At 36.6% G+C, this 144179-nt stretch overlaps 4 protein-coding genes across 7 annotated transcripts; 2 read left to right on the top strand and 2 right to left on the bottom strand.

The window, feature by feature from the left end:
• Positions 1 to 25662: 25662 nt before the first annotated feature.
• LOC125809260 (protein PHOTOSYSTEM I ASSEMBLY 2, chloroplastic) lies at positions 25663 to 27843 on the bottom strand. Its single transcript, XM_049488924.1, has 4 exons — positions 27618 to 27843; positions 26622 to 26681; positions 26016 to 26062; positions 25663 to 25932 (listed from the first exon to the last, which is right to left on the bottom strand). Exons 1-4 carry the CDS (start codon positions 27789 to 27791, stop codon positions 25845 to 25847), a joined length of 369 nt encoding a protein of 122 aa, XP_049344881.1. The 5' UTR covers positions 27792 to 27843; the 3' UTR covers positions 25663 to 25844.
• A 34770-nt stretch (positions 27844 to 62613) lies between these two features.
• Positions 62614 to 88520, top strand: LOC125809226 (phosphatidylinositol-3-phosphatase SAC1). Of its 2 annotated transcripts, none has more exons than XM_049488884.1 (16): positions 62614 to 62897; positions 63061 to 63265; positions 63354 to 63519; positions 64784 to 65006; positions 72199 to 72275; positions 75369 to 75556; positions 75670 to 75767; positions 75967 to 76100; positions 76189 to 76323; positions 80116 to 80500; positions 80622 to 80743; positions 80934 to 81040; positions 81827 to 82022; positions 85721 to 85912; positions 87570 to 87681; positions 88068 to 88520. In XM_049488884.1, exons 1-16 carry the CDS (start codon positions 62766 to 62768, stop codon positions 88314 to 88316), a joined length of 2721 nt encoding a protein of 906 aa, XP_049344841.1. In that variant the 5' UTR covers positions 62614 to 62765; the 3' UTR covers positions 88317 to 88520. The 2 variants fall into 2 exon arrangements, with proteins under 2 accessions (XP_049344841.1, XP_049344840.1); XM_049488883.1 differs by having other exon boundaries at positions 80934 to 81044; positions 81825 to 82022.
• A 2367-nt stretch (positions 88521 to 90887) lies between these two features.
• Positions 90888 to 99533, top strand: LOC125809229 (uncharacterized). 2 transcript variants are annotated; one of them, XM_049488887.1, is made up of 11 exons: positions 90888 to 91161; positions 91279 to 91317; positions 93565 to 93656; positions 94844 to 95093; positions 95267 to 95386; positions 95462 to 95537; positions 96670 to 96878; positions 97034 to 97142; positions 97777 to 97869; positions 98228 to 98388; positions 98829 to 99533. In XM_049488887.1, the coding sequence occupies exons 1-11, from the start codon at positions 90991 to 90993 to the stop codon at positions 99375 to 99377; spliced, it is 1869 nt and encodes a 622-aa protein (XP_049344844.1). In that variant the 5' UTR covers positions 90888 to 90990; the 3' UTR covers positions 99378 to 99533. The 2 variants fall into 2 exon arrangements, with proteins under 2 accessions (XP_049344844.1, XP_049344846.1); XM_049488889.1 differs by having other exon boundaries at positions 90914 to 91161; positions 93565 to 93679.
• Positions 99534 to 99583: 50 nt separating this feature from the next.
• On the bottom strand, positions 99584 to 103159 carry LOC125809225 (FT-interacting protein 7). Of its 2 annotated transcripts, none has more exons than XM_049488881.1 (2): positions 99798 to 103159; positions 99584 to 99670 (listed from the first exon to the last, which is right to left on the bottom strand). In XM_049488881.1, exon 1 carries the CDS (start codon positions 103109 to 103111, stop codon positions 100037 to 100039), a length of 3075 nt encoding a protein of 1024 aa, XP_049344838.1. In that variant the 5' UTR covers positions 103112 to 103159; the 3' UTR covers positions 99584 to 99670; positions 99798 to 100036. The 2 variants fall into 2 exon arrangements, with proteins under 2 accessions (XP_049344838.1, XP_049344839.1); XM_049488882.1 differs by lacking the exon at positions 99584 to 99670 and having other exon boundaries at positions 99903 to 102531; positions 102603 to 102775.
• Positions 103160 to 144179: the final 41020 nt, after the last annotated feature.

Genomic DNA, 144179 nt, shown 5'->3' with positions numbered 1-144179 from the left:
AGCAGCTCCAACACAGCAATAATCGATGGGCCCGGGACCAGCCCAGCCACCGCCCGAGCCTATGGCAGATCCAAGTATACAGGTGATGCTCGTACAGATACTAGCTGCCATTGGGGGTATGTAGCAGGCCCCAGCTCCAGCCGCTCCAGTACCGCAGGGCCAGCCTGCACCAGCGACACCGATTGTTCAGCCTGACGATTTGGAGGGCGTCATGCGACTTCGGGAGCAGAAGATGCTCGGGATGTTCCTTAGACTATCACCGCCGAGGTTTTCTGGGGCTGTGGGTGAGAATGCCCACGAGTTTCTACTTACTTGCCGTGAGCGGCTACAGACTTTGGGTTTAGTGGAGTCGAGAGGACCAGACTTCACCGCTTACCAGTTAGACGGTCTCGCCAGGCAGTGGTGGCATACATACTTAGAGACCAGGCCAGCTGGGTTTCCACCGGTCATATGGCCTGAGTTTTTAGAGGCCTTCTTGGCCCGATTTATTCCCAGGAGCATCAGAGATCAGTTCAGGGATCAGTTTGCTCGGTTAGAGCAGGGCTCCATGACAGTATCAGAGTATGAGACCCGATTCTACGAGCTCTCCAGGCATGCCGCCATGATATTACCTACTGAGGAGGAGAGGGTTCGTTGTTTTGTTCGGGGTTTGAGACTAAAGTTGCGGATTGAGACTCAATCTTTAGTCTCAGCGGGCTGCTCATTTCTGAATGTAGTGGACCATATCCGCACTATTGAGCAGCTTCGTCGCGAGGCCCAAGGGGGCAGCGATAAGAGAGCTAGATAGGAGGATAGCCATGATAAGCGTCGTTTCAGACCCCGAGAGTCTTATGATAGATCTCAGCAGAGGTTTCAGTCGGGTCAGTCTAGTCGCCCCTTCCAGGCCTCTCTCCAGACATCGGAGGGTGATAAGCACCGCCATATTGGTTTTAGTGCCGGTCCTAGTCGGGGCCGAGGTAGTTCACAGATGGGTTCTTCTGGCCGGGGTAGCCGACCTCTAGCTCTCAGTCGATAGTCCCATGGGTGCTATGAGTGTGGGGAGTTAGATCATTGGGCCTGCGAGTGTCCCCATCGCAGGTTAGCCTTACCCGCTCCACAGACAGCTAGGCATGCGTCAGCGCCAGCACCTCCAGCTAGAGGCGGAGGCCAGGGACAGGACCGTAGGGGTGGTCACCAAGGTATACAGAGTGGTCCCCGAGGAGGCAGGTTAGGGAGCAGAGCCGATGCACAGGGTAGGGGTGCCCAGGCCCACTTTTATGCAACTCCAGCTAGAGCAGATTCTGAGACCTCGGACGATGTGATCACAGGTATAGTGTTATTATGCCATCAGCCCGCATCCGCCTTATTTGATCCAGGCTCTACTTATTCTTATATATCTATTTATTGTGCTCCTCGATTGAGTATGAGCCCAGAGCTATTGGTTGAACCGTTGCGTGTTTCGACTCCAGTAGGTGATTCTTTAGTAGTGGATCAGGTATTTAGATCCTATGTGGTGACTATTCAGAGGCGAGACACTAGGGTTGATCTCATTTTTCTTGACATGGTGGATTTTGATTTGATTTTGGGTATGGATTAGTTATCCCCCCACCGTGCGGTCTTGGATTGCTATGCCAAGACCGTTACTTTTGCCATGCCTGGTATTCCACCAGTGATGTAGCAGGGCTCTTGTAGTTGCACGCCAGTTGGGGTGATATCTTTTGTTCGGGCCCAGAGGTTGATGGCTAGCGGGTGTTTGGCTTATTTATCTTATGTTAGAGATGTTAGTAGGGAAGGTCCTACCTTTGATTCAGTACCTATTGTTCGAGAGTTTACAAATGTGTTTCCTGCCGATCTGCCTGGTCTCCCTCCTGATCGTGACATTGACTTTCCTTTTGAAGTAGAGCCGGGCACTAAGCCTATTTCTATACCACCGTATCGTATGGCCCCCGTAGAGCTCAAGGAGCTCAGTGTTCAGATTCAGGATCTCTTAAATAAGGGATTCATTTGGCCTAATGTATCGCCTTGGGGTGCCCCAGTCCTCTTCGTGAAGAAGAAGTCGGTACTATGTGATTATGCATTGACTACAGGCAGATGAACAAGGTGACGGTGAAGAACCGTTACCCCATGCCTAGTATTGATGATCTATTTGACCAACTTCAGGGTGCTGTGGTATTTTCTAAGATTGATTTAAGATCCGGCTACCACCAGTTGAGGATTAGGGCAGCGGACGTCCCTAAAACTGCATTTAGGACTCGTTACGGCCACTATGAGTTCCTAGTGATGTCTTTTGGGTTGAGTAACGCCCCTGTCACATTCATGGACTTGATGATTAGGGTGTTTAGGCCGTACTTGGATTCGTTTTTCATAGTCTTCATAGATGACATTCTAGTATACTCGCGGAGCCGGGAGGAGCATGAGCAGCATTTGAGGATAGTGCTCCAGACTTTGAGAGGCCAACGACTTTATTCCAAGTTCTCAAAGTGTGAGTTTTGGCTTGAGTCCGTAGCATTCTTAGGGCACGTGGTGTCTAAGGATGGCATTATGGTAGATCCCGCTAAGATTGAGGCCATTTATGATTGGGCCAGGCCTACCTCTGTGACTGAGATTCGTAGCTTCTTCGGATTGGCAGGCTGCTACAGGCGTTTTGTTGAGGGATTTTCTACTATAGTAGCACCTTTGACCCGGTTGATTCACCAGGATGTTCCGTTTGTGTGAGAGGATGAGTGTGAGAGGAGCTTTCTAAGGCTTAAAGAGTTGCTTACCATCGCTCATATATTGACTCTTCCAGTTGAGGGCGAGGGGTTTACTGTTTATTGTGACGCATCCGGCATTGGTTTGGGTTGTGTACTGATGCAGCAGGGCTGCGTTATTGCTTATGCGTCGAGGTATCTTAAGCCGCACGAGCGCAACTACCCCACTCATGACTTAGAGTTGGCGGCGGTAGTTTTTGCGCTTAAGATTTGGAGGCATTACTTGTATGGAGTTCGATGTGAGATCTATACTGATCACAGGAGCCTTCAGTACATTATGAGCCAAAGGAATCTTAATTTGAGACAGCGCCGTTGGATTGAGCTCCTGAAGGACTATGACCTCTCTATTCTCTACCATCCGGGCAAGGCGAATGTAGTAGTAGAAACAATTGCTATTAGGGAAACAATTTATCACAACGTATCAATGAGAATTTCTAGGTTGCCCTTGAAACTAACTCACTAGCACTAGTCAAAATCTTATCTAGACAGTGGAGCACTCCATGAAAAATAGTGGTTTTAGTGGATGATATCAAAAAGATGGAAAAATTATGTGAAGTTTTGCCAAGTACAAATACTAACATACTAAACTTCAAAACTTTCACAGAGCTTCCAACACAAGCAAAACAAATACTAATTCTAGACAAACAACATATGAAAAATTTGAGAATCAAAACAAAGGAGATTAAACAAGCAAATACTGATGCTGTAAGGGAGAATTTATCATTCAATCATTTCGAATATACACAAATTCGACGATTATAAAACTCAAGCGAAAGAATCACAGATTCTTCAACATACAGTATTACCAGACTCAAGTTACAAAGGAAATGAAAAACGAGTCACAACTAAAAGGCATTCAACAGCAAGTTGATGTTGACTAATAAGAAAAGGAAATCTGAAAAAAAGAGGTCATGGATGGAGAAGATCAAGACGCTTAATAAAAAAACAAATTAGAGCAAATTTGAAAAATCTGAGAGTATTGACATTATTAACCATTCACAATGGAACAATGATAATGAACTAATGAAGGACATAAGCAACTCATCCATATTAGAACTAGCCAGGGATCTTAAAAGTAAGGTCTTGAAGGATAACAAAGCAAAGATATTGGGCTCCAAAAGCACGGAAAAGGCAACATTTTGGAAAGGGAGAAGAGGAAACTCTTATTTTCTTTTGGCGGAATGACCTAGGAAACCCGGTACTTGGTTCTGTTTGTCAGTTGAACCCTCATACTCATCACTTTGCCAACTGAATCCTTAACTTGTTATAATACAACATTTTAAATCATTTTCTCATGCGGTCACTACGCATGTAATAGACTCAATTACACGTGGAATTCGCGTCATTTTTGAATGACATGTAAGACATTAAGTGTTAAAAATAATAAAATCAAATAGACTAATTTTGAAATTTCTAGAAATTTTCAAATAGTCATGTTCTTCATATTGGTTACAAATTGAGCACCAAATTCATACCAAATCTATGAAATTCTTCCTCATTTAACTTGTAAATTCAAGTCATAGTACATAAATATGCAACTCACATTTATGTCCTTCAACTTTGAGTCTGCACAAGTAGACACTTAAACTTGCATAAAGTTAAACAAATAAACACGCGCGTCCTACGTGGAATTCTACATGGCAATTTGTGTCCTATGTGGTGTTCTACGTGTATTATGTCATGTAGGACCCATGTGACTACCTATTCAATTTTATACAAGTTCAAGTGCTTACTTGTGTACACCCAAAGTTGAAGGGCATAAATGTGAAATGAGGTCAAGTTAAGGGACACATTTATGTATTATGACTAAATTCAATTACAAGTTCTCCAACACAAACCTGATGAACACCAATCACAATTTTTATTTAATTTTACAAATTCACGAGACCCATTTGCTATTCTCAAACTTTTTGAAGCTTGTCAATAATGTTTTAAAATTATAAATACTCACCATCATCCTTCACATTAACTGTCACGATCCAAAATGGACGTGATGTCACTTTTCTATTTTCACCAATACAAGTCATCCTCAACCCAATAATAATGAAAAAAATGCAGAAATATAAAGCAAGAACAAGATAAAGCGGAAAAACTTGCTCATTCTATTAAAACCCCCCGAAATATGGTTGTCACGTGTACAAGCCACTAAATACATAAAGTGTGAAATTAAAATATTTACAAGTCTCGACCTTTGTGTCTAATATAGAACAAAGTATAAAGAAATGGAAAAAGAGGGTATGTCAAAGTGACAAGCATCTACCTCTCAAAATCCTTGACAAGCCTCAAAATAAGAAGAAGGAGGAGGAGGAGGAGGCGAAACAATACATCTAGCTAGAAATTGAATACCCCTTACATCCCAATCGTACCTCCTTAACCTACAGCCTGCACATAAATCAGTCCAACCTAAAAGTTCTTTAATGCACAGCTCAAAAGGCTCAATAATCACAGTTCAATAGTCACAATTCAACAACCAAAAGAATCAAGTAAGTCAATTTCAATGTCAAGTATATAAATCACACACAATAAGTGTATCAATCACAATTAACAAGCAAGTCACATATAAGCATCAAATTGATCAAGTCACAATAATCAAATCCCTTGCTGGAACCATTTCCCATCAGCATAATATCACTAGCTGGAACTATTTCCCATCAGCTTTATATCAATTCCCTAGCCAAATGTATTTCCCATCGGCTTTATATAAAATCACTAGATGGAACCATGTATAGCACTCGTCGACAATGACCTCAACATAATAAACACTTGCTGGAAAATACCTCGGCACCGTAACTACTTACTAAAAAAGACCTTGGCATCGTAACTACTTACCGAAAAAGACCTTGGCATCGTAGCCACTTGACAAAACAGACCTCGACATCATAACCATCACAAGTCTCATCACGGTGTTCTACATTAATTAGTGCACACAAGTAATATCACACCTCATGGTAGAGACAATAACTCATGCAATTTAAGTCCACATTCATGTTATCACTCATTTCATCAATCAATCAATCAATAACGTTAACAACAAGGAAATTCAATCATCATGTTCATCACATAGTCTTTTCAATTTTTACCCTGCATTAATATTTATTAAGTGGACAATTAACCCTTCACCTCATCCCCATTACTCCCAACACACAAATAGCGAAGGGAATACATGAATTCTATTAGAATACAAGATTTAGGAGATCACTTGCCTTGAATCAAATAACTAATCACTCCAAGAGTTGAGTCTTCCCTTTACGAATCACTTCTGAAGCTACACAATCTATTATAATCAAGTATTCACAATAAATATCTAGAAATGACAATACTTATCAATTACTTTGAAAAAAATAGGTCAATCAACTCAAAACCCAATTCTAAAAATAAGGTTTGAATTCAAAATTTAATACTTCAAAACATTAATCAGGGCATTAAGAACTCATTGGGGAAAATCATTTCGAAAAAAGGACTTAAATCATTTCAAAATCTCCATTTTTAGTTAAGAACTTGAGTTCTTGAAAAATCTTGTCATTTACCAATCAAAATCCCAAACTTTGATGTTAGAATTCATAAATAACCAAAAGGAAAAATGAAGCTTTAGGATCATGAAAGTACCGAAATAATTTAGCACAAGAAATCCTTTCAAAAATGGCCACCAAGGGTTTTCCAAGCTCAAAAATGGAAAATGGGGCTCAGACCCCAAAATTTACTGGCCAAAACCCTCCCTGGTGTCGTAAAAGCCACTTGGTGTTCACAAAAGCAAACCATGCAAAAGGGGCACCTCTTGCAAAAGCGAAGTTCCCTTAACTTTCACAAAGCTCGCTTCAGTGAAGAGGTTCTCGCTTCTGCAAAGGTCGCTTAACCGACTTGCCTTCGCAAAACTCAAGCCTAGAGACACTAGCAAACTCAGCCAACTCCCAAAACATCAAAAAAAAACCTCGGGATTCATTTGAAACCCCATGCGCACAAACCACATTTGCAAATCAATTATACATGACATTTCAGATTCAATGGATCAGTCAAAACACCAATCTGAGGTCTCCTTGACTCAACATCCATGAAAACCATAAGAAACTAACACAATGCCTAAAAATGCTAAAACAAGTTCAGGACCTCTCAAAATCAACCAAGACCTCACCTAGGCCTAAAATCATCCCTTACACTCTCAAAATTCCGATCCGAGCATCTGAACCCCAAAGGTTGACCGAAGTCAACCGAAAGGCTAAATTTGAATAATTTCACAACTTAGGACGTCAAATCACCAAAAATGAAACTGATACTCTCACAGATAAGATTCCACATTCTGAGACAGATGGAATCGATGGAATTCCATTCTTAAACTCAAAACTCCCAAAGACCACAAAAACCACTTTCTTAACAATATTAACCTTCAAACTCAAAACTTACCAAATTCTTAACTTTTAACTCAAAATTCAAAACAAACTTTTCAAACTCAAACCTAAAAGACTTGAGACTGATCACGGAGGGGCAAAATAGTAAATTCATGAAACTTTCCAAAAATGACCAATCAAGTCATTACATTATCCACCACTAAAATTCATGTTTGTCCTCAAACATAAAGAAAAATAAAGTACTTGAAGCTTTGAAAAGTTAAGGATATATGGCACTTATATCTGACTCTGTCTCCCACATTGTGTCACTAACTAATTGGTGCTTCCAGTGCACCTTTACTAAATCAATATCTTTGGTCCTAAGCTTTCGGACTTGCCTTAGATGGCTATAGGCTCCTCCTCAATAGATAAGTCTGGACCCAACTCATCTTAATCAAGATAAAGTACATGGGACTCGTCCGACGTGTACTTTCGAAGCATGAAAATATGAAATACGGGATGCACAACTGACAAACTAGGGGGCAAGACAAACTTATAGGCCACCTCTCCCACATGACTTGATATCTCAAAGGGTCCAATGAATCTAGGGCTAAGCTTGACCTTCCTTCCGAACATCATCACACCTTTCATGGGTGACACTCAAAGGCAAACATTATAACCCTCCATGAATACTAGGGCTCGAACTCTTTGATCCGCACAACTGTTCTGTCTACTCTTGTCTGTCAATAGTCTACCCTGAATCATACGTACCTACTTCATAGCATCTCTAAGTAAGTATGTATCTAATGAGCCTATCTCAGACGAATAAAACCATCCGATCGGGGATCTACCCCATCTGCCATACAACACCTTGAAAGGGGACATCTGAATACAAGAATGATAACTATTGTTGTACACAAATTCTGTTAAAGGTAAATGTTGATCCTATCTATTATCAAAATTGATCACAGAAGCTCAGAGCATGTTTTCCAACACCTAGATAGTCCACTCGGACTGACCATCTGCCTGAGGATGAAAGGTTTCACGAATATCTAACCGAGTACCCAAACCATGCTACAATGCCTTATAGAAATAAGAAGTAAACAAGGAACTTCGATCAGAGACAATAGAAATCGGGAGCCCATGCAGTCGCAAAATCTGACTAATTAAAGCTTGACAAATTTCTCCACTATATACTTCACCCAAACTAGATGAAATGGGCGTACTAGGTCAACCTATCGACAACCACCCAAGTAGAGTCATAACTACCCACAGTGGTAGGTAGTCCCACAAAAAGTCCATAGTGATTCGTTCCCACTTCCAAGTAGGACTAGGCATCCTCTGAGATATACCTCCAGGTCGCTGGTGCTCACACTTGACCTGTTGGCAAGTCAAACATCTCGAAACAAAATCTTCTATATTCCTCTTCATCCCACACCACCAGTAGTGCTGGATCAGGTCATGATACATCTTTGCCGCTCTCGAATGGAAGGAATATCCGGAACAATGGTCCTCATCAAGAATCACTCAAATCAACTCACCCATCTTAGGCACACAAATCCTTCCCCCAATCCTCAAGATACCATCAGAATCAAGTACATCCTCATTGGCCTCCCTTCTCATCACCTTGTCTCGAATGAAACATAAATTCTCTTCATCAAACTGGTGTTCACGAATCTGCTCAACTAAGGAAGAATGACCCTCAATAAAAGTAATTAAACCACGCATCTCCTCAGAAATTTGTAGCCAACGACACTATTGGCTAACCTCTGAAGATCTCTAGCCAATGGCCTCTCCTCCACACTAAAAGCAATAAGACTTCCCATGCTAGAAGTTTTCCTACTTAAAGCATCAGACACAACATTGGCCTTTCGTAAATTATACAAGATGGTGATGTCATAGTCCTTCAGTAACTCAAGCCATCTGCACTGCCTTAAGTTCAGATCCCTTTGACTGAAGATATACTGAAGACTTTGATGATTTATGAAGACCTCACAATGTACCCCATACAGATAATGTTGTCATAGCTTAAGCATGAACATTACGGCATCAAACTTTAAATCATGGGAAAGGTTAGGTCCTCTCATGGGTCTTCAACTGTCTAGAGGCATAGGCAATCACCTTGCATTTCTGCATTAGAACACCATCTAATCCGACTCCAAAAGCATCACAATACATAGTGAAGTTTACACCCTCCTCGGGTAAAGACAAAACATAAGCCGAAGTCAAAAAGGTCTTGAGATTTTGAAATCTCTATTCACACTCATCAAACCACTGGGAGCTCACACTCTCTGTTGAGTCACTCTGGTAAAAAAAGATACAATGGTGAAGAAGCTCTAAACGAATCGTCGGTAATAACCTACAAGTCCTATTAAACTCCAGATTTCAGTAACTGACGGAGATCTGGTGCAATCCTTCACTGCCTCAATCTTGGCTGGATCTACCCGAATACCCTTCTTGGACACCACGTGTCCCAAAAATGCTACAGAATCAAGCCAAAACTCGCACTTTGAGAAATTGGCATAAAACTTCTCTTCCCTTAATCTCTAGAGTGCAATCCTTAAATACCGATCGTGATCCTCTTCATTCTTGGAATACACCAAGATATCGCCAATGAACACTATCTTAAATAAATCCAAATAAGGCCTCAACACCCCGTTCATCAACTCCATGGACATTGTAGGGGTGTTAGTCAAATCGAAAGACATCACAAGGAACTCATAGTGCCCATAACGAATCTTGAATGTTGTCTTAGGGATATTCATCTAGTGGTAACAGACCTCAAATCAATCTTAGAAAATAGGGATACACCATGTCATCAATACGAGAAAAGGGATACTTGTTTTTCACAGTAACTTTGTTCAACTGTTAATAATCAATACAAATCTTCATGGATCCATCATTCTTTCTCACAAACAATGCAGGAGCACCCCATGAAGAAACATTAGGGTGAATAAACCCCTTACTCAATAAATCTTGTAACTGGTCCTTCAATTCTTTCAACTCAACTGGAACCATATGATAAGGAGTAATAGAGATAGTCTTGGTTCCCGGGTCCAAGTCAATAGCAAAATCAATATCCTTATCTGAAGGAACACCTGTAAGATCAGTAGAAAATACATCTGAAAACTCTCAAACCACGGGCACAAAATCCATTGGAGGTAGTTCAACACTAGTATCCCGTATGAAGGCCAAATAGGACAAATACTCCTTTCAACAAATATCTGAGACTGAATGAAGGAGATAACTTTGCTAGGGTAAGAACCACTAGCACCCATCAACTTAACTCTCAGGACATCCGACATCGCTAAGGTCACAATCATAGCATAACAATCAAGAATAGCATGATGTAGGGAAAATCAATCCATCCCAAGATAATATCAAAGTATACCATCCGTAAAATGATCAAGTCTACCCAAGTATCATATCCGGCCAATGAAACAAGGCAAGATCGATACACTCAATCCACCACTAAGGATTCACCCACTATTATAGAAACATGAATAGGCACATGCATGCAATCAGACATTATATCAAATCTAGTAGCAAAATAGGTAGACACATACGAGAAAGTAGACTCTGGATCAAATAATACAAACATAGGTCGATGGTGAACCGGGATGATACATGTGATCACAATATCAAAAGTCCTGAAAAAGCATAACATTGGTTCTCATGGCCGCCTACATTCTGAGTAGAACCTCTCCCTCCACCCTGTGGAGTTGGAGTAGCCCTATCGGTAGTCCTGCCACCTCTACCGGTCTGACCTCTACCTCGACCCTTGGTCGGAGGCACTAAATCTCTAGCTCAAGCAGCTGAATAAGAACATTAGGGTCTTGAATGAGTCTGTAGAGGGAACTGTCGCATCAAATGACCTGGATCCCTACAAGTGTAGCAAGATCTCGGCACAAATAACTGGTATTGTGAACTAGACGAACTACCATGGCTAACTCAGTAAGAACCATAAGAACCTCGGGCTAACTACCCACTCTCAACTACTGGCATAGAAGCATGTACCCACCCACGACGCTAAAAGGAAATACTACCTCTATGCGAACCTCTGCCACCAGATGAGGCACCAGAAAACTAACCAGATGATCGGGCCTTTTTGGGCTCTCCAAACTCCTCTAAAAGCATAAACTCTACCTCTTTGGCGGTGCTTACAATGGACTGGAAAGAATCCCCCTCTCTGGTTGCCCTGAACACATATGATCTGACGGAGAAAGTCAACCCTCTCACAAACGTATGGACTCTCTTTGCCTCATCCAGAACAATAGTCATAGCATGCCTAGAAAGTTCACAAAAATGGACCTCATACTTGATCACAGATAAACTACCCTGAGTCAAGTTCTCAAACCTCAATTGACTCTCATCCCTCATGCTCCAAGGAATGATGCGGTCCTGGAAAGCACTAGAGAACACATTCCACTCTACCGGGGGAGATCCAATCGGTCTAGACCTCACAAAAGTACTCTACCACTCTTTGGCGCGACTACGAAGTTGAAGTGGAACAAACTAGACACCACGATCATCCACCATCCCCATTGCCTCAAGCATCTTATGGCATAAAGTCAAGAACTCATGAGCATCCTCACTCTTACCACCCTTAAAGTGGGGTTGTTTCATCTTGTGAAAACCTCTCCTAACACTGTTGATCAGTCGTTGTCAAGATAACCTCGGGAGAAATTTGTGCACCAATAGACAATGTAGGAACCATTGATGGATAACCCACCAAATAATGAAAACCTTGAGTCTGCAGCTAACCTGGGGCCTGCGCCACTACCCTCATTTGAGCACTATGTGGCGTACTTATCACACTTCCCTAAGAGAGGTTCTCTAACAGACCTAGCATCCTCAACAAAGTCTCCTAAAATAAAAGAGCTCTAAACTTGGGAGGAACCTGGTCCTCAGCAATCTCAACATGTTGCTCAGGAAAAGCCTTTCCAGCTCGACCTTTGGCTAGTGCGCTCCACGGGCATGGACTCTAGCTTGTGCTATTCCACGAGCATGAACTCTAGTTTGTACCCCTAGTAAAGGTCTCAACAATAATCTCGAGGGTTGCCTCCCCTTTACCATGGGAAACAAAAGCTCTAGTCCTAGGAATCTATCGAAAAAACTAGGGAACTGAGCATTAGCGAAGGTAACCATACATAATAAAAAAGGATGAACAAAACGAATTATACTAACAATCTTCATAGCCTCCCAACCAAAAGTATAGACGTCTCCGTACTGATCCTCAAGACTCTACTTAGACTTGGCTTGTACACACGTGAGATCTATGAACCTTGGCTCTAATACCACTTGTCACGACCCAAAAATGGACGTGATGGCACTTGTCTGTTCCCATCATGACAAGTCTGCCTCAACCAACGAAAACGAAAGAAATGTGGAAATATAAGAACAAGATAAAGTGGAAAAACTTGCTCAATCCATTAAAACCCCTCAAAATCTAGTTGTCACGTGTACAAGCCACTAAATACATAAAGTGCATAATTGAAACAATTACAAGTCTAAGATTTTTTTTTCTCATATAGAACGAAGTATAAAGGAAAGGAAAAAGAGGGATTGCCGAAGTGACAAGCAGCTACCATTTGAAATCTCTGACAAGACTCAAGAAAGACATCACATGGGTCCAGGCTCGAAACCTACACATGTGTAGAAGCAAGGGGTGAGTACCAACAACACGGTACCCAGCAAGCAACCTAATAAACAAGGCATCTAGCTAAAAATCGAATTCCCCTTACATTCCAACTAAACCTCCTCAAACTACAACATGCACAGAAATCAGCCCAACCTAACAATTCTATAATGCACAACTCACAAGGCACAATAATCACAATCCAACTACCAAACGAATCAAGTAAGTCAATACCAATGTAAAGTAGATCAATCACACGCAACAAGTGTATCAATCACAATTAACAAGCAAGTCACACATAAGCATTGTTTTCAAGAGTCGCCACTTAATGGTTTAAGAAAAATCAAGAAAACTTTTAATTTTAAAAAGACTTAAACAGAAAAAAGTCATTGAAAATACCAAAGAGGGTTCGGGGTTCAATTTACACTTCAAGAAGGTGTTATGCCCTTGAAGTGTCTACTAACCTGCGGTTGACCTACGACTTGACTAAAATTTGACCAATTTTGAAAATTGTCTAACTAAAGGGAAACCATTTTTATATTACTTATGGGAAATAAATTAGGAAATGACTTTTCAAGAATAACTTTTTATTAATAAACAAGATAAGTAAGTAAATAATAAATAATACTTCAATTAAACATAAAAATAAATAAAGGGCTATCTTTAGGAATTTAATTAAATTTAAACCAAAAGAAAACAAGGTTAGTCAATACAACAAATAAATAAAAAAGAAGAGGAGAATAATTTGAACTTGGGCTCCTTGCCCAAATTCAACTAAATTGAGTTTTTGGCCCACCTGTCCTAAATCTAAAATCTTCCCAAAACAATGGTCTTTGGCCCAATTCTTGCCCTATTCTAAAACTAACAAAAATTTATGCCCAAAAGATGGGCTTTGGCCCAATTCTTTCAAATACATGCCGCTGAAATTTCCTTGGGCTTTAGGGCCATTTTTGCTTTTGAAAACCTGTGTATACATCAAGTGTATATTACTGTATATGGACCAAATTTTGGCATTGTTCCTGTATATCAGACTATATACCATGTGTATACAGCCTAATTCAACTTCCAAGAACATGTATTACGCCTTGGCCTTGTATATAACCATTTTAACATGTATATTAGTGTATACTAATATATACATCATGTATACAACCTATTTTCAGACATTTCGAAACCTGTGATCAATTGCCACCCCTGTATTTTGCTTCCATTTTGGCCTGGCGATGGACTAACTCGAGAACTATAAATATTGGGCCTCTATGGCCCATCAGGAGATGCAAGAGATCGGGATAGAATCCATTTGGACTCAAAAAGAATTTGACAGAAAACAAAACAAAACGAGATGAGAATTAGTACCAAATTCCAATGGAAACAAGCAACTAACAAAGTAATATGGAACACTGATAAGAAAGTCACTGGAATAAATGACATGAGAAGGTAAGGCACAAATATAGGAAAGGGACAAGAATTTAATGACAACTTATGACCCAGTTCAGGTATTCAAACATCAACAAACTATATTCCAATATCTTCCAAACCAAACATGAACAAACCTACAAACTCATCAACTTAAATGAAAAAAAACATAAATGAATTAAGAAATGGAGTAAGAAAACAGTCATTCAAGCATGATAAGTTAATCTATTCAAACTCTTACAACTCAACAAATATGAAACAAGGATGAGGGGGGGTTGGAGGCTAAATTCAGTCTAAACAAACTTAACAAGTGCTTTCCTTAAAAGTGAAAGAGAAACAAAAGGATTCATCTAAATTAACATACACAAGAGTAGTATAGTTACACTAATTAGAGAATTTAAAGACAAACAAACTCATACGCTAATAGTCATTCTTACCACAAGAGCTATTGCCTCAACAAACTCAAATGGTCGAACACCACAAAGTAATCGACAACTATGTATTTAACCAAATCAAGATTAATTTAAAGATAAAAGCGGGCTAATACAACTTATAAGAAACTTGGACCATATGAGGAACCAAAAGGGGACAAAAAAAAGAAATAAGCAGTAAACTGAAGAGAAAACAATAGCTTGAAGCAAGCCTAAAATCTGAAAACAACAAAACTTCACATTTTTAAAAGTTCAACTACAAATAGCAAGCATTTTCAATTAAAAATTTAGACCAAATGGAAACATGAACTTGATTCAAACACGACATGATAATCAGTAGGATCAAGAGATTTGAAACTGGAGAAAACAAGTTGTTGCATCCAACAAACAATAAATACAACAACATTCAACCTCCATATTAACTAGTTTTAAGGGATTATGATTCCATTTTGGATGGAGAACAATGATAACAGACCAAAATAAAGGGTACAAGAGAGAATCGGCTATATTTTTGAAATAAAGAACGGAGAAGGAAAATGTCAAAGTAATAATAATAAACAAGAACCAAAAGACCCTTTTAATCTACTCAAAATTTCTATGGATTCTCAAAGACAAATAACTCACACAAAGGACACATTTTATACCTCAATCAACCAAGAAACATCAAATCGAACCCATACGATTTGTTATCAGACATCAACAATAAACCTGAAATCAATCAGAGACATTCGAGACAGGGAAGAGAAGAATCAACACACCACTTCAGTTCACAAAACAAAAACATCAACTAAAAAGAGTTATAATTAAAAGAAGTTTACCTTTTTGGGGGCAACGAGCTGAGACAAAATGAGTTGGAGGCGACTTCACCACCGACCTCGAACTCAAATGAACAAGGGAGAGCGATGGACGATACCAAAAAGTAAAACTTAGACCCAAAACAAGATATATTTTCTATTCTCGAGTGTATTTCATATGTATTTTCTGTATATATCTCTTGCTAGACCCTTCTTGTTAATTGTTCTTACGGTAGGTGAGGTTCGACCAACCTCAACAAAGACGGGAAATGCGCTTTTTATATAGGACAAATTAAGGTTTGGATTTTAGGGGGAAAGTTGGAAAATTGGATAAGAATGAGGACGAACTTGAATTGCAATTCCAAATTATATCCAAAACAAAAGAATATTCTTATTAATTCCCCAAATTTGAACGGATTGTGTTATGATCTTGAATAAAGGAGTAATATAAGTTGTTGTCGAGGTTCGAAGTAGAAGAAAACATTTCAGTATAAGCCAACGAAATAAGCCACGTGGCTAGGTGGTTTTGTACCCATCAGAGGAGAGAGAGAAGGCATAACAGAATTTTGGTACACTTCTTCTTCACTGTTTCTTCTCTCTGAAATTCTCTTCTCCTCTTTTCAATCTCCTTCTAAATTCTTTTCTTATCTAAATCTACAAGTCCGTATGGCTATGGCGAGTTCTTCAGTTAGTTTCCGTTAAATGTAGTTTTAATTTATTAGATATCCTTGTCTCTAATTTTCCAGTTATAAATCAGAAAATCCCAAAAACTATTGTGTTCGATTATTTTCTTTTCCATTTGAATTTCTGAATCTCAATCAAGATCATAACAATTGGTATCAGAGCTCAGATTGTGCGACCTATGTTGTAAGGATGGCAGAAGGCACTCATTGGAAGGTCACTGATGACAAGCTAGCTCAACATGATGAAGTGTTGGCAGATCTGTTGGCTTCACAAAAGGAGATCTAAAATACACAATTGGGAATCCAAGGCACGCTAGAGTTGATTCTTAACATGCTGGTAACATTGGAAACGGCTCATGCTGGCGAGAACAATAGAGGAGGACTGCTACCCATTCCAAACCAAGACAACATGAATAGGCCTCAACAGGCTCCAATCTTACCTCCTAGGTAGGAGCTTCCTAATTTTGAGAGGCATGAACCTAAGGTATGGATTCGAAAATGTGAAAGGTACTTTATACAATATAGAGTTGGGGATGAACAAAGAGTAGAAATTGTTGCTCTATATTTGAATGGGACTGCTGAAGTTTGGTACCGATTAGTAATACTAAGTGGAGGAATAAGAAACTGGATAGAATTCAAGGAGGAACTGGTCAGTAGGTTTGGTGAATTATTTGTTGAGAATGTGGTTAAATTATTTTACAAGCTAAATCAAACTGGTATACTTGATGACTTCCTTGGTAAATTTGAGGACCTTAAGGCCCAAATGCTTATCAGAAACCCAATGTTGAATGAAGCACATTTCTTATCGAGTTTCATAGGTGCCTTGAAGGAGGAAATTAAATTTTATGTAAAAATGTTCAAACCCACAACCTTGAAAATTGCTATTGAGAAGGCAAGGATGCAGGAGATGGCTATTGAAACTGCACTAAAGAGGAACATGTACAATGTTAATAGTCGTTAACCATTAGCCAGTGCAGGTGCCAACAAAGGGCCAACTAATCATGTGGTAAGGAATAACACCTTCAAAATCAGCCCTGAAGTGTATGAGTACCAAAAAATCAACCACTTGTGCTTCAAGTGTGGTGAGAAGTATGGCCCTAGCCATGTTTGTAGGAAGAAACAGTTGAAATGCCTCATGGGATAAAGAGAGGTTGAACCTATTGGTAGATACTTCTAAGGTTACTAAAGAACCATCTGACTTGGTGATTGAGGTATGCTGGAGCAGGAAATACAACAAGTAATTTGTCTTAATGATTTAACAAGCCACAATAGGGGTGAGAATACTATTTTAGTAGGTGGGAATGTCAAGAAATGGCAATTATCAATATTAATTGATTCAGAAAGTACCCACAACTTCATTGATGAGCACACTATTATAGCTACTACTTATCAGTCTAGCCATTGCCCACCTATGAGAATGATTGTGGCTGATGGCAATTATGTCATGTGTACTTCTCATTGTAAGGGGTTCATATGGAAGTGCATGGGAGGTCTTTTACAAATGATCTTCTAATCATTCATTTTGGGGGTGTGATCTGGTATTGGGTAATTACTGGATGAAGAAACATAATCCCACTAAGTTTGATCACGAGAAAAGGTGTGGCACTATTGGGAGAAAGAATAGCAAGCTGGTTCTACCTGGTTTAGTTGAGGAAGGCAGTCTGGGAATGTTAACTAGTAGCTCTATGAGAAAAATCATAAAAAGGGCCAAACCCTTATTGCTCACTTATCTATGATGAGCACAGTTCCAAGTGGGAATGAGAATGTCATTGATGTTGCCATCCAAGAAGTAGTGGATCAAAATGTTGAAGTGTTTACTGAACCTCAATCCTTACCTCCTGTTAGGGCTTTGGATCATCCTATACCTCTCAAATCAGGAGCCATGCCAATAAGTTTGACGCCATACAGGTACAACTACCACCAGAATGATGAATTAGAGAAACGGGTGAAATAAATTCTTACTAGTGGGGTAATTCAACAAAGTCAATCACCCTTCTCATCACTTGCATTACTAGTGAAGAAGAAAGATGGAATTCGGAGGTTTTGTGTGGATTATAGGGGTCTTAATGATATCACTATTAAAGACAAGTACCATTTTCCTATAGTTGATGACTTGCTAGATGAGTTGTATGGGGCAATTATTTTTTCCAAGGCTGATTTAAGGGTTGGATATCATCATATTTGAATGAGAATAGAAGATGTTTTTAACACTGCTTTTAGAACTCATGAAGGACATTATGAGTTCAGAGTGATGTCATTTGGTCTTACCAATGCACCGGCCACCTTCCAAGTTGTGATGAATCAAATCTTCCAACCCTTTCTAAGGAAGTTTGTTTTAATATTTTTTGATGATATACTCATTTACAGCCATACCATTGATGACCACATTCGACACATGAAGGTTGTGTTTTCCACTCTAAAGACTCACTCATTATTGGCTAAGAGGTCCAAGTGTTCATTTGGACAGCCACAAGTAGACTACCTATGACATATAATCACTAAGGAGGGAGTAGATACTGACCTACAGAAAATCAAAGCTATGGTTAATTGGCCTAGACCTACCACACTCAAAGCTCTTAGGGGATTCCTTGGTCTCACTGGTTACTACAGAAGATATGTAGAGGGTTATGATACCATTTGCAGACCTCTTACTAATTTGTTGAAGAAATGATCATTTAAGTGGAATCCAAAGGCAGAACTAGCATTAGAGGCACTCAAGATTGCAATGCCTTATACACCAGTGCTAGTACTTCCAGATTATACACAGGAGTTTGTATTAGGAACATATGTTAGTCATGGAGGCATTAATGTTGTACTAATGCAAAGAGGTAGGCCAATAGCTTTCTTCAGCTAGGTGTTGGCATCGAAGCATAGAGGAATATCAATTTATGAGAAGGAATACATGGCCCTCTTAAGTGTTCTGGACAAATGGAGGCACTACCTTCAGTTTAAACATTTTATAGTAAGGACTGACCACTACAGTTTGAAGTACCTGCTAGAACAACAGGTGACTTCAACTATTCAACAGAAGGGCTTAACTAAATTACTAGGACTTGATTATGAGGTGAAGTACAAGAAGGGTGCAAAGAATAGAGTGGCTAATGAATTATCTAGGAAACAAGAAAATTTAGGGCATCTGGAGGATCAGGCCTAAGGGAAACTAATGGCTATTAGTACTTGTACTCCTACATGGATACAAGAGATTATGGGAAGTTATACTGATGACCCACATGTTCAGGAGATTCTGATCATGCTCTTAGTTGACTCACATGGACTAGTTTAGGGCACTATTCGACTGGAGTTCACAAGAAGAAAGGCAAGGTATATGTGGGGTCACATGGGATATTCAGACAACACCTTATCTCCACCTTCCATGACACACCACTTGGGGGCCATTCTGGACAGCTCAGAACCTTGAAAAGACTGGCTCAACACTTCTACTGGCCAAACATGAAACTTATGGTGAATGACTATGTCTCTAGTTGTGATGTGTGCCACCGAAATAGAGTCGATAAATCTGCCTAGCCGGTCTTATTTCAACCATTATCGATTCCCAACCATGCATGGAGTCACATAAGTATGGATTTTATAGAAGGTCTTCCCAAGTCCAGAAGTAGGATGTCATATTGGTAGAGATGGATCGGTTCACCAAGTATGCTCATTTCATTGCCTTATCTCATCCCTACACTGCTGCTACATTGGCTAATATATTCTGGAAAAGAGTCCACATCTTACATGGTACCCCTGAATCCATTGTTACTAATAGAGATAAGGTGTTTGTGAGTAACTTTTGGCAGGCCTTATTCAAGTTGTTGGGTACTCAATTGCACTACAACTCTGTTTACCATCCACCGAGTGATGGATAAACTGAGAGAGTGAAAAGATGCTTAGAGAATTACCTGAGGTGTATGGTCTCTAATCGACCTACTCAATGGAGACAATGGTTATCAGTTGCAGAGTGGTGGTATAATACTAACTTACACATAGGATTGCAATGCACACCATTTGCAGCCTTGTATGGATATTCTCCACCTCAAATCTTCATTGGACCCCTTTTAGAGAACACTGTACAAGCTGCTGAAGATGTTGTCATGCAAAGACAAAAATTCCTACAACTACTTAAAGACAACTTGAATACAACACAAGCCAGAATGAAGTATTTTGTTGATAACAGAAGGACTGAGAGAGAGTTTGCAGTTGGAGATCAAGTGTACTTGAAGCTGCAACCCTATCGACAATCATCTCTAGCATTGCGAAGGAATCTCAAGCTCAACTGTAAGTATTATGGACGATATTTGATCACTGCCAGAATAGGTGTCGTGTTGTGGCCTATCGGTTAGCTTTGCCTCCTGAATCTAGAGTGCACCCTGCGTTTCATGTCGCTTTCTTCAAGACGATGAAGTTTTACAATTAAAGAATTATTGTGAGTTTATGATTTTGTTATTTTAGGAAGATTTGTTAAAGTTGATACACTATGGAATTTGTAAATATGTTAGAGTTCTTAATTAATACTGAATTACTCATTTAATTAAGGAAAACAATTACAAACATCTAATTCAAAATTAATAAACATGTATCTCGATATTTTTTTACCTTCGAATACATGTATCTCAATTTTTTAACTTTCAGATACATGTATCCAAAGGTCAAAATTTGTTAGAGTTCTGAATTAATACTCAACTAATCCTTTAATTAAGGATAATATTTACACACATTTTATTTTAAAATAATAAAATACGTATCTCAACGTTTTTAATGGATACATGTATCTGGCGCGAGTCATGATACATGTATCCAAAAACCAAAATATTGTATAGGAAGTAATATTCTAAACTAACGTGAATCCTAGTAATTAGGACCTACACTAGTGGGATTTATGTCGTTGGCTCTAAACAAATTGTGTTTGACTAATTTTTAAAAAAAAGTGCTTTTAAGAGTCAAATTACAAAAAAAGGACAAGTATCAATGTCCTTTTAATATTAAATTATTTTATCGAGATGAACTATTTTAAATATCTATTATTAAAGTTTTAATCAAAATTTTATTTTTATTAAACTAAACTGTACATATTCATTTTTTCAAGGGAAAAGGATAAATATACCCCCAAACTATCATAAATGGTATGCAAATACCATTCATTATACTTTTAGGACACTAATACCCTTACCGTCTAATTTTTGGAGTGTATATACCCTTTGGACTAATGGAAGAACACATGTCACGATCTTAACAGCCTATCCAAAATTTATTTAATTTTTATCCACAATTAAAAAATTGACCCAAATAATTAAAATTTCTACCAAGAAAATTAGCCATTATGTTTGCACATAAGTAATAAAGTTTAGAGAGAAGGAGAGAAAAGTTAGCTCGTGTTGTTGAGGAAAATTAGTTGAGTTTTTCGTTCGTACCAAACACACCCTAAGTATTACTGAAACAATTGTTAAGGAAATATTATAAACTTATTCTATAAGCAAAATAATTTTTTTTAAAAGAATCAAGACTTTTACTTGATTGAGTATGCAATAAATTTTGAGAATTAATTATCTTCTGCTTGTCCTAGCTAGTAATTGTAATTCCAAAAAAATGTTAAGATGACTAATGCATACTATTGAACCATGATTAAAGTAATAAATGTGTGCATTAATCAACTTCAAAAGGCAAGCAGCCCCTCTACTACGTACAAAGGGTCCTTTAGGTTCCTTTTCATTTTCAAATTAGGTAGTATCCTTATTCCTTTCCATTCTATTTTATATGAAATGATTTTACTCCATTCTGTTTCTGTAAAGCGCTTAATTATAATTTTTCAGAGTATAATTAAGTTTATTTTAGATGAAAGTTTAGTTAATCATCGATCGATCGTATAAAATATTTGAACGTACACTCTTTTTGTTAATTATTTATGAACCTTAATTAGTGCGATGCTAAAAAGGTATCATTGTCAAATCAATATTTTCTTAATAGGATTTCGTTTGTTAAACGAAATATTTTTTCCAAACATTCTTCATCTGATGCCATCTACCTATTTTAGTATTTTAACTATTTTTATTTATTGTTATTTTTGTGTTTACAGATAAGATGAATATATATTACAAGAGATTTCCTTTGACAAACTAACTTTCAGTGAGAACATATGATCGCCAAAACTAAGCTAATCCTTTAATGATCAATTTTGTCAAAGTATATATACATAATATTAAAATATATAGTTCATTCAAACAATAATATTTTGGTCCATTTTTGCAACTATGACCATTATTTGAACATAGAATAATCTAAAGAGAAATGTTTAACAAGTTACTCCCTTCGTCCCATTTTATGTGAGGTAGTTTGATTCGATACGAAGTTTAACAAAGAAATGAAGACTTTTAAAACTTGTGGTCCAAAATAAATTATACTAAATTTGTGGCTATAAATCATTACTTAATATAGAAATGTGTCATTCTTTTTTTAGACTGACTAAAAAAAAAATAAGTCACATAAATTGGAACGAAGAGAGTATCTTTCTTATTGACATTCATTTCTATAAATAGCTAAACAGGATAACACCCTTGTAACGACCTGTTCCCGCCGTTATAGAAAAGCCAACCTAGTCCAGATTTGGACGAAATCGGAGTCAGTAAGGTCTAGGGAAATTTGGTAACAATTGAGAGATCTCATTATGAATTTGATCATATGAGTAGATAGCTAAGACGTTAAGGAACCCGTAAGACTTTACGGAATTGAATTCGGATGGGTAGAATTCCCGAAATTGATCTTAGCGTGAACAGATATTTTTTTAATGTCATGGGATGAAGGTGTGTTGTGAATTGGGGGTTTGAAATTCTTAAATTTGCTCACTATTTCTATGCAAGCCGCTAAGACGGAATTTTTCCACCAAAGCGGGGCTGCTGTATCGGGGTGAGGACCATTGTGGCAAGACAGACGCGACTTAAGTCAGAATAAACCCCAAAAACGTTTTATTCTGCAAGTTTCGACTTTGAGAGCTAAGGAACGACCCCCAGGTGTTTTCTTGACAGTTTTCCACCATTTTTTAGGCTAAAGGTAAGGTTTTTACTCCCCGAATCCACTTTTCGATCCATAGAACTTAATTTCTTGGGTAATTATCGATGGAGAGGGTTTTGATCTGTGATTTATGGTGGAAGAAACCCTAACATGGGTATGGGGATCAAGGGTTTGGCTTAGGGTTGATGTTATTGGTTATAGTCCGGGTAATTAGGTCTTATTTATTGATCCTCACATTATTGTGATTGTTTGTAGACCAAGAACAAGCGGAAAGAATCTAAAAAGGGAAGAATCAAGTTTCTTAGGGGATTCAAGCTTTGTTCGAGGTAGGTGATGGTTGTGATTTCATGTTGGTGTGATATATATTTGTAATTGTTTCATTATAATTCATGTATGTACGTGAATGTTGCATTATTGATCACACTAATCGTAAATGAGGATAATTGAATAATTGAATAATTGTATGCCATGAATCATGACTTGATTGTATGATTATGAGAATGTACATTGTGATTGTGATTGTGATTGTGCATGTGATTGTGGCTTGATGAATGGATTGGGTGTTACATTTCGATACACTAACTTGGATTGGGTGCCACGTTCCGGCGCATATATGGGATCGAGTGTCACGTCTGGCACACTAACTTGGATCGAGTACCACGTACCGATACACTAACAGTTTGGGTATGGGTTCCGTGAGATGACCAATGACTTGGCATAATTGTATATCTTGAGATTGTGAAATTGTATGTTGTTCGTAAGTGATATTGATATTGTATATGTTCGGTGTATGCATGTTTATTATGTTGTAATGACTTATATATGTTTCGCCTATTGGGATAGCCGCCTGATCCTACCAATACACTGTGGTTATGTACTGATCTGCACTTGCTCTTTCTTTATTGAGTACAGGACATCTTCAGGCGGCTACTGACAGACCTCGCTTAGAAGATCAGTGATCAATCGAATTCAAGGGTGAGTCAGTTCTTCCAGGCTGCCATGAGTTCTCTTTCTGTTTATGTCCACATTTTCGAACTTAGATTAGTGCTTTAGATTCCTTGTGTTAGTTTAGGGTTGTACCCCTTCTTGTTTAGACTTATGGTTCTTGTTGGAGTTTTGGTACATTAATTTTCAAGTTCTAGGTATTATTCTGCATTTGTTTTGTTAGACTTTTGTTGAAGTTTATGGGAACTATCTATTTTTCTTTTCTTAGACATTTAAACCTGCTTCCGTATCTTTAAATGATTTAGTTTTTTGTTAAGTTGTTTAGCTTGGGTTGTAGTAATGATTCTCCCACCGAAGGGTTAGTGTGGGTGTCAATCACGACGGTCTGAATCGTGACAACCCTGCATGCATAAAGTAAATTAATTAAGGAGTAAGTGAAGAGAAAAAATGGCTAGTTATAGAATTGTTGTCCTTGCTCTTCTGCTTTTATCTGGTAATGCATCTACTTCATTTTGTTTTTTACTCTATATAGTGCTTTGTCTATATTAGTGGATAAAGTTATCTTATTATTTGCTATTGTTATTTTTTTGTTTTTCTTCATTTGTTTTAATTATTTTATTTGAGTTGAGGGTCTTTCAAAAATATCCAGCTTCCCAAAGTTTTTTAGACCACTTGTGGAATATTTATATATGTCACTCGAATATGAAATTTCTGGTTAAGGATGAATGAGTACTTATCATTTCACCACAATTCTTGTTGCTCAATCTTTTTTTCTTAATCAACCATCAGTGATGATAGTTCTATGTACTAGATTAGTATTTATATCCTTGTTATGTCATAATTACAGTCTAGTAAAAACACAACCTACAAGAAAGTCATTTCTAATAGGAAGTTTCCATGGTAAAAGCAAAAACCCTTGCTTCGCTCTTTCCCTGTCTAACTGAGAAAGTAACTCCCTGCCTCCGCACATGTACTCCAACTTAGTAGCTCATTTCTGATAAGCGAATGAAATTCAATTCGAAAAGGAAAATTAAACATTTTAATATTCATCAATATTGGAGTACGATTTTTTCAGGTACTCTAACAGATAAAAAGAAAATTATGGAGAGTCATATATTCTCCGGTATATTGTGGTTGTTTAATAGTGGATTGTGTAGATTTTTTACTTTTTTAAGGAGGGGTGTGTAGATGCGGAGGCTTGCACACGGGAGTGCGACGCAGAAGTGGCCTATATGACTTGCCCATCCTCTGGTGATGACAAAATTAGTCCAGTGTGCGTTAACTGTTGCTCAGCCAATGTTGACTGCAAACTTTTTCGACAGGATAATTCTGTCAAGTGCATTGGAGTAGCATAAATTCATAATAAAATGTGACACTCAATAAAATCCAATAAATGTCTCAGTTTATATTGACTCACATGATTTTTAATGTCAATGGAATTATCCTTCATATATATATTATAACACAGGCGAATTCAAGATTTGAAATCTCGGGTGCACCAATATTAAGCTAAGAAAGAGTTAGGTTCTACCTGAGATAGAACACTGGTTGCGTGATGTTTCACGGTACAATGCAAAGTGTCATTTCATGATTTTTTCTGAAGTTAACGGGTGCACGCACACCCTACATAAACATGTGGGTCCACCTCGGTTTCTACGGGTTCAATAGTTTATGTTTGATCAATTTTTCACACAACCATGCATAGTGAAATTTGTTTGGTATCTAATTTAAATAATTAATCTTATGACAAGTTGCACTATGTGTGACACTTGAAAGATCGATATATGGGGGATCGAGGAGCGTGATTTTTCCTGCAGTACACTAGAGTATTGTATCGAAAATATAAAAAAGAAAGAGATATTAAGAATTGAATCCACACGTCTACTATCTTTCACCGCGTTGTTCTGGAGTAAGTCCTCCTTTTCCACAAACTGGACAACTCTTCAACCCAAACCCTTGGCAATCAAAACACCTACAAAGTTTATGTATGTTTATTAAGTTTTTAAGTTTAACAAAATTTGGTAGAGATTTTATTTTTTGAAAGGAAAAACTTACTTCCATCTTTCAAATATGTTCCCATTCTTCTTATTCTTTCCTGTTCCCTGGACCAAGATAGAAGCAAACAAAGATAATTAATGAATGATTTAGGCCTTCTTTTAGCTCTTTCAATTAAGACTTGAATAGCTTTTTTTCTTTTTTCATCATTTTACCAGTGTAATGCAGAGGATTTATCACAATTAAACGAAATAGAAATTAACCACCGATAAATTCGTAGTTAAATAACAAAAAAATATTGCTAATTTTATTTAGTGACATATCGTAAAAATATTGTTAGTTACAAGCAATTTAACGATAGATTAATTACAAATCTCGTAATTAATTTCAATTTTTTGAAAAACACTCAAAATTACTTTTTCAGTGTAATTATAAACTTTTAAGGAATAGATTGTAATTTTGCCTTAAAAGTATGTGATTTCTGTAATTTGCCCTTTTAATAATAATAATAACAAATAAAAAAACTCTCATCAAACACCTCAAATTTCTAAAATAAGTATTTTTTAAAAATTAAAACAATATTTTTAACTTGCCAGATTTAGGCTTAATTATCTAAATATGTTAGTGTTAAGGGATCCCTAGTGTTAATTAGATAGAAATACGTACCTTGCATCCGGGACACTCTATTGCACCTTTACCTCCGCATCCTTCGCACCTATTCCCAATCTAAAGTATCCATAATTAATACACATCTAAACATTTAATAACTCCAACAATAATATTTTGCAACTAATTATAGAACTCCTCTACAAACAAAATAAAAACTACTAGTTTACTCATCCATATACACTCAAGGTAGACTTTTATAATATATTATATTATGGTCACCACATATGTCTTAGGCAGAGGTGAATCTAGAATTTCAAGAAGACGGGTGCATCATTGTCAGGGGCGGCTCTGTCCCTTTAAGAAAAAAGGCAACTAATTTAGGCTTTCAAATTTAAGGGGCCTTATTTATTTTAGCAATAATAAATATAGGTTTTTCATAAGAAAAATATTAAATACATTTGCAAAATAAATAAATTTGATTATAAGAAAAAGTTTTTAAAAGGGTGAATGCAGAAATTTTTTTATGAATAAAATAAATGCAAGGTCGTGAAAGTGGAAAACTGACACTCAAACCAGTGAACCATCTAGTTGTTTGTGTTTATGGGTTCCTTCAGTTGCTATTTGATATATTTTTAAAATTATACAAGTAATACATCGAGTTTTGTCGGATGACCACGGGTTCAGGTGACCCATTTCTTAAGCTTAAATTCCCCCCTGGTCTTAGGCACCATACATAAAGACAAACCCTTTAACTTGACCTCAGATGACATTACTTTAGATGTGCACAAGTAGATACACATATTCTGCATGACATAATATACATTGGACGACACATAGGATGCAAATAAGACGCATATATTTATTTGTTTAACTAATTTATACACCCAAAATTTGAAGGCATAAATACAAGCGGAAGCCAAATTAAAGCGGACATTTATCTATTATGCCAACATCTTACCTCTAATCTTCAAAATTGAGTATGCAATTATTATTATTATTATTAAAGTTAACTATGTAAGTGAACAAGTGATTAGAAGAAAATTAGTGACTCACTGATTTAAGTGAAAAGCCTCCAGACTTTGCAGCGGAAGTAACAAATCTCTGGCCTCTCAAATTTAGTGTATTGAATTGTGAAATTGTTGGAGTAATTGAAGAATTGGCAAAGCAGCAACAAATGGGAACATTAGCCATTTTTTCCTGCTTCAAAAAGGACACACATTTTTTCATTTAATTTTTGTGCATCTTAAAGTGTTGTGTGGAAATGGATAACGTGCTTACACCATCCACATATTCTTTGACCCTATTCATTTGTATAAAAAAAAAAAAAAAAAGAGAACCTCGGGTCTAAGGGTAGGGCTGACAATGGACCGGGTATCGGACCACTTGATCATTTTTTTTTGGGAATAGGAATAGAACCAGATTCACGAAAACCGGTTTTGTTGTTGGAATCGAGTCCAACAGAATTTTTTGTTGATTCTGCCCTGGTCCAATATATAACGATGTGGAACTGGGTCGAATCAGTTTTGATTCTAGTTCAAACCGACTTTTTAAAATGTTTATCTATATATTACATTTTTTTAAAATGTTTATTAACTTAATAACTTTATTAAAGATATATATATTTATACTCTTTTGAAATTTTTGTAAGTTTTTTTAAAATGTTTATTAACTTAATAACTTTAATAAAGCTATATAATTTATACTCTTTTGAAATTTTTGTAAGTTTTTCTTCATAGCTTTTAAAATAGTTTTTTTTTCTTTTAAAAAAAAGGTGACCAAGCTTTTAAAATAGTTTGTACTTAATTCTATAAATTTTTTAAATCAAATAGGTCAGTATTAACTTTATTATAGAACTTCAATTTTTTAAAAGTTATAGAATTAATTTTCAATTTTGAACTTAAAAAATTGTAAAAATTCTAAGTCCTTGATCCTTCACACGGTCCGTAAAGTGGACCGTAGAGGGAAGGGACCTCAACCAGTACTCACTGGCCCGCAGTCCACAGCCCACTTGACGGGCAGTGGTCCCTTTGACGGTCCGTCATAGGGTCCGTGGAAGGCCCCCGTCAGATTTTAAGTTGGGGTCGTTTTGGTATTTTCCCCTATGCGTAGGACACCTAAACTACGTCGTTTTAACCAGTTCAAGCCTAGTAACTTAGTCAGAACTTACCCAAAACGATTATTCTCCCAAAAATCATCAAACTTAGAGCAAAAAGGAGAAGAAAGAAGCAATAACCTCTCAAGAACTAGCAGAAGAGTCTCTTCAATTCCAGCCCTGAAATCGAAAGATTTCTCCGTGAAATTCGTCACCAGGTACGTGAGATTTCATTAGTGGATTCCTTTCATCCACTAGGTCCCTAGAATTCAGTCAGTTCCTTGATTCTACATAGCTTGTTTAGACCTAAGGTTTGTAAAACCTTGGAGAATTGTTGTGATTTAGCTGTTATAGTACTCTTAATCGAAATATCATATTTTCTTGGAAAAGTTGCTTAATTCCTTGTATGAAACTCAGAACCCTAGTTTGTATGAATTATCTTAGTTCATGAATTATACTTGCTAGGTAAGTTAAACAGATAATCATGCTCTAGATATCGAATGTCACATTATCAGTTTATAAATGTTGCATTCTCATATAGCATGTCAATATTTTGAGCTATTCAGTATTTCAGTACATTTCAGTCATATACATATTCAGTTGGGAGTAGACTTACCATAGAGCTGGACTAGGGTTCATCGTAACCTCATAGTCCTAGAATTACGTGCCCCCGTAGGTATAAGTCCCCTTTGTTGGGCATCATATTTAGTGATCACGCCAGTCATGCCTTTATATCCCTGGCAAGGTATATTGGGTCCTCTCGATGGGGCGTATATATCGGACTCCACGTTCAGCTCACGTGGTTTTATGTCGGTTAATAGTAGCTCCCATAGTCAGACTCTAGTGCATTTGACCAGGTTTTCAGTTAGACTTCAGTATTCAGTCTCAGCATGTTATGTTAATGATCAATACTTGGTCATTGCATTCATTTCAGTTCATTTCAGTATATTTCAGTAGTATTATTATTCTATTTAGATTATGTCATTACTCAGTTAGGTTTTGTTCAGCTTATATGTTTGTTCAACTATTATCCATATCCTGCATGCTCAGTACATTCCAAGTACTAACGCATACTCTGCGCTACATCATTTCATGATGTAGGTTCAGGTCCTCAGCATCCAGATCACGCGTACATCGGTTCCCGATCCATATTCAGCAGCTTCAGTGGTGAGTCCTCATACTTCGAGGACAATAGACATGTTTTCCATTTCAGTCTTTTATTTCAGTTTTGCTAGAGTTAGTTGGGGGCATGTCCCAACAACTCTAGTCAGTAGAGGCCTTTTCAGACATAACATTAGATTCAGCTTTAGTTTTGAGTGAATGTTCAGTATCATTAAACTTTTAGAAGTTATATATATACTCAGATCAGTATTGGGTATTCCCCATCTTTCAGTTATCTCATCTTTTAGCTTCCGCATAGTATCTCTTTACTCGGTTGTTTTTAGTATGCTTATGATATGCCAGCTTCAGAGTTAGCTTGGGTTCACTCGTGATCCTAGGTCCCGTGTTTACGTCAAGGGGCTAGCCTCAGGGCGTAACATGAATGCATCAAGGAATTCAATGGCATATGTGATGGCCTTGTATCCATTCACAAACTTATGGATGCAGATAGAAAAGTAATCAATTTTGCTAAAAGTTTAGGTCTCAAATACAAGACCTTTAGGACTATCATGTTATATAAGGCACCATATCCCACCCTTAATCAATTTATTAATACTCTCGGGGGTTTTGACAAAAGGGAAGATTAAGAAGAGGTGCCACAACAAAACCATAACATGGTTCTTTGCCCAAAGGGGCAAGAGAAGAGAAAACAACAACTTCAACTCCAGAGACAGAAGTTTCAAGCCTGCTGGACAAGGAACAGGTTTTCAGAACAACCAATATGAACCAGGTTCTCCGAACAATCAAAGTTCCTCAGTGAAAATAAGGAGAAGATCAATACTAAGTCATGTCAAATATGTGGTACGAATAACCATATTGCTCTTAAGTGTTTTTATAGGTGGGACTACTCGTATCAATCTGCACATAAACTATCACAAGCAACGACTTGACATCACATTCATACCGAAGCATTGACAAAAACAAGTTTTTGCTGGATTTTCAAAGCAAGCTAGGAGTAACCGTTCCTTCACTCTCTAGCTTGAGGGGAAGTGTTGAAGATAAAGGAAACTGGAGACATGGAACAGGCTGAACAACCTGGTCCAATCAACATGTACAACAGATTTAGAGTCACTCTAGGTTTATGTCACTTATATCGACTAGGTTGCTACTTCTTGTACTAGCTGAATTCAACTAGGATTAGATTATGACTAGGATTATATTATTTATAATTGCTTTATTATTATAATAGTAATAGGTATTGTAGTAGGACTCTAAGTGTAGTTAACTTAGGACTTTACAATTCTCTCCCTATATAAGAATCATGTACTCAACAATTTTAATTATCAATACAATCCTTGATTTCTCTAGTCCTAGATGTGAGAATTCTACAAATGGTATATATGTGGTCGTTGATGAGTCCACAAATTGGACTCATTTGGGGTTAGGTTTTAATAGATTTAGTGTCCTCAAATGCATGTTTTGTCTAAAACAATTGATAAAATACCTTAAGTTTCAGGTATTTAGACTTGGAGACAAAGGCATGGACACAATTGAGCAAAAAGGAACAAAGGAAGTTGAAAGAACAGAGAAATGAAGATGTGCGGATCGCCAAAGCCATTCGGAGTGTCGCCAAATGATCTCACCTCGCCTTTTGTTCCAGCGTGTTGAGCCCTAAAAGAAAGGATCAAATCGGTGGTGAAAAGGAGCAGTCGGCGTGTCGCCGAGTAGTTCTGTGAAGCAGTACTATGTCTCCCAATGATCCAAAACATGACGATGTTAAAGACTAACTCAAGACGGCATTAAACCAAACCAAAGAGCGAATCGCCGAGTTGATCGGCGATTCCGACTAATGTCGCCGAGTGATCCGCTGCAGCACAAATCTTTAAAAACTATAATACTCATTGAGAGTTGTAGATTAATATCAGATTTTTAATATATAATTTTAAACATAGAATTTTGAGTGCTATGTTTGGAGAGGGTTTTGAAGAACTTGAAGATTCAAAGGGTTTCAACTCCAAGAATTTGGACTTGGGTCTTGTAGATTTTTCACTCTTTGCTTGTTTTGAGACTTAAATCTTCATACCCATTTGAATGCAAACTCATTTTGGTATAAATTTCTATCTCTTTTACATGTGTAGCTAAAACCTCAATTTTTGGGGTGTGATTTTGTGAATATGGGTTAGATTAATTGTTGGGTCTTGCTTGTTGATGGTTTATTTGTTGTTTAGATGTGATTTCGTTTAGTAGTTGTGGTGGAACTTAATGAAATTATAGTTGCAAATACGATTTCACCTTTGTGTTTTTGGCTTGCTCGAGAGAAAGGTCGTAAAACTAAGACTACTAAATTGATGGCCAATGAGAGTGGGTCGACATGAGGTTCAGCTCGAGAGAGTGAACCCTAGTCATTCTCCCACACATATCAGCTCGAGAGTGAGTGGGCTAAGGCGGAGGTTGTTCTTCATGCGGCAAGTGGGTATTCGAGAGGAACCCATTTGATTCGGGATAAGTTGCTCAAGAGAGAATTTACCCTCACTATAGTCTAGCCTAGTCACAAATACTCAACGGATTTACTATCTAAAGCATGTACCCAATAGTCTAGTCTATCCCGTATTCCTATCACATCCCAAGAATCCCTTCTCCATATTCGTATCTCTCCTTATTTTTGTTGTTTTCGCTTACTTGTCACAAAGACCCATTGATAATTGATGCTTGCATCACTCCTTAGATTTAACATGATTATATACGATAATATTTTTAGCTATGACTAATTAGAATTAAATTTTATTTTTCTATTAATACTCAAGCCCACTCCCTTGGGACTCGACCCCAACCCTTGGTCGGGTTACTTTACTATTGTATGATTGTTATGCTGTAATTTTCATATCTATAGAAAAATCACTTTGAAATGTTCTAAGTATAAAACGTTTTAAAAATATACTTAGAAAAGAGTCGCCACTTAATTTTTTAAAGAAATTAAGAAAACATATAACTTTCAAAGATTTAAACAGAAAAAAAATCATTTGAAAATACCAAAGAGGGTTCGGGGTTCAATTTGCACTTCGAGAAGGGTTTAAGCATTCGAAGTGTCCGCTAACATGCGGTTGACCTACGACTTGACTAAAATATATTTGACTATTTTTAGAAATATAATGATTTAACATAAAGATAATAACTTACAATATTTGATTGATTTTGAGAAAATAATTAAATAAATGACACATTTTATTTTTTATTTTTTAGAGAAAATGATTCAAAATGAAACATTTGACTCGAAATATAAGTGATTAGAATATTAATAAAACTAGATTAATTAGAATTCATTTTTAAAATAATAATTTAAACCAATTTAGTCAATTAAAGCATGGGAACTATTTTAAATTGACTGAAGATTAAGTAAAAGTTTTCAATAAAAGTACAAGGGTTGACAAAAAAGGGAAAAACTTAATTAAAATAAACTTAACATAAATAATATGGTTCATCTTTTGGGGAATTTAATTAAGTTATTTAAAAGTTAGAGTTAAATAATAAAAAAATATATATATAATCACACAATTGAATAAGTTAAGAGTAAAGGAGAAATGAATTTGGGCCCTTCTTGGGCCTGCTGCAACTGATTTGGGCCTCAGCTTAATGTCTGCCCTTAGAGACCTTGTGTATACGTCAAGCGTATATTTTTGTATGCAGGTCGTTTCTAAGCCCTTTTCTTGTATATTGAACCGTATATCAACTATATACAGCCTGCTCTGACGCCTCCGACCTGTAACTTTATTTTTGGACACATATTTTCTGTCCTGAACCGATATATCAGTGTATAAACGCTGTATACAGTATGTATACAGCCCATTACGGGTTTTTGAACTTATTTTCAGCAACATGTTGGGTCTTCAGGACCTGTAACAGCTTCCGAATATATAGGGGCTGACTCGATAAAAGAAATTTGGGCCTTTATGGCTCATCCGAAATGCAAATATTGAGTCCGTGAGAACTTGGGCAGATTTTATGCAACAAAAAAAAAAAGATAACCAAGAATTAGAATAGAGATAAAATTCCAACAAACGACAATCAAGTAATCAATTCAAGATAGAAGTAAACACATAAATCACTTTAGGAGATACGAACATAATTGCAAAATAAAAGCACTTCTAAACAAAAGACGAAAGGCTTATATCCAAAGAAATAAGATAGTTGCAGCAGTTAATTAAGATTAAAACAAGCCAATTAATCCAATGAGCTTCTTAACTAAGTAGGAAGATATAACATCGACTAAGTGAGGCAAAGCAAGATTAAAAGTGAACTAAAAAAAATTATGGCCACATACAACTATATTCTGGCAAAAAAGGCTAAGGACGAAAATAGTCATTTATGTTGTCCCACAACCCATATATATATATATATATATATATATATATATATAAACAAAAAAAATAAAAAATAAAAAAATCACAGCTTAAATCTTGTAACCTACCCAGTACTTTCTTAGTGCATTAAAAAAGAAAAGAAAAAAACAACGATACAAGGTAGTATCCAACTATGACAACAGCATGGTAATTAGGCGTATTCGATCCAAGAGAAAATAAATGAACTCAAACAACCACTCAACATAAGTCGGTATAATCTTGTTTACATATCAAAACCATCGACAAACACAAACTTGGTCCCTTAATTTAAAAATGAACAAACTAAGAGACCCAACACGATGAAATATAGCCACGACAACTCAAATTATACTAAAAGAGGTCAGCATAGTATATTTGAAATATTAACACCAACAAACTCATACTGCAGGCGAACCTTAGGACAGAGTCTTAAACAGAACACAAGAAAGCTCCTATTTAACCGATTGACGTATATATATATATATATATATATATATATATATTACATGAGATTGGGCTAACATTGAATACTTCATTTTCAAGAATAGTAGGACAAACATAGGGCAAAAAATGAGAGCTTCTTGAGTTAGTCAATACTTAAGCTAACAAAGATAAATTAAATAGACAAGCATTGACTACATAATTTCAAATCACCTAGCAAATTAACTAAAACAAAAAATTAAAAAAAAAACAAACTGATTCAATTTAAAATGAACTAAAAAAAACTGAACAAACTATAATATTAAACGAGCATAATATCATAAATGAATCAAAGCATCATATACACAAAGAACAAAACAACAGAATATTACCTCTTCCGGAGCAGCGACCGGAGACAACAAGCTTGAGAGGGCAACGATTCTTCCACCACAAAAGCCAAATATGAATAGCAAACCAAGAAAATCTGAGCGGCGACCTTCTCGGAAACATAGAACAAGAGAGCTAAATATAAAATTTTAAGTGTAAAATCACTATTGCCAAAGAACTCAAACTAGAAAAAACTTTTTTTTTCTCCTCTAACCGATTGAATAATAGACTATTTATAGAGAATTGAGATCAATTTTGGGGGGGAAATTGATTGATGATTTAGAATTAATTTGAATTTCCTTTGCTCTTTGGCAATAGTGGAAGGGATGGTGATTTCTTCTGAAAAAAGGGGAAAAATGAGATGGGGCGACTGGATTTCTTCGCGGATTTTTTGGGTTTGCTCGCTGGTGTTGTTGGGTCTAGTCGCTTAGGGAAGAAGATGAGGCAGTTGGGTCGGTTACTGTTTGCTGGGTTTTGCAAGCAAAGAAGGAGAAGAAATGTGCAGGAAGTGGGGTCATTTGGTGTTGATGTTGTATTGCTGCTGTATTTGGGATTGATGTACGTGTTTGGATTGCTGGGAATTGGGAATTAAAGGTGGGCTGGGCATTGGGTCATTAAAGAATAGGCTGGGTCAGGTTAAAGGGAAAAGGGAGTGGGTTGAGAGTTGATTTGGGCTGCTGGAAAATTTCTAGGTAGGCCCAAAATTTATCTTCTAAGAAGGTTTAATAAAAAGCTAGATTTGGCATTGAGATTTTGGACAAATGAATTACAAAATTAGCCAACTTATCGACCAAATTGAATTTAACTTGCAAAATGGCTAAAATCTAAATGAGATGAATTTAAACAAGATTAATTAACAAGCTTCTTAAATTTAACAAAAAATAATAATTAACCTAATCAAACTAATTAATTCAAAAACATACCTATAATTCAAACTAAATTAAATAAGTGAAGTATTTAACGTTAAAAATAAATGAAATATTTTCAAGATAGTTTTCAAGATTTGTGAAATATATTAGTTACATACGTACTAAAACATATTTATTATTTGATATATTTAAAATATTATAATAGTGAGTAAAATTCTTAAATTATCTTGAAACATATTTTGAATTTTTATAAAATCAATTGTTTCAAATTGTTTGAAATTAAAGAAATTTGAAAATTAATTCTTATCGGGGAGGGTCAAAATTGGGTGTCAACAACGATCGTAGACACTTGCATTGGAAGTTGTGTCTTAATTACGCAAATATCAAAATGGTGCTGCTGCCGGGGAGGGGGAGTGGTGTTATTTGAGAATTTTTAGTTTAGTAAAAAATTTGTTCTTCTTAGTTGTAGTTTACTCACTTAATCTTTAGTTTTGTTTTGTTTGCTTGTGTGAATATTTCACAAAGCATGAGTGTTAACGGTAGCAATGGTAGCCAGGTGGGCCACCAAGACGATATCAAAAATTTCAATGATGTCCAAGAGCCCAACATCAATGGTCTCCATCACATGGGAGGCATTGGAGCTATTCGGTTACCTCCAGCTGAGGGAAATGCAGTGTTCCACATAACGATCACGATGTTGCAACTCTTGCAACTAAAGGGACTTTTCAGCAGGTTGGCTCACGAGGATCCTCACGAGCATCTTCGGAACTTCGTGGATGTGTGCGGACCATTCTCATTCAAAAACATATCTCAGGAGTCAGTCTGGTTAAGATTATTCCCTTTCTCTCTGATGGGAGAGGCTTGCAAATGGCTGGCTGAGTTGCCGCGTGAATCCATCACTTCCTGGGAGGAATTGGTAACTGCATTTCAAGTGGGATTTTTCCCTCTCTCAAAGATGATGACCCTTTGGGATGGTATTCAGAGCTTTAAGCGTCTGGAAGGAGAGCCTCTGCATGAAACTTGGTTACGGTTCAAAAGGTTGGTGCTTCAATGCCCAACCCATGGTTTACCCAATAATGTGCTGCTTCAGTACTTTTACCGGAGTTTAGACTCTGTAAACAAAGGGGTCACTGACCAACTTTCACTTGGAGGCTTAATGCAACAGCCATATGTAGTAGCAGCTCAACTTTTAGATGGCATGACAACCATCAACAGAGCGTAGTACACTCGCGAGGACCAAATCTCTCATCTCACCTTCAAACTATCTAAGGAGCAAATTGAAAAAAATCATGAGAGAGACCAAAACATAGCCAAGATCATGACACAACTTGATATTTTATCCAAAAATGTCATGAGGGATGGTGCTCGTTGTGTCAATGTCGTGGGGGTCAGGTGTGAAAATCCCGAGGAGATGAAGTTTGAAGCCTTGTATAACGAAGAGGTACATTTTTTAGCCAACCAAGGCGGTGGTTATCGTTCAAACTACCCAAGGCAGGGTGGTAACCAAGGTTGGGCTAGAGACGAAGGCTGGAAGGATCGAGATCGTGAATGGAGGGACCGTAATCCAAATTGGAAGGATGGGAGAAGGATAGTTATGTGCCTCCCCATGAGCGCCAAAAGCCTAAGGACTCGGAAGGTGGTAGGTCTGAGGATATGCTCTCACGTATCCTCAGCAAAGTTGAACGGTCAGACAAAATGTTAAAAGGTATGAAATAAGATGTGTCCACCCTTAGCTAGACCGTCACCTCCCATTCAGTTTCGATCAAGCAGTTAGAGACCAAAATGGGTCATATCTCGTCTCACCTAAATTCGAGACAGCAAGAGGGTTTGCCTAGTGACATTATGGTCAACCCCAAAAATGAGGTTTGAAGGAGGACTGACGTCGTGCCATGACATTAACTAAGACACTATTTGAGAGGCAACCCAAAGCCCTTTATTGCTTTATATTACTTTGATAAAATAATGGTGTCTTGATTGTGCATATGGAAGTGTGGAAAGTGATCGAAAAGTGCATATTGATGAGCAACAGGTCCAATCAGCGAATCGTTGAATGGTTTGGCAACCCCGAACTAGACCGCCGATTAGACTCAAGACCAACTTAGATTGGAGTCTGTAAAACTCGGTGAGCACAGGAAATGCTTGGCGAATCGCCGACCATGTCGGCGATCCCGATGGAGACCGTTGTTTGGACTCCCCAATTAACTGGGGGATTCTGTAAAAATGGGCGAAGAATGTGATTGTTCGGCGTGACACCGAATGGTTCGGCGCTCACTACTAATGTCGTCGAGTGGTCAAGAACTGGACGGTTTTTCAAGACAAAGGTTTAAAAGTTTCAATTTCCTACGCTCTCTCTCATTTTCAAAATTTACAAACTCACACCTAGTTTTACTTTCCATATTGTTGCATCTCTATTGTATTTTGGTTGATTTGTGCTCGAAATTGGATTACCTTGCCGCCTAGCATTACAATCATTTCGTAGTCAGCACAAAAGGTTAGTTTTCTATGCCTAAAATTTATTTCATTAAAATTTATGCTCATTTGCAATAACTAGATCTTGTTGAAAGTATTCTGACCTTGCCGGATAGGACTAGATTGTTTACACGCATGCTTTAATTTGACAACCTTGTTCGAGTAGTTATGACTATTGAATTCCTGTGATTGTATGCCTTAATTTGGATGAAAAATTGTGGGTTATGCATAAGTGTCGCTGGGTTTGAGCTTAATTTGGCTATTGCATATTTTGATTTTGCTTTTGGGGGTTGCGGGGTTGAATTCGAGAAGATGGGTTGAAAATAGGTATGTTGAGCCGTTTGGCGAGCTGGATTGAGCTCGTTGAACCCCTCGGCGGATCGCCTAAAGTCCCCAGCTCGCCTTTAATTTAGTAATAAATGTGTTGTTAATTCTGTAACTTTCGGTGAGAAGTTGAAGGTCGCCAAAGACTTTCGGCAACTCGTCGATAGTCTCGCTTCACCCTTATCAACTCCCCTGAATCTCTATGTACTGTAGCTTTCAGTGGACTAACTCTAAATCACCGAATGATATCGGTGACTCGCCGAAAGAGTCGGCAAAGCCTAGCAGTGCTTTTATCAAAGTTTCCTCTAACTTCTCTTCGAGATTTTGCAGATATGACCAAACCTAAAGCTGCTGAAAGAATAACGCCAGCTCAAGAGAAGTCCAAAGAAATTACGATAAAGGAAGATGCAGTTACGTCGAAAGGAAAAGCTTCGAAACTACCCATAACTAATGGGAAAGGCAAGGGCAAAAGGCCCACTCCTGCCAGGAAAACCATCACCCTAGACCCTTATACTCCTCCATGGGCCAGGGGATTTTGCAGAGCAGTGCACGTCTTTCTGGCAGACTCACAATCAACAGATCTTGTTGTTCCCCCTGAGGTGACCTCGAGCATTAATGCTCCAACTGATAGAGAGACTGCATAGCCAATATTCCCTCTTTACCTCCCTCTCTGTCTTTATTTATTTTACATTTCGAATTGTGTGTTATTTGCATTTGAGGACAAATTGCTTTCATTTGTGGTGGGGTGAGGCCCACCTTTGTGTGCTATTGATGTTTGTGTTTTGTCGATATATTTTGGGTTGTTATGTTTAAAATTGTGTAGATAATATGTTTTTGTGGATGTTTAAGCTTGTGACTCCTTTTATTTTAAATTGCAAAATGATTTTGACCCGTCCGAAATTTTTGCCACCTCTCGTGTTTTGAATGTGGCTATTATTTTGCAAAATATGAGTCTCGGTTCCGATCAATACCAATGACTTGAATAGTGCTCTCAATCGAACGAACATGAATGCGTGGCTACGATGAGGTCAAATGAAGTCGCATAGACAATATGTGAACTCTTTGCATCTCGTTATGACTAGCCTATTATCGAATTGAGTCTCTTGTGATGATCATTGCACACTAGAGAAAGTGTGGAGTCTTGTTTGACTGATAGTGCCAATGCCTAGTGTGATGAGCTTACCTGTGAACTATGCATGATGGATCCTAGAATTTGCCCCGTTAGTCCGGTCAACTAAGTAAGGCTATTTCTTGATATGATATTAGGCAACGTTAAAGAGTGTGAGCCAATATGACATATACCTCTTTAGTGGCCTACTTTGTGAGTGTGTGTGAACCTCTTTTGAACACTCTTTGAGCTTTCCCTTTATTTGGAAGAAACTTGGTGAAAGCAATGACCTTTCTTTATCCATCACCCATAATCCTCATGAAGTTGAATAGCCAACTTAGGCCAAAAGCCTAAGTTGGGGGTGTAGTGAAAAGATAGGGGAAAGTCAAGAAGTGCAAGGAAAGTCTCCTCTTACCCATGGTTTTGAGAAAATGGAACCCCTCCATATAAAAAAAAATAGAGAAAAGAGAAAGAAAAAGAAAAATAATGAAAAATAAAGTTGTGGAATAAAGTACAAAAGAAATGGGGTTCCCAAATAATCCATGGAAAGGGAATAATAGGATGACTATGAGCACTAATGAGAATGATGACAGATAAGGAAAGGAAGTGTTGTGAGCACCACATTTCATGATAATATATTTTTCTATTAAAAATACATTTTATAAATACAATTTTTATTTATTAATATATTATGAGTTGAATTTTTTTGCCTAATTCTTATGTTTGTTGATATTTTGGTTTCTCTTAAAATATTAACTCCACTACTAAATTACATATTTTCAATTAAGTAGTTTCTTACTCACTTAAAAATTATAAACTATATATCAATTAAAATGTAGATAACTTTAATAATAAAATTTATTTTACTTTGAAAAACTTAAAATAGAAGTTTTATTTTTAAACTTAAAAAGATGGAAGTTTTATTTTTAAGCTAAATAAGATGAAAGTTTTAGTTTTAAGCTAAACAGGATGAAAACTTTATTTTTAAGCTGAATAAGATGAAAATTTAATTTTAAAGTTGAATAGATGAAAGTTTAATTTTTAAAACACACGACACAATCATGGAAATGCACACATAAAAATACTTAAGCTAAATAACATGAAAATTTTATTTTTAAGAAGGAATAACTAAAACTTGCAAAAAATGTAAAATAAATAAATAAGGTGGCTGGTATTTTTGTAAACAAATAATTCTTTGAAATTATGTAATGATTATAAGTTTGAATATAACAAACCAAACACGCAATAAACACTATTCTCAAATTAACATCACAGCATAACTGTAACACCTCGGATTAAAAAATGGTAGAATAGCAGCTTTCTTCAGGATCTGGTGTCAGTTCCGACGGAGCCACCTACGGCACGTAGACTGACACACGGACCATAGGCTAATGTCGTGGTTGGCCAGCACAAGATCCCAAAATGTCAAGTTTCAGTACTTTTTTATGGTTCACTAGGATGGTATGTCGTTCAGTGTACGAGTCGTGAGTAGGGTTCGTAGGTGAGTCTCAGACTTAGAAGAATTTTGAGGTAAAAAGTTGAGACCCACACATGTGGTCCACGGCCCGTCAATGGACCCACGAGACGTAGGTGGGACCCATGGTTGGGGCCTAGAGATCTAGTCTTTGACCCCAAACGACGCCCAACCAAAATGATCTGTGGCCTGACCAACGGACCGTCAGTCTGGCCGTCGAAGGGTGTCGACAGTTATTTTCTAACGGTCTTTTGGATATTTTCTTAATTATTCTAGTAACACCTTGCTAAGTGAAAGATCTAGAATTAGAAAGAGTCATTTTTTGAAAGAATGGAAAATCTGGAATCTTGTTTAAGTTATGTTAAGTTTGAGTTTTGGGTCAACTTTAAACGACCATAACTCCTATATCAGGATGAGTTAGGTGTACTACAAGATACCTTAGGAAATATCTTTGGATTATATTTCCAACACCACTCAATTTTCTCAATTTCGAGTTTGTATGAAGGAGATATGCCCATTTGAAGTCGGAGTGTTTAGATAAGGAAAGTCTAAACCGGATTTTGGAAGAGTATTATGGTATTTTCCTTACCCAATTAATTTATTTTGTTTTTAGTCAATTAATTAGGTTCAAAACTGAATTGATTCAGTTTGCACAATTGGAAATTCACGTTAGGGCTTTAGAGAGAAGAACTCAAGAGATAAGAGAAGAGGACAGTAAAAATTTGTTGTCTTCGTAAGGAATTGATTGCGAATTTCATCAAGGATTTGATCCTACGAGGTATGTGAGAGTTTCAAAACATTGGGTTCGTTCACCCACGTGAAAAACATGTTTATTTCAGCGTGAATTCGTCCTAAAAAGATCAGAAGTTTGAATGTTCTTGATGGGTGTTCTTAAATTGCTTTCGTTCTTGAATTTGGGTTGAGATTGAGGAGTTTTTGAGAGTTTAATATCGATTATTAGAGTTACTTTGAGTTAGATTCTTGTGTATATGTTTTGGGTACCTGAATCTTAAGAGATATTGAAAAAAAGAATTGAAATTAATCGAATTAAGGTCAGAAAACGAGAGGAAAAGTTCGTCAGTTTTTCTTGGGGCAATGCTGGCGCGACGCACCACCGTTGCGCCAGGAAGGCTAGAGCGACGCGCCAGCAGTGCACAGAAATGAGCCCCAGTAACTTAGGGGCTGCGGTGCGCCAGCAATGCGCCAGGGCCGTCCCCCCCAACCCATTATTCATCATTTAGCCCGTTTAAGTCCTTCTAAAGTGCCTATTGATTCTCACTACTCCAAATGACTTCTAAACACCTAGAAATCATCCAAAAATATGAACCATAACCTTGAATCCATAAATTCAAATATAAGGAAAGTTAAGAGCCAAGTCTAGAGAGTTCTTAGAGACTTTTCAAGAAGTCTTTTGCAAATGTTTTAATCTTATTTTAAGACTTGAGTTTTGAGTTAAGTAAGAGTAACAAATGAAGTTCATTTCTCCAAAAAGAGTATATGGGAACTAAGTATTTCCAAAGAGTAAATGTTTACACATTTAAACAAGAGAGGAAACATTGATTTCCAAGAGAGCCTTTGAGCTAGTTTTTGAGTAATTATCTCAAACCACATAAAGAGTTTCTATTTTTAATCATATGAGATGAGTATTTTGGGAGTAGTATTGAGCACGGATGTAGGGACGAGTTCATAACAACTCAATGTCTCCATAAACCATGTAGCCATCGTGGGTAGAAAGGTGCATACTTTTTAGATGATTCTTTTGTACTTTTTAGCATAGATTAGTGGATCCACTTAGTTGAGGCGTGCTATATCTCAGCAAGTTATAGGATAGTTCTGGCAGAGTGGGCGAGACGATGTATCATCACATAGCTCATAGTGATGATTGTCGGTTAGAGAAACTCCCACAAAGTCATATTACTTTATTATATAAATGTATATTGAGTTGTTTCTTACTATTTTAAATGCTTCATATAAACTACATCTTTAATGTTGTTTAATTCTGCATTGAGTTGAGTATCCATGAGTTGAGTAAAGCTAAGATAAGTGTTTCTTTCATAATTCAGTTCAAGCTTATGTCATGTTTCGTTTTCCCTCACATGCTCATAAATTCAATGTACTGATGACATTTGGCCTGCATCATTTTATGATACAGATACAGGTAACTAGGATCAGCATCCAGCGCCTCGTTGATCTAGTCAAGCACTCAGAGTCAGTTGGTGAGCCTCTTTTTTTCCAGAGGATCCCTTTGGTTATGTTTTGTTTTATTGCTTTGAGATTTTTCAGTTGTTAGGATGGTCGGGGGTCTTGTCCTGACATCCCTCTTAGTATCTAGAGGCTTCATACACAGTTAGATATGAGTTCTTTAGACTTGTTATTTTAGTTGTTTGATTTAAATACTTGAGTTGCCATTTTGGATAAGTTGAATATTATTTTCTAAACATTTTTAATTAATCTATTCAGACAGTTTATTTAAGATTGTGTTTAAGTACGTTTTATGTTTAGTTAGTCTTCCACTGCAAGTCTAGCCAGGCCAAGTGTTTGCTTGGGGTCAGCAATGGTTCTCGAGTGCTAGTCCCGCCCAGGGTGTAGGGTTGGGGTGTGATAAACTTGGTATCAGAGACCAGAGTTCAAGAGTCATAGGGAGTCTATGAATTTGTGTCTGTAGAGTCTTAGTTATCAGTGTGAAGCACACCACATCTATAATTAGGAGGCTGCAACATTTAGGAACTATCTCATTTTTTTTCATATCATGTCGTGTGATAGAGTTAATCTGTATAAAGTTTCCTTCTAACTCGTGCTTGTGCTTGTCTTTTAGTTGATCATGCCTCCATGAAAAGCTGTCAGAGGTCGTCCTGCTAGGCATAATATCGAGGAACAAGGGGTACCTAATGCACCTGAAGTGCACCCCTAATGGGAATCACAAGGGAAGCGATCAGAATGTTAAGTCAAGTTGTGACCAACCAAGTTGGGCAGTGGGAGAACCGATAGGAAGGGAATGATACTTCGAGGATCCGTGAGTTCTTGAGGATGAATCCCCCAAGCTTCAGTGGTTCAAACACTACTGAGGATCCAGAAAGTTTTGTTAAGGAACTACAAAATGTGTTTGAGGTTATGCATGTTGCTGATGCTGAGCGAGTGGAACTAGCTGCATATCAACTGAAGAGTATTTCTAGGACTTAGTTTGACCAGTGGAAGAAGGGTAGGGTTGAGGGTGCACCAATTTTGAGTTGGGCTATGTTTGAGGAGGCTTTCTTGGGAAGGTTCTTTCCCCATGATCTGAGAGAAGCCAAGGTACAAGAATTCCTTACTATTTAGCAGGATTCACTAAGTGTTTATGAGTATAGTTTGAATTTCACCCAACTTTCCCGATATGCTCCGGAGATGGTTGCTGATATGAGGAGCATGATGAGTCTGTTTGTTGTTGGGTTGTCTCACCTATCAAGCAAAGAGGGCAAGGTAGCTATGCTAATAGGGGACATGGATATAGCTAGGTTGATGGTATATGTGCAGCAGGTTGAGGAAGAGAAGCTGAGGGATAGGGAAGAATTCAGAAACAAAAAGGCAAAGACATCGGGGAATGAGTCTGGGCAGCAAAAGAATAATGTGAACCGGTCTTCTTTCCAACAAAAACATAAGGGACCTGCTCCATCACTTTCTAATGCACCTGCACCAAGGAACAAATGTGAGTATAATAGTCAGAATTCACAGAATTTCAGAGCTAGACCTATTCAGTCTCAAGGTAGTGTGGCATAATGAGGTAATTGGGATCTTACATGTGCTAAGTGTGGTAAAAACCACCCAAGTGCTTGTCACGGTGGCTCTACAGGATGTTTCAAGTGCGGTCAAGAGGGTCACTTCATGAAAGAGTGTCCGAAGAATAGGCAGTGAAATGGAAATAGGGGCAATATCCCCAATCTTCTTCAACTGCTCCACCAGACAGGGCGGCATCTAGAGGAGCTACTTCAGGTACTGGCGGAGGGGCAAACTGCCTATATGATATCACTAGTCGCCAAGAGCAAGAGAATTCTCCAGATGTTGTCACTGGTATGATCAAAGTCTTTACTTTTGATGTTTATGCTTTGCTAGATCCAGGAGCGAGTTTATCCTTTGTAACTCCTTACGTTGCAATAAATTTTGATGTTCTTCCTGAGAAACTTTGTGAGCCCTTAGTGTTTCTACACCTGTTGGTGAGTTTATTCTAGCTGAGAGAGTCTATCGTGATTGTGTTATTTCAATCAATCACAAGAGCACCATGGCTGATTAAGTTGAGTTAGACATTGTAGATTTTGATGTCATTCTAGTTATGGACTGGCTTCATGCTTATTATGCCTCCATTGATTATAGAACTCAAGTCGTTAGGTTCCAAATTCCTAATGAGCCAGTTATAGAGTGGCGTAGCAATTCAGTAGTTCCTAAGGGTCAGTTCATTTCGTACCTTAAGGCGAGAAAATTAGTTTCCAAGGGGTGTGTCTATTAGTTAGTCTGAGTTAATGATTCTAGTGTTGAGACACCTCTTATTCAGTCAATTTTAGTTGTGAATGAGTTTCCAGAAGTCTTTCCATACGATCTTCCTGCAGTCCCTCCTGAGAGAGAAATAGACTTCAGTATAGATCTTTTTCCCGATACTCATCCTATATCTATTCTGCCATATTGAATGGCACCAGCAAAGTTGAAAGAGTTAAAGGAGAAGTTGAAAGATCTTCTTGAAAAGGGTTTTATTCGACCAAGTGTCTCACCTTGGGGCGCTCCGGTCTTATTAGTGAGGAATAAAGATGGTTCTCTTAGAGTGTGTATAGATTATCGCCAATTGAACAAGGTTACTATCAAGAATAAGTATCCTCTTCCGAGAATTGATGATCTCTTCGATCAGCTTCAGGGTGTCACTTGTTTTTCTAAGATAGACCTCAAATTTGGCTACCATCAGTTAAGAGTAAGGGAATGTGATATTCCAAAGACATCTTTCAGGAACCGTTATGGTCATTTTAAGTTCCTAGTTATATCATTTGGTTTGACCAATGCTCCTGCAGCATTCATGGACCTTATGAATATAGTATTTAAGCCTTATTTAGATATGTTTGTTATTGTATTCATTGATGATATACTAATCTATTCGAGGAATGAGAAAGATCATGCTAGCCATCTCAAATTAGTTCTCCAAACTCTAAAGGATAGAGAGTTGTATGCTAAGTTCTCTAAATGTGAGTTTTGGCTTGACTGAGTGGCATTTTTAGGCCACATTGTTTTCAGTGATGAAATAAGAGTTGATACCCAAGAAATAGAGGTAGTGCGATATTAGGAGTTTCTTGGGGTTGGCTGGATATTCTAAAGGGTTTGTCGAGGGGTCTCATCTATTTCATCTCCTTTGACCAAGTTGACTTAGAAAACAGTGAAGTTTCAATGGTCTGAAGCTTGTGAGAAAAGCTTTCAGAAATTGAAAAAAAGGTTGACTATTGCCCCAATATTGACCTTACCAGAAGGTACTCAAGGTTTTGTGGTGTATTGTGATGCGTCTAGAGTTGGTATGGGTTGTGTGTTAATGCAAAATGGTGAAGTTATAGCTTATGCCTCCAGACAACTGAAAGTTCACTAGAAGAATTACCCAACCCATGATACAGAGTTGGCTGCCGTATATTTGCTTTGCAAATATGACGTCATTACCTTTATGGTGTTCATGTGTATGTGCTAACCGATCACAAGAGTCTACAATATGTATTTTGTCAGAAAGAGCTTAATCTCAGACATATGAGGTGGTTAGAGTTACTCAAGAATTATGACATGAGTATCCTTTATCACCCAGGTAAGGCTAATGTTGTTGTTGATGCCTTGAGCAGGTTGTCTATGGGTAGTACCGCCCATGTTAAGGAAGAAAAGAGAGAGTTAGCAAAAGAAGTACACATACTTGCACAATTAGGAGTTCGACTAATGGATTCCATAGAAGGAGGAGCGGTGGTAATGAATGGGTTTGAATCATAATTAGTTTCCGAAGTTAAAGAGAAACAAGACCAAGATCCTATTTTTCTTGAATTGAAGACAAATGTTCATAAGCAAAAAGTAATGTATTTTGAATAAGGGGGAGATGGAGTATTGAGGTATCAAGGTAGGTTGTGTGTACCAAGATTGGATGACCTCCAAGAGAGGATCATGGAGAAAGCTCATAACTCCAGATATTCCATTCATCCGGGTTCCACAAAGATGAATCGTCACCTGAGAGAAGTGTATTGGTGGAATAGTATGAAGAAATGTATTGTTGAGTCCGTTGCTAAATGCCCGAATTGTCAACAAGTTAAAGTAGAGCATCAAAGGCCCGGTGGTATGACTCAGAATATAGAGATTCCAAAGTGGAAGTAGGAGATTATCAATATGGATTTTATCACAGGTTTACCAAGGTCTCGCAAGATTCTATTTGGGTGATTATTGATAGAATGACAAAATCATCCCACTTTTTATCGGTAAAGACTACCCATTCAGCAGAGGATTATGCTAAGTTATACATTCAAGAGGTAGTAAGACTGCATGGAGTCCTTGCTTCGATTATATCAGATAGAGGGGCACAGTTTACTGCACAGTTCTAGAAATCTTTTCAGAAAGGCTTGGGTTCAAAGGTGAACTTAAGTACTGCTTTTCATCCTCAAACAGATGGTCAAGCAGAGTGCACTATTCAGACTTTAGAAGATATGTTTAGGGCTTGTGTTATTGATTTCAAAGGTAATTGGGATGATCATCTACCTCTCATTGAGTTTGCTTATAATAATAGTTACCATTCTAGCATTCAGATGGCTCCTTATGAAGCTCTCTATGGGAAACTATACAGATCTCCAATTGTATGGTTTGAGGTTGGTGAAGCTGGGTTAATAGGACCAGACTTAGTTCATCAAGCTATGGAGAAAGTGAAAGTTATTCAAGAGAGGTTGAAAATAGCGCAGAGTCATCAGAAATCCTACACTGATGTTAGAAGAAGGGAGTAAGAGTTTGAAGTATATGATTGGGTATATTTGAAAGTTTCACCCATGAAGGGTGTTATGAGATTTGGTAAAAAGGGGAAGCTTAGCCCCCGATACATTGGTCCTTACAGAATATCCAAGAGGATTGACAATGTAGCTTATGAGTTAGAGCTACCACAAGAGTTAGCATCGGTCCATCCGTTATTTCATATTTCCATGTTGAAGAAGTGCATGGGAGATCCTTCACTGATTATACCAACTGAAGATATTGGTATCAAAGATAGCTAATCTTATGAGGAGATTCTTGTTCAGATTCTAGATCGTCAAGTTCGCAAGTTGAGAACGAAAGAGGTAGCATCAATCAAAGTTTTGTGGAGAAATCAATTTGTTGAAGAAGCTACTTGGGAAGCTGAGGAGGATATGAATAAGAGATACCCGCATCTCTTTGAATTCGTAGAAGTTCAAAATTAAGGTACTAATCTTTTTCTTGCCTTTTATTTTAAGTTGGCATGTTGTATTTACATTTTCGCTTGTTGGGTGTTTGAGCTAGATGTTAGATGTCACACCATTAGTCTTCTTAGAGTGATATCATTCGAGGACGAATGTTCCCAAGGGGGAGATATTGTAACACCTCGCTAAGTGAAAGAGCTAGAATTAAAAAGAGCCATTTTTTGGAAAGAATGAAAAATCTGGAAATTTGTTTAAGTTATGTTAAGTTTGAGTTTTGGGTCAACTTCAAACGACCATAACTCCTATATCAAGATGAGTTAGGTGTGCTACAAGATACCGTAGGAAATATCTTTGGATTATATTTCCAACACCACTAAGTTTGCACAATTTTGAGTTCGCATGAAAAAGATATGCCCATTTGAAGTCGGGTTGCTTAGATAAGGAAAGTCTAAACCGGATTTTGGAAGGGTATTATGGTTTTTTCCTTACCAAATTAATTTATTTCATTTTTAGTGAATTAATTAGGGTCAAAACTGAATTGGTTAAGTTTGCACAATTGGAAATTAACGCTAGGGATTTAGAGAGAAGAACTCAAGAGAGAAAAAAGAGAAAAGTCAAGATTCATCGTCTTCGTAAGGAATTGATTGCGTATTTCGTCAAGAATTTGATCCTACAATATATGTGAGACTTTTCTAACGTTGGGTTCATTCATCCACGTGCCAAACATGTTTATTTCAACGTGAATTCGTCCTAAAAAGATTGGAAGTTTGAATGTTCTTGATGGGTGTTCTTGTATTGGTTTCATTCTTGAATTTGGGTTGAGATTGAGGAGTTCTTGAGAGTTTAATGTCGATTATTAGAGTTACTTTGAGTTAGATTCTTGTGTATATGTTTTGGGTACCTGAATCTTAAGAAATATTGAAAAAAAATCGAAATTAATCGAATTAACGTCAGAAAACAAGAGGAAAAGTTCATCAGTTTTGCCTGGGGCAATGCTGGCATGACGGCCCCCGCTGCACCAGAAAGGTTGGGGTGACACACCAGCAGTGCTCCAGAAATGAGCCCCAGTAACTTAGGGGCTGGCGCGGTACGCCAGCAACGCGCCAGGGCCGTCCGCCCCAACCTATTTTCATCGTTTAGCCCGTTTAAGTCCTTCTAAAGTGTACTACCACTTCCTATTGATTCTAACTACTCCAAATTACTTCTAAACACCTAGAAATCATCCATAAAGATGAATCATAACCTTGAATCTATAAATTCAAATTCAAGAAAAGTTAAGAGCCAAGTCTAGAGAGTTCTTAGAGTCTTTTCAAGAAGTCTTTTGCAAATGTTTTAATCTTGTTTTAAGACTTGAGTTTTGAGTTAAGTAAGAGTAACAAATGAAGTTCATTTCTTCAAAAAAAGAGTATATGGAAACTAAGTATTCCCAGAGAGTAAATATTTTAACATTTAAACAAAAGAGGAAACATTGATTTCCCAGAAAGCCTTTGAGCTAGTTTTTGAGTAATTATCTCAAACCACAGAAAGATTTTTTGTTTTTAAACATATGAGCTGAGTATTTTAGGAGTAGTATTGAGCACGGATATGGGGACGAGTTTATAACAACTCAAGGTCTCCATAAACCATGTAGCCATCGTGGGTAGAAAAGGTCATACTTTTTAGATGATTCCTTAGTGCTTTTTAGCATAGACTAGTGGATCCATTTAGTTGAGGTGTTCTATATCTCAGCAAGTTATAGGATAGTTCTGGCAGCATGGGCGAAACGTTGTATCATCACATAGCTCATTGTGATGGTTGTCGGTTAGAGAAACTCCCATTAAGTTATATTACTTTATTGTATATATGTATACTGAGGTGTTTCTTACTGTTTTAAATGCTTCATATAAAATGCATCTTTAATGTTGTTTAATTCTGCATTGAGTTCAGTATCCATGAGTTGAGTAAAGTTGAGGTAAGTGTTTCTTTCAAAATTCAGTTCAAGTTTATGTCATGTTTAGTTTACCCCTCGCATGCACGTACATTCAATGTACTGATGCCATTTGTCCTATATCATTTTATGATACAGATAGAGGTAACCAGGATCAAGATCCAGCGACTTGTTGATCCAGTCGAGCACTCAGAGTCAGTTGGTAAGCTTCTTTGCTTTCCGGAGGATACCTTTGGTTATGTTTTGTTTTATTTCTTTGGGCTTTTTTAGTTGTTAGGATAGTCGGGGGTCTTGTCCCGACATTTCTCTTATTATTTAGAGGTGTCATAGACAATTAGATATGAGTTCTTTAGTCTTGATATTTCACTTGTTTGATTTAAAGACTTGAGTTACCATTTTGGCTAAGTTGAATGTTATTTTCTAAACATTCTCAGTTTAACTATTCAGACAGTTTATTTAAGATTGTGTTTAAGTATATTTTCTGTTGAGTAAGTCTTCTACTGAGAGTCTAGTCAGGCCAAGGGTTTGCTTGGGGCCAGCAATGGTTCTCAAGAGCCAGTCTCGCCCAGGGTGTAGGCTTGGGGAGTGACAATTCTAGCCTAATACTATATCGTTTTACCCTTCATCTAAATTCCTATATAAGTGTTTTTAACCTCAAATTTCTCCAATTTAAATCATTCTCTCAAATTTCTAAAAGAAGAACAAGTCTTTCTCTCAAAATATTTCTCTCTCTTGAAAGCTTGAAGAAGAAGTCAACTTACGGTTCCAACTCAAGCCTCCAATTCAACCATTGAAGGCAAGATTTTGGCATTGAGGTATGCTAATCTTCATCAATGGAGCCCTTTCCTCCTTGGAGTTCCTAAATTCTCCAATTTATAAAGTTAGAAATCTCCAATTGAGTTAGAATTTTCTTCTATGCCATGGGTTCCTTTAAATATTGATTTATTTGATTGAATTATGATCTATTATGCATGAATTAAAAAGATTCCATATTTTAAGATGAACCCCCATGAACTCATGCCTAACCTATGTTTTCTATATTAAGATTATTGAAAGTGGGTTTTGAACTATGAAAAGAGAATTATGGAATTATGCATGTTCTTATGAAGTTGATGAATTATGATGCAAGTTGCTTTGAGAGTAAATCATATATGATGTTGTTGTTGTTAATTGCTATGAAGGGATTCCTCACATGATTAGTCCATGCATGAATGTGAAAGGTTTACTCACATAAAGGATTCTAAGGTTGAAAGGTCTTCTCACCTAAAATGAATCAAGTTAAAGAGATATTCTAATGAAACCTAGCTTGGATTGGTTACTTAATTGTACCTTTCCATATATGACATATGACTTAGCTTGGATTGTCAATATGACGTGCCATTCGATGGATGATAAAGATAAGTTAAGAAAATGACTATTTCGTGTGATTTACGCTTAGCACCGAGAGGACAATTTGATGGAAGCTCTTCCGTTAGTAGAGATCAAGTTTCTAATAGCAATCCATTTATCCTGTACCTATGTGCCCATATAGGATGATTGTCTTAGATAAACATTAGCTAGTGGATCCACATAATGTAGAAGTTCATGGTCTTACCTTGGCAAGTAGGACACCTCTTTTCGGTGTGGTGTAGACACTAGATTCTATGTTGATACCTCATGTGGTCTTATATGTCGGTTAAAGGTAAATCTCCCACTATAATGAACTAAGGTTACTTCAAGTTTATCTCACATGTGACTTAAGATGATGTCTATTTGCATTACCCATGTTTTATGGCTTATGTCTTCTATCTCTTTTACACTCATGTTTTAGCTTGGTCATGACAGTTTATGAAAATGTCCCTTTTAGCATGATTTCAAATGTTTCATGCATGGCTTTCATACTTAGTGCATGTTTGTACTGACGAATACTCTTGCCTATATTTCTTATCCAAATGTAGGGTCCAACGCTCTAGGTTAGAACTTCTGTGGCTAGGAATCTTTAGTAGAGACTTGAAGATTAGTGAGTCATCATGTTCCGAGGACGGAGCTTCTATTCATTTTGTCTTTATGTTTCAGTTTCAGACTTGATTTACGGGCTACGTCCTAAGTACCCCTCATGTACTAGATGGTTTTGAGACATTGTTAGATTTCCGCTTCGTTTTATAAAAATCTTTGTTTGGAATTGTCTTTTAAATCTCCTAAATTTCTATTATCTTGGATGAGAAAGCTAAGTGTCTTGTATGGGGCCTTCCGGGGTCTTATACGCCATGTTACGCCTAGGGTCTATCTTGGGTTGTAACAAACTTGGTAATCAGAGCACAAGGTTTAAAAAGGTCCTAGAAAGTTTCATAAGCCACGTCTAATAGTCTTGTTCATGAGTGTGAAGTGCGCCACAGTTATGAATGAGAGGCTACAAGATGTTTAGGAAACTCCACTTATTTCATTACTCTAAATTTGTGCGATAGAGTTCAACTCTATTATGTCTCTTTCCTAATCCTTATATGATGCTCTACAGGATATGGCTACTTAAAGAGCATATGCTAGAAGGAATGAGGGAGGGACTGGGGAACTAGAAGGTCCTTTTCAAGCTCCTCCAATTCCGATCGATCCTTTGGCCGAGCAAGTGACTAATGTGGAGTTTAGGGATTTTTTCAAGTGTTGGCTCAAGCCATGACAGCCTAATCCAATAGGGAGGTTGCGATTCTCGTGAACCCTAATGTGGGTACGACAACATCTAGAGTGAGGGATTTCACTAGAATGAATCCTCCGGAGTTTCATGATTCTAAGGTTAAGGAAGACCCTCAAGAGTTCATTGATGAGGTTTTAAAGGTGTTGATGATCATGGGAGTGAAGCCGGTGGAAAAGGTGGAATTAGCCGCTTATCATCTTAAGGATGTTGCTAACATATGGTTAAACCAATGGAAAGAAGGGAGAGCGGAAGATGCGGGTCCTCTTGATTGGGAAAAGTTCAAAGTTGCTTTCCTTGATAGGTTTTTTTCCCTTGAGATGAGAGAGGCAAAGGTACTTGAATTTATCAACCTTCTTCCAGGAAATATGAGAGTGAAGGAATATGTTTTTGTGACACTCCGGAAAATGCTAGGTTAAACTAGAGCCTAAACAAGGGGGTGAACGTCTTGAAATGGGAGTATATGGGTCAAGGCCATGGGACAAGTGCCAAGGAGGAAGGGGCCAAGCCAAAGCCAAAAGGCCAAGGCAGCCCCTACCCATTGGCTACTGCCCCAGCCTTCACGAGAAGGGCCGTGAGTTGTGGTCCTCACCACGACTCGTGAAGGTGGGCGTGGCCATACCTTGGCCATGGAAATTTGGCTTCCAACTTCCCTAGCCACTACCTCAACTTCACGGCCATCACCATGGTCCATGGTCTTGGCCACGAACCAAGGGAGGCTCTCGTGAAGTTGCCTTAGATAAATGGCCAAGTTGGCCTCTAAGTTGCAAGGCCGCTTCCTCAAACTCCACGGCATGACCACGACCCGTGGTCTACTTCACGAACCGTGAAGAAGCCCGTGGAGATGACTTGGGCAAGGAATTGTGAGGGCCATTTGTAGAGGCCACTGCGTCATCTTCACGAGCAAGACCACGATTCGTGGTCCTTTCTACGAGCCGTGAAGATGGGTGTGACACCTGGGAGGGATCATTTAACGAAGGTCAATTAAGTCGTTTCCTATTTTCGTCCAATTAAGTGAGGGGTGTTTTGGGTATTTTATGGGGTGTTTTATATATGGTTTTAAGTCATTTTTCACCTATTTTCAAGACCTAACTCAAACTCCCAAAATAAATTCCCAAATCCTCTCTTCTCTCACTAAGAAGTTCCTTCATTGAAGAACAAAGAAGAAGGTCAAGTTTAGGGTTCAAGCTTCAAACTCTTCACTCCAATTTCATGGGAAAGCTTTGATTAAGGTATGGTAACCTAAATTGTGAAGGATTGTTTATAGTTGTTGATAGTTATTGATGAACTTATGAACTCAGTTGAAAGGTGAGAATTCTATGAATATTATGTGAATTTTTGTGTTAAGTGAAAGGCTAGTTCTCATGAAAACATTATGAAATAATGAGTAGAAAGTTACCCACCTAAACTGATGATTCTAAGGTGAAAGATAGTTCTCACTTAAATGAATCTATGAGCTATTTAGTGACTTGTATTGAACGAAGGGTAAAGTATGCCTTCACTCATGTAGATACAATGCCATACTAATTATGTATAATTGGGAAATAATGCTTAGTACCGAGTGGATATGGACAATGAGGAAAAGGCCCATCCGCTAATGCAATAGGTTGGGTCATCTATAGTAAACTCATGAGATAGAAGCTCATCCGCTAATAGGTTGGGTTTCTAGTAGCAATATCCATATACCAACACTATGTGCCAAACATAGGACTTAGCTAGTGGGTCCACTTAGAAGCTAAATATCACTAGTTCTACCTTCGGCAAGTAAGAACGCCTTCTTTCGGTGTGGGGTTATATGACACTGGATTCCATGTAGCTCACATGGTCTATGTCAGTTATGGCTAATATTCCCTAGTAACAATAAGATAATGAATATGATAGGAACTATACTATGACACCTTAATGGGTTTACTTAGTAGAAGTGAGGGTATGGGACTTCACTTTTACATTGCACAAGTAGACTTATTAGGATGTTATGGAATGATTTCCTTATGGTATAATGAGATATGAATTTATGTATGTATAATGAATGGAAGGTGTTATAGATGATTTTCCTTATGTTAGTTTATGTTCATGTATATTCCTCATTTATGACTATGGATTATGGTAAGCTTGAAGATGATGTTAATGAATATGTGGCTTCAGAGGGATGCTTAGTAGAGTTGGTATTATGGGATGCCAACCATACATTGCAAAAGAGTTCTTAGAGGTTGCTAAGGTATTGGTATTTCCATGTTATGAGTGTATTGTGACTATAACTTGTCTTCTATGTTGAAAATGCATATTGGCTTTCCAAACTTGATAAATGCATACTTCCAAGAAAAATGTCCTATTTAGCATATTTAAATGATTTTATGCATGTTTTCATACTTAGTACATATTTGTGCTAACCCCTTCTTTTCTTCATTCTATGAGTATAGGTCCCGGATGTTGATTCATTACTTTTTTCTTCAAAGTAAAGCTTGGGTAGACTATTCCCTAAGTTTTGGTGAGTCCTCCAATTCGAGGACCAAATGTTTATTTCAGTCTTAGTTTTAGTCGTACTTTATTATGTTAAGTCTTTCATTGATCTAAAGGGTTAAGTCCCTAATTTCGTACTCTTCTGTTTAAATGATTTTTAATGAGACAAGTCTAGTATTTCCACAACTCTTTATATATGGAATTTGAAGTTCGACTTTTGTTTAGAAAAGTTTTAATTTTTCGCATTATTTCTTATGACATTATGTGTATGATTATGCTAAGGGATCGTATGCGACCCCGTTTGAGGTCAACTACGCCATGTTACATCTAGGGGGTAACCCCGAGTCGTGACAGTTTTGAAGTTCACACAATTGTCTCGATATGCTCCTACCATGGTTGCCGATCCTAGGGCAAGAATAAGTAAGTTTGTTTCGAATGTGTCCAAAATGGTGGCTAAGGAATGTCGTACCGTTATGCTTATCAATGATATGGACATCTCCCATCTCATGGTGCAAGTTCAACAAATCGAAGAGGAGAAACTTAAGGACAGGTCTAGGGAGGCAAAGAGGGCCAAAATTGATGATGAAAATTTCTCACAGTCGAGGTCCGATGGACATGGTCATTCAAAATTTCGACAAAGGTTTTTCGATCAAGGTCTCTCTAATTCCCCTCTTAAGTTCAACAAATATAGGGTGTCTAACCCTAAGTCTCAAAGAGGGAATTGTGGTGGTTCTTCATTGTGAATGTCTACTTGTGCTAGATGTGGAAGGAAGCATGAGGGCAAGTGCTTAACCAGCACAAATGGTTTCTTTGGTTGTGGAAAGAGTGGTCATAAAATGAGGGATTGCCTAATGCTTGCGGCTAAAGGGACTTATGGTAAACAAGCTCTGCCTAGTGGTTCGGGTTCAAGTGTCGCAAAGCAAAATAAATTATATGCACTTCAGACTCATGGTGCACAATAGGGTTCTCCTAATGTGGTTACGGGTATGTTGAAAGTCTTCCAACTTGATGTTTATACTTTACTTGACCCCGGTGGTACCTTGTCTTTTGTGATGTCATATGTGGCTATGAGGTTCGATATTCTTCTAGATATGTTGTTAGATCTTTTTTTTGTTTCTACTTCTGTTGGCGATTTTATTATAGCTAAGAGGGTCTATAGAAAGTGTCATGTCTCATTATCCCACAAAGTCACTCATGTTGACCTTTTAGAGCTTGATATGTTAGATTTTGATGTTATCCTTGGTACAGATTGGTTACAGTCATGTTATGCTTCTATTGATTATAGAACCCGTGCAATCAAGTTTTTATTTCCAAATGAACTCATTCTAAAGTGGAAAGGGGGAAATTCGATGCTTAAAAGTCAGTTTGTCTCTTGCCTTAAAGCAAGAAAGATAATTTCTAAGGGTTGCATATATCATCTAGTTAGGGTGAGTGATATAGATTCTGAGACCCCTACCCTTGAGCCAGTCCCGTTGTTAAGGAGTTTCCGAAAATGTTTCCAGATGATCTACCTGGTGTCTCTCCCGAAAGGGAAATTGGCTTCGGTATTGACCTTCTCCCAAATATGCAGCCTATCTCTATTCCTCCTTATCAAATGGCTTCGGTAGAACTTAAGGAACTAAAGGAGCAATTGTAAGATTCTTTGGATAAGGGTTTCATCCAACTGAGTATCTCTCCATGGGGTGCTCCAGTTTTTTTCATGGAAAAGAAAGATGGTTTACTCTGTATGTGTATTCACTATCGGCAATTGAACAAGGTTACCATTAAGAACAAATATCCTCTCCTAAGGATAGATGACTTGTTTTACCAACTTCAAGGGGAAAGCTACTTTTATAAGATTGACCTTCGGTCGGGTTATCATTAATTGGGGGTAAAGGAAAATGTCATTCTGAAGACGCTTTCCAAACTTGGTATGGTCATTATGAGTTTTTTGTAATGTCATTTGGTTTGACTAATGCTCTGCCGACATTTATGAATTGGTTTGAGATGTTCATAGATTGGCTCGATTGGGTGTTCGGTTAGCCGACTTTACTAAAGGTGGTGTTATGGTTCAGAATCTTCCTTTGTGGCGGATGTGAAAGCCAATCAAGGTCTCGATCCGACTTTGGTTGAGTTGAAAGAAGTGGTGCCTAAAAGTCCGTAGAGACCTTCTCTCAAGGGGGAGATGGTGTGTTTCGATATCAATGTAGTTTGTGTGTTCCTAATATTGATGACTTGAGAGAGCAAATTTTAGCAGAAGCCCATAGTTCTCGATATTCTATTCACCTGAGAGCTACCAAGATGTACCGTGACTTGCGGGAGATCTATTGGTGGAATGGGATGAAGTGAGATACTACGGAATTTGTGACTAAGTGTCCTAATTTTCAACAAGTAAAGGTTGAACATCAAATCCGAGAGGTTTATCTCAAGATATTAGCATTCCTACTTCGAAGTGGGAAGACTTGATCATGGACTTCGTTGTTGGTTTACCATGCACCGGGTAGTGACATGATTTGATTTGGGTTATTGTAGATCGAATGAAGAAATCAGCTCATTTCATTCTCGTTAAAGTTTCTTATTCGGCGAAGGACTATGCTAAATTCTACTTAAGAGAAATGGTGAGGTTGCATGGAGTGCCCTTGTCCATTATCTCTGATAGAGGTACCCAATTCACTTCTCAGTTTTAGAAATCTTTCCAAAAGGGCTTTGGTAGTGTTAAGCTTAGTACAACCTTTCATCCACAAACTGATGGGCAAGCAGAGCGTACTATCCAAACTTTGGAAGATATGTTGAGAGCATATGTAATTGACTTCATGGGTAATTGGGATGATCACTTGTCTTTGGTCGAGTTTGCTTACAACAATATCTATCACGTAAGTATTGGTATGAGTCCATTTGAGGCCCTATATGGTAGGAGGTGTAGATCTCCTATAGGTTGGTTTGAGGTGGGTGAAGTTGCCTTAATAGGTCCCAAATCGGGACATGAGGCTATGGAGAAAGTTTGGCTTATTAGAGAAACGTTGAGAACGGCTCAAAGTCGACAAAAGTCCTATGTCGATGTGAAGAGAAGAGATCTTAAGTTTGAGGTAGATGATTTAGTCTACTTGAAAATTTTACCCATGAAGGGTGTGATGAGATTTGAGAAAAAAAGGAAGCTTAGTCCCCGATATGTGGGCCCATATCAAATTTTGAGGCGAATTGGTAAGGTTGCTTATGAGCTTGATTTGCCTAATGAGTTAACATTAGTGCATCCAATTTTTCATGTTTCATTGTTGAAGAAACATGTTGGAGATCTGACATCTATAGTCCCTTTAGAAGGTTTGAGAGTTAAGGAGAATCGCTCTTATGAGGAGGTTCCGATTGATATTTTAGACCGGCAAGTCAAGAAGTTGCTTCCATGAAAGTTCTTTGGAGGAATTAGTTGGTTGAGGGCTACTTGGAGGACGAGGCCGTTATGATATCCCGTTATCCTCGTCTCTTTCCTTCCAATCCTACTTTAGCTTGAGATATTTAGTTCCTCATGGTTTTCTCTCTTGGTGTCATGTGTCTTAGATATTCCCATGATTTCCTCATTGTGCATGATTCATGAAAAGCTTAAATTTTGAGAAAATGAGTTTACTTGATTGGTTCTTATATGTTTTTGTGCATTTGAGTATGAGTTGCATATAGACTTTATGATATGATGCCTTGAACAAGCTTTAGCTTAGAGTCGATGTTTCCTCTTCGGATATATGCATTTTTGTAATTGCATTGGGCTGTTAGATTAAGTACCTACCCTCCATATGATGTCTTGAATCTCAGTCATGACGAATGTTCCCAAGGGGAGATAATGTAACACCTCGGATTCAAAAATGGTAGAATAACAACTTTCTTTAGGAACTAGTGCCAGTTCTGACGGAGTCACCTACGACCCGTAGACTAACACACAGACCGTAGGTTAGCATCGTGGTTGTCTAGCCCAAGATCCCAAAATGTCAAGTTTCAGTATTTTTTCGACAGTTCACTAGGACGGTCCATCGTTTGGTGTACGAGTCATAGGTAGGGTTCGTAGGTGAGTCCCAGTCTTAGGAGAATTTTGAGGTAAAAAGTTGGGACCCACAGTTGTGGTCCACGACCCATTGATGGACCCACGAGTCGTAGGTGGGCCCGTTGTTGAGGCCCTAGATACATAGTCTCTGACCCCAAGCGATGGCCAACCAGAACAGCTAGTGGTCTGACTAACGGACCGTTGGTCTGGTCGTTGATGGGTGTCAGTAGTTATTTTCTTAGGGGCTTTTGAATCTTTTTATAATTATTATAGCCTAATACTATGTCGTTTTACCTTTCATCTAAATTCCTATATAAGTGTTTTTAACTCCAAATTTCCCCAATTGAAATCATTCTCTCAAATTCCTAAAAGAAGAACAAGTCTTCCTCTCCGAAATATTTCTCTCTCTAAAAAGCTTGAAGAAGAAGGAGTCAACCTAGGGTTTCAAGTCAAGCCTCCAATTCCACCATTGAAGGCAAGCTTTTGTCATTGAAGTATGATAATCTTTATCCATGGAGCCCTTTCCTCCTTGGAGTTCCTAAATTCTCCAATTTATGAAGTTAGAAATCTCCAATTGAGTTAGGGTTTTCTTCTATGTCATGAGTTTCTTTAAATATTGATTTATTTGATTGAATTATTCTCTATTATGCATGAATTGAGAAGATTCCATGTTTTAAGATGAACCCCCATGAACCCATGCCTAAGCCATGTTTTCAAGATTATGATGATTGAAAGTGAATTTTGAACTATGAAAAGAGAATTATGGAATTATGCATGTTCTTATGAAAGTAATGAATTATGATGTAAGTTTCTTTGAGAGTAAATCATATATGATGTTGTTGTTAATTGTTGTGAAGAGATTTCTCACATAATTACTCCATGCATGAATGTGAAAGGTTTTCTCATATAAAGGATTCTAAGGTTGAAAGGTCTTCTCACCTAAAATGAATCAAGTTAAGGAGTTATTCTGAGAAACCTAGCTTGGATTGGTTACTTAATTGTAACTTTCCATGGATGACATATGACTTAGCCTGGATTGACAATATGGCGTGTCCTTCCATAGATGATAAAGATAAGTTAAGAAAATGACTATTCTGTGGGATTTATGCTTAGCACCGAGAGGACATTGAGATGGAAGCTCTCCCGTTAGTAGATGTCAGGTTTCTAGTAGCAATCTCTTTTTCCCATACCTATATGCCCCCATAGGATGATTGTCTTAGATAGACATTACCTAATGGATCCACATAAGCTAGAAGTTCATGGTCATACCTTGGCAAGTAAGACACCTCTTTTCGGTGTGGGGTAGACACCGGATTCCGTGTTGATAGCTCACATGGTCTTATATGTCGGTTAAAGGTAAATCTCCTACAATAATGAACTAAAGTTACTTCAAGAAGTATCTCACACGTGGCTTAAGATGATGACTTTGCATTGACCATATTTTATGACTTATGTCTTCTAGCTCTTTTACACTCATGTTTTAGCTTGGTCACGACACTTTATGAAAATGTCCTTTTTAGCATGATTTCAAATGTTTTATGCATGAGTTTCATACTTAGTGCATCTCTGTACTAACACATACTCTTGTCTATATTTCTTATCCAAATGTAGGGTCTGACGCTCCAGGTTTGAACTTCCGTGGCTAGGGATCTTTAGTAGAGACTTGAAGATTGGTGAGTCCTTAATTATGTTCCGAGGATCGAGCTTTTATTTATTTTGTCTTTATCTTTCAATTTCGGACTTAATGTACGGGCTACGTCCCAAGTACCCCTCATGTACTAGTAGACTTTGAGACATTGTTAGATTTTCGCTTCGTTTTATAAAAATCTTTGTTTGAAATTGTCTTCTAAATAGTGGCGTAGCCAGAAATTTTATGAAGGGTGTCCAAGCATTGAGTAAGTAATTATTCTTTTTTTCCAAATGAGTGCACCAAAATTTTTTAAATCAAAATGTATAATAGCTAGCTCTAATGAGTTCATATTTAATTTAATAGGAAGCGAATGAACGACGCAAAAAAAAAAAAAAGAGGGAAGAAAGTTTATCCTAGAAAGAAACCACTTTAGGCTTTAATATTCCAGGAGTCTTTGGCGACAACGATAATAACAAGACACAAAGAAGGTAAAGCAGAATCAAACGAGAGTTTTAAAAAAATAGTGGAACATTTTTGCCTTTTGATTTTAGCAAAGTTGTAAATTTTTTGTAAGTTTTACCTATAAAATTTAATGTAAAGTAAAAAGAAATTCAAAAAGATACCTCGGGTACGAATTTAATTGGCTATTGATATTTTAAAAAAAAAAAGTTTACGAGAAAATCAAATCTCTTGGTCGCTTACAAATTGCATAAAAGAAAATAATTATGATCTCTTACGTGTAAATAAAGATATCATATAAAAAGATCATAAAAAATATGGAATTGTTAATAAATAAATAACAAATTTCATAGAAGAGTTAAGTGAGTGAAGGTGCAAGTTAGTATTGCTCTTTAAAAAAATGAGAAGTAAAATGCAACTATTGGGAGTCGAACCTACAAACACACACGGGTAACCAAATTTTTGCTGAGCAATTTCGACCAATGAGCTACACCACAATCTTGTTTCAAGAGTGTCCAAAATATTATATATACTCCTATCACATAGAATTTTACCTAAATATACCGTGTAATTCATACCGTAGCACCGCCCCTGCTTCTAAATCTCTTAAATTTCTATTATCTTGGATGAAAAATGCTAAGTGGCTTGTATGAGTCCTTACGGAGTCTCATACGCCATGTTACACCTAAGGACTATCTTGGATCGTGACAATAACTAATCTCAGCATAACTTATATTCAAACCAAACAACTCTTATAAGTAATAACCATATGGATCAAAATAAAACAACCCCCCAAAGTTTCACCCTTGTGTATTTTTATCTCCTTTTTTCTGAAGGGGCAACTTATTTTATTTTTTATTTTTTTGGTAAGAAATGAAAAATAAAAGTGACGAAGAAAGCAGGGAGAATTGGGTTGAATTGTAGTCTCTCCTTGTTCATCAAATCCCAGAAGATGATTGATCCAAAGGAAGCCCAAAACTGTGAACGAAACTACTTGCTTTGAAGAAATTGAACCCTGTTTCCATTGTTTCTTCATCTTTCCCATGGCGAAACCCGAGAATATGAAGTCAAATTCATCGAAGCTACCCCAAAAAGTCCACCCCTCTAATGATCCGTCTGAGTTCAACCCTCTTTCTTATTCCCTCGAAAAGTTTCGCCTCTACGAAACACGGGCAGTACGTTACAATTTCACTTCATTTGCCTTACTTTTTATTGTTTTGTGAAAACCCAATTCTCTGTGGAATCCCCAATTCATGGTTTTTAAAATTTTATTTATAGTTCCAATGAAAAACCCAACTGGTACTATTTTTTGATTGATTGCCTTTTTGGTGTTTGCAGAGGTTTTATTTAATAGGGAGTGATAGGAATAAGCAGTTCTTCAGAGTGCTAAAGATTGATAGAATGGAACCTTCAGATCTTAACATTAGTGAAGACCCAGTAGTGTATCCTCCTCAGGAAGTAAAAAGCTTACTTCAACGAATTGCTGAAGGAAATAGAGCTACTGGGGGCTTGAATTTTGTGGCTAAAGTTTATGGCATTGCTGGTTAGTGTTTGTTTGAACTGTCTTGCTGTTATAGTTTCTACTAGAATTTGTGGGCTAACTTTTTGTATCTGTTAATGGATTTGTTTAGGCTGCATTAAGTTCTTGGAGTCATATTATCTTGTATTAGTGACAAAAAGGCGCCAAATTGGATCTATATGTGGTCATGCCATATATAGTATAGATGAGAGCCAAATTATTACAATACCTCATGTGTCGGTCCAAACTGATGTTGCTCATTCGAAAACTGAGTTAAGGTAAGTGGTTTATTTGGTCGAATCTTTGGAATAAGAAGCTTTTGCTGCATGCTGTTAATATGTCTTTTGCTCTAGTGATACAAGCTTCTTTCTTTTAATTGCTTAATAGTAAATCTTGAAGCTTTTTTAAGTATACTTGGAGGGGTTGCATTAAGGTTCTATTCTTTTCTTGGATATTTTGATTTACGGGGCATTTCAAATCCATCCGCAACATATCTCTTTGGGTTTCAATTGTGATAATTTTATTTGCTATATAGCACCAAGAAGGTGCAAAAACGTACAAAGAGGACCATGCTCTTTAAGGAATCCATGAAGTCCATCATAGTATCATCATTACATTGTTCATCCTGCACAAAAATGTCAAAAAAATATAAACACGTGTACTTTATACTGTGCACAGCCTCAAATTTAACCCCAGAGCATCTGGGGTTGCATAGCCTCAAGTTTACCTAAAAAATCTATGATTGGTTACTTCCATGCAGTCCATATTATGCTTGCAGGATCAGTTCTTCAAAAAGTTTACCTTGTGTTGTTAATCTTTTACCCTCGTTAGCTATCAAAACTATCCTTCACTTATTATAGCATAATTTACAGTACTACAAATAAGTTCAAGAATAAGCACCAAGTCTGCTAGGTCAAGAAAATATCCATTGCTGTGTTCCTTTTAGAGATAAATTTTCCTTAAAATGATGGCTAAGCCGTATGCCACTGTTGTATCCCACATGAAGGTGCTTGATCAACACCGAGTTTAAGATGTTAGTTTTATATTTGTGGTAATGGAAGAAAAACATTAAAATAGTAAATTGGAAAGTTAGTTTGAAAAGGAATTTCATTAGTAAAATGAATTTGAATATTTGGAAGTTGTAAATACTCCTTTGCTTTCTCAAAAGAAAATTAAAAAAATTGTATAGAATAGTATTATTGATTAAATAGTGTTAAATTTTTGGAGTGCCCTAGATAGAAACAGTATCATGTAAGTTTGTGAGGAGAAAGTAATTAACTGGTCATTTCTTATTTCTGTTTCCTTTTTAAGATGTTCATATTTCTATTTGGTATCTTTTCCTAGTTTAGTCTTTTAAGATGACTACTTTATGTCTGGTACGGATATTGAAGAAATCATCATTGCTTTGTTTGGATTTATTTTCACTCAACTTGAATTTTGTTTATGTTTATTTGCTCAAATTTTGTGCCCTCTGTTTGATTTAATGAACAAAATTTTGGCCCTTGGATTGTTTCTTGGCTGACTAATTTTCAACAATTGCAGGTACAAGAAGCTTTTATCCAGTGTCGACTTGACAAAAGATTTTTTCTACAGTTACACCTATCCTATAATGCGAAGCTTGCAGAACAATGTCTTGTCTATGGGTGAGGATGGGATGCCGTATGACAATATTTTTGTCTGGAATAGTTATCTAACACATACAATTCGATCAAGATGCAAGAACACAATGTGGACAATTGCTTTAGTTCATGGGCACTTTAAGCAGGTGCTTGCTTACTTTCCATTACAATTTTTTGATAACCGAGAACCCTCGAGGGCCGATGATGCATGGTTTTTTATTCGGTAGATAATGGTCTGCTTCTCTTCTATCTCCACTTAATACTAGGCTTTTGTCTGAGGTAGCGTTTGAACACGTCACGTGCACCTAACCACACATCACATGTTGCGCTCTCACCACTAGACCAATATTGGGGGGAAAACATTAAGACTTACTTTTCCACTACGTATGTTGTTTTTATCTGCTGATACGCCTAGTTACAAGCATATTGAATTTAATTTCTCAAGCTTACAATAGCCATACTTATACCTCTGATTATAAGCACTTTGGATTCAGTGCTCAATTTTAAAATAGCTCTAAGCTTCCGCTTGTTGCTGCATCAATTTTTTTTTATATAATTTTTATATGAGATCTTGCTGCAGTTTCTTGTTTGTAGAGCACATAATTTGGCCATTTTTAAAGGGAAAATTAGCATATTTTGTCTTTTTATTTATCTCGTAAAATATACGTGGATAAAAGCTGCTTCGCATTAGTTGATAGTGGGAAGCTACTACCAGGTGGTTGGAGCTTCCTGATTAACCTGAAGGTGAAATGATGTATGTTCAAGGAGACATCGGTATATGATAGGAAAGGCGACTCAGTTGGAAATGAGAATCAAAGATTATATTATAGAAAAATTTACTAATATTTTTCCTTTCATCTAATTTGGAGATAACTGATTATAATGACTGGGACACAGGTTGTACCTAATAGTGTGGCCTAGTGGTCACTGAAGTAGGTTGAGAACCATGAGGTCTCAAGTTTAAATCCCAATCGAAGCCTGGTGGATAGAGTTACTTGGAATGGTACCTGAGTGAGTTACCTGGTACTTGTGTTGTTGGGAAATAGAAAGAATTAGTCGAGGTGCGCAAGCTGGTGATGATAATAAAATAAAATTACATTGATATGAGTCAGCTTGTGTAATCCTCACTAACTACTATCATATAAAAATAGACGGTGATTATATTTGAATCTCAAATTTCTGTGGACTTTAATCTTGACAAACCTGGGATGATTTGAAGTAGATTCAATTTATGGTAGGTTTTGGAAGATTAGGAATATCAAAGGAAGTACTCCCCCCCCCCCCCCCTCCCCCTCGCATCCCAATTAAATTTTACAAATACTGTGCATTCTTTCTTTATCGAAATATAGAAAAAGAAAGTATAAAAGAATTAGTATGGAAGATTCATACCCATAGGATAACTTTTTTCTTTTACACTTAAAATATTAAGTTGTATATGTACTTAAAATTTGTGTATGAATACAGATGAATGTGTTTTCATGTCAACATAAATGAGTTTAGATGTATAAATTGTGTTTACTCCATTTTAACTAGTCTTTATGACAAGGACATAATCATGAGACAAATCCATTTCCCTTATAAAGACTCTTTGAAGAAACAACTCAGGAATATTAGGTCCAAATCAGTGTGGTTATTGAAATGAGGTTTTGACCAGTTGACTTGAGTGGTTCTTTGAAAATGACTATATACTTGCTCTCTTCACACTTATGGACCAAGTGAAGAGCATAAGGATGAGAATGGTGAAGTGTTTGGTAGAAGATGCACACATTAGACATATGACAAACGTCATTATAAAAAAAAAAAAGACATATGACAAACGTATTTCTAGAAGCTCTTAAATAAAGAAGGGGACATGGGTAACGTGTTGGGGAGTTACAATATTCAAACAGTCAGAGAGATTTTGGGTATTGTCGGTGCATAAAACCTGCAGAGGTTGAGGGAATTATTTGTAAGATGAGGAGGGGAAGAACAATCAGGCTAGACAAGATCCTAGTAGGCGAGACAAGTATAGAGTGTCTAGGTTGTTTAATGTCGTATTTAGGACGGTTAAAATGCTAGAAGTATGGAGGTGGACTACAATAGTTCAAGAACAAGAGTGATATTCAGAATTGCAACAACTATATGGGTATCAAGCTACTAAACCATGCTGTGAAAGTTAGGGAGAGGGCGGTAAAAATGAGGATGAGGAGAGGTATGTCTATCTTAGAGAACCATTTTGGATTCATGTCGGTGTTATCAACTACATGAGTCATTCATCTTTAATAAGATTGTTGGAGCAGTATAGGGATAGAAAAAAGACTTACACGTGGTGTTCATCGACCTTGAAAGGCTTTTGAAAAAGTCCCTAAAGAGGTTTATTGGAGATGTTTGGAGTCTAGAGGTGTATCTGTGGCTTACGTTTTGGCAATTAAGGACATGTACGATGGAGCCAAAACCTGGTAGGATAGTGGGAGGTGACTTAGAATACTTCCCTGTCATGATGAGATTGCATAGTGGTCAGCCTTTAGCCCATTCCTATTCTCCTTAGTGTTGGACGAATTGACAAGGCATATTCAAGGGGAAGTGCAGTGGTGTATGTTATTCACATATGATATAGTATTGATTAATGAGATGCGTAGTGCTGTTAACAATAGGAGTGAAGTTTGGAGACATGCTCTAGAGTTTAAATGTTTTAGGTTAAGCAGGACTAATTTTGAATACTTAGTGTAAGTTCAGTGATGTAACGTATGAGGCGGAGGTGGAAGTGAAGTGATGTAACGTAGAGAGAAAAGTGAGACTGAGGTTGTTGGCCTACCTCTACGTTACATCACTTTTCTCATCTTGTGCACCTCCTCTTCACATGTTTGTTGGCCTACCTCTACCTCTCCTCACTCCTAGGAGAGATGATTAGGAATGAAGTTATTTGGCACAAGTTAAGAGGGGCTTCTATGCAGACAAGATGAGAAAAGTGAGACTGAGGTTGTTCAAACATGTGAAGAGGAGGCTTTATCGAAAAAAAAAAAAAAACATGTGAAGAGGAGGTGCATAGATGTGCTAGTAAAGAGGTGTGAGAGGTTGACTATACCAGGAGTGAGGAGAGGTAGAGGTAGGCCAACAAAGAACTAGGGGGAAGTGATTAGATAAGACATGACACAACTCTAGACTGAGGTTGTTCAAACATGTGAAGAGGAGGTGCACAGATGTGCTGGTAAAGAGGTGTGAGAGGTTGACTATACCAGGAGTGAGGAGAGGTAGAGGTAGGCCAACAAAGAACTAGGGGGAGTTGATTAGATAAGACATGACACAACTCTAGTTTACTGAGGGCATGACCCTAAATAAGAAAATATGGAGGTCATTGATTATGGTAGAAGGTTAGTAGGTAGCCGAGTTTTTTCACCTAAGTTGCTCGCACTTGAGTGCGGGTGTGTGATACGGGTGCGGATTTAGAGGTCGGATTCTCCATGATCTAAATTTTAAGATTCAAGGATATGGATCCATCTATGGATACAGGGGATTCGGCTAAAAATAATAGAGATAAAACCTAAATATGAATAGGATAATCCTGGAAAGAGATAAAAGGAAAGGGAGTGACAATATGCATTTATAAATTTTCATGAACGGGAGATATTTGAAAAGAGCTTTAATGCAACGTTTATAGCTCTAATCCCATAGAAGAAAGGAGCTAAGGAATTGAGAGACTTCAGGCCTATTAGTCTGATAGGCAGTATGTATAAACTGTTTTCTAAGGTACTAACTGAGAGATTGAAAAAGGTGATGGCAAAATTGATAAATTCCCAGCAAATGGCTTTTATCAAGGGGAGACAAATTATGGATGCTATCTAGGTGGCTATTGAAGTTGTAGATTCTAGAATCAAACAGAACAAACCTGGTATTCTTTGCAAGCTTGATATAGAAAAAGCATATGATCATGTCAACTGGGGGTTCTTATTGGATATCCTGAAGAGGATGGGCTTTGGAGTCAAATGGATCAATTGGATCAGGCATTGTATTTCCACAGTATGCTTGTCCATTCTGATCAATGGCTCTCCTCTTGGATTTTTCAAAGCTCAAAGAGGGTTAAGACAAGGTGATCCCTTGTCCCCCTTTTTGTTCTTTTTGGCAATGGAAGGTTTAAGCAATATGGTGAAAAAAGCAAAGCACATTGGCTGGATTAACGGCTTTGAAATGGAAAGGAGGGACACTAGTAGCATGGAGATTACACACTTACAGTATGCAGATGACACTCTGATTTTTTGCGATGCAAATGTGGATCAATTGAAGTATCTGAGGATGATTTTGGTGGTATTTGAATGTGTGTTTGGTATGCATATTAACTGGAGGAAAAGCTCATTGTATCCTATTAACGAAGTCAATGATATGGAGTTCCTGGCCTCAATATTGGGAGGAGTAGTAGGGTCCTTGCCATCTGTATATCTTGGTATGCCTTTAGGGGCTAATTCACAAAGTCTAATGAAATTTGGAATGGTGTCATTGAAAAGTGCGAGAAGAAACTTTGTAGATGGAAGTCTCAATACTTGTCACTAGGTGGAAGAGTCATACTCAGCAACTCTGTGTTAGATGCCCTCCCCTCTTACGTGATGTCCTTATTTCCAATCCCAACAAGTGTTATTAAAATACTTCACAACATTAGAAGATCCTTCTTGTGGCAAGGAAATAAGGAGAAGAAAGGTTTCTACTTGGTGAAATGGAAGGCTTTAAAACAATGAGTAAGAAGAAGGGGGGACTGAGACTCAAGGATCTGAAGTTTCAGAATAAGGCTTTAAAAATAAAATGGCTTTGGAGATACACACAAGAAGACCAAATGTTATGGGTAAGGGCTATCAAGACCAAGTATGAGGAAGAAAACAAATGGATGACAAAGGAGATTAACACTCCTTATGGGGTTAGCTTATGGAGATCTATCAGGTTCTTATGGCCTTTGCTGAAAAACAGAAGCACCATTTAAGTTGCAGATGGTAGTAAACTGTTTTCTGGAAGGATGTACTGCTAGGGACTGAAAGTTTACAGGAGAAATTCCCTGATATCTACTATCTTGTACTTCAAGGGTGTTTGGATTGACTTAAAAGTTGGTCAAACCTACTTTAAGTCGGTTTTGACTTCTGAAAGTGTTTGGCAAATATAAAAAATAACTTAAAATAAATCAAAAATGACCTAAAATAAGTTAGGAAGTGTTTGGCAAGGTCAAAAATGACTTAAAATAAGTCAAAAACTAAAAGTAGGTCTCCCGCTACTTTTTATTTTTTGACTTAAAAGTCATTTCAGTTTGACTTTTTATTTTTGACTTAAATAATATAGTGGAAGAACAGTGGTCAAACCAAGGTTGGGATATTACCTTCAGAAGAATGCCTAATGACTGGGAGGTGAATAGGGTGATTGCTTTCTTCAATCTGCTGGGAACTTTTGGAGGTTTACAAGAAGGGGCTGACAGATTATGGTGGAATGGACACAACGGTGGTGCTTACAAAGTGAATGCAGCTTACAAACATATGAACCAAACCAATCATCAAATGGTAGGATGGCCTTGGAAGCACATTTGGAAGGCTAAGATACCATATAAGGTTTCATGTTTTGTCTGGCTTTTGGCAAGAGAAGTAGTTCTTACTCAAGATAACTTGATGAAAAGAGGGATTACTATCTGTCCCAAAATAACTGGTCAAGTATGGAGGATGTTCCTGGCACTCAGAAGTATCATATGGACAATGCCTGGAAAGATTTCTGAAATTATAGCATGTTGGGAAGAAGCAGGTTTGGAGGTCAGAGATAGAGGAAGATGGAGAATGGTTCCAGCTTGTATATGGTGGACAATATGGAAAGAGAGGAATTCTAGATGTTTTGAAAATAGGAGCAACTCTATCCAATAGATCAAGATGAATTGTATTTTGCTCTTCAGTTTTTGGTGTAGACAGTCTCACTCGGTAGAAACTGTGGAAATTCTAGATGTATTAAGCTCCCTATAGAAGACTAGAATAACTCCAGTTTCTTAAGAGTCTTTTGATGTAAATATAGTGCAAGTACAATCAATGTACTGAATTATCTTAATTATTGATAGAAATACACCAAATTACCAATTTCAAAAAAAAAGAAATTTATATTTACAAGGTATTTCATTTTCTTCAATTTCACTTTAGTTTTTGTTTTGATCACAAAAATTATTGAATCTGTCCACAATTTTCCGATCGAATTCAGCCAAAGTACCCAAAACAGGTTTACCAGATTGGGTACAGATCCCACAACCACACCCATGTCGTGTCGACACGGGTGCGTCAGTAGAAGTGAAGAGTCCGAGCAATTTAGGTTTTCGCACTTTATGTGGGAGAGGTAGGGGGCTAGTTGCCTCTCATTATTAGGAGTATTATTTAATAGTCACATTGTCTCTTACTTTTTGATGTGTATTGCTATTTTTTGTTGCATTTGTACCATACTATTTTGCTGTCATATTTTTCTTGCAATCCTGCTTCGAAAGCTTTCCTTTTGAGCTGAGGGTCCATTAGAAACATCTCCACCTCACAAACTTAGGGGTAAGGTCTGCGTATGTTCTACACTCTCCATACACCACTTGTGGGACTACACTAGGCATGTTGTTGTATCGAGTGGTGGTTAGAGACCGACTATGTTATATAAGTGGAGTGCTGGCCGACCAAGAACACTCATGTCCAAAAGATGTTAGTGGCAGAGATGAGGATGCTAAGGTGGATGTGTAGACATACTAGAAGAGATAAAATTAGGAATGAAAATATTCAGGATGGTAGGAGTGACTCCCATGGAAAATAAGATGCAAGAAGTGAGGTTGAGATGGTTTGGGCATGTGAAGAGGAGAGGTGCATTTGCTTCGGTTAGGAGATGTGAGAGGTTGACCATAGTAGGCTTGAGGAGGGGTAGAGGTAGGCCTAAGAAGTATTGGAGTGAGTTGGTCAGGTGGGATATTTCAGCTCATCAAGGACATGGCCCTTGATAGGAGGGTGTGGAGGTCGAGGATTGGAGTAGAAGATTAGTTAATAGTTGGGCATATTTTCGTTCCCTTTCCCCGAGTTTAGAGTTAAGTATCCTTTCTTTGTCTTCATTTTGTAGATTTCTATATTTACTTGTTGTTTCTCCTCGGTATCTTATTATCTGGTTGTTTCTGTTTGTTCAGCCGATGGTCTTTCGAAAACATCCTCTCTACCTTCTCAAAGGTTGGGGTAAGGTCTGTGTACACTCTACCCTCCCCAGACCCACTTGAGGGATTACATTGGGACTGGGCTTGTTGTTGTAATATATCCATTCGACCAGAGTATTGCAGATCAGTTGATGATAAATTGCCTGGGCACCTAATATCTATCTTTTGCTTAATGGTTGCAGACTAGGCTATCAATATTTGGAAAAGACTTCAGTGTTTCTCTGATTTCTAGGCGTTCTCGGCATTTTGCAGGAACACGGTATGCAAAGTGGCCTTTTCATGTTTTATTTCCTTTCGTAATTTGCCAGAGCTTTTCTTTTGTTTGCCAGCTTTCTTAAATTGACCTACTGCACAAACTAAGAAGTTGTAAAAAATAAACTTATCTTTTCTCCACATTGGTAGAAGAAAACTGAAACAGAAGACAATAACCTGTCTGTGGAGAAATTACGTGAACAAGGTCAATTTGCTTACTTTTCTATTTATCTTTCAGTTTCTATTGGGTTTTCCTACTGCAAGTTGCTTGAAACTTATTGTTCCCCTTGCCCCACTTTATATGACACAATTACTGTTTGGACAGTCAAAAGAGTTTTTCTAGGACTGCGATTTTTTCATATGTACTTTAAATATTTTGAATTGTCAACTATTGTAACTCATATTACATTTTATGAAGTTCCTAAATATGTAACTTTTTTTTTTTTTTTTGATAACCGAGAAATCCGTCTGTGACCCGCCCTTTGGACCAATCACAGCCTTCTAAACTCGGTGGATAATGGGCCCGCCCCTCTACCCTTCTCCACTTAAATACCGGGCTTCGCTTTGCATGGTGTGGGGCTTGAACCTGCGACCTAAATATGTAACTTTTTATTTCAAAACACTTGAAAATCCTGTGTTTGAATTTTTCTTTTTAACCCCTCCCTAGGAGCTCCCACCTTTTTGCTCCCTTGGTGACTCGAACTCACAACCTTAGGGTTGGAAGTGAGGGGCGCTTACCATCCGAGCAACTCCCTCTTGTCCTGTGTTCGAATTCACACTGAAAATCAGATAGTTTGGCCCTCATACTCCGAATCGTGTCGCATAAAGCGGGACGGAGGGAGTATTAACCTAATATATGCTGCTAATGTTTGAAAGAACATAAATAAGATGTGCTTATGAGCTGACAAGTTTTACGTGTCTAGACTCTAGAAGACTGATTTTAGGATCTTATGTGCAGAGTGGCTTAAATCGTGTTGCATCAAATTGTAGGATGGCTTAAGACCTGAGCTAATTACTCTTCTTTCTTGGTTTAATAAGTAACTTGCACACGATATTTGTTCTATGTATTAGTTCGGATAAGAGTTTCTTTTTTTTTTTTTTGATAATGGCAAGTGTAGTTAGGATAAGAGTTTTTGATGTCAAGTTATAGGAAACATCACTTTTCAGCAAGGTGGACACTGTTAAATTGCAGGTTTATTTTTCTTGGGGTTCAAAATTTGACATCGTCAATGCTTTAGTTTTGGTATTAGCTTCTCTTTTCAGTTTCTCTTTTTATGTCTATGAGTGTATAATGATACTTATATTTGATCTTATAACCTATCAATTACTTGCTTGGATCATTCTGTGCATTCGATATCTAGAGGGGAACTTTTGTGAAGCGTTATTGGATTTCCTGTGTTATTTGAGACTATGGAATGGTCAATCATCAATTTCATTGTGAGAGTTTATCACAATTATTCTAAAATTGAAAAAGATTATTACTACATGAGATAACAGATAAGATAAAGGAAATAATCTTTCTTCTTAAATGTTGAACTATGACCCTACTTGTTCGGATCGGTGTTCAATCCAAAGTGCTCCCAGACCGCATGCATACATCCGTAAGTAACTTAGTGCAACGTGTCAAATTTCACTGAGAGAAATCAGCATAATCAAAGAGAGATTCAACAACGAGAAGAAAGATCAGGTGATAAAGAATAAAGAAGGAAAGTGATGGGGAAAGATCCCAGACCTGATTTGCAGGTCCGTATGATTAATGGTGTAACTGAACACTATATTCTATTGGCACTCTGCTGTGGGTCTATGTATTTACTTCATGATGTAGATGATATAATTGGCATGGGCAGTGCTCAGTAGGGGTCAGCTGAATTGAATCATCTAGTTCCATACTTCCAAGCCAAGAAACCTTGGTAGATTCTGTACTTTTTGGGGATTAAAGTTGCCTAGTCCACATCATACATTGTTATTTTACTGCAGAAGTACGCTCTTAGCATTCTCTAGAATATAAAGATGAACATTGCAGGTCCAATGACACTGTTGTGAATTCAATTGTTAATCTTCTTCCTGTTTCTGTAGCCTGAGCTCCCATTCTAGGTAATGCAATCCATCTAATTTAGTCTTTCATTGCATGTATCATTAGACTCTTTTGTATTGGAAAACAAAATGAATCTTAATGGAATGGGTAGACGAAATACCAGGAGAGGGCCCTTCTGTCATCTTTTACTTGGAAATCTATCTGGAACCATAAGGATCTTCCTGGAGTTGAATTCTCTGTCGTGACTGCAGTGCTTGAGGCTATTTTGACTCGAGACAATCTCCAGAAGAGGGGTAGAAAGTTCACTGACAAATTTCTTTTGTGAGGCTGAATGTCAAGTCTGTCAATCCTTATCTACTAGACTGCCAGTTACCAGTACTTTTGGCACATGCTTCTCTCTACTTTTGCTTTCAATGGGTTCACATTCTCTATACATGCTTGCATTGGGGTGATTGGTCATACACCCAAACTGCATTATGTGGACCCCAGGGAAACCTTGAAGGAAAGAGACAGTGGATGTTTCAATGATTTTTCATAGTTCCAAACTGAAATTGTGATCTCTAGACAGCAACTCCTTTACGGATAAAGAAGTCTGTGCAGAGGGAATTGCAGATGTGCAGTCTTGTTTCTTATTAATCCTAAATAACACTGCTGTATTAGTTTCAAAAAAAATATAACACTGCTGTATCTTTGTTCTTTCTTGTTTCTAAATGGTTCATGTTTTCATGATTTTATTGGCTGACCGAGATTGGCTACATATGCTAAGAGGTTTGTAGTTGACTGGTTGTTAAAATGTTAAAGATAAGTTTTTAGTAGTCTGTGGTATCTATCTAGGGTCTGTCCTAAGAGTGTTATGGGAGTATGGAAAACTAGTCAATTTTTAATGGATACTTCTTTGAATAAGCTTTGCCTTACTAGAAAACCATCACGCTTCTATTGTTCTCAAGTAAGAAAGCTGAATAACTGAATTTTCCTGTCGATATGCGAATTGGTACTTCTGTGATCTTTCGTGAGTAACTTCAGTATCTGTCGTGAAAGTCTTACCAGTGAATATTCATGCTGCAGTTACTTGAAAAGGGGAGTTAATGATCATGGAAGAGTGGCAAATGATGTTGAAACTGAACAAATTGTGCTTGACGAAGAAGCTGGCTCATGCAAAGGAAAAATGAGCTCTGTTGTTCAAATGAGGGGCTCAATTCCTCTTTTCTGGTCACAAGAAGCTTCAAGATTCAGCCCAAAACCAGATATAATCTGTAAGAGCAACTAAATTCTTCGACCTGATTATTACTAGAAAATTTTGAAGGTGGAGTCATTTATACTCTCATTCTGACTGGAATGAGCTTGCTTGTCTCATTTCTGACCCAAGTACAAAGATATGATCCTACTTATGAAGCAACCAGACTGCATTTTGAAGATCTTGCAAGAAGATATGGAAACCCAATAATCATACTTAATCTGATCAAGGTTTGTGCAAAAATGAATCTGGTGGCCTCCTGAAAATTTACATTGTGTTTGCTCTAAAGTTGATCAGAACTTTAGTTTGTCCACCTCTTGGGCACTATTTACTTCTAATGGTTCTGGTCTTTGAATTTCAGCATTCAATATTTGCCTTTCAATTTTATTTTATTTTTGATTCTGTCCTTTATGAATTCAATGACTGCAGACAGTTGAGAAAAGGCCACGAGAAATGATGTTGAGGCGTGAGTTTGCAAATGCAGTTGGGTACCTAAATCAGATACTTTCTGAAGAAAATCACCTAAAATTCATACATTGGGATTTTCACAAGTTCGCAAAAAGGTGTTAGATTATTTTCCCCTGATTATCCTAATAAATTAATCTTTTTAGTCCTTTTTGCTAATTTTTCCTTTTTTTTCCCTGTGTTAAGCAAGTCTGCAAATGTATTAGCCGTTTTGGGTGGTGTGGCGAGTGAAGCTCTTGATTTAACTGGGTTTTACTACAGTGGAAAGCCAGTGGTTGTTAAGAGGCGGACTACACAACTCAGCCGTACAAGCACAACGAGGTATGATATGCATCTATTGAGATGTGTTGGAACAATCGAGTATCATAATCTAAGTTGCTCGGACTCTCCACTTTTGGTGCTGCACCCATGGGTGTGGGATCCGTGTCCGATTTGGTCAACCAGTTTTGGGTACTTTGACCAAAATCGATGGGAAAAGTCCGGATAGTTTTAATGATTTTTGTAATCAATACAAAAACTAAGGTGAAATTGAAGAAAATGGAATACCTTTTATATAAAAATTTCTATGTCACTCATTTTCCTTTAATCTCCTTCCAGGATTCTCCTCAAGTTCTCCACATAATATCGCATAATTTAGGTTTTATAACCCTAGTTTAATATATTTTAATTATTTTTAGGCGAATCCCCGCACCCGTATCAATACATGGATCCATAAAATTAGATTAGGAAGGATCCTACCTCTAGATCCGCACCCGTACCGGACACCCGCACCCAAGTCCAAGCAACTTAGATCATATTTACTAGGCATGCAATGAGTTACTTTGAGTCGAAATTTGTTGTTTACTGAACTTGATGGTTTAACTTGCAAAGGCTAAGGTGATGCTAATTAGTTATACATCACGTAACTCAATTCTCTCTCTATTCCACGCTACTCATTTTGTTCTTTGGTCTCTCTTTCTTACCTTTATTAAGTGTTTACTGCCTTTCCATGAAGATGACGATAAGGATGTTGATGCTAGTATACTAGTTTCCCCAGTCTTTTTCTTATCTCTCTCTCTCTCTCTCTCTCTCTCTCTCTCTCTCATTTGTCTGTTTCACTACTGTTGCTCCTCAGAGTGCTTCAAAAGAGAAGAGTACCAATTGATGGGAAAGGAATGTAATATTGAAATTGGATTACCTCTCTATATTTGAACCAGTCTGTATCAAAGAGGAGTAAATGTCTGTTCCTTCTTTCGTCCTCTCAAAACGTGTCTAGTGATAGCTATTTATTTGCTGAAGGTAAGTACCTATTGAGGTTTTAAAGCATCAACTTATCATTTAAACAATATAGCTGAATGGAGTTTTAGATCTATATAAGATAAGATGTAGCACCAGAAGAGAAGGGAGAAAAGATGGGAAGGGGGGAGGGGGGGGGGGGGGTAGAAAGGACAAGAAAAGGATGAATTAGAGAAAAATAAGAGATGTCTATTTTAGAAAGGTTGTTGATCAAGTCAACTCATTGTTAAGTTTCCAAATTAAAGTATAAGAGGGTTTTATTTATATGATAGTGAGTTTTGAATAAGTTAGACCTCATGAAACTTTTAGAACTCTAACTAAAAAGAGAGTCATGCACCGAAGGGTGTGATCTAGTGGTCAATAAAGTGGGTTGAGAACTATAAGGTCTTCGGTTCAAATCCCAATGGACGCATAAATTACTATATGATTTCTTCCCATCTGTCAAGACTTGGTGGAAAAAGTTACCCGATACCTATACGGGTGGGAGGTAGCAGGTACCCCATGGAATTAGCCGTGCACGCAAGCTAGTACGGATACCATGGTAAAAAGAAAGATAAGAGTCATACTCTTTTCATAGATTATATGACCTTGGAAGGCCTTTGGGGGACAAATCCAAGTCCATAGACATGGAATAGTGTGATTGAGAAGTGTGAGAAGAAATTGGCCAAGTGGAAGACTTGGTACTTATCTAAGGGGGGTGACCCTTATAAACTCATGCTTTGCCAACCTATATGATGTCCCTGTTTCCCATCCCAGCAGGGGTCATCAAAAGGGAGGAAATTTGTGGCAGGACAATAAAGAGAATAAAAGCTTCCATCTGGTTAAATGGGAGGAAATCATGACAAGCAAGAAAAATGGAGAGCTGGGAATAAAGAATCTGAAATTCCAAAGCAAGACTCTTCGTATGGAATGATTGTGGAAGTATCCAAACAGAAACCAAATGCTATGGAGGAAAGTAATTGGAGCTAAATATGATGAAAAGGACAACTGGATAACTAAAGAAGTAACAACTCCTTATGGGGTTAGCGGTTAGCCTTTGGAGGTCCATCAAAAGCTTGTGGAATGAAGTAAGAAGTAACTCAAACTCAAGGCAAAAGTAATGGATGGGAGCAAGACCAGATTTTTGAAGGGCATTTGGCATGAGAAAGGTAGCATGGAAGATCTCTTTCCAGACATCTACAACCTAATCATGCTTCAACAAAGCACTATAAGAGATTTATGGGCACCACAAGGATGGAATTTCACTTTCAGAAGGCAGCTTAATGATTGGGAAAGAATGAGAGATGCTGATTTTTCAACACTGGACACTTCACTGGCCTACAGACTGGAGAGTATAAATTAAGATGGACAAGATATGACAGAGGAGTGTTCAAAGTCAACGAAACCTACAATTTGACGGATCAGACAGATCAACAGGGCTCAAGATGGCCCTCAAATCAAATATGGAAAACCAGAATTCCTCACAAAGTTTCCTGTTTTGTCTGGTTAATGGCTAAGGAAGCAATCCTTTACACAGGACAATGTTATGAAGAGGGGGATAACCTTGTGTTCCAGGTGTTTACTTGGTGGTAAACATCTGAGACTGTTAACCATCTATTTTACATTGCAAGTATACCATCATCTGTGGAGAGTATTCCTAGTCTCAAAGGCATCTCCTGGACAATGCTCAGGAAGGTGGCTGAGGCATTACTATGCTGGGAGGAAGCAGGTGTACATGCTAAGGACAAAGGTAGATGAAGAATTATCCCAGGGGCTATCTGGTGGTGCTGTTTGGAAATACAGGAACTGAAGATGTTTTGAGAGCATGGAGAACAATGTGCAAAAAGTTAAACTAAACTGCATTTTACTTTTAGTTTTTTGGTGTAACCAGTTATACTCAAATGACACTGTCTCTATTATTGATGTGCTAGACTCAATTTAGACATAGAGAAGTGAAATCAGGAGTACACTTGTATATAATTGTTTCAGTACAGCCATGTACTGTTTTGTGATATAATACAAAGTACCAAGTTAAAAAAATAAAATTCCCCCATCCCTATTTTTATGATGCATTTTGACTGTGCACAAGGTTTATGAAATTGAGAGACTTTTGAAACTTGTACTCTAAAACAAGAGAGAGATATTTGTGTGGCTATAAATCATCCCATTTTATGGATAAAATGAGAAGTTTAAAGTATATTGTTTCTAAATATAGAAATATATCATTCTTTTTGGAACATACTTAAAAGGAAAGTGCATCATATAAATTGGGATGACGGGAGTAATATACTTTTCAATAGACAATTCTAACATTTTTCTGTCACTTGGACTTTTGAGAGTGTTTCTAAATATAGAAAGCTATCATTCTTTTTGGAACATACTTAAAAGGAAAGTGCATCATATAAATTGGGATGACGGGAGTAATATACTTTTCAATAGACAATTCTAACATTATTCTGTCACTTGGACTTTTAAGAGTGAGGACCTTTGTAAAATGGTATTCAAGTATAGTTGCTCGACTTTGAAGTAGTTGACACCCCGACAGATACAAGTTTATTATCATTATTCTAGTCTCAGCCTTTCTATGATCGTTCCACATTATTTGCTGTTAAATACATATCTGCCCTTAGTCACAAGATGATGGTGCTACTCTGTAGTGGGCCTTGTGGCCGATATATTTCTTACTCTCCATGTAACATTCAGATCTCCTATTAGGTACTATTTCTTTTAGAGTGAACGAGTTTCTAAGGAGAGTTTATCGCTGTGAATTTTGTCTGGATCGTGGAATATTTACTGCATTGATGCACAGTTCATTTCTGACTAGATATAGCTATAACTGATTCATGGTGTTTCGAGCAGGGATTCTTCTCTTAGAGATTTGAGGGCAAATTCAGGAGAGCTCTCAAGAATTGGAAGCAACAATGAAATCCTGAATTCGCTGATCAAACAAGAAAGAGAGGCTGATAATAGTCTACAAATTGGCAAAGATAATGATGAGAATGCAGCACCGAAGTTTCAAAGTGGAGTGCTGCGGACCAACTGCATTGATTGCTTGGACCGAACAAATGTCGCCCAATATGCTTATGGTCTTGAAGCTTTAGGTCGCCAACTCCATGCTATGGGCTTGACTGATAGACCTAAAGTGGATGCTGACAGTAGCATTGCTGCTGCTCTCATGGATATGTACCAGGGTATGGGCGATGCTCTTGCTCAACAATATGGTGGCTCTGCTGCTCACAACACCGTATGTTGACTGATTTTACTGTCTGACTAATTACTAATAAACCAATATCTCTTAATGTTTTGAATAAATGTTGATTCCTAGTAATTATTCATATTGTTGATATTTCTTTTGGTTAAACTAGGTGTTTCCAGAGAGGCAGGGCAAGTGGAAAGCTACAACTCAATCGAGGGAATTCCTCAAGTCTATCAAGCGATATTACAGCAATGCATATACAGATGGCGAAAAGCAAGATGCAATTAACTTGTATGTTCATCCCCTAAACTTTTAACTTCCATGTAATTTTCCTTGTTATGATGCATGCATCTAGGTGGTTAAGAATTTCCCAATCTGAAGTGTGGAGTTCTCGATATATGGGTTTCTGTTGCTTTTTGGTGGAAAATTTTGATGCTTAACTATTGTGTCACTCTTTTTCTTTTCTTTTTTTCATTTCCAGATTCTTGGGATATTTCCAACCTCAGGAAGGGAAACCTGCACTTTGGGAGCTAGATTCTGACTATTATCTTCATGTATCTGGCATAGGAGACGATCTCATCCCAGATTATGGGTACTTTATTGCAAATTTTATTACTTCAAAAAATATCTATGGCAGATACTGTCTATAAAAATTGTTGTCCGAAGAGCATTTCACATGGTTACTTTTGGGTAGAGGTCAAATCAAAACCATATTTTGGGGGGAGTTTGAATTTCCTCTATCAAGTATATTCCTCTTTTCCTGTTTATCCTTCTTTCTTTTTTATTTTGGGTGTACGAAAGTTTTGTCCGTTTGATAAAGGAATTCTTTTTAACTAGACTATTAAGTGTTTTTTAATATCCTACCATTGAAAAAGGTACTTTTTCTCCCTTTTTCAATAAAAAACTTTCAACTTTATCAAGAGGCAATTTTCTCCATGGACAAATTGGAATTTCAATAAAATAAAACTTGAAATTCGCAACTTAATGCTCTTGCCAATCAGACTAGGATACTTAAATTGGGATGGAGGAGTAATATAACAAAAAATATGTCTTCCTTTTGTCGCGCTAAGAGCATGATGAGCTGTGACTACCTAGATGCTGCATTCAAATTAGTAACCTTTGTGGAAGTAAAAAGGACGAGGATCCTTGGCTGCACACATGGACTCCTTTTCCTGTCAAGCTACTAATTTGCTGGTCTTTTTTGAGAAAAGTGAATGGGTTTCTTGAATAAGAAGAATTTTTCTGAAGTGGATTTCAAGCCCCGGTTTTGTTGACTATGTATTTGTAAATAAGGAAATTTTCAACTAGAAATTTCTCTTCTGACATATGCTTGTCTGCTCACTAATAGATGTTGTCTTAATTCATGGCACAGTTTGTCATTTGATGCCACAGCTGTTGGACAAAGAACCACACTAGCCCCTGTTCCAGCTTGCAGGGAGGATTTCTTGCGCATGAAGTTGACATCATTTGACAAGTTGCTTGAAAAAACATGCTGTCATATTAAGAATGTACGGCTCTGTAGTGAAACAGACCAAAAATCAGGGAATTCTGGAGTGGCACCTGATGCTGCGTAAGTGTTAACCGTAGTGTGACATATAATTTAGTTTGACGTTTCATTTTCAACTTTTTAGTCTTCTGTAGTTTTTATTTACATGCTCTGAGAGTTATAACAACAATTTCTATCTTTGTACATCAAAGGTTTGCCCCATAAATCTTGAGTTATAACTAGCATGACACTGTCAATAATGTGTCCGGAAATGCAAAGTGGCAACAGCATTTAACTTTGTTCTCTCTTTCATACTCATTACATTGAAAAAATTCTGAGTCTTAAATGCTGAGATGCCTTCTGAGTCGATTGTTGATTTATTTTTATCTCATTTCTCTTCTTTGAGTTGATGGATTAGGCTGACATGGTAAAAACAAAGAAATGAGTTGTACCTTTTTCTTTTTGTCCTTGCTGTGTCTGCCTCCTTAGTTTGTTTATCTTTCTTCTTTTTCTTTTTCTGTTTCTCTTCCTTCAAATTTTAGCTGTACTATTAGTAAATAATTTGTATAGTCAGTCACGAGAGGAACATACAATGTTGTTAAATATTTTTGCATTAGGCTTGAAATGAACAATTCTCTTAATTTCTTATTCAAACTTACATGGTTATCAATTAACATGCTTCAATTTTTATTTTGTCTCACTCACTCCTTGAACTGACACCTTTCCATTAGTTGGTTACTTCCATATAATGTAATATTTCTGCTAAAAAGATTAATGTGATACTTATTTTTACTTAAAAACTTTTTTGTTGAAATGTTCAATGTGTACTCTTTATAGGAATTTCAAGCATTATTAGTTTTAATAAGCATTAGTTGCCAAAGTTTGTAATGTTGTTGGTTTCCATAGTCTGGGAGATACTTGCTACAACAATGCCTACTTATTGTTTTAAGGCGTAGAGGTTGTTCAATATTCTCTTAAAACCATTGAAGCTAATAAAACTAATCCCTGTTAAAAATATTTGGAGGACTAACTCTTATTCAAATGGATATAGAAGATACTTCTACGTGTTTGAGCCCTGAGAAAGAAGGAGATTACATGACGAATGGAAAAAGAAAAGGTGACAAGAACACAATTTTTTTTTTCCACATAATAGCAAATGCACATAGAACTTAGAAGATATAATATAACATAGATCAGCTCATGGTATAGGGAGAAATCACTCAAGAGCCACACAAAATTGAAGGGGAAATCATTGATTTCTATAAAAAAAACATTGTACACTAAAAGTCTTAACCTGCTCAATGGAGGCCTACTTTTCAAGATGTCCAATGTCCAGTCATAACAAAGGAGGGAAAGGAAGCTTTACCAGCCAACTTTGAAGAAAGTGAATTGTTGAGATGTTTGAAGATGTGTGCGGTGGATAAGGCACCTAGTCCTGATAGATTCACTATGGGGTTCTTCATCAAGTGTTGGGAAATTGTTAAAAACGAGACATAATGGATTCTTTTCCAAAACTTCCATGAACAAGAAGTTTTTGACAAAAGCTTTAATGCAACATTCATTGCACTCATACCAAATAACAAAGGAGCTAAGGGATTTCAGGCCTATAGGCCTGATAGTTAGCGTGTACAAACTACTCTCCAAAGTACTGACTGAGAGGTTGAAAGCAGTGATTGGTAAATTGGTTGATTCCCAGCAGATCACATTTATTAAAGGTTAGACAGATCATGGATGTTGTGTTGATTGCTAATGAAGTTGTAGATTCCAGAATCAAACAGAAGAAGTCTGGTATACTATGCAAGGTGGACATAGGGAAAGCATATGATCATGTCAACTGGAGGTATCTACTGTAGATGTTGGAAAGAATGGTTTCGTGTAGAAATGGTTGAGATGGATAAAGTATTGTATTTCAACTGTCAAATTTTCCGTGCATATTAATGGAGCCATGCAAGATTTTTCCAATACTCAGTGAGGTCTTAGGCAAGGTGACCCTTTGTCACTTTTTTCGTTTTTAATCACTATGGAGGGGTTGAGTAGTATATGATCAAAACAAGAAACAACAAAGCGTGGTTGAAAGGTTTTGATGTTGCCTGAGAAGGTGGTGACAATTTGGAGGTAACACACCTACAGTATGCAGATGATACCCTATTTTTTTGTGATGCTGAGGAACAACAACTAAAATATATGAGGGTAATACTGATTCTGTTTGAAGGAATGTCAAGATTGCATATCAACTCAAGGAAGAGCTTAGTGTATCCAATCAATGAAGTCACAAATATGAACTGCCTAGCAGCAATCCTTAGTGGGGAAATTGGTACTCTGCCAACAACTTACTTGGGCATGCCTCTAGGTGGAAAATCCAACAATGTTGATATATGGAATGGTGTGCTGGAGAAGTGTGAAAAGAAATTGGCTAGATGGAAAACTATATTTGTCCTTCGGCAGCAAACTGACTCTCATCAATGTAGTGTCAAATGCCTTGCCAACTTACATGATGACTCTGTTCTCAATACCAGCAGGAGTCATCAAGAGACTGGATAGTATCAAGAGAAAGCTCCTATGGCATGGCAACACGGAGAGGAAAGGCTTCCATCTGGTGAAGTGGAAAGTAGTGATAACTGGCAAGAAGGCAGTGGGTAGAACCTAAAGGTGCAGAGTGAAGCTCTCAGAATGAAGTGGTTGTGGAAGTTTGCCAATGATAATCAAATGTTATGCAAAAGGGTAATAAGTGCAAAATATGAAGGTGAAGATATGTGGATAACCAAACAAGTGGCTACACCTTATGTAGTAAGTTTGTGGAGATCAATAAAAGGCATGTGGGATGAAAGATGAGTTGCATGAAAAGGGAAACCTGGAAGTGCTTTTCCCTGTCATACACAATATAGTTCTGGGAGAGCAAATACTAGAGCAGGGTTATGGACAAATCAGGGGTGGAGCTTCAATTTCAGAAGACAATTCAATGACCGGGAAATCGCAAGAGTGACGGAATTTTTCAACATTGTGGAAGCTTTTAATGGGCTACAAACAGGGGAAGATGTTATGTGGTGGAAGAGAAATGGCAAAGGGGAATTCAAAGTTAACTCAGCCTATAGGTTTTGATGAATCAGACAAACACACCAACACACAGTTGTCCATGGAAACAAATATGGAGAAGCAGAATACTTCATAAAATCTCATGTTTCAAATGGCTATTGGCCAAAGGCTGCTTTGACTTGAGATAACTTGATGAAAAGAGGGCTAACATTATGCTTTAGTTGTTTCCTTTGTGGGGAGGCACTAGAGACAGTGAACCATATGTTCCACACTGCAAGTATACCCAACAACTATGGAGGGTTTTTTTAAACCCCAAAGCCATCTTTTGGGCCAGGCACAGGAAGGTCTCTAAGGTACAGACCTTACCACTAGGTGGGGTCTTGGGAGGGTAGAGTGTACATAGACCTTACCACTACCTTGTGGAGATAGAGAGGTTGTTTCCGGAAGACCCTCAGCTCGAGTGCATCAAACCCAAGTAAAAGAGCACTTACGACTAAAAAAATTTAAAAAACACTATTCTAAGAGTAAATCAAGTTTATAGGTTCTCAAACATCTCCATCTTCACTGAGTAATTTAAAACGTAAGTTTGAGTCTCGAAGTCATTCTTGCCTTTTTTCTTTGAGATTTTAAAGATTGTTTTCATGTATTTTGATAAACCAGTTTATTTTTTATTTTGTCTTAAGTATATTGATTCTTTTATTAGTTGTGTAAATTTTGCAATAGCTGATAATTTTGAGGTTTTGTTACAGTGAAATACAACTTAGGAGCCCAAATTGGCTTTTTGGACAGAGGAAGTATGATGATAGTAATTCTGCATCCAAGTTGTCTTCACATGCAGTTCTTAATGGGGCTTCAAATGGTGAGAATGAAGTAGATGGTCTTGGTGACCTTACCTGGATTTCTGGTGTTCCTGATTTGAATCAAGAAGATATCTTTGAAAGGTATTTTTCCCTCATAAACTTTTCATGTGTTCCCTTATCCATTGTGTTTTTTCATTCCCCTTTTCTCGTTGCACAAACAACAACAACAACATACCCAGTGAAATCCCGCAACTGGTGTCTGGGGAGGGTAGAGTGTATGCAGACCTTACCCCTATCTTGGGAGGTAGAGAGGTTGTTTTCGATAGACACCTGACTCAAGGAAAAGCAGATTGAAAAAGACATAACTGAAGTGGAGGGATATGGCAAAATACTATAGAAAGTATCACAAAGCATTCTGAAAAATGGAACAGTAACTGCACCTCAAAAGTGCTATAATCGGAGTAATAGAGACAGTAGATAGTAATAGAAATTGATGGACAAGAAAACAGGAGAAATACTATGACTATTAGTATAGAAAGGGAAGCGCACCAACATTCTACTACTTACTAACCTTCTATCTTTATTTGTGTCCTCCAATCTCCTATCTAAGGTCTATTTCCTTGAATAATAGACCCAAGATACTTGATGCAAAAGCATGTGTTAGAAAAATACTTGATTAGGGTGCAGAAGTTTACAAGCTTTTTTTAATGAATTTATTATTCATAACAGAGTGAAATATGATCAACTCTACGGTTCATCATTAGCTGTATGTGTAACGCCATGGCAAATTATAGTTTTACCATTTTACCAAAGTTGATTAGACCGCCTTTTAATTGATGATGCTGCAATAGCTTGGAGGTGACATTAATACTGGTCATTTGGGTAATATAAAGTTTATTTTGGATGTTTAACTAGCTTATGCTGGAAATATAACTTCTTATGCAGTTTGTTTGTTTCCTAAAGTGCAATTGGAAAAATACAAGAGGAAAAAGTTACTAAGCTAACATCATTGTTTAAATGTCTAAAGTTGTGTCCGAGGCCTCATTTTCCACTATTCCTTTAGGTGGTTAACTATTTATTCTAATATGTTGTAGAAAAACTGAACTGAATTACTGTTTGATGTTTTCATTTTACTAGTCAACACTAGTGCATTACATCTAGTATACAAGAGGAGTCACCTTCAAAGCTTACCTTATTTATAGAAGAAATAATATTGACAATTGAAAGGTCTAGGGGTTCAGTGGTGAGTCTTAATTGGCCCACTCTGTAACTTCCCTCAGCATTATCTTTAACTTCTCTGGAGAGCTGTAGTTTTAAAAATAAATTCAATAGTGTCGGGCTTCACTGCCGTGCATGACTTCCAGGTCCCCTCGCACTTGGGGTTTGATCGCGATGCGAGCCCTATGGTGAGCTCCCTCTCACATTTCTTCTTGCCTTCTTTTCCTTTATTGTTTTGGCCTTCCATCCTTAAGTCTAAAACACTAGACTCCATCCTAGTTCATTCAAACACCTTATGACCTTATTACCCTCAGGGGGTCCCACACTCCAGGTTTAGTGTGACCTTAACATTTTTGAGCTGGAATTGGCTGAATTTGAAGGTTCGAGTTTATTCTGCCTTGGTCAAAGAAAAGGGAGCTGGTAGTATTCCTTATTTTTCCTTCATGTGGCCACTCATAAGGAACTGATCAATACGTCTGTTTTGGTTCCTTTCAAGGGACTGTATATACAAAATGCTTTCCCTGTTGTAGCACTCTTTCGGTTCAGTTCACACTCCCTCTCTGCTTTAATTCTCTTCTAGATACCTTACAATGACGGCAACAAATGAAGCTAATGGCTGGTATGGTGGTACATTGCTTGGTGATCAAGATGAAAGCAGTGAAATCTACCGACATTATGCAGAACTTATCCAGGTACAGATATGTGCAACTTTTGTCTGCAGTCATGCTTTGCTATATTCGGGTGCGTGGAAATGTTTTGCTGGTTCAGTCGCTCAAGTGTTTCCGTTTCTCTCAAAATAAACTAGATTAGATGCTTATCATGTTGGAGCACTTCCAATCATATTTAGGACTCACCTAAGCATGAGGCTGAAAATTAAGTTATTGCAAATTTCAATAACAAGCTTACGGCTTTGAGGGAACATTAGGCCCAGATCCATTTAAAAAAATTGTCTTTCGGCAGCAATGAGCAATATTCTTTCATGATATGCGGCATTGTTTTTAAGTACATGTTTTTATGTAACAGAAAAGTGAGTGTCTTTGGATTTGCCTTACTCAGATGATATTGTGTTAACAAGCAGGGCCCTGCAATGGAACCTTTTGAACATGATTCTGAGAATGAGAAGTATTACACAGAGCTTCTCCTGAAAGGCTCAGCTGATGCCATGGACGATGTAGCTATTGAAGCAGAGATGGAATCTGCTTTCAAGGCGTATGATCAAATTGGTGCAGATCTTGGGATTTTCCCCAAGTCGTGTAAGGCACTGGCTACTGATCCCAGCCAACTAACGAGATGGCTAGTTGGTGAAGACAAGCTGCCCAACGTATGAAAAAAATACACAGATATTCTGGCATGTATGCATTTTGCCATGTTCATATATTTTGTCGTAATATTTGATGAAACTCTTTAAGTGGATGATTGTTTGTGAGCAGCAGGATTTACTGCTGAAAAACATGCTGCTCCTGTACAGTTGTATTTTACCTGAAGACATGTGATCATCAGTATTTGAATCTGCGTTTTACATTTTTCTTAAGCACAACTTGTTCTTCCCTTTCTTTTCTCATTAGTTTCAAATAAGATGGCAACATATAATTGTTGTGATGAGCCAATACATAGATAGGATTTGACAAATTTCAGGCCAAGAATTGACCCAAAAGAAGGAGCATCCCGAATTGAACTGAAGCCAAGATGGGCTAAAAAGGGTGGTTTGCGGTGCGAGGAACGCAGCCTGTTGAAGAACTCATTTCAGAGAATGAAAAATGGTATGATGGATGCGGAAAGCAATCATCATAGCCCAGCGATGGGCGTGCAAACCTCCTACTTTGCCGATGGGTACACTAGTAAATTTATTTTAACAAAGTGAAGGTTGAATTCAACTGGAATAAGTGGGTTATCGCTATGAATACATGATGACTTTTCAAATAGAGAATAAGGGTTACAAACTACTCCAAGACATTTTTTACTATTTTTTTTCATAGAAATTACTTCCGCACGAACAAGAGATTGTGCGCAACACTCAAAACACTTTTTATTGCTTACTTTTATTCTTTGCAACTAGTTATATAGGGTTATGGAACCTAGGATAATGGGAACACGGAAGGAGGAGGAGAGTAAAAGGACCTGCAATGTGTGGGAACAACTAACAAAATTTAAATTTAGAACAATAATAGTACCCAAGGTAATTGAAGATACTAAAAATACAATCAGGATGTTGAAGTAGTGGGTAGTACTTCGATCAGGAAGTAGCCAAAGAAAGAGAAAATGACACACCTGATTGAGACAGTAATAGCTAGGTAAACATGTATGTGATGGGTGCAAATGATGTGATTTTAGTGATCATGGCCACATGAATGAGGAAGTTTATCAGTCTTATGAGAAAGAGGAGGCCAAAGGAATTAATAAATTAGCAAAACCCCGTTATCCTGCGTGCTTAAAAAAATTGAATCTACTGATGCAGGTATGCAACAATTGTGTAGTTCCCTAGCAAGCATATGTCAAGTGGTTCACTCCACCTCAATTAAATAGATAGAAGCACATGAGTTGATCCATATGTCAGCTTCCATAAACCTAAAGCAAAAGGGCATTGTTTCAAGTGTTACTACGGGAAATTCGAAAGCCAAGGAGACAATATGAGCCATTGTATGGTTGTTACAACTCGAAATGGACAAGTGTTTGATGATTATGTGGTATTAATTTGATGATACACCATAAAAATAACTATTAAAAATATCTCTAAACTCGACGCAAATTATTACTTTCATTCCCGAATTATTGACAACCTTAAAGACACTCATTTACTCAACTAATTGAACTCAAGTACACCCTCAATCTTGCAATATGAGTGAAATACTCATAAATTCTCATCAAGTTCAAGAGTGTTTTCAACACTTCTCTTGACTTTTTATTAAGAGTTCTATGATCTTACAAGAGTTTGGACTATTTGCTATGTCATGTGACATATCAAAATTATATTTAAGTTTAGTTAATCAAGTAGTCAAACGAAAGTAATAATTTCTGCCAAGTTCGGAAGTGTTTTCAATATTTCTCCCTTTGATTAACTTTTTATTGGGAAAATTACATAAATGGACCATAAAATCCAAAGTAATTACAAGTTCATACCCAAATCAAAAGTAATTCTTGAAATACACATTCTCTCATACATAATTACAGTCCATACCCCATATTCACTAAGGGTGATAATTTTCGCTTAACTGATACTAAAGCAGTGTCATATATTGTACTGGTATCATTAAGGTTGATAATTTCGCTTAACTGATACTAAATTAGTATATATATACTGTATTGGTATCATTAAGATTTCTTGTTCATAAATTATTTTTTAGTCAATGATATTATAAGAGTATATATGTATATTGTTGTGGCATCATTAAGATTTCTGAGAAATTACTCATTAGACAATAATACTATAAGAGTGTATATATATATATATATATATATATATATATATATATATACTGATTTAGTATCAATTCAGCAAAATTTTCAGCCTTAATATCAATTCAGCAAAATTATCAGCCTTAATGATACCAATATAGTATATATATATATATATATATATATATATATTGATTTAGTATCAATTCAGCAAAATTATCAGCCTTAATGATACCAATACAGTATATATATATATTGATTTAGTATCAATTCAGCAAAATTATCTGTCTTAATGATACCAATACAGTATATGATACTGATTAAATCAGTTAAGTGAAAATAGTAAGGGGGTATATAGTGTAATTATTTAGTGGATATGAATGTAAAGGGTATATATTTGTAATTATTTTGCTTTTATGGGGTATTTGCTTATTTTCCCCCTTTTTATTTTGTATCTTAGTGGTTTCTCTTTGGGCCAAAGTTTTGGATCAACAGTCGCAAACAAAACCCAGATTTCTTGGGCCTAAAAAAGGAACCCCAAAGTCCGAACCCCTAGAGCTTCTCGTCTTCTACACAAATCCATCTCTCTTTCACGCACTACTGAACAAATGGAAGACATTGAAGATTTGCTGGTGGGTAACGGGGCCGGAGTACCTCCAGGGTTCCGGTTACCGGTGTCGACGGCCGTTGGAGTCAATCCAAAGCAAAGGAAAAAGAACGGTGTAACGAAGCTAACAGTAGTCCAAGACTCTCCTGCACCTAAAATACCTGGCACTCAGGTTTCTCATTCATTCAAAAAAAAAAATTCTTCGAAGAACTCCTTTTACACATTTTGTAGCTACTCTTGTGTAATTTTGTTTGATAATGATCTATTTGTGTGAATACGAATGTTGCAGACTATTTACATCAAGACATTCGGATGTTCTCATAATCAGGTACAATCATGTTCGCTCAATTATGCACGTATTGATAAAAAGATGATGTTTTGATACTTCTCTATGTCCTTGTAGTTCTTATTATTGATCTAAATTTCAACTTTCTCAGAATGACTTGTTGCAAAATGTGACTTGTAAGCAAAGAAATACTTGGGATTAGTGTGTATTTTGTATTTTTCGTAAGAGGGTAAAGAAACCCAACAATAACAATTAAAACAACATACCCATTATAGTCCAACATGTAGGGTCTGAGGAGGGTGCGGTGTACGCAAATCGATGTTGTTTCATGCTTATTACGTTACAAGCTATACCTCAAATTCCTAAATGCTCCTCTAGTCCCAAGCATGGTAAAAATCCCTCGTGTAGCCCCATCTCGACTCGAAAGTGTTTCAAGTCTCCTTTTACTGTCCTCACTCGGGTATTGACTTTATTGTGTGATTCTGTAATTTGATATCCTTGTAGTTGTAGGGTAAATAAATTCAGATGCCAAACAATGAATTGTATAAATATAGGAGTATAGGACCTTGCAGCGTGGTTTGGTTTTCCTAGTTTGGAGAAAGCTAAGTGGCATCTTTTGTAGTGAGGAAATAGAATCCAGGAGGACTAACAGATATATTATTATAATGATTTTCCTACTTATTTTTATCTGCTAAGCTCTGTGTTCTGCTCTAAAATTTCAGCAAGACTAGTTGGACATTGCGGGTTTTGATTCTCTGAACAAGTAAGACTTGGGATTTATGTGTACAATCTGCTTTATGATTGTTGAAAGAGAACCTGGAGTTCCCTAATAGTACATTACAAAAAGCAGGCTTAACGGTGCTACTAATGTATAAAAAAACAGTAATATCAATAAGCGCGCTTAAGCCCTAAAGCGAGGCCCAAAACGTGTTGAGCAATATGCCTCTCTTAATGTGCCCTTCAGTGTTGTCACCAAGGTTTGAAGGCATACTTTTTCTTGCCAATGAGCCTCTTCTGAAGAGGCAACACTTAATAATTGTTATTTCTCTTTATCTTTTTCTTTAAAAAAATTCCTTGCTCATGTATTTGTGATTCATGCATATAATTATTAGTCTTGGACTCAACATATGTATTTGTATTTTTTCTTCCATTGCTCGTTTTTTAAAAATTAAAGCCCACACTTTATTTGCGTTTAAAGCCCCAAGAACCTTGGAGCTGTTTTGAGTATTTTGCTTTTGATAACACTGAAAAAAGAGATAATATAAGCAGTTTTTTTTAATTAGTAAAGGTAATTTTATTAGTGAAGCACAATACTAAGATAGTACAGTGCAGATATGAAAAGCAGAAAATCTGTAGAGGATGAATTTAAAGAAGTAAGATACTCCTTTTTATTCATTTCTTATGTTATTTGACTAGACATGATTGATAATGTAAGAGGGTGTTTGGATTGACTTATTTTAATTATTTTTATTTTTAAGCTCTTTTCCTACTTTTTGTAGTGTTTGGGAAAGATATAAGGTACTTTTAAGCACTGGCTTTTAGGCCAGAAAAGTACAAAAATAAGCTAAAAGCTAAAAATTGGGTTATTCCCAACTTATGACTTTTAGCTTTTAACTAATAAGCTATGTTTAAAAAGTCAACCCAAACACCCTCTATGTGCAATTACACCTAAATCATGTTTGTCAAATACCACAAAAAATAGTGATAGTAGAAGAACAATATTAACGTGATGGTTGAGAAGTTTGTTTGGTAGAGAGAGCATCACAACAAAGTTTTAATTTGAATAGATTAATTAGTTTGAATTCTTGAAAATTGTATACACATAAAATGGTGTCAAACATTATAAAACTTCAAATAGAATTTGTCAGAAAATTTGCAACACGGGGAGTTGATTTTAGGCTAAGGTACCTATTGAAGTTCATGAATCTTTATATTATAAAACAGGCGTTTTGTTGAGAAATAAGGAAGAAACTTTTAAGGGGTCGCCTACTAAGGATAGTTACAGAATATTTTTGCCTTCTACAAAAGAGTAATAATATTATGCTTGATCAGCTGATATCTGGAAAAAGCTTCATGCTGTTTAAGTGGCTGGTAGTAGCAAAATAAGATATCATTTCACTTGATCAGAGGCAATAAGCTAGCAAACTAAAAGCTAGAAATTATATAGGACCACTTAGGTGGACCATTTCTAAGAGGCTAGAGGCCCCTGCATCTATTTAGCTAAGCTATTGTAACTAAATATAAGTTCCTTTTACATTTGCTTGATTGTCTTATTTCCTGATTCTGCAGAGTGATTCCGAATATATGGCTGGTCAGCTTTCAGCGTTTGGTTATGCTCTGAGTGATAACCCTGATGAGGCAGACCTATGGATGATAAATACGTGAGACGTTTTTCCTCTTTTCAGTATGTGTATTTGTCTTTCATTTTTATCTTGAAATAAGGAAGCCTTGCTTAGTTTCAATCTGTAAGTTGAAATTTTGCATAGCTAAAAACAAATATTTGTTAAGAGGCTTACAGCTCATGGCTTCTGGTTTCTTTGCTACTCTGCATCTATTTCGTCTTCACCAAGTGAAATGCCCTTTTTTCCTTATTTCCATCCCAGCAATAACCATCTCTTTGGAACAGAGGTTTCTCTTTGTAACGAATTTGAATTGATGTGGATGGTGTATCTAAATGTCAAGTTTTTCTTTTTTTGGAATGGCGGATCAATGGAGTCAGGAAATTTTCTTTAAGAATTATATATATATATATATGTGTGTGTGTGTGTGTGTGTAATTATGTACCAGCCAGTGTTTTCTTTTTCAGTGATGTTTGGGCCAGCTTGCGCACAAAGAAATGGTTAGTGTCTTTAAAAGCGAAAACCGCAAAAAATAACAACCCTAGAGGCTTTAAGAAAGAACAGAGAACAATTTGCTCGCTTCTTTTAAATCGCTCATAAGAAGGGATGACTCTGGTTTGCATCGCTCCATTGTTTTAAGAGAAAATGATCGCATTTAATAATGATGTAGTCAGCACATTTTTTTGTACTCGAATCATGTTATTGGTGTTGACAAGTGAGGTTGCTCCAATGGTAAGTACACTCCACTTCCACCACAAGGTTGCAAACTTGAGTCACCAAGAAGCAAAGTGGGAGAAGAGGCCACTGTTGACTCCTTGGTAATGGTGGATTTTGGGGATAAGGATATCAAAAAATGATCATGTTATTGATGTTTTTCCACAAATACAGGGTCCACTCTTGCCTTGGGTTTGATTTAAGTCACACTCTTTTTAGTTTTCATGTCAATGCAAATGTATGCACCATCTGTTATCCACCTTTTTTGATTCTTGTTTTTTATGAATTTTATGCTTACTCGCAAAACTAGGGGTCATTATGCTAGTGCAAATATCATGCACAAAACTTAAACATATGTCTAAGAAGAGGTTTTCATGCATGCATATAAGCTTAGCAGGTTTTGCTGTCTGCTAGTGAGAATCTGTCTACTGTAGCTCAGGCTTCTAAATGGAATATGTCTGTATTATTTGCTAACTAATTTTAGGGTTTCAGCTAATATTCTCCATATGATGTAGATGCACAGTCAAATCTCCTAGTCAGTCTGCGATGGATACTATTATAAGTAAAGGAAGAAGTGCAAAAAAGCCATTGGTAGTAGCAGGTTGTGTTCCTCAAGGAAGCCGTAATCTGAAAGAGCTGGAAGGAGTTAGTATAGTAGGAGTTCAGCAGATTGACCGTGTGGTTGAGGTTGTGGAAGAGACTTTGAAAGGTCACGAAGTTCGGCTACTAACCCGGAAGACATTACCAGCACTTGATCTTCCAAAGGTGCAATTTGAAATATATTTTCTATTTATTTGAGTTGAAAACTTTATCAAACAATAGAAAATATCCGTTTTGAGTTTATGACCAGCTTTGATTTATTACATTAAAGATCAGCTCTCATATATTGGTCCCTCTTAATTATTTTCTACCTAAACCATTTGGAATATATCTTACAGGTCCGAAAGAACAAGTTTGTTGAGATTCTTCCAATAAATGTTGGTTGTTTAGGTGCTTGTACTTATTGCAAGACGAAGCATGCCCGTGGTCATTTAGGAAGTTACACAGTTGACAGCCTTGTAAGTTCTCCATATAAGAGTAGGAAAATCTATTTTTTGAGTTTTCTAGCTTTTTGATTTAGAATCTGAATTTAGGTGGGCCGAGTCAAAAATGTCATTGCTGATGGAGTGAGGGAGATCTGGCTGAGTAGTGAAGACACCGGGGCATATGGTAAATTTTTAAGTTTTTGTTTTATTCATTTTACCTTTGGAAGAAATAGATAGGGGTGGGGGGGGGGGCACTCTTCCATTTTATTTCTTGAAACTTGTGGTCATAATTATGTCATAACATTTGTGTGGTTGTAAGACTTATTGAAACTTCTGGTCTTAAACATGTCATAAGATTTGTGTGGCTATAAAAGCTTATCATTAAAGTAAAAATGGGAAATTCAAGTTAAGTTGTTTACAGATTTAGTATGGTTTCATTTTTTTGGATCAGACTAATAGGGAAATAATGTTGTTCTTTTTATAATGGAGGGAGTAACAATTATTGAGCACTAGTAAACAAAAAATTGAACATGTTTTAAACTTGTGTCCTTTTAGTTTACCTAGTTTTCTCGAGTCACTTTATACATATTATCTTGATTTAGTTACTACAGTAGTATTGGCAATACACTCAAGTTGTGAATGCTAGAAAAGCAATAGTTGGCGATAATGCTAGTCTTGTGACATATTTAAGTGTAGGGCACAAGCCTAATAGGCTTGGGCTCCATTTATTTGCATTAAGATTAAGACATCTAAATGATTAAGATGTTTTTTCTAGATCTGAAAACTAAATGATTAAAACTGTTTGTTTTTCAACTTTTGAATGTACATAATTTATTTATTTTTAAACATAATAAATATATAATTCAAATTAATTCAAATTAATTCAAATTAACTTTACCATTCTCAAAAAAATATATATATAATTCAAATTAAAAAAAAGTAATTAAATATAATAAAATATAAATTTAATACAATAAAATCATTATTTGATTAATAAAAATAAATGGTGGTGGCAGTGACAGTGGAGGTGGTAAGTGAGGTAACGACTGATCGTAGTGGTGGTTGTGATGACAAAGGTAATTGGTGGGAAGGTGGTGGCTGGTGGTTGTGGTGTGGATAGAGTGGTGGTGAAAAGTATTCACTTAAAAAATGCTATTAACACTTTGTTTAAGATCTTAATGATTAAGACCTATTTAGACCAAGTGCTTAAATCTCAATGTAAATTAGTGCACTTAACATATGAACCATTAAGTGCAAACAAATGAGGCCTAGTCTATCAAGAATGTAAAGCACTTGTGTGTTTCTCAATTTTGCAGGTCGTGACATTGGAGTTAATCTTCCTATTCTACTGAATGCTATAGTTGCAGAGCTTCCTTTGAATGGAAGTACAATGCTCCGAATTGGGATGACCAATCCTCCTTATATTCTTGAGCACTTGAAGGAAATAGCTGATGTCTTATGTCATCCATGTGTGTATTCTTTTCTTCATGTGCCAGTTCAGTCGGGTAGTGATTCAATCTTGAGTGTAAGTTTGAATTACATAATATTAATTGACATTAACTTTCTTTTTGCTTTTGGACAACCCTTGTGAAATAGGCCCTATGCTCGCTCTCGTTAAGTAATGTTATCGCCACAAAATTGTTTATCATAAATCTCTCTTTTCTCTGTTCGTCAATTCAGGCAATGAACCGTGAATACACTGTGGGTGAGTTCAGGAAAGTGGTGGATACATTAATGGAACTGGTCCCTGGGATGCAGATTGCAACAGATATAATTTGTGGATTTCCTGGTATGTCTGCACATCTTGCTGCCTAGTAAGATGTTGTCAAATGAGTATGTAGACTTGATTTTTGTCTGCACAAGTTAGAAGCTATTTGCTTGGACTCTCTAAAAATGTTGCCGTACCCGTGGCGGATCATCCAAAAATTCGATATTGGAGGATCCAACACGCACTCGCCCACATTTAGGCCGAGCAACATAGGTTAGAAGCTTAGTCTTCCACTGTACGAACTCCGAAGTCCCCTCCCCGTTGGAATCAATTAAACTGAAGCATGATTTTAGAATAGGATTTTTTTTCTGAACAAGGAAATGAGACAGTTCTCTTTCTCCTTTTATTAAAAAAAACAAGGTTGATTTATAACCCTCATAACTACTATAAAAAGGGTAAATTATTCCATTTGTTTGTTTTTTGCTCATATTCTATTGTCAGATATTCTAAAGTATCAAAATTGGCAGTTGCTTTACTGCTCATTGTGTTAGAGCCACTCTTCAGACTTCCGGTCTGAAATATTCTGCAATATTTTGATTTTATTATGATTTTGCCAAATCATCAAGAGTTTAGCCTTGGACCAAGATTTGTTTTGATCAATTCTGCTGCTGGAAAGACCTTGCACCAAGCGTGATGATCTGTCCTTGCATTGCAGGTGAAACTGATGAAGATTTTGCTCAGACAGTTGACCTTATTAGGGACTACAAGCTTGCTCAAGTTCATATATCACAGTTCTATCCTAGGCCCGGTATGCTTTTTTTCAGTTTTTCAGTTTTTCAATTGTTATTTGTCTAGATATACCATTCTGGAAAATAAAGGAAAAAAGATTTCCTGTTTCTCTTTATCCACTCTGAAAAGAACTATAGCAAAAAGCTCTAGTTATTGCATCTACAAGTGAGGGATGTGAAGCTTTCTTTAGTGGTACATCCTGTGATGCATGGATTTCAAATTTCTCAATTACTTGCTTGCTATCAGGTTATATGCAATAATTTGGAACTAAATGCACTTATACAGGCATATCCAGTCATCTATTGTCATAGACTGATATTCAATAACCTGCTTAATGGATTAAATTGGTACTTCTGTTTATCACAAATCTATGTCAGGCACTCCTGCTGCAAGGATGAAGAAGGTTCCTAGTAATGTGGTGAAGCAACGTAGTCGTGAATTAACTGCTGTATTTGAGTCCTTTACTCCATATACTGGAGTGGAAGGCAAAGTAGAGAGGATATGGATTACTGACATAGCTTCAGATGGGATTCATTTGGTAAGCATGATAGAGAGCCAGATATCTGATAACTGCTACTGTTTCATAATTGCTGTTTCGACTCTTCTAAAGCTTTAACTATCTAGATGCAGTTTTTTGCTGGGACATGATGGGTTTCCTATACTCTAAGTAAATTCATTTATTTTAAAGTATAATAGTTGGTGAAAGTTTATGAAACACAAATTAGTCTTTATAAGATCAACCAGCAAAGACAAACTCTGATCATACACATGCCTCAAATCTCCTACTCTTACTTCCATCTGTGTGTGACAAGCAAGTAAATTTCCCTACAAAAAAAATCAATATTGCTCAAATTCCTATATGCATTTCATAATACTTGCTGCATTTCAAATTCCTGAATGACCATCGCATGATGTTGCATGTTAGATGCAAATAGCTTCATCCCCATGAGCAACTCTTTTTTCTCCTCAATGGTCTAGGTGGGACACACTAAGGGATACATTCAGGTCCTGGTGATTGGTCCAGAAAGCATGATGGGTTCCTCCGCTATGGTGAAAATAACATCCGTAGGTAGATGGTCAGTCTTTGGAGAAGTGATTGAGATCCTCTGCCAAAATAACGAGGATGTTCCCTCACACAGGAGTTTTGATGAAAGGTGCTCCCCATGCGCCCTTTCAGAAGAAGCTTGTGCCTGTTCAAAAGAGCAAGAACCTTGCTCTGCAACATCTGATTGCTGCAATCAAAGTCCAACTCGGGAAGCAACAACACTGCTGAAGAATGACCCTAATCAAGATGATCATAGCAGCAGAAACTTAATTGGATGGTTTCTGAGGAATCGTAAGAATCAGTCTTCCAAAAAGATGGACTTAACTAGCTCAGAGTCTAAGGAGAAGCAGATACAGGATTTAAGTCACCGAAGCGCTTGGAGTCTTGTTGATATAGCTCTACTTAGTGGAATATTATTGAGCTTGTTCACAATAGTAGCTCTATTTTTGAAACTTGGATCAAGGAGTTCGTCATCCAAGTAAATCATTTTTGTATCTTCAATTACTTTTTTCTGCTAGTCACAAAGTTGAGGGCAGATGCGCTCTTGCAAGAGTTTGACATTGTGGTTTGTTTTTATGACAGTAATGTGATAGATTTTGTGTCAACCATGTGCTATCCACACTTAGCTGTAATAGTAATTCCTCTGCCGTTTTTTCTCTTGTAACCAGAAAAAAAAGTAATTTGAGAATTAAAGATGGGAACACTATTCTTATCAGCTTTGAATTTGCAATTCCTTTTTACATCTAAACAGATACAAACAACTATATTCTACAACCTCATAGATTGATTACAATATCAACCAAGTAATTTGAGAATTAAAGATGGGAACACTATTCTTATCAGCTTTGAATTTGCAATTCCTTTTTACATCTAAACAGATACAAACAACTATATTCTACGACCTCATAGATTGATTACAATATCAACCAAGAAAATAAACAACGACTTGTTATCTAATACAGGAGCTTGAAGAATGTGGAACGTGCATTATGTAAGTAGGGATTGTGGGGTGTGGGGAAACAAGGAAAACTGCTCTTCCATTTTTGTCTTGTGTAGCAGCCTTTATCCCCACTTATTCACTGAACCCATCTCTCTATTTTACAACTTGAATACATAGATAAGGTGGAAATTTACCAGCATCTTACAAAAGCATATCAGACTTGGATGGTAATCTCTTGAAGAAGTTGACAGGTACTGATGGTAGCTTGCTCCTGAATCGTGGATGGCGCAACCAGTAAAGTCCTATGAGCACTGCAACTACTTGGAATGGAGTAACATATAGAAACACAGCCCAGATCAATGCAAGGATTATAAATATAGCAGTAGCCCTTGGATCCCGCCAGCTTAGTATGGAAAGAGCCCTTTCACCTTGTGTTGCCAAATCTCCAACTACGGTTTGCACTCTCCCAGCCACACTCCTCAGTCGATCATACCTCACTCTTACAACGTCTGTTTGCCGGGAAGAAGGGAATGTATCAAATTCTTCATCCAGTTCATCTGGGTGAGCATTTTCAGCTTGCGAAAGGCGAGCATCCATGTGCGGTGGAGCTCTAGGCCTAAACCTGTAGTTCCACAAGCCAATTACAAACAGGTACAGGAAAATTGTTGGCAAAATGAGTTCTGGATAGCAAATCAATATCAAGAAGAGCACATGGACAAGGATAGTCGTCAAAGGGTTTCTCCAATTGCAAATCCCATTAAACCATCCATGAACTGCCGAAATCCCAGAAAGCAGTCCCATTATGCGAAAGAAATTAGCTTTGCTTCTTCTGAGGCTGAACATATGGTAATCCACATCCAGCATATACTCAACAACCTCCCTTCTAAGAGGTGGCTCAGCCCTGGCCAGCCTTGCAGCTACTATCTGCATTGCCTGGTGGCGCAACCAATCAATATGCCTAACGGAAATGGGTTGCACATAATGCATTTTCGGGAGCAATGGCCTACCATATTGTGCTACCATGTTCACCCAAGCAGTACAAGTGAACCTTATGGCCAAATGAAGCTCTCCATGTTTCCTTAAACCAGAGGGTGTAAGAACCAGCAATGGATAAAAATGTGTATAGATCCGATCAGTTTCCAAAGTCGATAACCTAATTCTCACCTTACCAATTCTCTGATCTCTAGCATCATCTTTGCCATTGATGTGACAATTGTCAAAGACCCCAATGGTGACAACGGTACACGGATCAAACACTTCCCAAGAGAACTGCTCGTTCCATCGAGGAGCCAGAGTGTCAATAAGTGTTCTTGTTCGAACCCATTTATTCCCATACTTAGCAACACAATATGAATCTGTAATTCGACCCTCTTTACTCTTCATTGGCATCAGATTCTTGGCACTGAGAATACCTAATTCAAGAAGTCCAATACTCGGCTTTCTCAAGAACTTTGATGATGGTTGAAGATCACTGCTAAAATGTGTGGACTCATCAAGAACATGGTAACCAGCATCTATCCAAATTCTAAGGTGAATCTTGCTAGAGAACTTCACTTCTTTCTTCTTCTCGTCATCATCTGCCGCATGAGAAGGCTTGAGAAGATTGAACCATATAGCATCTGGTAGCTTAGAGTTATCAACTCTGGTTGGAATATTTTTAAATGATATCATAGCCCTGCCAATCAATTCATCTTTTCCTGGTCCAACTCTATCCACGACATCTATTATCAAATACTCCTCAAAAGGCTCAGATGCAACAAACATTAGCTCCTCATTCCACACCGGATTAATATGTCTCATCGGTGAGGGCTTGGTAGTCCTTCCCTGGTGCCCAAGCTGTAACTTGGCATAAGCCTCGGGCATCCGGCTTCTATCTGATGGTAGAAGATCCTGAGCTTCAATAACATGAACTCTTAGATAATACAATTTAGGTGAGAAATATACTTTGGATCGCGTATTAACCAAATTTTGTTGACTAGCCATATGAGCATCAGAATGCCAAGCCTCAGGAAAAGCCTCATCAGCTTGAGTTCCCATCCAAACAGCAAGCATGATTTCACCTTGTGGAATCTTCTGTCCTTTTTTATTGATCAACCTGTACCATTGTGGAGCTAAAGGACTATCTGGTGGAACACGAAGAGGGACTTCAGCAATATCAAACATAACTTTGCCAACAATATCATCTTTCCCAAAATCCTTATCTTTTACAGTAACTTCAATCAAATTGGATTGCAGTCTTTCTTTAGAGAAGGCAAAAACACTGTTCCATACAGGGTATTGATTCTTTTCATAATGCCTTGTAACACCTTTGTAATTACCAAGTTTCACCTCAACATAAGGATCAAGACTCCCTGATATATCCATAACTGGAAGATCCCTAGCTTTAACAACATTAATATACAAGAAATGCATTGGTTCCACCAAATCATAAGTACTAGCAGTTTTATCTCTACCCCAATACCCCATTCTTGCAGCCAAAGGTGGCCTTGTTTCCACTAAACCAAATTCAGGCCTTGGACCACCACCCATTTGCATCTGCATTACATTGCTAGCCATTGGTCCACCAGCCTTTGCAAAATCAGCCCTTTTCTCTATCACCACCGGAGGTGGTGATGGACCAGACGCCGGCACTGGCACCGGCGCCGGTGCAGGAATAGAATGAAAAGTTCTTACCTCTGGTTCTTTCTTCTTCTTCTTATCCTTCTTCTTGATTTCAGCCTCCTTCATGTACTGTTCTTCAAAGTTGTTGGTGTTAATTTCTTGAAATGGAGTAAAAGGGGTTGCTCTATCTTCACCATTATTCACATTCTGCTGCTCAGTTTCCACCGTCACCGACGGCGGAATGACATTACCACCACCACCAAGAACATCAGCAACACCACCACCAAGAACAGCATAGATTCTTAAAGCAATATCCCCTTTGATATGTGAAAAGATTCCTCTTTTATCAAGTGGGTATCTCTGAACTAAAGCTTCAGAATCAGAAAAGGGGATAAAAGCACCAGAAATCTTAACACGACCAAGAAAATTCTTGTGGTGTCCCTGTTTTTGGTCATTATAAACATAAACAGAGATTGTCTGATTTTCAAGGTCTCTTGGATTCTTGATGTTGAAAACAAGTTTTTCATTCCATTGAGGGTTGAGATCTTTGTTTTTAGTTTGAGTTCTTTGACGTTGCTCATCAAAATCTACTTCAACAAAAGGACTTGCTGAACCTTGTCCATCTTTAGGCATCAGATCACTTGCATCAAGAACTTCTACAATTAACTTAGCCATTGAAGATAATCAAGAAACTATAGACAGAAAAAAAAAAGTGTTGTTTTTTGAGGCCAAGTAGGTGTATAGAGTAGAATTGAAGGAAAATGGAGAATGATGGAGAAGAAGGGCAGGCGGTGAAGGAGATATTGCAGTGGGGGTTGGGGTAGGGGCCTAGGAATTAGAGTGTTAAATTTTGGTGAAAGTGGAAGGGTGGGGGTGGGGTGGGGAGGGGGGCCCTATCAAAGTGTTTGGTGTTTGTAGTATATCTCTTTCTGATTCAAAATAGTGACACACACACAAACACAAACAAAAGAAAAAAAAAAAGCAAAAAGCATATGCAATAGTTTCTTGGAAGTCATTTTTGGGGTTTATAAGGAAACTTAAGATGAACTAAATGGCAATTCTAATTTGGAAGTTAAAAAGTTCAATGTTTTTGATACCCTAATCAAAATACTACTAATATTTATTTACACAAGTAAAGATAACAGAGAATAATAGCTATACAAATATACTTTGATGTAGAAAATATAAAATAATTAATTCAATTAAGATCAAATTTTTAGGATTATATTTTTTAGGTTTAAATTATTTTAAACTATAATTTATGTAATACTCTATTAATGTCAATCAAAACTTGTTTATTTATATAGATAATAGAGAACCTTTCGGACGTTTATATTACTTGACCCTCATTTTAAAAAGAGCAACTTTCACATATATCAAATATAAAAATCATATTTGTATGTTATAGCTATAGTTTGCATAATTGTGCTCAATAGCAAATTTTATGTTTGCTATGGAGTTTTTGATTTGTATAATTCGCTAGATACATCCAGTTTTATACAAATTGTTCAGTTTTGAATAAATTCATTTATACATTGTAATTTGTATAATAAGATCTGTATTTGTATAATTATAAGTGTATAGGACGAAAATATATGTATTTGTATTTGTATTTGTATTTGTATATACAATTTTCTCTAGTTTTATACAAACACAAACACATTTTATACCGAAATGTATAAAATGACTAATTGTATATCGAAAATGGCTAATTGTATACCAAATCAGATGGCAAGAAAATGGGATATTTGCTGCGAATTACAAATAAAATAAACTATGGCTATAACATTTAATTTGTATTAATAGTTTACTATTTCATACAATTTTCCCTTCTAAAAATAATTTTTTTGATTTACTTGTCCAACTAATGAGATCGAAAGAGTTTTCAAATATTTTTTTATTTCTACCCTTAATATTAAATAACTACATAAAATAGTAATACTCAAATTAAAGTTTCAAAGCACTACTAATAATGTAAGTTTAGTAAATTACATCTCTAGTTAAATTTTTGTAAGGGGCATTATATTAGGAAGGGATCAAGTTATATGAAATGCATGAAGTAGAAAGTAAAGAAAGACAAAAATATACCTATACATACATATTTACGCGTTTAATGCATATTATATTGAAATAACATTAATTTTTTTGACAAATTCATAAAAAAATTATTCTACTTATAATGTTAATGAACTTACAGAAAAAGTTATAAATACCTAAGTTAAAAAATAAATTAATATAATATAAAAAGATATTACACATAATAAGGATAAAATGGACAATGCATAGAATAAAGGGGAGAATTTGATGATTTTTATAATATTATTTATCAGCCAACGATTTGCAGAATTACCATTCTTGCGTGTATAACTATCAAACAAAGGAGTTTTTTTAATATGGAGTATAATAATAATAATAATAATAATATTTGATACTATGTATTAATAATGCTTGTATTGATTATACTTGCATTAATTATGTAGGAATTATTTTAAATACATTATTTTGTTTCGGTCTAGCATATTAAAAATAGCATTTATTACATAATTTTTTAAAAAGATTTATTTATAAAGATACCTTTCACAAATATAGTGAAAAAAATAAAAGATTTTGAAAGGCAATTGAGTCATAGATTATTAATATCATAATTTTTTATATTTTAATAATACACACCTTAATACACATAACTAAAATATATACCAACACATTCTTTCTTATGATACATTCTATCAAATGACCCCTTAAGTGAAAAAAGAAAGAAAAAATGAGGAAAAGCATTTTGTTTCAATTATTCATTAAATTTGAGGATGTTGAAACTTTAGTACCCAAAAGTGGACGTCTACATTTCAAAACGCACTACCTAGTAGGACAAGACTTATGAGACATTTAAAGTTGAGCAACACCTCTGCCTTTTTAATGAAAAATTTTAGCTAAATACGCATCTTATTTTATTATAATTTTTTAAAAAAATTATCATTTAAAAATTTTCAAAAATTCTCTCTCAAGTACATCACTCCTTTTTCAATGATACATTTCTTCTCTCAGATACATCCCTCTCCTCTGATACATCCCTTCCCTGTCAGATACATTTCCCCCTCTCTAATACATCACTCCCCTATGTATCCCCTCTTTGATACACCCCTCCCCTCTCGAATACATCCCTCCCCATATGTATATCGATGTCTGCTGATGTATCCAGAAGTCCAGTGATATATCGGAAGTCAAAAATTTTAAGGGATTCTCGTAATTTGAAAAATAGTACGGAAATAATGTAATTAGTTCTTAACACTATGAGATTTATGTAAATTATATTTTTTTAATCCACCATATTATTATTTTTTTATTATTCAACATTTTTTTTTATTTTATATGATATTTTCTAAATATTGTTAATTTATTATTTTTTGTAATTTTTAGTTGTTAACTATATTTTAGAGTGTTCATTTGTATTGCAAAGTGAGATATCATATTTTGGATGAAAATTATCTTCTTCCTCGAATATTAATTTAAAAGTCAAAACATATTTTACCACTTTAAATAACAAATATTAAATTAATTAATTAATTAATTAAATGGATAATCTTTTTAAAAGGATAGGAGGGAAAGTTACCAAGTAACCGTTCAACATCCCCTTAAAAGGCTCCTAGTAGGAGTAACTTTGATATACGTTGAAAATCAGTGAAAAGAAAAACAGAGAAAACCAAAAGTGTCAATATTCAATCGACACATATACAAACACTTAGTTTGTGAACAAGAATACTCTTCGTTTCCTTGTGATTCAAAGAGAGATCTGGAGCAATTCGTTTCGACAGCAAAATCAACAACAAATAATTTTGTTGCAAGTATTAAGGTACACATCTTGATGTTGTTTTGCCCTTAAAATTTCTTCAATTAATGTTACCCTCTAAATTAAATCTTTATTTTTTTTATTCTTTTTAAAATATATTTCTCTCTCTTTCTAATCTATATTACGAATTTATACCAATAGAACAAATAAATCTTATTTGTGAAGCAAAAAAGTAGCGTGCGTTGAACTTGACCCCTTAATCATCCTTTGATTATTGAAAACATTTTTTGTTCATAAATTATTTTTTGAAATAGTCACCTGTCTTCTTTTTTTCTGCATGTTTAAAAGTTTGGGATGTTACCATCAAAGGATGTGGTGCAGTGGATGAGATTGTTTCTCCTTTAATCAGAAGCTCGAGTTTGAGTCCTAAGTATGAAAAAATCTTTGATAGGAAGCGCTCTCCCCAAATAGGCCCTACCTAATGCGAATCAAAATAGTAAGACTTTAATATAGATATCAGACACTGGACGGAACGAAAAATCAAAAATAAAAATAAAAACTAGGATACCATGTACACAATTCAAAAAAGTAAGACGAAAATCCAAAAACCTATGATTAAATACAAAAAATATATAAATTGTTAATATATATAGCAAGAGAAAAACTATCGTATCTTTTTAAATTAGGTACAAATAATTCAACTTTACTAACTCAATTTTCAATTTCACATAAATATATCATTGATTAAATAAAATTTGAAATTAAAATACATACAAAAACAGCTATATGACAAAATTATATATAAAAATTATTTGTTATGTATTTATTGATTTAATATATAATAAAGTGAGTGAAAAAGATGTAACGTCATTAATTTATTATTATAGGTGAAAAAGCATTTTCTTTACTTTTCAAAAGGTGTTAGGAGCGTCCATTATCCTCTAATCAACATAGCTATCACTACAAAGGTTGTTGATTAACCAAACACTATACTTTTCTGTTTTTCTTCTTTATTTTATAGAAATTAAAATAATACAAGAGGAGTCAAATGTCAACAGACAAATGATAGAAAAATTTCTCTTTAAGTTTATGTTTGTATTATCACTTTCATTGCTCCTCTAAATGGGTACACTTCAATTTACATATACATATCTTGTGGTTAAATATTTTTCTGAAATAAATTAATCACTTATATGACACAAAAGAAGACAATAGACGATTACTTTCATACGTTTGACTATTTTTTTTTCTTCAAATTAGCGTACTCTTTCCGCTTTATATTAGTGGATTATTTTTCATTTTATATTGTGTTTAAGAAATCATAAATAATAAGATAATTTCACTAATTCACTCTCTTAAAATATTTCTTGGGAATTTTACAAACAAATATGATCACTTTTTAAAAATAATAATTGCAAGGGTACATAATATAGGAAGAATTAATATTTTTTTGATTTAATAAAGTGAACAACTAAATGAAAAAGAGTAATAATTATTCATTAATGTTTAATTATTATTATTTCTATTACTATTGTTTCTTATTGACAACATTAGTATTGACTTTATTTTGTGATTTATTTACACCTTTAAAATATGCTTACTTTTTCCTATTACAACTATTGTTAAATTATACTAATTATTCTTGGATAGATGTATCATTGCAGTCATTTTCAATCACAAAAATTACAAAAAGAATGTAGGAGGAATCCTCATTGAATATATTTTATTTTTTTTACAAAAAGAATCAGAAACTCTTTAGTATATAGTACCATTTGTAAGAACTAAGAAGTATATTCGTTATTAAAAATTGGCCTTGCCTTTGTGTAGACAGAGATACATTTGATGTGAAGTTTTGAGTTATTGGAGCCTGCAAAGGAAGAAAGAATAAAATGATGAAAAACTACTATAGTTGTAAATTAAATCCTACTTTTTTTCCTTTTATCATTCACTTTATTTATGTTTCTTCCTTTATTTGATTGCACTATTATAAGTAGATCCGCATATTCTTACTTTTTAAAAAAAAGTGAAATTGCTAAAGAGTATCTTCTCCCTTCACTTTAGAATCATTCTCATTCAAAAAGGACAATGAAGTAGTGACATGAATTATCAATCAGCTTGGGACAAAGTGGTAAATACTCTTTCATTTTTAACTAAAAATTTTGGATTTGAGTACCTTTTGTTAGGGAGGGTTTTACCCCCAAATATGGACTTTCTAACGCAAATCCAAATTTATTTGAACTCCATTATGAATATCAAACACTGACTGAAAAAAAAGTAGTGACATGAGTTACCCAATTATCACTCCCATCACTTCCTCTTCTTAAATGTACTTGTACCATAATTAAGCCCTTTTTCAACTTAAGTTATATTTCTAATTCCTTTTTCCCTAACATTAAGAAAACAATAATGTACCTCAAAATTAAAATGGGATCGGATGAGATATAATTGACATCCAACTAGCTTTGACATGACCTCTAATTACCACATAAACGTTTCATTTAACTTGGATTCAGATCATATCTGTATCTATCATTTTTTTATGTGCATAAGTAGACACTTCTTATATAAAATTGAACAGATAGACACACATATTAAATGACAGTTCACGTGAAATACACTTGAACTAGTCTGTATAATGCCCCGTGAGATGCCTATTATGTCATGTATGATGTGTATGTCTACTTGTTCAATGAATTTAAGTGTTCACTTGTATATACACAAAAATAGAAAATACAAATATGTGACCAAATTAAATGACATATTCATATATTATGCCTTTAATTTTTATTCGTTTCTAGTATTTTAAATGGTCCTATTGCTATAGTCTTATATCATAATCATACTATACATCCGTTACTGTAACGACCCGTTTCCGTCGTTATAGAAAATCCAGCGGGGGAAAATTTGGGGCCGGAAAACTTTTTCACAGTATTTGGATTTTTCCAACCTTGTCCAGATTTAGACGAAATCGTAGTCCTTGAGGTGTAGAGAAATCTGGTAACAATCGGGTGGATCTCTTATGGTTTTGGTTACATGAGTGGTTACATAACTCGTTAAGGAATCCGTACGACTTTACGAAATTGAATTCGGTCGAGTAGAACTCCCGGGATCGATCTTAGCGTAAAAGGTATTTTCTTATCATCGTGGGTTAGAGGTGTGTTGTGAAATGGGATTTTGGAATTCTTTTAATTAGCTCTCTGGTTCCGTTTGGACAGCTTTGGCAGGATAGTTGCCGCTCTAGCGTGGCCGCCGCTGCGGGATGATGTTCGCAGTGGTGGGTACGACGAGACTCAAAATCATAGACGAAAGACGAATAGCTCATTATTATGCGGAAACCTCTGGGGTGGGGGTTCTGGTCGCTTTGGCGAGGTCACTACAATGGGGTGATGGCCGCTGTAGCGGGATCGACGCGACTTAAAGTCATAAATAAACCCCTAGACGACCTTATTTGACACTTTTTGACTTTTAGAGCTAAGGAATGACCCCTAGGCGACCCTTACTCATTTTTCACCATTCTTGAGGGTAAAGGTAAGTTTTTCACTCCCCGAATCCATTTTTCGATCCGTAGAACGTAATAGAATGGGAGAATATTTATGGGGGGAAGGTTTTGTTATAGATTCTATGGTGGAAATAACCCTAATTTGGATTATTGGGATCAGGGGTTTGATCTAGGGTTCATAGAATTGTTAGTAATTCGGGTAGTTAATGAATGTTTATTGATTCCCGTATTATATTGATTATTTGTAGACCAAGAACAAGCAGAACGAATCTAAAAAAGGGAGGATCAAGTTTCTTAGGGTTTCAAGCTTGTTCGAGGTAGGTGATGGTTGTGATTCTAGGATTGTGTGATGTATGCTTGTTATTGCTTCATTATGATACATGTATGTAAATGAATGTTGCAATGTTGATCACACTTGTTGTAACTGAGATAATGAATGATGATTGCCATGAATCACCTCTTGTTGTATGACTGTGAGAATATACATTGTGATTGTGATTGTGGTGTGTGAAGGGGATCGGTTGTCACGTTTCGGCATAACTAACTTGGATCGAATTGCCACGTTTCAGCATAAATATGGGATCGATTGCCACATTCCGGCATACTAACTGTTTGAGTTTGAGTTCCATGAGAGGGCCAATGATGTGATATAAAATGTGAAACTAATCGTTATTCGTAATTGTTGATAATGTTGTATATGTTGATATATATACATGTGATTATTATGTTGTTTGACTTGTTTATGTTACACTAGTGGGATAGCCGCGTGATCCTACCAGTACACTGTGGTTGTGTACTGATTCTGCACTTACTCTTATTTTTTTGAGTACAGGGTATTTTCCAGCGGCTATTGACAGACCTCACTTAGAAGATCAGTGATCGTCGCTTCGAATTCAAGGGTGAGCCAATTATTCTGGGCGGCCATGAAATTCACTTTCGTCTATGTCCACCATTTCCGGACATAGACATTTGTTTAGCTAGTTGATTAGTTCATTAGTTGGGGTTGTATCCCTTAATTCTTTAGACTTGGCTCATTGTTAGAATGTTTTGGTACATTGACTTTCAGGTTATAGGCTGTTCTTCCGCATTGTTAGTTACTATTGTTAGACTTTTGCTAGAGTTTGTGGGAACTCTACTTTTATTTCCTTAGTGCTTGGTTTGGGTTGTAGTATTGGTTCTCCCACTGGAGTGTTAGTGTGGGTGTCAATCACGACGGTCTAAATCGTGACAAAGTTGGTATCAGAGCCTAGGTTTGTTGATCTCGATGTACCAAAACGAGTCTAGTAGAGTCTCGTAAAATGGTACAGGGACGCATTTACTTTTCTTTGAGAGGCTATAGGACATTAGGAAATCTCTTTATTTTCTCTTGTCTCCTTTCATGCTATGACTTGATTCCAATTGGTATCGTGCGATTCAAATTGGTATCTAACCCACTTCACTCTTCTGTTCATAGATGGTTAATACTAGGTATAACAGTGTTAGGCCCGTAGCTCCTGTCAATGTTCCAGCTGAGGAATCTACAGCGAGAGGTCGCGGTCGAGGCAGGAGTAGAGGAAAAGCTAGGGGTAGAGGCGGTGGGAGAGTAGCGCCTGCTGTGAATGAGGTACCGATTGATAATGTTCCTATGAATGAGAACCCTCCTGCACATAATGAGGAAATAGAACAGGATATTGAGGTTGGAGATGTTGAGGAAAATGGACAAGAGGAAGAGGTGCCAGCGGAGACTGCGGTTGTTCTTCCCATCGATCTGGTGTTAGCTCAACAGATTATGGCGTTCTTGAAAGGGTTGGCTGGTCCTGGAGTGCTTCCGAATGGAGGATATAATCCGTGAAATTTTCCTCAGATGTTGATATGATTTGTGATAGTCTTGATTCCCCTATTCATGTTTCTACCCTAGTTGGAGAGTCAGTCATAGTTACCCATGTCTATCGTGATTTTCCTATTTTGTTTATGGAATTTCAAACTTGGGTTGATTTAGTGATTTTGGATATGATTGACTTTGACATAATCTTAGGCATGACTTAGTTGTCCCCCCATTATGCTGTGCTTAATTATAACACTAAGTCTGTAACTCTAGAAATTTTGAGAAGGGAAAAATTAGAGTGGGAAGGGGTGTACAAGCCTAAGCAAGCTAATATATCCTCCATTCGGGCTAGTCAACTGGTAGACCAGGGTTGTTTGGCTTATTTGGCTCATATTAGGGATGTTGAGATTGAAGCTACATCCATTGGGTCTATTCCTGTGGTGTCGGAATTTATAGAAGTGTTTCCTAATGATTTGTCTGGTATGCCTCTGGATAGAGATATAGATTTTTGCATTGATTTAGATCCTGATACGCGTCCCATTTCTATCCCTCCATATCGCATGGCTCCAGTAGAATTAAGAGAGCCTAAGGCTCAAATCCAAGAGCTTCTTGAAAAGGGATTTATTCATCCTAGTACTTCCCCATGGGGTGCTCCAGTTTTGTTTGTTAAGAAAAATGATGGTAGTATGAGAATGTGTATAGATTATCGACAATTAAATAAAGTCACTATTCAAAATAGGTACCCATTGCCTAGAATAGATGATCTCTTTGACCAATTGCAAGGTGCAACGATTTTCTCTAAGATTGATCTAAGATCCGTTACCATCAATTGAAAATTAGGCCTGAGGATGTGTCCAAGACGACGTTTAGAACTCGCTATGGGCACTATGAGTTTTTGGTTATGTCTTTTGGTTTGACCAATGCGCCTGCAACTTTCATGAGTTTGATGAATGGGGTGTTCAAACCATTTATTGATTCATTCATTATAGTCTTTATTGATGACATTTTGGTATATTCGAAGAGTGAGAAAGAGCATGTCAACCATCTTCGTAGTGTTTTGGGTGTTCTTGTGAAGCAAAAACTTTATGCTAATTAATTTTCTAAGTGTGAATTTTGGTTGAATCGGTTGTATTTTTTGGGCATGTAGTTTTAAAAGAAGGGGTAATGGTAGATCCTCAAAAAGTTGAGGCAGTTAAAAATTGGGTTTGACCAAGTTCTGTGACAAAAGTTAGGAGTTTTGTGGGTCTCGCTAGCTACTATCGTCGATTTGTGAAAAACTTTGCTTCTATTGCCACTCACTTGACTAATTTGACCAAGAAGAAGATACCATTTGAATGGACTGAAAAATGTGAGGAGAGCTTTCAAAAGCTCAAGACTCTCTTGACCACCGCGCCTATTCTAGTATTACCGGTGGAAGGTAAAAGACTTTATTGTTTATTATGATTCTTCTCATTCTGGGTTGGGTGTTGTGTTGATGCAGGATAAGAATGTTATAGTTTATGCCTCGCGTCAATTGAAGGTGCATGAAAGGAATTATCCAACCCATGATTTAGAGTTGGCAGCGGTAGTGTTTGCTCTTAAGATTTGACGGCATTACCTCAATGGTGTTAAGTGTGAGGTATTTACTGATCATCGCAGTTTGCAGCATATGTTCACTCAAAAGAATCTGAATTTGAGACAACGAAGGTGGATTGAGTTACTTAAAGATTATGATGTGACCATTCAGTACTATCCATGAGGCTAATGTGGTGGCATACACTTTGATTCAAAAAGCGTTGAGCATGGGTAGTTTAGCTTGCTTGAGTGTATCCAAGCGACCTTTGGCTAAAGAAATTCAGATCTTAGAGTCTAAGTTCATGCAATTGGGCATCTCAGAAAGATGTGGGGTGATAGCTAGTATTGAAACAAGGGCCACTTTCATTGAAGAGATCAAGGCCAAATAATTTGAGGATGAGAATTTGAAGGAGCTTAGGAAGAAGATTGCGATTGGTAAGGCACAAGAGACCACTCTTGATGAGGATGGTGTACTCATTTTCAAAGGGATAATATATGTTCCTAGAGTAGATGACTTGATTGAAAAGTTGTTGGCAGAGTCTCATGGTTTGCGATATTATATTCATCAGGGTGTGACCAAGATGTATAGAGATTTGAAGCGAATTTATTGGTGGTCGGAAATGAAGAAAGACATAGCGGAGTTTGTGGCGAAGTGTCAAAATTATCAACAAGTGAAATATGAACATCAAAGGCCTGCAAGTTTACTTCAGAGAATGCCAATTCCGGAATGGAAGTGGAAAATAATAGCCATGAATTTTGTGGTTGGTCTTCCCAAGACTTTGGGGAAGTTTGATTCTATTTGGGTAGTGGTTGATAGATTGACTAAGTCAACCCATTTTATTCTAGTAAGAATAGATTATAATGCTGAACAATTGGCTAAAGTGTATGTGAAGGAGATAGTGAGGTTGCATGGGGTGCCCCTCTCTATCACCTCAGGTCGTGGTACCCAATTCACATCCAAGTTTTGGAGGAAATTGCATGATGAATTGGGCACACAACTCACCTTTAGTACAACCTTTCATCCACAGACAGATGGACAATCGGAGAGGACTATTCAAGTATTGGAAGACATGTTGAGGGCATGCGTGATTGATTTAAGAGGGCATTGGGATAAGTTCTTACCTTTGTGTGAATTCTCCTATAATAATAGTTATCACTCCAGCATAGATATGGCACCATTTGAGGCACTTTATGGGAGGGGATGTAGATCACCCATAGGTTGGTTCGAGGATGGAGATGTGAAACCTTTGGGGGTTGATTTAATGAAGGATGCTTAAGATAAGGTGATGAGTATTCAAGCTAAGCTTTTAGTAGCCCAGAGTAGACAGAAGAAGTATGCGGATCATAAGGTAAGAGACATGACATTTTAATTCGGTGAAAATGTTTTTCTTAAGGTATCACCCATGAAAGGGGTGATGAGATTTGGTAAGAAGGGTAAGCTAAGTCCTAGATACATTGGTCCATTTGAAGTTCTTGAATATGTGGGACCGATAGCGTATAGATTGGCTTTACCTCCTAATTTATCAAGTGTTCATCAGGTATTTCATGTGTCCATGTTGAAAAGGTATCATGGTGATGTGGATTATATCATTAAGTGGGACTCAATTGTGTTAGACAAGGACCTTCAATATGAGGAGGAACTGATTGCAATCCTTGATCATGATGTACACAAGTTGAGGACCAAGGAGATTAAGTCCGTGAAAGTTCAATGAAAGCATCTTCCAGTTGATGAAGCTACTTGGGAAACCGAGAAAGACATGCGAGACAAGTATCCCCAATTGTTCGTCGATTCAGGTACTATTTCATTCTTTCATTAGCCTATTTTTCCTAAATTTTGTCACTAAGGAACGAGTAATGGGTAAATTGATATCTATTGTAACGACCCGTTTCCGTCGTTATAGAAAAGCCAACAGGGGGAAATTTGGGGCCAGAAAACTTTTTCGTAGTATTTGGATTTTTCCAACCTTGTTTAGATTTGGACGAAATCATAGTCCTTGAGGTGTAGAGGAATCTGGTAACAATCGGGTGGATCTCTTATGGTTTTGATTACATGAGTGGTTAGATAACTCGTTAAGGAATCAATACGACTTTACGAAATTGAATTCTGCCGAGTAGAATTCCCGGGATCGATCTTAGCATAAAGGGTATTTTCTGATCGTCGTGGGTTAGAGGTGTGTTGTGAAATGGGATTATGGAATTCTTTTAATTAGCTCTCTGGTTCCGTTTGGACCGCTTTGGCGGGATATTTGTCGTTCTAGCGTGTCTTCCGCAACGGGATGATGGTCTCTATGGCGGGTATGACGAGACTCAAAATCGTAGACAAAAGACGAATAAATCACTATTACACGAAAGCCGCTAGGGCAGGGGTTCTATTCGCTTTGGCGAGGTCACTACAACGGGGTGTTGGCCGCTGCAGCGGGACCGACACGACTTAAAGTCGTAAATAAAACCCTAGACGACCTTATTTGGCACTTTTTAACTTTTAGAGCTAAGGAACGACCCCTAGGCGACCCTTACTCATTTTTCACCATTCTGGAGGCTAAAGGTAAGCTTTTCACTTCCCGAATCCATTTTTCGATCCGTAGAACGTAATAGAATGGGTGAATATTGATGGGGGGAAGGTTTTGTTATAGATTCTATGGTGGAAACAACCCTAATTTGGATTATTGGGATCAGGGGTTTGATCTAGGGTTCATAGAATTGTTAGTAATCCGGGTAGTTAATAATTGTTTATTGATTCCCGTATTATATTGATTGTTTGTAGACCAAGAACAAGCGGAACGAATCTGGAAATGGAAGGATCAAGTTTCTTAGGGTTTCAAGCTTGTTTTGAGATAGGTGATGGTTGTGATTCTATGATTGTGTGATGTATGCTTGTTCTTGTTTCATTATGATACTTGTATGTATATGAACATTGCAATGTTGATCACACTTGTTGTAACTGAGATAATGAATGATGATTGCCATGAATCACCTTTTATTGTATGATTGTGAGAATATACATTGTGATTGTGGTGTGTGAAGGGGATCGGTTGTCACGTTCTGGTATAACTAACTTGGATCGGATTGCCATGTTCCGGCATAAATATGAGATCGGTTGCCACGTTTCGACATACTAACTGTTTGAGTTTGGGTTCCATGAGAGGACCAAGGATGTGATATAAAATGTGAAACTCATCGTTGTTCGTAATTGTTGATAATGTTGTATATGTTGATATATATACATGTGATTATTAAGTTGTTTGACTTGTTTATGTTGCACTAGTGGGATAGCCGCGTGATCCTACCAGTACACTGTGGTTGTGTACTAATTCTGCACTTGCTCTTATTTTTGTTGAGTATAGGGCATTTTCTAGCGGCTATTGACAGACCTCACTTAGAAGATCATTGATCGTCGCTTCGAATTCAAGGGTGAGCCAATTATTTCGGGCAGCCATGGGATTCTCTTTCGTCTATGTCCACCATTTCCGGACTTAGACATTTGTTTAGCTAGTTGATTTGTTCATTAGTTGGGGTTGTATCCCTTCATTGTTTAGACTTGGTTCATTGCTAGAATGTTTTGGTACATTGACTTTCAGGTTATAGGTTGTTCTTCCGCATTGTTAGTTATTATTGTTAGACTTTTGCTAGAGTTTATGGGAACTCTACTTTTATTTCCTTAGTGTTTGATTTAAATGCCTTAGTTTTTAAACTATTTACTTGATTTTGGTTATAGTTGTGGTTCTCCCACCGGAGTATTAGTGTGGGTGCCAATCACGACGATATGAATCGCAACTGTTACGAATTTTAAGTAAGTAATTTCCCCCAAATAGGTTCCAAATTAGTTATAGAACATCAAGGGGCTTATAACTTTTATCATTGTTTTCCTTCTGTTATTTATTTTGGAATTTGAAAACAAAAAAAAAGTGGTAAATTTGCACTTTTAATCCCTATAATATCTATAGAATCTTATTTGATCAGTATCAAATATATCTGAACACATTTAATATTTAATTAATTAAAATATGTACTTTCATAAATTGAACACATTATTTATATTATATATATATATATTATCTGTCTTTGTATATATCATGTGGTCCAAATTATTAAAAAAAAAAAAAACAGCAAAACAGAAGACAGTATATTTGTAAGAGAGTATTCAAACAATGACACCAAACGGAACTTTCTTACCTGTTCTACTAAACTACTCTTCTAACACAACAGATCTACCAAGGGGGACCCACCAATATTTTAAAAAATAAATAAATATTTATTTATTTTTCATAAATAAATATTTTTTTTATAAAAATTATGCAATGTATGTTATTTTTAATAAACTAAATCAAACAATGCATTAGAAATAATCTCGACATGATTAATATAAATATATATAATTAATACAATCATTAATAATACATTCTACTTAACATCATTCTTTTACATTCTACTCAGTGCTAAACAACCCCTTCAAATCATATTTCAAGAGAAAATAAATTTAAATGCTTTTTAAATTTTATACAAAACGATATATAGGTAGTAATCATAAAATTGTCACAATAATAAAGATGTTCAAGAAAGAAAAAAAAAGTTTAGCTGGAAGGCAGATAATTAACAGTTGAAGCTTGTCTTCCTCTACTTTTGGATGTGCATGAATAAACACTTTCATAAAATTGAACAATTAGACACAAATTTTTTATTGACATAATATACAAAGATGCCACATAAAATGACAAGTATGTAGATGTCTACTTGTTCACTTAATACAAATTTAAATGTCTAATTATACATATTCAATTTTTTTTTTAAAAAAAGATATCAATTGATGCAAATTTTAAATAACATATTATTTATATATTGTAACTTCATATAATAATGAAAAATAACCTAAGTTACAAAAATTATCATAAGTTTGTTAATATTTGTACTCACGTACTACTAATGCATAAATAAATCCATGTGCTTTAGACATGATTCAAGGATATTTATTATTATTATTATTATTATGAAACAAAACAACATGGATATTTAATTAAATAATAAACACAACAAAGAGTAGGGAACTACACAGCTGGCTTTCATAAATAGGCCACTCTTTTATTCTCCAACAATGATATGTCTCTTCTGATCACTGTCTCAACTCTTAACATTAAAAAAATCATCATTCATGTACATTGTCTCATTAATTGCTTGTTTCCCTTCTTTTTATTTTCTTCAAAAAATACCAGAAATAAAAAATAATTAAAACTAAAGTTTTTCTCACATCATTTACTCATTTCTAATGTTTTCTGTTTTTTCAAGAGTAAATATATTATTCAGCCCCATTATATTTAAAATAGTATTATCACATAGTGTAATATTTTAAAGGTACGACTTGTTAATGAATAAATATTATGAATGGATCATAATCATACTTTCAAGCAAATGTATCACAATTTTTTTTTAATATATAAAAGAGAATGAAAAGATTTATCAGAAAGAAAAATAAATGAATATCACATAATTGAAGTATCACTAATAATAAAGTTGAAAAAGATGAAAGAGAACATTATTTTTACTGTGAAGTAATACTTAAGCTCATTATACATGCGTATATAAATATATTAATTACTATTGAGATGTATTTATATTGAAATATATTATGTTGTATTTGAAGTACGTATTGGCTTTAGTACTGTAGTCACTAGTCAGTATGTTATTAGCTTAAAATTTGTTAGTTGTCAGTTATTAGGTTGTTAGTTAAACTTTGGATTATATATTTTCCTTTCTTTGCTATATAATGAACTCACACATGTGGAATGACACATAATTTTATTTTCACAATTCACAAAGAAACAATCTCTCTTCTCCTTCTCGATCTCATGACATAGATACTAAAAAAAAAAATAGTGTTTAGCGACACACAAAATTCGTCGCTAATTTATATGTATTTGTCGTTAAATCAAATTAGCGATGGAATATTATTTGTTACTATTATACTCGCTGCTAACCTCTTATCAACGAAAAGAATTAATTATGTTGCTGGTTTATGAATGATTATAGGAAGTGGAAAGCAATAAACAAGTAACTATAGTAATGATAACGAAATGACTATGAAAAAGTTGATAATTTAAAAATGAATATGATACTACTATTTTTGGTGGTGAGTATTTTTTTTTTGTTATGTAAAGTAAAATAAGAAAAATAGTGTGATTGTGGAGGGAATCTTCCATCTATGTTTTGTTTTGTAGCATCGTTTTCACATGGCACACATCACATGCTGGCTTTTGGCATCTTTAAATTTGATGTGGAACCTCAACAACCCATGCAAATCTACACAATCGAACAACGTACTAGCTACTTGTACATATATTTAACTCCTCTCTTAGTGAAAAGGTCAAGTTATTTTTGTCAAGGGCAAATTTAGTATACAAATTGTGTTGCATGTGATCCATAATTTCTTGGTTATATTAAATATTTTATGTATATATTATTGACTTTATACATAAATATGTCTTTTAATTTGGCTTTCGCTGATATTTATGACGCCTATTAACTTTGAGTGTGTACAAGTAGATAGTTAAACTTGTATAAAATTTAAAAAGTAGATACACGAGTCTTACATGGCATAATATATGTAGGACATCAAGTAGGACACATAAGTGTCATGTAGGATGAATGTGTATAGTTATTCTACTTTATACAAGTTTAAGTGTTTACTCAGGTACATCCAAAGTTAGAAGGTATAATATCAGCTGAAATCAAATTAAACGAAACATTTATATATTGTGCTTATATAATTTTTGGGATTGGGCCAATATTATGTGTAAGGATTGAATGATGAACTTAATTAAATGTTGAGTTATTTATAAAAAAAAAGCGTATAAATTCATTAAATATATTTTTCCTTCTTTCTTCAATGGTGCATCAATATTCTAAAAGTCTTAAATGCTCTAATAATAATCTTTATACATACATAATACAATGATAATATTCAAGACATTAAACAGAGTGGCACTTTTTATTATTTCACTTGTGTGACAGCCGGGATGCACTAGACTAGTGGGCTAAATAAGGAGTACTTTCTCTGATATCGGGATTATTTAAAGAGTTTAATTAATCAATTTTTTCATATAACTTGCAAATATTCTATGTTATTAAATAATTATTATAATCTATAATATTTTTCATATAATTTTTATATCCAAATTCATAATAAAAATTTAAATAGGTCACATAACTTGAAACAAAAAGAATAAGAATGCTATTCTGACAATTGAAAAAGAAATATTTGTAACAAATAAGGAAACGGACAAAATGAAGTGTGTGGCTCTACAAACAAAATCCGTACACCTAACTTAATAGTCCTGGCTTAGCCGACACTTTATGCTAATTTGGTCTTAATCCACATATTCTAAATCGAACTATATAGAAAATACTTTTTAGAAAAATAATATTTTCTAATAATGAAAAAGATGACTTTCGTAGTAATATTAAAAAAAATGAATTTCATAAGTGAAATTCTATATTGACTATATTCTTTGTGTCCTTTAATACAATTTATTTTCATCCCAATTCCTATAGCCCCATTACATTTTTACCTAGCTTTCATGATAAGTATTTATTTAGATTATATATAGTAAAATAAAATAAAATATAATAATATATTCTTTTCTTATTTTTCGGAAATATATTTATTTAAATATTTTTCATGAAAAACATTTTCAATCGTACCAAGCTGCAAATTAACTAGATCACTAAATTATTAGTTACATAATTTTAATTTGCCACTAGTACTTGTGAATTTGTAAAAGTTTAATCATATTTCAGAGTTTAAAAAGAAGAAGGGGAGCTTTGTTAGTATCTAAATGACTAAATCCGTGGCTTCAACTATAATTAGTCTTTGAATATAAGATCAAATAAACTAACATTATTAATAATTTAAGTGTATGAATGGCAGTCATCTAACACCTTACTGGAAAAAAATGGAGAAAAGGTTGTTGGCGGGGATCTCAAACCGTAACTATATATCATTCACAAATATTAAGTATTTTCTTAATCCTAAATTATATGATACGGTTAGAATCAAAAGTCAATTAAGTTTTCCTGAGTAATTTTTTTCTATATATTTTAGATATTTTAAGTTATTAAAAAGACAAAAGTAAAACTAACTATAAAGAGAAAAAATGTAAAAAAAGAATAAGAAGAAAAAAGAACTAAACAAAACAAAACAAAAAAGAAGGAAACAAATAATAAAAATGTTATCAAATATATCTCTAATAAAATATAAAAGGAGACAAAACTAGAAAGGAGTTTTAAAAATGAAAAAAGGACAAACGCAACAAAGGAAAAGATAAACGATAAGTGTAAGGACAAAAACAAAAACAAAAACAAAAACAAAAAAACACTTCCAAGTGTAAACTATTTTTTTTTTGTTTTTTTTAATTAAAAAAGTGTAAACTAATTAATGGGCATATCTCAAGAAAATATTTTCTAGCGAAGAAATATTCACTCAAATTAGTTTGGGATGAAACAATTTCGAGTAATTACATTTATTTAGAGTTTATTTTATACATCTCTCCCAATTTAGTATGTGTTTCACCTTAATAATATGAAATTATTAATCTCATAAATTAATGAATCCAAATTTTATATTTTTGAGTTGACAAATTTACGAGATAAAAGAAGTCTCGTACAATTAATATGAATTGTACTAAGCAGGAAATAAAGAATTTGATTGCATTAGGTAGAGTGTGTTCCATTCAACAACCGGTAGTTGCACAACAATTAATACCGACACACTTTTTAGTGTTTTTAGTGAAATGCAAGAAACTATCATATGATATAGACATATGATTGATTTATTTCCTCCCTTTATTTTTACTTCATATTCACTTAATACATTTTGTATCTTATATATATATATATATATTAAAAAATATATTAAAAAATAATTATAGAGGAATTAAGTGATATTATTTTTTTAATTTTTAAAATTAAACAAAGTAAAAATAAATATTTATTTTTAATATAATAAATAAGTAAAAATAGAGTTAAGCAACTTAATGTGCATGTTTCATCGACATGCTTGAGAATATGTTTCATCGACATGCTTGTCTGGCTAATACGGAATTGAGCATGAAAAGTGAAAGTATAGTAAGCCCCATTTCCTTGATTGAATTTGATTTTGTTGCGCCCTGAATCAATCAAAAATCTTATTGATTTAGTTCATTTCATTTCATTTATTTGGGCAAGAGAGAGGTTGTGAGTCACCTGGGCTACGGATTTTTCTGTTGGTTGATTTTTGAAATTAAAAAAAAAATTGTGTCCAAACCCACAAATGAATAGGAAGCGAAGCGAGGGTCCTTCATTAAAGGAGGTGGGGGGAGGGGGGGAAGAGGGGTGGGTTTTGTCTCTGGTTATATTAGATGGTTTTTATGTAGTCTAATACATGTATATGTTATGAGGAAATTTGTGAATTAACCAATTAATACATAAATAATGAATATCTACATAACTAATATATACATAAAATGAGTTAATATCTTAAAAAACCACTAAACTATGAGATCATATTATCTAGTAAAGACATTAAACTTTCTTTTTGGGAATAAAATTAAAGACAAATGATTATTAAATTCAATGGCACTGACAATCAGTGGCGGAGCCAAGATTTAGATTTAGGGGTGTCAAAATATAAAGTAGTATGCACACAAAAAATTCAACAAAATAAATTTTACTAACAAAAGCAAAACATAATTACATTATTACAACCGTACTCGACGCAATTTCATCTCTTGAAATGTTTTTACAATAGTATCATTAGAAATATTAATAAATACATCTTTTTCTAAAGTGTATTTTATTTCTTTTAAAAAAATAAAATATTAAAGTAAACTTAATTTAAGTCAATGGTTTAAAAATTGGAGGAAAAAAACGTTTAGCTGTCTAAAAACTAAAGACAAAAAAGTTACAGTTGTCTAAAAAGTAAAAAAAAAACGCTGAAAGCCTTTTAAAAAAAATAGACTTCAGCAAGGTTCAAACTCCCAACGCCTAGGTCAATGACAAGGCGGAACTTTGTAGCCCCTGAACCGCTGAACCAACACTTCAACTTGGTTTAGGAGTGTCAATTCTAATATATATAGGTATAAAATCAGAATTTGACTTACCTATACAACGTAATTTTCCGATGAATGGGTGTCGCTTGACACCCCTCGGGCAAGGGTAGCTCCGCCCCTGCTGGCAATAACGGCCTCTAGTGTGCACAATGTGACTTAACCATGCTTGTACATCAGCAAAACTGTTAAGATCCAAAGTATACCCTAGGCGTAACATGACGTATGGAATCCCGAGAGGCTCTACACAAGTCACTTAGCAAACATCATACAAAATAATAGAAGTAAAAACTTAAAGGAAAGCATTTCATATATCAAAAGTTTGACAAACGAAAGTCTAACATAAGTCTCAAAGACATATAGTACATCATGATGGAGTGATTGAGACGTATCTCATACATCACATACAAAGTTTGAAATGAAATGACATAAAACAATAATTTGTTTTGGTCCTCAGAACATAAGGACTCACCAATCAATTGAAGCACCCAATAGAAGTCTAGCCACGAGGATGCGGGGTAGGAACATCATACCCTACATTCAATGTAGGCAAAAGTATGCATTAGTACATGGAATGTACTAAATATGAGTCAATATGCATAAACATGAACATGTTAGTGTAATGGTTTAAAACATGTAAATATGATCAATAATTGGACATTTAAATATAAGGAAATTAAACATGGAAATATCATGATATAGTCGATGCATTTTCAATCAAGGACAGAGTAAAAACTTTGAGGAAGACATAGTCATATATTGGGACTTGAGCTTTAACTGACAATAAGACCATGAGAGCTCTATCATGGAATCCTGTATATTTCTCATGCCGAAAGAAGGGGAAACTACTTGCCAAGAATCCGTACATGTTTTGCTAAAGTGGATTCACTAGCTAGGCCATTTAAGATAATCCTACAAGGACGCGTAGTATGGGACTAGAGGTTGCTACTAGAGACTATCCTATTTGAGCCTCCACCTCAAGCTCTCTCGGTGCTATGTCTAAATCCCAATAGAATAGATACAAGTCAAATATCAATTTAACATAGGGAAAGACAATGATCAATACCAATCCATATTTTCAAGATCAAAACATAGAATATCTCCTTAAACATAATTCAACATAGATGAGAAAACATTTCACCAATGTGAAATCATTTGTGAGAAATATCTTTCACAATCATGCTCATCATAGCAAGTGAGAGATCCTTTTACAATAACGTTAATACTTTCCTTTCAAAGCATTCTTAAATCATTTATAATAACTTCATGAAAACATGCATATCTTCATAAATTTATAAATCATAGGTTCATGAGTTCTTAACCAAAATCATAAATCATGCATGGGTCTTTGTAAATTCAACTTAAAATCATTAAATCAACTCAATTCATGCATTAGAAGATAGAGATTAATCAATAAGATCATAATTCAAGAGAACCCATAACCATGGAATTGAAACCCTAACTTAACAATTGAAATTGAGAAGAATTGGAAACCTTGGGACCCCATGGATGAACGGACTCCATGGGTAAATACCCACATACCTTGATGTTAGAAGCCCAAAAAGAATGGAGGATTGAAGATTTGGATGAAACCTAGCTCTTCTTTTTCTTCCTTGGACTTGAGAGGATTTGGAGAGTGAATTTTGATAAAGTTTAGGGACTTTAGGAGAATGAGTTGAAAATGGGTAAATTGGGGACTTAAAAGCTTTATATAAAGCCTAGAGTAGAAGGTAAAAAACATAGTATTGAGTTAAAACAATTAGAGAAAAGACTCAAAAGCTCTTTAAAATAAATGCCAACTCGACCTACGATTCAAACACGGACCATAAACCTTTCTATGGTCTGTACTGGTGAACCGTAGACTAAATACTGGGACCTTAAATCACATATCTTTTGACGGAACTCATGTAAGGTTTGTAGGTATTTTTATGGTCCGTACATGTCAACCGTAGAAATCCACTTTGACCCTCAAAATTTCACTAAGTCTGGGGCTCACCTACGAGACCTATCTACAACTCATACAATGGTAGATGGACCGTCCCGATGAACCATAAAAAGGGTACTGGGACTTGATTATAGAAAATTATTTTTTCCATTTCCTACGGTTGCCATCTACGGCCCGTAGAAGCTTCTACGGTCTGTAGATGAGACCCATAGACATAGACTTCAACCCATAAATTGCATTTTCCTTTTTGTTCAAATCCAAGGTGTTACAATATCTCCCCCTTGGAAATATTCGTCCTTGAATGGGATTCAAGGCGTCATAAGGAGGATAGGGAAGAAACCTAACAACCAAATATGAATGCAACTAGGGCTGGGCGTTCGGTCGGTTCGGTTCGATTTGTAAATTTTGGTTTGGTTTTTTTGGTTTTCAGTTTGGCAAAATATGAAACCAAACCAAACTGAAATAAATTCGATTTGGTTTGGTTATTACAATTTCGATTCGGTTTAACTAAATATAATTAATGCGGCCTGTGGGTTGTGGCATCTAGATTATTTTCTGCTGGCTTGATTATAAACTGATCAAAATTTGACTTTCTTAGCCTTAATTTGTTTCACCAAGTCTCAACTTTCAACCATTCAAGTTGTTTCTTGGCAGTTAAACAAATGCAATGAACTCCCAGAGGATACCATATTCAAGAGTCAAGACCCATAAATCAACAAGTGCAGGACAATGGACACCCTTCTTTATAAGCATGTCACAACTCACAAGTCTTTTACTTGAAACTTACCATATCATTGACTAAAATATCTAAACAAAACAGATAATTCTTGTCCAGCAGGAAGCAACATTAACAAACTAGTCGAGAATAAGAATAAAAAGACTATCAAGAGTCAAGCTAACAACAGTACAATACTAGAAAATTCCACAAACTTGTGCCCAGCCCTAAAATAGAGTTAGTTACAAACTAAAGTGAAAAGTCCAGCTGCCAGTAGACAGCATTGCAATTTGCAGCAAGCCAGCAACCAAACAGTACAATACTAGAAAATTCCACAAACTTGTGCCCAGCCCTAAAATAGAGTTAGTTATAAACTAAAGTGAAAAGTCCAGCTGCCAGTAGACAGCATTGCAATTTGCAGCAAGCCAGCAACCAAAACATTAAAAAACTAACAAAACATTGTTGCAACTTGCAACCTCCAGACTCCAGTGCAATAGCTCCCAAGTACCAATAGATAGCAATCAAGAAAATAACAAAACATTGATGTGTCTGCGAGAAAATTGAACTTTTTAGAAAAATGATCTACATTTCATAATAAAATATATAAGACTATCAAACAAGTTATGTAAATAAGTTCTTTACTTACCCGTTACCGCACATCACTAGTTGATAGTTGAACTTACAAGTTGTAACTATATATCAATAATACTAGATTCAGTCCCACTACAAGCAAAATCTAAAAAATTATGAAAGAATTTGTTAGTTGTTAAGAAACATAAGTAAGAAAATTATTTTGAATATAATTAATACAAATACCAAAATCTTACCAAGTTCAAGTTGCTCAAGATACTCTAAATCTTCCTCAATATTGATTGGAAAAGGCTCACTTCTAAGCCAATCTTGAACACAAATAAGAGATTGCACAAGTTTAGGAGTTAATGAACTCCTAAAGGGATAAGAACACAACCTCCTGTGTTGAATGCACATTCTGATGCGCCACTTGAAATGGGAATGGCTAACACATCATGAACCATCTCTGCGAGAATAGGAAATCTCGGCTCATTTACTTTCCACCACATTAATATATCAAAGCCATCACTATCTGGCTCAATATCTTCAGCAAAATATCTTTCCAATTCTGATTTACTACCTGAACTTCCACTAACTTCTTTATGCTTCTCAAATTGTTGTTTTGTTCTCATTCTTCCTCTATTTACAAAGTTGCTAGAACCAGTCACACTAGATATACTTGATGAGTTGTCAGATGAAGTGGGTGAAGATGGTACATGTAAAGAGCTTTTTGAGGATTTCTCAACGTAATAATCAAACAAGTTGTTCATGTATTTTTTCACTTCTGAACATAGCTCGTCCCCAACTTCTTTTCCAAACATATCCACAATTGCAAATGGAACATAATCAAGCTTGTTACTGGGATCCAACACGGATGAAATAAAGATCATCTTGTTCATTTTATGTGATTCACCCCAATACTTTTTGAACTTTTCCTTCATACTTTTTGCCATTTCTTTCAAATTACGATCTTCATTTTCCATCATCTCTTTCAAAATAAGATTAAGCTCAACAATTTCAACAAAGTGTGCATTGCTAGTGACATAATTAGAACCAGAGACCTTCAAAATGAGTACATAAAAAGTTTCAAGAAATTTCACCATTGACCTCACATTTTTCCAGTCAACACTTGTAAGAATATCTGCACTAGTTCCATCTTTTGCACTAGTTCCATCTTCACCTTCAGAAGAATCAGAACCAAAGGTACGAAAATGATTCAAGTATCCAATATCATAAAAACTATATCTTTCAAATGCAAGCTCAAAATGTTGTGCTACATCAAGCATCGAATATGTAGAGTTCCACCTAGTAGGAACATCTAAACATAATGATTTCTTACAAGTTATCAATTGAGATTCACAACATTCTTTGAACTTTCGAATTCTTGCGGGAGATTGTTTAATGTATTTCACATCTTGTCTCACTAGCTTGACAGACTTACCAATTTCCTTCAACCCATCTTGCACAATAAGATTAAGGATATGTGCCATACACCTCACATGAAGATGGTCACCATCCATAATGTTAGTTCCCCAATTACTCAATTGTTTAGACATTTCTTTCATAGTAACATCATTAGAACTAGCATTATCAACTGTAATAGTAAACACATTATCCAAACCCCATTCAAGCAAACAATTAGTAATGCAAGCTGCCATATCCCCGCCCTTATGACTAGAAATAGGACAAAAATTTATTATTCTTTTATGCAAAGTCCAATTTCTATCTATAAAGTGGGTTGTCAGACACATGTAGTTGATTTTTTGTATAGAGGTCCAAGTATCTGTCGTAAGACAAATTCTTGGACGTGTTTCTTTGAAAACCTTCTTCAAAATTTGTCTTTCTTCAAGGTATAGTTCATAACAATATCTCGTCACGGTTCTACGAGAAGGATTATGAAATTGTGGCACTGTAACTCTCATGAAGTTTTTAAAACCCTCTTTCTCAACAAAACTAAACAGTAGCTTGTCAACAATTATCATTTTGGCTAAAGCTCTCCTACTTTGTGCTTGGTCAAATTTTCAAGTGTTAATCACCCCTTCCTTTGCTCCTATTGAAAATGGTAGAAAATTAATTAGATTTTGACCTTTATCTATGGTGTCACGGAGAAAGTTAGGACATGTTCTCATATGAGTATTCTTTGACGACGTACCATTACTTGATGTTGAAACTGCATAAGGTTTTGCACAATACTTGCATTTGGCTTTCTTAGCTCCACTTTCATCAGTGAACTTGTCAAAATGCTTCCAACAAGTAGCTATAGGTTCCATGAGTTTTCTTTTCTTTGAAGTATCAACATCAACTTCAACCTCATTGGGAGATGAGGTGTTAGGTATGCTCTCATTTGAAGCTTCACTTTCACTTACCCTACTTCTAATTTGTGTCATCTGTAAAAAATTGAAACAAACAAGAAGAACAACAATCAGAATTCAGAAAGACACAGACACACAATACATTACAGTTCACAAATCACACAAATTATCACATAGTTGCATTCAATGATTAAAAAAACAATAGAGGATTCACAATTTACAGCAATAGAATTCACAAATCATACATGTACCAACACATCCTAATTCCTATGTCTAAAAACGTCCTGTTTATTTTAACTAATTTTGCTAACTGACTCACTGATCAGTCCCCAACTAACACACACTTAAACAAAATAGACAGAAGCAGAACTTTCATGGTAGAGGATCAGAAATACTTCCATGATCAGTCCTAACTCATCTCGTATTTGAAATTGAATATAACATATATAAAGATTTCTAGATGAAGTTAAGACTTAAGACGAGATATAGAAACATATCCAGTGAGCACTTACCTTCGATTTCGAGTCGCGAGCAGTGCACTGAGCAGTAGCGGTCTGCACCTACGACTTGCGATCACCCGAGCAGTCAGTGAGGAGCCAGGAGCAACAAATGACGAGCTGAGACTGAGAGATAAGGGATGATAGTTGAGAGGCAAGCTGGGAACCTGTAACGTAAGTCGTAACTGAGACGAGAGTTGAGAGATGAGAGTTAACTGTTGAGAGACGAAAGTTGAGAGATGAGAGACTGATATACAGTGAGTTTAAGGTATTTCTAATACATTTCACTTACAAGTTGTGTGTGTCTAGGGCCTTTTTATAGTGGTGTTTATGTAGTTTTATCATATTTTGTAGGAAAGATGTTCAGGCGCGGAAGTAAAGAGACGGCTGAAAGAAATGCAGAAAAGGGCATCTATGGAGGTGATCTACGAAATGTAGGTCCATTGATGCTCCGTAGGTGATGGTCGTAGATCAGTAGGCAAGGCATGGAAGGCAAATCAGGAAAATCTGACCAAGTGTGGAACCATGATGGTCATTGATGGTCCGTAGATTGATCTACGGACCATACTGTTGATCCGTAGATTGATACTGCGAGGGTTCTAGTACCTGATTTTTGAAGAGTCTAAGTGTGGAGCTACGGAGGGGGATTGACGGACCGTAGACCGATCTACAGTCCATACTGTAGTTCCGTCGTTTGCTTCAGAGAAGCTGATTTTTGGAAGCTAAAATATTTTCCAAGTCCTGACTGACGAAAAGGACTCACGGACCATAGATCCATTGACGGTCCGTGAGTCAGTCTCGTGGAATGAATACGCGTGCCTGAACAAACTTTCCTTAATTTGTTTCCTTTTTAACTTAGGACTTCTTTTCTATAAATAGGGTATGTAAATCTCGTTTTTAGGGGTTAGACTTTATTATTTTGGTTTTACTTTGTGACTTGGGAGATTAATTTTTGCAACCCCAGCAATTCTTGATTTCCTAAGTTCGTTTTGAGATTTGGTTTTGCAATTCAAGTTGAATTTCTGGGTTTATTATTCTCAATTACGTAAGTTCATAATTCTTTCATCCAAAACTATGAATTGTGTTCATATGATTATGGGTAACTAAACTCCACAACTAGGGTTGTGGGAACCATGAGCGATTAACAAAGTATGAATGGTAAATAAACAATTCTTGAATAGTGTTTTGCATGCATTGATAGTTCTTTCGTTTAAAAGTCTTTTTAACGAGTGCACGCATTAGAACTCTCTTTGTTGCTACTTGCCGGACCAATGAGGTAATCAACAAGAAAAGAATTATCAACATAGATTTAGTGTTATACTATCTAATAGGCTAGTGTCGATTGGTGCGAAGTAATAACTAAGCCAAACATCGATTATGATGTCTAATATGAGGTAAATGTAAGGGTTAGTAAATTATACACACGTAATCGGACCAAGGTGCGGGGTGAAATTCTCTAGATGTCAGACCAAGGATTTAGAGATACATAACTTACCACTTTGCATGTGATATACTAGAAAAGGATTGCTATTACTAGGATTACTGCGTTATGAGCTTGTGGGAAACACGTATACCTTAGTTAATTCTCTCATCTTGATAACATCCAAAATTGCCTTTTGTTTACTTACTAAATTCTTACACTTTGTTTCACAAATCCCCCCCCCCCCTTTAATTACTTGTTTTTGGAAGTAATTTGACTAAACGAATATAATTGCTGGTTAAAGTTAAGTCTAAACCATTTTCCTTGTGGGATCGACCCCAACTTACAAGTTGGGTTCTTTACTTGATAACGATCGCTTATGCTTCTTTATGAAAGTATAATTTGAGTTTATCAAATTTTGGCGCCGCTGCTGGGGAAATTGGCTTTTAGATTAATTTTGACTACATTATTGAACTTCAGTCAAATATTTCCTAATTTTACTTTTTGTTTTTGTTTTTGTCTCTCTCGGGTTCTGACTCTAGTGTATGCCACGTACACGGAGTCAAGGTCAACCACTTACTCCTTGCGATCCAGAGTTGAACCGAACTTTGTGAAGAATGAATAATCAAGGAGTTCTAGCTAATCCTATCATAGTCAATCTTGGTGATGCAATTGAATTGCAACATCCGAGGGTAACTAGTGGTGAAAATCAGGTTCCTGCTGAAAATCGATTGGGAGATGCATTGAGGGTGCAAGATCCACCAGGCCCATGACAACATGATAACTATAGGGGCAACGTCAATATAGCAGACTTTGATGGACCTCTTGTCCTACCCCCTCTACCTCCAGGGCACACATTTGTGGTGACTAGTAGCTTGATGCAGATGCTTACAATAAGGGGCTTATTCTCAGGGTTGCCATCGGAGGATCCACATGCTCACATAGCCAAGCTAAGGGCAGTTTGCAAAAGTTGTATAGGTAGACTAGACTTGGATATGGATGTCATCGAATTACGAGTGTTCCATCTATCACTGACAGGCGATGCTGCAGTATGGTTCACTGAGCTTCCTTATAACTCAATCTATACATGGGATCAATGACGGATGTGTTCTTAGCAAGGTATTTCCAGTGTCCAAGAAGTTGAATCACAAAGATAGGGTCAACAATTTTGTGGCATTACCTGGAGAGTCTGTGAGTAGCTCTTGGGACATATTCATTGCGTTCGTAAGAGGTTTTCCAAATCACCATATTAATGATGAGTTGCTGAAGGAATATTTCTATCGAGATCAGGATGACAACAATAAAACAGTGCTTGATACTATTGCTGGAGGTTCATATGGTGAATGCACATATGCAAAGATTGCTGAAAAATTGAAGAAGATCTCTCGCAACAATAAAGCATGGAGCACTAGGAGGTCAGATACTGGGAGAAATGCATTTTCCGTTCAGAATACAAACACCCAATCTGCGGATGAGATTCGTGAAGAGATGGCTCAGATGAGGACCGAGTTGGGGTTGGTATTGAAGCATGTGAGCGAAGGTGCAGAAAAGGTAAATGTTGTGAACTACTTGACTAGAACTCCACCACCAGTTGAAGAGTGTTACTATGAAGAGGGTGCTTATGCTGTGAATGATCAGACGGGGGGTTTCCGACCAAATGCCCAAGGATCCAACTCGGAAAATTGGCGCCAAGGTCAAGGGAACCAAGGTCGAAACAATGGAAATTACAACCGAAAGGGTCAATATGTCTGGGATGGGAATTTCAATCGCAACAACAACTATAACCGAAACAACTATGGTAACATAAATGATATAGTTGGACCTTATGTTCCCCCTCAAAATCGGGAATCTGACACTAGGTAAACTGGAGGTAATATGACGCATATTGAAGATATGATGCAGAAGATAATGAGAAGGTTTGATGCAACTGATGAAAATGTGAAGGAGATGAGAAACGACTTGTCTGGTATTGGTCAAAAGGTTGATGCCCATGCAGTGTCAATAAAGAATCTAGAGCAGCAGATGACTCAATTGTCTACTACAGTGAACCCACGTCAACCTGACACTCTTCCAAGCAACACCATCTAGAACCCAAAGAACAACAGTCATTTTATGGCAGTTACTATTCGAGAGGGTAAGCAAACCATTGATCCACCTATGCCATCTGTGGTGGATGCTGAGATTAGAAAAGAAAATGACGTGGTAGAGGATAGAGAAGGGTCTGAAATGTAACAGAAAAGAAGTGGAGATATTTGAGAAAGTGATCCCCATACCTAGACCTCCACCACCTTTTCCACAGAGGTTAGTGAAGAAGACAGAAAATGGTAAATATCGCAGGTTTATTACTATGTTGAAGCAGCTTTCCATCAACGTTCCGTTGATAGAAGCTTTAGAGCAAATGCCTGGGTATGCAAAGTTCATGAAGGATATGGTGACAAAAAAAAGGTATGTCAGTTTTGAAGATGATGATAGATTGCAACATTATAGTGCTATTGCTACAAGGTCTCTGGTGAAAAAGAATGAGGATCCGGGTGCTTTCACGATTCCATGTACTATCGGGTTGTTACACTTTGCTAAGGCATTATGTGATCTTGGTGCTAGCATCAACCTCATGCCATTGTCTATTTACAAGAAGTTGGGTTTAGGGGACCCAAAACCTACTACAATGCAGTTACTTATGGCCGATCGAACTGTGAAGAGGCCCATTAGTCTACTCCATGATGTGCTAGTGAAAGTAGAGTCTTTCATCATTCCGACAGATTTTGTGATTCTTAATTGTGAGGTTGATTTTGAGGTTCCCATCATCCTTGAGAGGCCATTCCTTGCCACAGGGCGTGCGTTGGTTGATATAGAGAAGGGGCAGATGAAGTTCAGACTGAACAATGAAGAAACAACTTTCAATATTTGTAGATCAATGAAGCAAAGTGGTGAGGTCCAAACAATATATGCTATTACTTACAAAGTTGAGAGTGGAACAGAAGTGCAAATTGAAGAGCGACTAGGTGTTGAGGCATTAGCAGTAGTTATGATGAATTTCGGGAGTGATGGTATTGAAGAGTACGATGAGATGGTAGACGCACTAGATAGATGCGAATATCGGTCAAAACCAAAGAAGTATGAGCTAGACATGAAGAACCGTGAGTCTCCACCCGCGAGACCATCTATTATGGTGGCACCGAAATTGGAGCTTAAGGCTCTACCATCGCATTTGAGGTATGTATTCTTGGGTAGAGATAATACTTTGTCGGTCATCATTGCAGCAGATTTAAATGCAAGACAATTAGAGTGCTTAGTGACTGTGTTAAAGAGGTTCAAATGAGCTATTGGGTGGACTATTGCGGATATTATTGGGATTCCTCCCTGTATTTGTTCTCACAAAATCCAACTCATGCCAGATCACAAGCTTAGTATCGAGCACCAGAGAAGACTAAATCCACCTATGCAAGAGGAAGTTAAAAAGGAGATCATCAAGTGGTTGGATGCCGGAGTTATTTATCCCATTGCAAATAGCAGTTGGGTGTGTCATGTTCAATGTGTGCCCAAGAAAGGTGGGATTACTGTGGTTCCTAATGAGAGAAATGAGCTTGTTTCGATACGGCCCGTGACTGGATGGAGAGTTTGCATGGATTACCGGAAGTTAAATGCTTGGACAGAAAAAGACCATTTCCCTATGCCATTCATGGATCAGATGTTGGATAGACTTGCCGGTAAGGGTTGGTATTGTTTTCTTGATGGTTATTCGGGCTACAATCAGATTTCTATAGCTTTAGAGGATCAAGAGAAGACCACATTCACTTGCCCTTTTGGGACTTTCTCCTTCAAACGGATGCCATTTGGTTTGTGTAATGCTCCAGCGACATTCCAGCGGTGTATGATGTCAATATTCTCTGATATGGTGGAGGACACTATTGAAGTGTTCATGGATGATTTATCTGTGGTAGGTGACTCTTTTGATCGTTGTCTAGATCATTGGTCGAGGTGCTAAAAAGGTGTGAAGATTGCAATCTGGTGCTAAATTGGGAGAAGTGTCACTTTATGGTGAAAGAAGGAATTGTTTTGGGTCATCGAATTTCTGAGAAAGGTATCGAGGTTGATCGAGCAAAAGTAGAGGTAATAGAAAAGCTTCCACCACCTATCTCTGTAAAAGGTGTTAGAAGTTTTCTTGGGCATCCATGTTTCTATAGGAGGTTCATCAAGGACTTCTCTAAAATTGCGCATCCGTTGTGCAAACTTCTCGAAAAGGAGGCTAAGTTTGATTTTGATGATGCTTGTCTGAGAGCATTTGGAGAATTGAAGGAGAACTTGATTACTGCACCTATCATTATCTCACCAGATTGGGGACAACCGTTTGAGGTAATGTGTAATGCAAGTGGAGTGGCGCTTGGTCTGGTATTTGGACAGAGGCGAGAGAAAATACTCCATCCTATTTACTATGCTAGCTAAGCTCTAAATGTGGCCCAGAAGAATTATACTGTGACTGAATAAGAGTTCTTGCGGTGGTTTTCGCATTCAAAAAATTTTGATCCTACTTGCTTGGTACTAAGGTCATAGTGTATACTGACCATTCTGCATTGAGGTATCTGATGGCGAAGAAGGATGCAAAACCAAGGTTGATTAGATGGGTATTGTTGCTGCAAGAATTTGATTTTGTGGTAAAAGATAGAAAGGGGACCGAAAATCAAGTTGCCGATCACTTGTCCAGATTAGAGGAAGAAGCTATGCTAAAGCTTGATGATGGGGCTGAAATTAATGATACTTTTCCAGATGAACAGGTTTTGGCTGCTTCTCATGATCTGATTCTTTGGTTTGAAGACTTTGCTAATTATTTGGCAAGCGATTTGGTGCCTCCGGATTTGTCTTTTCACTAAGGGAAGAAGTTTATGCATGATGTGAAGAAATTTTTTTGGGATGACCCTTACTGGTATCGTAGTTGTGCTGATGGGATTATTCGTCGTTGTGTGCCCAGGTTGAGATGTTGAGTGTACTTGAAGCATGCCATTCGTCGCTTGTGGATGGGCATTATAGTGGTATTCGGACTGCATATAAGATTTTGCAGTGTGGGTACTACTGGCCTACCATCCACCAAGATGCTCATGATTTGGCCAAGTCGTGTGATAGTTGCCAAAGAGAAGGAGGGATTTCAAAGAGGCAAGAGTTTCCTATGAATCCCATATTGGTAATAGAGTTGTTTGATGTATGGGACATTGATTTTATAGGTCCATTTGTTAGTTCACATGGGATGAAGTATATTCTTGTTGCGGTTGATTATATATCAAAGTGGGTGGAAGCAGTTGCGCTCCCCAACAATGAAGGTAAAAGTGTCACCGCATTCTTGAAAAAGAATATTTTCTCCAGATTTGGTACACCAAGGGCAATCATCAGTGATGGAGATTCCCACTTTTGTAATAAATTGTTTAAGTTGAACTTTCTCCATAGCCTCATGTACCAATTCAGGACCTATCAAAGCAACCTCACCAACTTCAAACCAACCTATAGGAGATTTACACCTCCTACCATAAAGAGCCTCAAATGGAGCCATACCAATACTTGAATGATAGCTATTATTATAAGAAAACTCAATCAAAAACAAATGATTATCCTAATTACCCTTGAAGTCAATCACACAAGCTCTTAACATATCTTCCAAAGTTTGGATAGTACACTCCGCTTGCCAATCGGTTTGAGGATGAAAAATTGTACTAAGCTTAACACGAGTACCAAGCCATTTTTGGAAAGATTTCCAACACTAAGAAGTGAACTGGGTACCACTATCAGAGATAATGGATAGGGGCACTCCATGCAACCTAACCATTTCCCTCGACTACAACTTAGCATAATTCTCCGCCGAATAAGGAACTTTCACGGAAATGAAATAATGGATAGGGGCACTCCATATTCAGATCTTACTACTTCAAAGTTGGAATCCTAATATCTTGGGGCAATAATCCTGACTTTTGATGCTCAACTTTTACTTGTTGACAATTAGGACATGATACGTCCATATTACACTTCCCTAAAAAAATATAAACGGTCGTTGTTAAATAAAGAACCTAATTGAGGTTACGATCGATCCCATGAGGAATATGGTCTAGAGTTAGGCTAATTTATGGTAAATTGTACATTTAGTCAGATTACTTCCATAAAAAAGGGAGATTTATAAACACAGTAATTGTTGATTGATTTGTAGTAATCAAGTAACAAGTAAGCAAAAATCGCAGTTCGTAATATCATTATGAGATGAAACTAGGGCATATGTGTTCCCCACAAGTTCTTAACACAATAATCCTAATAGTGATTAAAATGCAAAATCGGTAAGCTAGGTATGTCCTAATTGATTAGTCTTCCAATTAGGGAATTTCACCATGCAACTTGGACTGTCTATGGGTGCATGCTTTACTAACCCTTATCCTTAACCTCACGTTAGCCCTTACGTATTTGGGTCAGGCTATCAGATAGCGGATTATCATGATAAATCTTGGTTGTTTAACTTCTTTCTCATTCATTACTTCCTTGGTCAGACAAGTAGAAATGAGGCGAGTTCTAACATTGTGCACCATTAAAAAACATTGAAAACGAAGATATTAACAATACATGCATATACACTATTCCAGAATTACATAATTATTATTTTTACGTTGTTAATTACTCATGGTTCCCAAAATTGTAGTTGTGATTTAGTTATTCATACTTGAGAATTCACATGCTTGAGAATTCACAGTTCATATTAGGGTTAATTTTAACACCTTGGTTTTAGAAAGAGCTATTTTAGAAAGAACTAAATTAGAAATAGCCAATTTGAGATTAGAGCAAGTTATTCTTAATTTGTGAGTTTTGGGTCAACTTCAAATGACCATAACTTTCAGTAAAGGATGAATTAGGTGGTCCATAAGGTATCAAATGAAAGATCTTTGAGTCCTGTTTCTAATGCCGTCAAGTTTGCTAAATTTTGAGTTCAGATGACGGAGATATGCCTGTTTGAGTGCAGCCTGTCAAGTTAAGACAATTAATCCATTTTAAGGAGGGGTATTTTGGTCTTTTTCTTACCCCCACGAGCCTAGATCATTTTGTTAATCTTTTAGGGATATAAACTAATTGGAATCGGGTTTAGTCATTCCTAAACATGCTTAGGGTTTTTGAGAGGAGTTCAAGAGTTCAGGAGGATAAGAGAAAAACGTTCAAGATTCTTGCGGGCTTTGAGGATTTTCGCCAGGAATTTGATTCTTTCAAGGTATGTAAGTTTTCATAGTGATAGGTTAGTTCACCCTCATTCTAATCATGAGTTTCCTTATGTAACACCCTAAAAAAATTTCTTTTCGAATCTGAATCATTTGTCTTAAGTATATGAGCTTGAACAGGGTGATGTACTACTTGATCATGTGTTTTTAGGTTCTTTACCAAGTGTAGAAAAGATATCAAATGTGATTTAGGGTCATAAGGGACCTCTAACACTAAGTCAAGTTCAAAGTTTTTCTTCTGACTAAGTTTTTGCATTAGTTTATGCAAGGGTCAACTTTAAATGACTATATCTCTTATAATATGAAAAGTTATATGGCACATAACCTATTGAATTAAAGATCTATGAGTCTTATTTCCAATGCCACCAAGTTTGCATCAATTGGAGTTTTGGAGAAAGAAGTAATGCCTATTTTACTGGACACTATCTTGCCACTCGTCGGCCGCGCGGCTGAGGCATTTTCTGTGCAGGCGCGCTGCGAGGCAACAACTATTGCCTTCCTGTGCGGTTGGCTGCGTGCCTGGGCCTTTTTAACGTGGGTGCGCGGACGTCAGGGTCTTTGAAAAACCCCACAATACGTAGTTCACCTCATTAGTTCATAAATTTACCCTAGAAAGAGAAGTTTTCAGGAAACTAACTTCCTCCATGGTTCATCCATCATCCAAGGTAAGATTTACCATAGAACTTCATAATTCCTTCATATTAACATGAATTAATATCGTATACTCATGAAATTCATAGACTTACAAGAAAGCTCCTTAAGAACTCATCTCTAAGGTTCAAGAAACAAATTCTTGCCATCTTTTCATCCAAAGATCTTACCTTTCTCAAGAATTTGGAGCGTATAAGGTATGGAAGGCTATTCATAGTGATGGACTGAGTTCGTCCTCATGCCTTACATCTCAATTCAGTCGGCAAAAGATTAATCTATGGTTATACCCGCAGTTTTATGAAATTCTTGATATGAGTTAAGTTATTGATTCTGAGTTCTAAATTCTTGATTATGAGTTGCACTATATTATGCATAATTATTGGGTTGTTGCTCATGCTTTTATTTAACATGAACCCTAGATGATGATATTTTGTTGAAAGCCATTGTGCATTTATTTCCATGTATTGATTTTGGGATTTTAAAGCGAGTTCAAGAGTATTTTAAAGAATCTTTTGAGAAGAGTTTAAGGGATCACAAATGGTTGCAAAGGTACTATTTTCACATTGAGAAAAGAACTACAATTTATGATTAGTATGACATTCGAGTATGCCATCAATCTTTAAGCAGTATGACATCTAGATATGCCACCACTGTTTATGCAGTATGACTTTTCGAGTCATCAATGATAAGATCAGAATATGATTTCAGATATAGTTTTCATGATTACAACCTAAATACAAGTTATTTCAAGAGTTTTAAGGGAACTTATATAGTTCTGAATATACCATTTTTTTCATTCAATAATGGGAGCACTATTTTCATAAAAGTATAAAGAATTTTCATAATATTTCAAACAGATTCAGTACAACTTTAGTTACCTCTTAAAGAGGCCTTTTTGAGAAATTATCTCAACTCAAAGTGTACTTTTACATGAGCATTCTGTTATATTTTGGGAGTAGTATTGAATACCGATTTGGGGTAAGAGTTCATACTCAAAATTCATAACCTACGTCGTCAACGTAGATAGGATCGTACTGCAAGACGAGTGACTCCTCACCTGCCTCAAGAAGGTTTTTTAGTGGATCCAACAATTCAGTTGCATCTTATACTCCGGCAAGGTATATGGCGTCTCTGGCAATGTGGGTAAGACGTTGTATCATCGCAAGGCTCATAATGATGGTTGTAGGTTAGAAAAATTCCCCAATAAAGTAAAGTAAAGTATATTTTTATATATACATTTCAGTTTAGTATTTACTACTATTGCATTCCTACAATAAGAGCTTACATGATTTATACTATATTTCAGTAGAGCTATTTGCAGTCTTTCAATTTAGTTATTTGTGTTATTCAACACCTATTACATACTCGTACATTCAATGTACTGATGTCATTCGACCTGCATCATTTCATGGTGCAGATTCAGGTACTTAGGATCATCAACAGAAGACCCGTTAACATCACATCATCCGCTTATCATCTTTTGGTGAGCCTCCTTGCTTTCAAAGGACACTAGTTTTATGATTTGCTTGTAGTAACGTTTTGAGGTGTTGTGTGTCTTTTTTCGATACCTATCTTTATACAGTAGAGGCTTCATAGGTAGAAAGTCTTGCAGTATTCAATTTGATATACTTTATATAAAACTTTATTTTTAATACTCAGTATTTTCATATTAAATTTAAAGAATTGATTAGCCGTTTTTAAATAATTCTTCAGTTTTGATGCTTGTAGTCAACCAGGACGAGGGTTCCCTTGGGGACCAAAAATGATTCTCAAGTATTGGCCATGTCCAGGGTGTAGGCTCGGGATGTGACTCCTTATTGAATTCGTCCATGAGATTTTGTGTATTGAGTTCTTGATGAGTTTTCTTGAGGTTTTGTTCTTCACTCGTTATTAATGAAGTTTGATGCGTTCTTGAGGTGAGGGTTTTGAGTTTGGAGGTTGTTCTTGAGGAAAATTGAGTAGATTTTTGTTTACTTGTGTTGGGTTTACGAATCTAAGGATTTTGGGAAGAAATCAATCGGTTCTAGGTGGATTAGGACCAAAAATTGAAGAGGAAAATTTTATGGGGTTTTCCAAGTAGGGCCTTAGGCGACGCACCACTGATTCGCCAGGGGGATGGTGTCCCATGCCTGCGGTGCTCCAGAAATGGTGTTCTGAAGTTTAGGGGCCGGTGCCCCGCGCTAGGAATGCGTCAGGGTCTCTTTTTCCCTTCCCTTTTTCGTCGTTCATCCCGTTTGAGTTCTTTTAAAACGTATCTTCACTCCCTTCCTGATTATAACTCTCCAAACTACATCTATTCATTGATAAATCCTATATATCCTAATCATAATTCTTGAATTCACGTTTCAAATTCAAGATAAAGTAAAGAATAAAAGTTTGAGGGAGTCTTTTGAGTCGTTTTGAGAAGTCTTTTACAATCTTTTAAAACTTGTTTTAAGACTTGAGTATGAGGGTGAAGAGAGTTGAGTTCATGTTTTCAAAATGAATATAAGGGAACTAAGTATTCCCAAATGTTTTGCATTTAAAACGAGAGGAAACCTTGATTTCCAAATGAGTTCATGAAGAGTTTTTGAGCATTATCTCTTTTAAGAGAATCTTTTGAGTAATAATCTCAAGTTTGAGGATGAGGAATGTTTTTAAACATATGCGCACGAGTTATATATTATTGGGAGTAGTATTGAGCATCGATATGGGGATGAGTTCAGACAACTCAAAATCCTCATAAACCATGTATACCAACATGGGTAAATGATCATACTTTTTAGATGATTGCTTATTGCTTTTAAGAATAGCTTAGTGGATCCACTTAGTTGAGGATGTCTTATACTCCAGAAAGGTATAGGATAGTTCTGGCAGCGTGGGCGAGACGTTGTAACATCACATAACTCATAGTGATGGTTGTCGATTAGAGAATCTCCCAATTTAGAGTAAAGAGTTTATTATTATATTTTAATATACATTGAGTTATTATATATTATTTTAAATGCTTTTCATATATTGCATCTTTATTTTTGCCTTCCTATAGAGTTGAGTTGAGTTGAGTGAGTTGAGACAACGTAAGTATGTTTCCTTTTTATCCGTTCAAGCTTATGTTTATGTTTCAGGGTTCCCCTTTCATGCTCGTACATTCAATGTAATGATGACATTTGGTCTACATCTTTTCATGATGCAGATACAGGTATTCAGGGTCATCAATAGGCGCATCGTTGATACCACCTGCAGTTTCAGATTTGCTTTGGTAAGCCTCCTTGCTTCCGGAGGATTCCATTTTTACTTTTAGTTTTGTTAGGATGTCGTGGGTCTTGTCTCGACTTCCATCGCAGTATTTTAGAGGCTTCATAGATAGTATTAGTTGAAGAGTTTTTTTTGTCATTTCCCATGTTGATGTTTTAAAGACTGTGAGTTGAACACTTATGTTCATTTGAGTATATTGAGTTAAAACTATTTCATTTATGATATTCTTCTAAGTTGAAGTTATGTGTTGAGTTTCTATTTTGTTGAGTAAGTCTTCCACTTAGTATTGATCCAAACCAAGGGTTCGCTTGGAGAATAACAATGGTTCTTGAGTGTCGGCCGCGTCTAGGGTGTAGGCCAGGTGCGTGACAAACTTTGTATCAGAGCCCAAAGTTCAAGAGTCCTGGTGTTTATGAAGCCGTGTGTAGAGTCCTGGTTATCAGTGTCAAGTGTGCAACAACTATAATTAGGAGGCTACAACATTTAGGAAATATCTTACTTCTTTCATACTCTCTGTGTGCGATAGAATTAAACTCTATAAAAGTTTATTTCTAATTCATGCTTGCGCGTACCTTTCAGATCATGCCTCCACGAAGAGTTGTTCGAGGTTGTCCTGTTAGGAGGAATGTTGATCCCCAGGATCAAGGGGTCCCCAATGCACCAGAAATGCAACTTCAATGAGAAGTCACAAATATTGAGTTCCGGGATGCTATCCGGATGTTGAGTCAAGTGGTGACCAACCAACATGGTCAACAAAGAGTGATTCGTCAAGATGTGGCTGATACATCAGGATCTGTGAGTTCTTGAGGATGAATCCTCCATAATTTACAAGGTTAAATGTCACTGAGGATCTAGAAAACTTTGTGGAGGAGCTGTAGAAAGTGTTTGAGGTTATGCATGCTGCTGCTATTGATCAAGTGGAGTTGGTTGCATACCTGCTCAAGGGTGTTGCGAGGATCTAGTCCGACCAATGGAAAAAGAGCAGGGCTTAAAAGGGCATCAATTGTAAGTTGGGCTGTGTTTGAAAGTACATTCATGAGGCATTTCTTTCCCCGTAAGCTGAGAGAGGCCAAGGTAAGAGAATTTATCACTCTTAAGCAGGAGTCCATGGGTGTGCATGAGTACTGCCTAAAGTTCGCTCCACGGTCCCGTTATGCTCCGGAGATGGTTGCTGATATAAAGAGCAGGATGAGTCTATTTGTGTCTGGGTTATCTTCCCTGTCAAGCAAAAAGGGTAAGGATGCCTTGTTGATAAGGGACATGGACATAACGAGGCCTATGATCCATGCGTATCAAGTTGAGAAAGACAAGTTGAGAGATAGGGAGGAGTTCCGCAGCAAGAAGGCTAAGACCACGGGTAATGAGTCTGGACAACAGAAGACTGGAAATGCAACCAGTCATCTTCTCAACAAAAGCCAACAGGACCTGCACCATCATCCCCTAGGCACTTGCACCAAAGAATAGAGGTGAGTTAAGGAATCAAAATTTGCAGAACTTCAGAGCTCTACCTGCTCAATCTCAAGGTAGTGTGGCACAAAGGACCAACTGGACTCCTACATGTGCTAAGTATGGTAGAAACCACCTAGGATCATGTTGTGATGGCTCTACGGGTTGTTTCAAGTGTGGTCAGACAGGTCACTTCATGAGAGAGTGCCCTAAGAATAGGCAAGGTAATGGTAATGGGGGCAATATAACCCAATCTTCTTCAGCGGCTTCGGCAAACAGAGATGCACCTAGAAGAGCTACTTTAGGGATAGACGGAAGAGAAAACAATCTATATGCTATCACCAGTCGCCAAGAGCAAGAGAATTCACCTGATTTTGTCACTAGTATGATCAAAGCCTTTATATATACATTGTTTGATCCAAGTGCGAGTCTATCTTTTGTGACTCTGTATATTGCTATAAGTTTTGATATCCTTCCCGAGCGACTTCTTGAGCTCTTCAGTGTTTCCACACTAATTGGTGAGTCTATTCTAGCTGAGAGAGTTTATCGTGATTGTACTATCTTTGTCAATCACAACGACACCAGGGCTGACTTAGTCAAATTAGACATGGTGGACTTTGATGTTATTCTAGGTATGAACTGGCTTCATACCTGTTATGCATCAGTTGGTTGTAGAACTCGAGTAGTTAAGTTCCAATTTCCTAATGATCCAGTTATAGAGTGGAGGAGTAGTTCATCAGTGCCTAATGGTCGTTTCATTTTGTACCTAAATGCTAGAAAGTTAGTTTCTAAGGGGTGCATCTATCACTTAGTCTGAGTTAATGACTCTAGTGTTGATACACCGCCTATTCAATCAGTTCCAGTTGTGAGCGAGTTCCCAGAGGTCTTTCCAGATGATCTTCCCAGAGTCCCTCCTGAGAGAGAAATAAACTTCGGTATAGATATTCTTACTAACACTTGACCTATCTCTATTCCGCCATATAGAATTGCTCCCACTGAGTTGA

The sequence above is a fragment of the Solanum verrucosum genome, unplaced genomic scaffold (assembly GCF_900185275.1).
Source record: "Solanum verrucosum unplaced genomic scaffold, falcon-dt-bn FXZP01000062.1, whole genome shotgun sequence".
Classification (NCBI taxonomy): domain Eukaryota; kingdom Viridiplantae; phylum Streptophyta; class Magnoliopsida; order Solanales; family Solanaceae; genus Solanum; species Solanum verrucosum.
Note: the sequence above shows the minus strand (reverse complement) of the source record. Positions and strands in the feature narration are given on the sequence as shown.

Excerpts from the sequence above, each read along its gene's own strand:
- LOC125809226 (XM_049488883.1), top strand. The coding sequence starts at position 62,766 with ATGGCGAAACCCGAGAATATGAAGTCAAATTCATCGAAGCTACCCCAA. Across the intron at positions 62,898-63,060 it reads GCCTCTACGAAACACGGGCA|AGGTTTTATTTAATAGGGAG; the intron begins GTACGTTACAAT and ends TGGTGTTTGCAG. Across the intron at positions 72,276-75,368 it reads CGGCATTTTGCAGGAACACG|TTACTTGAAAAGGGGAGTTA; the intron begins GTATGCAAAGTG and ends TTCATGCTGCAG.
- LOC125809260 (XM_049488924.1), bottom strand. The coding sequence starts at position 27,791 with ATGAAAAAATGTGTGTCCTTTTTGAAGCAGGAAAAAATGGCTAATGTT. Across the intron at positions 26,682-27,617 it reads GAGGCTTTTCACTTAAATCA|ATTGGGAATAGGTGCGAAGG; the intron begins GTGAGTCACTAA and ends TGGATACTTTAG. Across the intron at positions 26,063-26,621 it reads TAGAGTGTCCCGGATGCAAG|GGAACAGGAAAGAATAAGAA; the intron begins GTACGTATTTCT and ends ATCTTGGTCCAG.
- LOC125809225 (XM_049488881.1), bottom strand. The coding sequence starts at position 103,111 with ATGGCTAAGTTAATTGTAGAAGTTCTTGATGCAAGTGATCTGATGCCT.
- LOC125809229 (XM_049488887.1), top strand. The coding sequence starts at position 90,991 with ATGGAAGACATTGAAGATTTGCTGGTGGGTAACGGGGCCGGAGTACCT. Across the intron at positions 91,318-93,564 it reads TCGGATGTTCTCATAATCAG|AGTGATTCCGAATATATGGC; the intron begins GTACAATCATGT and ends CTGATTCTGCAG. Across the intron at positions 93,657-94,843 it reads GACCTATGGATGATAAATAC|ATGCACAGTCAAATCTCCTA; the intron begins GTGAGACGTTTT and ends CATATGATGTAG.